Here is a 121,896-nt window from a genome sequence, read left to right on the forward strand (position 1 = left end):
ACTAACTTTCTCCAAATTGAAATAGTATTATACTGCACGTCTAACTCTGAGTATAAGTATTACACCACTGATTACTTTAGAGTTTAAAACAACACCATGATACTAGATCTCATCAGTCTCAGACTCTGCCATGTGTATTCCAGACTTTGGGAAAAACATGCAAATACAGTTAAAAATGATCTATTGATCATAGTGAGCAATTGAAATAATTAATTTATGGTTTAAGTCATTTTTTAAGTAAAATGGCCGATCATTTTCTTGTTCCAGTTTCTTCAATGAAAGGGCTTTCTCCTTGCACATGTATGGAGATGATGATATATGTGTTGTATCTCAGGCAAAGTATTTACAACAAATGAATTAGCGGTGGCAGTGGCCTGTGGCAGGCCCGGTGCTGAGCCAGAGACCCAGCACCGGGCCCGCCACAGGCCACAGCACGCCAGGAAGACTTGGCAAGAGACAGGCGGGGCAGGGCAGTGCCCCCCCACCCCCTGTGTTAGTTAATTTTGATGTTAGTGTTTCAACTTTGGGATGTCTTGCTTTGAGTCGAAGATCAAACCCTGCGGTAGTCGCCCCATTCTGTATCTGGACCTCTCCCAGACCCAACTGGGAGCGAGTTTGTCTGCCGAGGAGTGGCATTTAATTTAGTTTTCTGATTGTTTGTTTCTTTGTTTTGGGATTTTTATTGTTTATTTTACATTTATTTGTATAAGGGGAGAGGGGGGGAGTTGGTTCTATTAAACTTGTGTAAAATATGAGTCGGAGCCACTTGATATTCCAGCTGGGTTTTTTCTCTCCACTACCTTTTAGTTTTACTCATCATCTTCATTTTCTTTTTCTGTGCCCTTTTATGATATCATTGTCAAAATCTGAGGGATCGTCCAGGATTTGAAACCCAGACCTCTCGCACCCTAAGTGAGAATCATACCCCTTAACCAACGAGCCTACACGTTAAAAATACGTAATTGTACAAATGTCGGACCAGAAATCAGGCGCTTCAAACTGCTGATGTGGCAGCGTGGGGCTCCACGTTATCTAGTCCAACAGCTCCCTCTGCTGGTCACCATTATATGTTCATCTCACTGTAGATGACATGCCAAACTGAACCCTAGAAGCATGGTACACCTGATACTACACCTAACTTCATTTAAGCAGGTAATCTGACCTTTGACCTATTTAGAGGCCTATACTAAAGCAGTGGTTGGTTAGTGATTCTCGGCCTGCTTTTCCAGCTCATACGTCTCTTTTACACTGTGCTGACACTTCTTTTTAATTCTCAGTACATACTTTTGCAAAGCTTTGTCTTGTAAAACGCGTTCTCTTCTCTTTGTTGAAGCAGCCTTCTCTTCATTATGGTTGGTGATTTCTGTCTGTCCGCCTCTTTGCTCCACACTGAAATATCTCGACAACTGTCAGCAGGTAAACTGCAGTCTGGAGGTTAAGGCCACTACAGGCAAAACCATCTTTCACACTGATGGAAAGAAAACAACCCAAATACACATTTAGCTTTCATTTTACTACACTTTGTGTCAGTAGATTTCTTTTAAATTCACCAAAAGTTAGCTTTAGATAATGCCTCACACACGTATTTAAACATGAAATTACAGAAAACTTGTCATACAAAAAATTATTGTTTTAATGTTAGCAATCAGCTGGGGAAGTTTGATGGTTTTTACCCTAACCGGCAATTTCCACTGGATGCGGAAAGTCTTAGGAACGTCTCCGGAACGTCGACGGAGTCATTAGGTTTCCATTAAAGTCATTCTGTGTATTTCCACAGACTGCGGAACGTCTGCGTCCCGACTCCGTCCCAGTTCCGTCAGTCCGCAGCCCTCCGCAGCAGATACGCAGAGCTTCTATTTTTGACGGACGACGGAGAGCTCCGCAGCAATTCAGCACACGGCAGATAGTGCGGGACAGGAAGTCGAGCACAGAAACAAAATAAATATCCGGTTAATTTTCAAAATAAAATACACCGTGCTCACGGCGGATCATATTTCCCTGAACTACACCTTGAAAACACCGCTCAGGGTCGTTTCCCCTCTACTCCTCTGGATGGAAACAAACTGTTGTTGGTTTTGTGGTTCTATTCTACCTGAATTCGCGAGAACTTGTGGGTCCTCGTGACTACAGCTGTCAGTTACGGCCGCAGCCGTTCCGCGACAAATCCGGACCCGGTGGGTGTTGACGGACGGCGGAGCACGCAGCAGACACGCAGCGGAGCCGGTCCGCAGCTGTTACGCATCCAGTGGAAATCCCCGGTAACATGCAGTGTGTGTCCCTAAATGTAGCGTGTTCTGAGAGGAACCTGCAGCAGGACTTTTCTGCTGAAGCTTTGGCTCCCTCTGCTGATCAAAGTCTTCAACTCAACAGGATTCAACTGTTTAAGAAACGGTGCATGTTCTATTCTTCTTCTTTCTCATTACAGTTTATTTTACAACTGCTTACACACAACATCTTCACATGTCACACGCATTTTGAAACCTCTCGCCCAAAGAGCTAAACTACACACCAAATCTCCAAAACCATAAGCTATTTCTCAGCCTTTCACTCAGTTTTCAATAGCATAAAACCCTTTTTTTTTCAAAACACTACACATAATTTTCTACCTAAGACACACAAATCTAACAGGAAGTCACTTGCTTTTCCTTTTCCAAACACAACCAATCAAAATGCTACACTTGTTCACCAGGTCTCACACACACACACACACACACACACACACACACACACACACACACACACACACACACACACACACACACACACACACACACACACACACATTTCTTACATGTGTGAACACTAATTGATTAACTGGGGCAGGCTCAATCTCAAAACGTTGTGTGCACCGTTTGGCTACGGTTTCTGTGTTGAACGACATGGTTTAACAGCTGTCGTTTGGTGGTTGTGTCTCTAGTTATATTTATATATATATATATATATATATATATACACATATACAACATGGTTTAACGGCTTTTTGTGTTCTCTTGTTTGGTGGGTGTGTCTTTTGTTTGGTGGGTGTGTCACAGGTGATACCCAATGAGCAGAGACGTGTCTGGTAACCCGTGGTACTACAGTAAAATGGTGTTTCACTTTAAAAAAATGCGTTGCTGCTCACCTCGCCTCGACTCTACTTGTCTTTTTTGGTTTTCCATTATGAATGAAAGTCCCTGGTACTAGCCAACAAGTACCTATTATCAGTATCATCTCCGTCGAGGTTCCAAGCGAGCTGAGGCGATACCAAAAGGTGACGTGAAAACCTGCAGGCTACTGATTGGTCGGAGAGAATCGTCACTAATAACTGCGGCATCATTGCTAGCGACAGACGGGGGTGTCCTGAACAACCCGCCATTTTTAAATAGTTTAGACAGTGGTGTTATTTTTGCTGCCTATAGCTTCTTTTGAAACTGAAAAATGTGTCTTCTGGCAAACAGACGTTCTGTGTGTGTGTCGCGTTAGGTCACGGCAGTTTCCTATGGCATCGCTATGACGACCAGCCACGCTCGCCTCACGCATGAGGTTGTACCTATGGGTGGTACTAAATCTGCAATGGAAAAAGGAGAACGGGGCGGGCCTCTAAAAAGGGGTCAAATGTCACATTAACTGCTTTGAACAATAGATACCAACAATAGACAGAGAGCAAGGTGAGTAGGAGGTAGAGGCAGGGGACAATGAGGACAAGTTTAAAGAGGAAGAGTTGGAAGGAGAAAAGGACACTCAGGACACTTTACAGATAGAGTTGGTCTAGACCGCACTCTGTGATTTACAGACCCAAAAATGACCCCCCAACAGAAAGCATTTGTAGCGACGGGGGCGAGGAAAAAGTCCATTAAACGGGCAGAAACCTGAGACAGACCGAGGCTCTTGGTGAGCGGCCCTCTGACCCAACCATGAACAATACAACTGTAATTCTTCAAACGTAAATGAAAACAACTACTACTACAGATCTTAACTGTTGTATTGTCAAACTAGCCTACAGCTGGTTCTGCCATTTTGAGTCAAATAAAGCTAATTATTATATATATCTATTATATGTCTATCTCTACATGCTAAAACACAGAGGTAGTCTTAGTGTATTGTTTTTTTAATCTAGTTTGAATGACTGGAGTGCAAACTAATCTGTGTAGTAGAAAGATTATTATGATGGTAAAAACATATTAAAGTATCATAATAACATTAATCATGTGTATCTTTTAGCATGAAGACAACTCTATAAAGATGTTTGACCATCTGGTGGAATCTAATAATAAAAAGCTGGAGCTGGAGATGAAGAATAAGTATGGTCTGACTGATGATGACTTGAATTTCATCAAAAAGTTGATTGAAGGACAGAAGGACCCTAAAGCAGTCCAGGTCAGCCCTGCCTGTGTGAATTTAGTGAAATCAGTCAGTATCATCATCATCATTGATTATAATGCCATTAATATGCTGTCATCTCCACAGTGGCCATATAATGGTCGGCCAAAGGAAAAATCCTGAAATTGTGGCCAACAAAACCAACGGCATTGATGTGGACAAGTTTGACTACTTTGCCAGGTGGGGCTTGTTGAACAGCTACTGTAGAGCAATTCATTGTTTGATGCAGAGTGATAAACTACTATGGATTATTTTCTCCTGAACAATTATAATGGTCCTGATTATTATCCTGATTATATAAACAATATGCAGCTTCCTCCAGGTAGCTTTGATTAGTTTAAAGTAAGAAGTCCATTACCCATTTCTTCACTCTGTCTCTTCTCAGGGACTGCTACCACCTGGGCATGAAGAGCAACTTTGATCATCTCCGCTTCATACAGTTTGCCAGAGCGATTAAAGTGAAAAAAGACGAGCTGAATCACATCTGCAGTAGAGAGAAGGTACTGACATCGTTACTCCTGATTTTGGTATATCCAATTTTAAAACAACATCTATTTTATATTCTCTTTAATAAAGGTTTTTAATTGTTTTAACTGCTCATTAATGTTTATGGTGGCCGACAGGGGCAAATGCACTAAAACTTAATGAAACACACGCAAATACACACAACACAACCAAATTAAGAAAACATCTTTATTAATTTGACAACACCTGCGCAGCATTTAGTAAACGCACTGCAAATACACACAACACAACCAAATACACAAACACGCTGCAAATACAGAAACAATGAAAAAATAAAAGCACACGATCTCCAAAAACAAATGCAACAAAAAAAGACTGCATCTAGTTTACACAAAGGAAGTTCTCCAGGCCTCTAGGGGGAGCAGCTAAGTGGAACAGCTTGATTTTCGACCCCACAGGGAGAGAACGCTCTGCCTTTTTATTACCACGAGTTTACAGACACGTCTCTGCTGATTGGGTATCACCTGGGACCTTAGCCCATAAAATAGTTCTGTTTTTTGGATTTGAGTGCTTTTCTTTTTTCATCGTTTCTGTATTTGCAGTGCGGTTTGCTTAATGTGTATTTGGTTGTGTTGTGTGTATTTGCTGCAAGTTAGCTTAATGCTGCGCATGTGTTGTCAAATTAATGATGTTTTCTTAATTTGCTTGTATTTCATTAAGTTGCAATGTGTTTGTCCCGTTTGCCACCGTAAATATTTTATGTAAAGCATTTTGAGTTGTCTTGTTGTTGAAATGTGCTGAATAAATAAAGCTGCCTTGCCTTATTAGTTATGACTAAACTATAGACAATCCTCTAAACAGGAGGTGGGCAATCTGTATGACATGTTCTACACCAGGAACTGTCTCCACAGAAGAGCCTACCAGCACAGAGTGAACAAGATCATAGACAGGGCCGGATTGGGACTCATTTTCAGCCCTGGATTTTCATGCCTTAGACCGGCCCACTTTACTTCACGAATGACTATATTAAAAAAATGTAATCAAAACCTTATAGGTCTGCAATAGCGCCCTGTCCTCTACATCATTGTAATTTGGTGTATTTTGTAAAATATCACTATTTCCAAGTGTTGCCTCACAATGTAGATTTATTAGAAAAGTTAACATCTTAACAACAACCCAATGATGTTGAACAATATCAGCATCTGTTTCTGTGCAAATAAGTAATCACAGATTAAATAAAGAACAAGATACATTGTATTGCACTTTCTAATGACACCATAATCTATTTTTTCCTTTGAATAGGCCTAGTTAATACAACTTTCATAATGGGTCACAAGTAATATTTGGTCATAAAACCTGATTATATTGTAGCTAATCTGATCATGTTTGCTTGTTCACACACACTGATACAACAGCTTACAGTAGATGTGCCATCCACACTGACAGCAGCTATCCCTAATGCACACTACTGGCTCTGCTTCTGACACTAAATCACATTTTATAAATTGTCATAATTCTCAGGACAAATCTCTCCTTTTTACAAAGCTTTCTGATCAAGTCATGTCAGTGTCATTATGGTAGTGCCGAATCATCTGGCATCATTAATTATCCCAGGGCATTTTTCATATAGAGCAGGTCAACACCACACTCTTATTAATTCTTATAATACTCAGTCAATGATCAACCCTACCTGCCCAAATCTGGAGTTCTGGGCTCATATAGCTGCTGCTTGGTAACCTTACTGGTGGCTCTTCATTGTCACTGTTAGCAGCAAACTGGACTAGTAGGCCTACTAGCTGCTGCTGCGGAGCTATAAGAACAAGTTTGATTCATATACATAGACGCTGGTTTGCAGGCACTTCTCCTAACTACAGTGCCTTGCGAAAGTATTCGGCCCCCTTGAACTTTTCGACCTTTTGCCACATTTCAGGCCTCAAACATAAAGATATAAAACTGTAATTTTTTGTGAAGAATCAACAAGTGGGACACAATCATGAAGTGGAACGAAATTTATTGGATATTTCAAACCTTTTAAACAAATAAAAAACTGAAATATTGGGCGTGCAAAATTATTCAGCCCCCTTAAGTTAATACTTTGTAGCGCCACCTTTTGCTGCGATTACAGCTGTAAGTCGCTTGGGGTATGCCTCTATTAGTTTTGCACATCGAGAGACTGACATTTTTGCCCATTCCTCCTTGCAAAACAGCTCGAGCTCAGTGAGGTTGGATGGAGAGCGTTTGTGAACAGCAGTTTTCAGTTCTTTCCACAGATTCTCGATTGGATTCAGGTCTGGACTTTGACTTGGCCATTCTAACACCTGGATATGTTTATTTGTGAACCATTCCATTGTAGATTTTGCTTTATGTTTTGGATCATTGTCTTGTTGGAAGACAAATCTCCGTCCCAGTCTCAGGTCTTTTGCAGACTCCATCAGGTTTTCTTCCAGAATGGTCCTGTATTTGGCTCCATCCATCTTCCCATCAATTTTAACCATCTTCCCTGTCCCTGCTGAAGAAAAGCAGGCCCAAACCATGATGCTGCCACCACCATGTTTGACAGTGGGGATGGTGTGTTCAGGGTGATGAGCTGTGTTGTTTTTACGCCAAACATAACGTTTTGCATTGTTGCCAAAAAGTTCGATTTTGGTTTCATCTGACCACAGCACCTTCTTCCACATGTTTGGTGTGTCTCCCAGGTGGCTTTTGGCAAACTTTAAACAACACTTTTTATGGATATCTTTAAGAAATGGCTTTCTTCTTGCCACTCTTCCATAAAAGGCCAGATTTGTGCAGTATACGACTGATTGTTGTCCTATGGACAGAGTCTCCCACCTCAGCTGTAGATCTCTGCAGTTCATCCAGAGTGATAATGGGCCTCTTGGCTGCATCTCTGATCAGTCTTCTCATTGTATGAGCTGAAAGTTTAGAGGGACGGCCGGGTCTTCGTAGATTTGTAGTGGTCTGATACTCCTTCCATTTCAATATTATCGCTTGCACAGTGCTCCTTGGGATGTTTAAAGCTTGGGAAATCTTTTTGTATCCAAATCCGGCTTTAAACTTCTCCACAAGAGTATCTCGGACCTGCCTGGTGTGTTCCTTGTTCTTCATGATGCTCTCTGCGCTTTACACGGACCTCTGAGACTATCACAGAGCAGGTGCATTTATACGGAGACTTGATTACACACAGCTGGATTCTATTTATCATCATTAGTCATTTAGGTCAACATTGGATCATTCAGAGATCCTCACTGAACTTCTGGAGAGAGTTTGCTGCACTGAAAGTAAAGGGGCTGAATAATTTTGCACGCCCACTTTTTCAGTTTTTTATTTGTTAAAAAAGTTTGAAATAGCCAATGAATTTCGTTCCACTTCATAATTGGGACCCACTTGTTGTTGATTCTTCACAAAAAATTACAGTTTTATATCTTTATGTTTGAGGCCTGAAATGTGGCAAAAGGTCGAAACGTTCAAGGGGGCCGAATACTTTTGCAAGGCACTGTAACTTAGCTTACCCGTCTCAACGTCTTCATTTGGCGTTTTGCTAAAAATAGAAAAAGTTCATCTGGCCGCGTCACTTTCTAGAGCTCTACTTTTAAAATTGACACTTTTTCAGTGCCGTTTTGCGCTTTCTATTACCCGTTTAAAACAGCTTCTTTTTGCTCGCGGTGGCATCCTCCAACAAGCACCAGTGACTTGTGTACGATGACGGTTTGTTGTTGTTTGTTGGGACAGCATCCATAATATTCAACTACGATTTCAACCCAGTGCCATTCTCCCGGTGCTCCCGATTAGCCAATCCGGGCCTGATCATAGAGTATATGTGAGTAGCTAACCTGTTAACAACAATTAGCTTCTACTGATGCAGCTTATTTCATTTGCTTCATAATTCACTCTGTTGTGTGGTATGCATAAAAGTGATAATATGTTGGGTATGGTCATCCAGGATCGCAGAGGCCTTTGTAAAAGCAGACGGGCATATCAAGATTGAAGGCTCACAGGGGCAGATGTTCACTCTCTCTACAGCCATAGATTACATGGAGGCCTACACCAAGCTGACAGGTCTGTAGATACCACTGTGTGCTGTGAGCTTGTGTTTTAACATTAAAAACAACTGACAATTTTCTGAATTATTCTAAGGATTTTGATTGCTTACCTGAACACAAGGAGGTCAACTATTGAGGCCACAGTTGTACTACTTCGGCAGAAAGCGGACTATTTTTGGTGATGCTAGCATACAAATGGGTTAGCAAGGAGCAAAGGAACTACACATCAAAACCTACCTCAGTCGACCATAATAGTTTTTTTTGCAGTGTAGAGCTAGTTAGTCCTTAAGTTTAATAAGGAACATTTTGGAAAAGTTAATGATATATCCTAAAGGCTAAATAAAAGACACAACCCTCCAAACTCTACATGCTAGCAATGCTTTTACTGTAGAGAAATCCTAAACTTTCTGTTCCTAGTTACTGTTGCTACGCTACAATTGGGCAATTTGATTTAGGCTAACTAATAGTAACAAATCAGCAATCAGGCAAGCAAGATTATAGGCTCCCCCACAACCCCCCTAACAGAACTTCACACCTGGACAGTACTCAGGAAAGCCACTATAATCACACACCTCCTTCACCCATCCATTCAGTTACTGCCATCAGGTCGACACTATAGTCCCATTAGTCTCAGGAAAAACATATATAACAAATCCTTCATTCCCACTGCCATCAGCACACTGAACAGCCAAACATAGACATCATCCAACAGCTCCACTCAGGCTTCTTCTTGCACTGTTTTTGCATTTTGCACGTCTGCACAGGCAATGTTTTTATCCTCTTTCTATATGTATCTTTCATGTTCTTATGTATTTTATGTCAGTTGAGCCTGCCCTGTCAAAGACAAATTTATGTCACTCGTGACAGACAATAAAGTTTTTCTCATCTTATCTTATCTTATCAATTAGGAGTAGAAGCAACCTGCTGAAGTTTTGAAGGCGTCCATTATTTATAATGTACATGATACGTGTTAAATAATAGATGACAACCGGTCCTGGAAATAAGAAAGTTATAATAGGTGATATACATGCCAGATTGAGCTAAATTTTATCAAAATTGTTAAAGATAAAATTCTTTTTATGGTAGTAGTAGTTTATTAGAATAATCATACATTTTCAAGAACAGAATTAATGAAGTAATTCTATTGTATAGGCCTATTTATATTGCTTAATTCTTTGAGTTATGCCTCTGTTTACAATCACTTATTTATTTGTAAAACACTATGAATTAATTTGTGACCTTTTCTTTGGTTTTAACTCAGCTGTCTTTCACTCGGTTTGTCCTGTAGATCATGCGTTTGAACAAATACTCGAGCTGGATGAGGCAAAAGTCCCCAACTCTTCCTCCGTGGAGCTGGCTGAGGCAAAGAAGCTGGCTGAGGCAAAGGAGATTCTAGAAAGGATCATCTCTCGAGACCACCAGGTTTCTGGGTGAAACCAAGCCTAGACAAGTCCCGACCAGGGTGTGCATTAATGTCTTTGTGTACCTGTATTACATCACACTTCTGTTTGACACATTATACTGTATATTCTTACTGAGGCTATGATAACACTGAATATTACAAAAACAGGTTTTGATATAACATAGCTGCTGTGCTCCTTTTGTGGTTGATAAGTGCACATTGCTTGTTTCTGTTGTCTCTATTATTTTACATTGAGGATGTGATAGCAGTGGGAACAAAATCATAGGATCAAATGTTGCTTGGACTACATCTTCAAGAAAACAGATTTTTGTATTGTGTGAAAACTACTTGCGTCCACATTAGCTTTTCCAGGTCATTTTCATAGAGACAGTGAAACAGTCAAAGAAAAGTTTTTTTTGTTAAACAATTGTTAAATAACAAAACTGTGCATCACAGCCAACATCTGGTAAGGTGCTGTTTATGGTCACTACGTTGTCTTACTGGATCGAGATGACTAAGTTGTCTAACTTTGCTGCCATACAGAGTCCCGTCTGTGACTGGACTACAGACACTGCTAGTTACCCTGCCAGTACCCTCCTGCTCCCTTAATACAGCCAGAGTCCCAATATAGTTGTTGATACATATATCTGTTGATTTAAGATTCATACACTGATTTAGAAAAGCTCTTATTTAGTGTGGACAGAGAGCCATAACTGAAAAACAAAGTCATGTGGAAGTACTTTTACTGTGAGTTGTCAAGATGGAAGGCATTTTAAATCTTGTGTCTCTCATCTTTTCTCCTCCCTCCCTAAAGGAGAAGATTCGTGGTTTGAAAGAGGAATTAGATCAAGCCAGACAGGATGGTAACAAAAGCTGTTGTTGGTGTTTGGTAGAGGTGTTTAGTAAATGGTACATTGAGAGTAAAAGCCACTTGCTGAAGTTTCAAAGGCATCCCTTTTTGATTATGTACATATAAATGATGAATGGCACCCAATTCTGTAAGTAACAAAGTTGTAATGATGAATATACATGCCAGATTGAGATAGCTTTCATGAATGAAGGAACAAAAGTTTTAAGACTTAGACTAAGACTAAAAGAAATAATGAAGAAAAGTAATTTCATCCCATATGTATATTGTTTAGTTTTGTGAGTATCTCAGTTTACAGTGTCAATTATTTATTTGTGAAACCCCATGAATGATTGTGTGACCTTTTCTTTGGTTTGTGTTTGACTCAGTTTGTCCTGAAGATCATAATTGTGATCCAATACTCAACCCTTGCTCTAAAGACACGGCTAAAGCATGTCAGAATCTATATGATGCCATCTCTCAAACCCTCGACAACTTCCAAGAGTCAGGGAAACCCACAGAGTTATGAACTATGTCTTTGTGTGCCTGTATTACATTTAACTTCTCTTTGACACCTTGGGCCCTATCTTGCACCCAGCGCAATTGACTTTGTACACCGACTAGTGCTGTCAGTTTAACGCGTTATTAACGACGTTAACGCAAACCCATTTTAACGGCGTCAATTTTTTTATCGCGAGATTAACATTCTTTTTGGCCCAGCAAACTTTGTAGTTTTTTCACATGCTGTTGCAACAACTAGTAACGTTAGAAAAACTACAACACCACACCGGATCTAGCTATACCGGAAACAAAACAACATGCACGCTGCCACTTGTTTGCACTTGCTTGCGAGCCGGCCAAAGAGTAGTACATACTGTCGGTACACGATCCGTTCTGCCTGCACGATCCGTTCTGCACATGCGCAAGATAATACTGTTTTACTGAGGATACGACCTGCACGATCTTTTCCACGCTAGCCTATGGCTAGCCTCCACCGGGAAGCTAACGTTAGTTTAGCTAACAGCTAATTCGGCTAACCGCTAGCTGACAGCTAGAAATTAAGACTTTACAGTAACAATAAAGACAAATATTGAGTGATTGTATTTTAAATGAGCACAAGTAAAGTAGAACTGACATAACAGCTGTTATATATGCTAACTTTTCTTTTCAAGTTTTATTTTGAGGGTCTTTTAAAGTTATTACATGCTGTCTCAGCTAGCGGTTAGCCGAATTAGCTGTTAGGTAAACTAACGTTAGCTTGGCTGTTGAACCGGAAGCGTGGAACAGATCGTGCAGGGTCGTAAATCCTCGTACAACAGCGCATGCGCGAACATTTTGCGCATGTGCAGAATGGATCACGCATGTGTCGCGCATGTGCAGAATGGATCGTGCAGGCAGAACGGATCGTGTACCGACACATACCTGCAAACCAGTCGCTTTTCGACGAAAATCACCATTTTGAATAGGGTCCTGAGACCCGGTGCTAATACGGCACCGGTGCCTTAACGACGTTACGTTATCTACCTGACTGAATAGCAACGCGGATTTCGGTGCCTTATTTAGGTGCCACTTAAATGCCTGCACTTCTCTCTGATGCTCCGAAAACGGACGTTAGAGGGAACTGAAACATCGGCGCACAGGAGTTCAGTCAACACTACACTTAGCAGCAGGTAACGTTAGCCTATCGTTAGCTAGCAGCTGGATTAAACACGGTTAAAACGTTTACAGCTAAACGGTGTAAAAGTGTGTCTTTATTTCACCGAAGATGTTTCCAACACCGGACTGTAGCTGCCGTTGTCTGAAAAACACAGTCATGATGTCATGTTGCTCGCCTCGCCAGCCTCGTGGTGCATTCACTGTAATTGTAAAATACCCTTTTCCCACCCAGTGGTTGTTTTCACCGTTTTGTGCTCCTTTTTTTTAGATCAACTTTTTATTGTTTTATATTTTTGAACATACAGAACAGACAAATACAATTGAACAAGGTGCTCCTTTTTTAAATATATATATCTTTCGTTTCAGGCACCGTTTTAAAAGTATCGTATCATGTTGATAACAGAATTAAAATGAGAAAAAATAATGGGACAAAAAGAAATCAAGGGACATTTAAAATAGATTAAAATGTGCGATTAATTGCGATTAATTGTGAGTTAACTATGACATTAATGTGATTAAATATTTTAATCGTTTGACAGCACTAACACCGACGCATGTATCATTCCTATTTTGCACCCGACACAGACGCACGTCGGTAAATTAGGGAATGTATTTGCACTCCCGGGGGCGGTTCAGCGAAAAGAGGAGGCGTGTTCAGGCACAAACGTTCCCTAGTGCTATTTTGTAGTTTCAGAAAACAATTCTGCCACAGACCAGGAAAAACCTGGTCTAAAGTCAGTGGCACTAGTCTAAAGTCAGTAGCGCATTATTCAGATGCTATTTTAGGGGCGCATGCTTGGCCATAATGTAGCGTGTGCACAACGCGGATACACTTTGCTTCTCTCATCTACACGGACGCAGCAGTTCTCATTTTTGCAAACCATACATAATTACAAAGAAAAATATTACTGAAAATGCGCTTCAGGTGTTTGGATAGATCAGGAGGCACTTTACAGTACAGTCCTCAAAAAGTCGCAGCATTCTTTGTGGCTTGTTGTGTTTTACACAACATTTCCATGAATCATGGATGTGTTGATGACATAAATGAGGAAATATTCGAGGACCTAAGGAGACGTGATGTTGAACTATGGCGGGATTGGACACTCCACCGTAGTGGCAATGCGCGATGCGCTCCTGGTGGAGCGGGTGGACGGAGATGGAGTGGGGGGAGGAGGAAGGGTTTGGAGGCCCACGCTCCATGGCTGCAGCAATCCTCTCCAGACTTGAGGAGATGCGCCCAAGAGGAGCAGCAACATCACCACCCGGCCAAAACGGGCATTTATTACTTTGCCGCATCCCGGACAGCTCCCGCTGGCGTGCGCCAGGCAAATCCGCCGTTATAATAGCAATCCGCCATGGAACAAGCGCGCCTGCTCTTAAAGGGAATGTGAGATGATGCTCTGATTGGTTTATTGCACATTACGCCCAAACCACACCTAGCTACTTCAGACCAACCCATTTTAGAGAGAGAGAGAGTAATTTATCCCGCCGATATAATAGCAACAGCGGCTGAGATCCGCCCACAAAGCTACTTGCGTTTCAGATCGTTAAAATAGGGCCCCTTATCTATTTCACCGTCATCATATAGGCCTATTGAAAATTGATTGTTAAGATTAGATTTTGTTATAACAGAGCTTGATGTTATGCTCATCTTGTGGTTGATAAGTGCACGTTGTTTTGTTTTTCTTCTGTTTGGAACAGCTCTATTTTGGGGTGAGAAAAACGCTGTTTTAGATGATGTTTTTACATTGAACTGCTTAATGTGGACATACCCTTACTGTGTGTTGTCAAGTTTGAATACATTGTAAATCTCATGTCCCTCACACTTCTCTCACTTTCTCCTCCCTCCCCAAGGAGGATATTCATCTTTGGAAAGAGGAATTGGCTGCAGCCATCCCTGAGGGAACGCTGACATCAGAGGACTTTGTAGTTTTAGTGAGTTTTTAGTCTAATTCCTTTTACTTCATTTTTTTCAAATCTTAGGTTTGTTGATTATAATTTGATTTGTAAGATGTTGCTTTCCTCCATTGGTATAATTTACTAGTGATGGCAAACTGAAGCTTTCTGAACCAGTGAAGCTTTCAATCCAATTGCATCGAAAAAAGGTTAAATACTCAAAGCTTCAGTACTCTATGAGGACATCTAGGGGTGAAAGGAAGAATAGCATTGTGTCACAAACTGTTTCACAGATGCTCCTGGGACGCGTTGTTATGTCCCAGTGTACGTTACGTATCGTTTGTTAATTGTATAAATAAAAATATTAGATCGCGAAAAAAATAAAACCGTTTCACAGATATTAGGCATGAATGTTTTTGAGTCGAAGGTGAATACATTTTGTGTATGAATTCATGGATAAATAAATAATGACATAAATAACTATGTAAATAAAATTTAGATCATTTATTATTTTTAGTCAGAAACTTAACTGTCTGTAATGTAAATCCGAAAATACAAATACAAAATCATTAAAATCATGAACTCAGGTGATGACGGGAGCTGGCTGCAGGACGACTCAATTAAAAACCACCATGAACAGTTTTTAATGTTCAATCAGACTATAACTACTCTAGAGTCTGCTCTTGAGACTTTGCTCTAATTTTCGGGATAATTAGGGCAGGATTCGGGATTCGGGACACGGGCTTGGAATCCGGGACGGTCCCGAATTTTTCGGGATGTCTGGTCACCCTATTTGGGACAGTAATGGTGCTTCTGGACAATAACTGTGCTCGTGGACAGGTCATGGGGATATTATTGTGCTTGGTGACAAATGTTTGTAGACATCAAATGTCATTTTTATTTAGAAACAGCATTTTTTCCACTGTTCCAGGGCTGAGCCTATTTCTTTTCTTACCTGCAATAAACTCTCTACTCGCTATAAACTTTCTATGAACTCTCTATGCTACTTGCTATAATAATCGCTATAATAATCGCTATAATAATCTCTTTTTATTCACTAACTCTCCTGACTCTGCTACTGCAACAACCCACAAATACGTGCCCTGTGTCGCACTATTTGTAAAGCTTTGAATTCAACTCCGAAGCAGTCACATGGGTGTGTGTGAAACGAAGCTTCAGACGTCACTGGTCACGTGATTATCTCAAAATGAATCAAGCTCCGATACAAAGCTTCATTCCAAACTAGTTCATTTCTTCGATACATGCCTCGAAGCAGGTAACATCACTATAAATTACTTGGGGATATTAAAAACAGACTTCTCTCTCCCCCTTCTCATTCAGGTCACTACTTTTGACTATGGAATGAATCACAAGGACCCCATCAATAATGTGTATTTCTACAGCAAGATAAACCCTGACACAGCATTCAACATCCCCAAAGACCAGGTCAGAACTAAATCAATCACTCCGTATGGCAGCCTCTGTTATGTCATTATTCTCAACTCTATGCTGCTGTCATTCTTGTCAGAAGTCCAAGCTTCTCCCAGAATGCTTTTCTGAGCAGCTGATCGGGGTTTACAGTAAGAAGACTGATGGGCCGACTGTGGAGGCTGCCAGGAAGCACTTCATCAAGTGGTGTAAAGATAAGGACTTGCCAAAACCTCAGGTAATATTTAGATCTAGGCTGTTATAAACTTAAAACAAAAAATAAGGAAATTTGTGTTTGCTGGATTATTTCTCTGTGGTAACAATGCTTTTTGGCAATAAATCTTATACCGTTGGAAAGCCTGTTTAGTTACCTTTCAAAGGGTGCCCCATTTGTAAGGAACATTCATTTGTGGGATGAGCAGCAGAGCTGAGAATGTGGGTTGCGCCCATGAAAAATTTGCCAAATCGTCTCTGACAATGGCAAACAGCTTTTCTTTGCTGTTGCTATTGACTCTTGTTTTGAGCTTCTGGTACTCCCAGGTGCTGACAATCAGGTGCCTACTTCTGCAACCAGTGGCCATCCCATATCTCCACAGTCTGGGACCAAACTCTATCCTCCAAGACGACGACGCTTGTGCCCACAGAGCGGGGTTTATCAGAGACTACCTCTAGAATGTGGGAGTGGAGAGGATGGAATGGGCTGCCAGCAGTCCTGACCTCAACCCCACTGAACACTTGTGGGATCAGCTTGTGCGTGCTGTTCGTGCCAGAGTGACCAACACAACCACGTTGGCTGACTTGCGACAAATGCTGGTTGAAGAATGGGATGACATCCCTCAGCAGTGTGTGACCAGGCTGGTGACCAGCATGAGGAGGAGGTGCCAGGCTGTTGTGGCTGTGTATGGTTCTTCCACACGCTACTGAGGCTCCTGTTTGTTAAGTGAATACATTGTTAAATTGCCAATATGTCTTGTTTCTTCAAACTTCAATCATCCAATCCACCAAACACCAAACGAGTTAATGGCAGAATATGCTGTTTGGCATTAGCAGAGAAGATTTGGCAAATTTTTCATGGGCGCAACCCACATACTCAGCTCTGTTTCTCATCCCACAAATGCATGTTCCTTACAAATGGGGCACCATTTGAAAGGGAACTAAACAGGCTTTCCAATGGTATAAGATTTATTGCCAAAAACCATTGTTACCAAAGAGAAATAATCTACTAAACACAAATGTCCTTACTTTTTGTTTGGGAGGTTAAGTACTCGGGCCTGGTGCCCGATTTCTGGCGTATGACTATTTTAGAAAAATAAATAAATTAAAAAGTCCACATGGGATTTGTTTTGATGCGCTGGAATCAACTATACTGTCTATGGATTTAACCAATCATCGAACTTCCACCAACCAAAGAAACGAGTTCCACCAACTAATGAAACGAGTTCTAGCCAATCAGATGCAAAGTAGGCCAGGTCTTTGCCGAAATGTCAGACTGCGGTGCCGGTGTGGTCTCTGTGGTAACTCAGCTAAAAAAAATGGAGGCAAAGTTTATCAAACTTGGAGCATGTAGATACAGGCAGCTTTAGTTGAGAAAGGAGTTAAAACAAATGGCGCTGGGCATGAATAGAGGACAAGAGGAAAAGGGTGGAGACGGAAAGCTGTTTAGCACTTGGTGCATCAAACTGAGGGAGCCGGGTGCTTGCTTCTGCATCACATGTTCAAGGAAGACACTGGACGGCAGCAGCGGTAAGAAAGTGCTTGCTAGTCATTAGATGCTAGTCACCAAGCTTCGGTCCGTGTACTCTGTCATATACTCTGAGTGCGTTACCGGCAACGACTACTACCGCTGCGACTGCGTGTGCACGTTCATAGCGAAACATGATTTGTAAAAGCTATCTGAAGCCCAAACTGCCTTGACAAAGCTGTTTGTTTGGAAAAAATGCATCTTAAAATGCATCAGATTGATGCTTTAAAATATGGAATATTTAAAATTTTCTTCCGGGGAAGCATTACCCCTAGAGGGGTAATATCCTTCTCACCTTTTTGAAGGCATTTTGGCTCGAATGAATGATCATAAATATAGTCATCAAAACAGTGATTTATTTTCTGTCCATCGACTGAAAACTTTCTGTCTAGGGCCCTGCCTCAGTAATGACAAATCTCTCACTCTGAACCACTCTTGTTAATACTCTAAACACTTCTCTGTCTTTATTTACATGCAGTATGGAGAAATTGAAACACCGTAAATCATCCCTGGGGGAAATATCCAGAACAATCCACCAGATGTTATGGAAATAGAGCTTAAAAGTGAAGAAAGAAATCAGACACACCCTGCTACTTATAGGTTCATTATGATTGATTCTATAAGGTGGATTCTGAATGTGACAGTTCGTCGTTGCAAATGAGAAATTGTTCTCAATCAACTTACCTGGATAAATAAAGGTAAAAAAATTAAAAAATAAGTATGAGCACAGTGTAGTACTAGACACCACTTTTCTCCAAAAACAAATAATTTCAGAGTAACAGGATATATTACTGCATGTTTGGGTCATATACTCAGTTCCTTTAGAGCCCTGTTCAACATTGAACACATATCTTTGTTTTAGTTTGATCATGAAACACACTTTAAATGTCTTGGTCTAAACTGAAGCATATTTTAGATCATTATTTTTTATCATTCACATTTAGGCTTCTCTGTGTATTCTGTGTGTATTCCTTATAATCAGGGCACGCTATAAAGCACTACACACATGGATGGAGTTAAAGTGAATATTTAAATTGTGGTTTAGGGATTTTAAATATTATGAAGGTGTTTGGTTTTTATGTTAATCTGTGTGAATGAATGTGATAATCTGATTATATAACTTTGTATTGCATCTATCAAATGAAATAAGAATTATGATTACTATAACCATTATGATAACAGTATACTCCAGCCAGGGGTGTCAAACTCATTTCATGGGCCACATCCCCCTAATCTGATGTCAAGTGGGCCGGACCAGTAAACCACTCCAGAAAGATCAGAGACTGTATCTGCCACAGAGTTACTTGTCAGCTTGATGTTGGCAAATGCAAGTTGCTTCTGCTACTACGGTGTTTTAAGGCCATTGTAGGAAAAAAATAATGTTACAGAGGGGTAATATTCAGAGAAAAAAGACTAAAGTCGTACATTTACGGAAAAAGAACTGTTTTGCTCATAGAGTATTAGATTATTAATATATATTTGGGGCTGTTAAGGGAAACCTACCAAAGTGATTAGAACCTTTCAACTGTATCCCTAATGAGACAGGTTGATGATAGATTGTGCCTGCTCTTTTTGAAATAAAACTCTTGTTTGTCCTTGTGTGGTTTAACTTGTCCAACAGATGAAATCATAACACTTGTGTTTTTCAGCTGAGATGATCTATTATACCTTTTGTTGTCTTCCTGTTGTTTAAAGGGGCTCTAAGCGATGTGACGCGTTTTTTAGGCAAAACATCTCCTCACTATCTGCTAGCTGCCTGTCCCCTGAACACACTGTAAAAAACATCTCCTCACTATCTGCTAGCTGCCTGTCCCCTGAACACACTGTAAAAAACATCTCCTCACTATCTGCTAGCTGTCTGTCCCCTGAACACACTGTAAAAAAACGCGGTCTCTGTAGACAGCCCAGGCTCCACAAACATTAACAAAAACAAAGTGCGCCAACCTGCACCACCAAACATAACAAACAGTGTTCCAGCCAATAACCGACAAGAAGGATTTGTGGGTGGGGGTTGGGGGGTTACTGCCATGGATGTATTAGTGCGTGGAAGGGAGGGGACGGGATGAGGAGGAGGGAGGGGCGAACTAGCCTTGTTTTGTTTGACAATACTTCAAACGTCAACAAGAAGTGACGTCACCCAACATCGCTTAGAGCACCTTTAAATTAAAACCTTTTTTTACAACGTTTCTTTTTCAGTTTTCAGTTTTTTGAAACGTGTTGTTCCATTACTAAATTTGGAATTTTTTTTTTAAATGTGTATTAGCAAAGAAAGGCCTTAAAATGATAAAAGGAAAAACAATCCTGAATGGAAAGAGAAATAAAGGGAAATGTCTCAGTGCTATTAAGTCGTATCAATTCCAACACTTAGTCAAGTAGTCTGCAATGATTCAAACTCAAGTAAGTATATAGTTGCTTATTAAATTCTTCAGTAAGTCTTTTTTTTGGCCCAACGGTGACAAAATCCTAAAATGATCCATGTCTTTGTTAAATGAAACAGCCCCAAAATCGCTATCGCCAAACCTGAGATAATCCAAGACATTTTTTGATCAAATTATTGTTTATTTAAATGTTTTTCATCTTCCCACTGTTCTAACAATCACCACTCTGGTTTGTTTTAAATAAAACCTTATTTCACTCATGTACATGTGAAAATATGCTGGTTCTATACACGCTAAGAGTACTGTTTATTTAAACAAAATATCATTTTGACAGAAAGAAACCCCATCACTAACCCTAACCCTTCCCTAACCCTGACCTACCTAAGCCTAAAGGCTGTTTTATGCTTCTGCGTCGAATCAACAACGTAGGCTACCCCCGCAGACCCCTCTGCATCACAGCAAGCCCCCCTCCGATCCCTTCGCCGTAGCTCGATGTGTACCTCCAAAAATGTTTAACTTTGCGTTGAGGCGACACAGACCGCAAGGACTGTGATAGGTCAACTGGTCCTGTGTGTTGATAGTCGGTGTTTCAAGCAGCCTACTGTGGGGAGTAGCAACATGCTAGTTCACTGACATCAGCTTTGCAAATAAACTCAGACATATTTTGGTCACAATGACGGGGTTATCCATTTGTAAAGTGTCTATATGTCAGTAATGTTTGAAATTAGCACTTTGCCAGCAAGCAGTACTTTGTGGGCAGTTGTGCTAAAGTTAAAGCTTTTATTAAAATACTAAAACACACACAAACTACACACAGCTGCACGCAACAGGCTGCCGCCCACCGGCACCATCTTATCTGTAAACATAACATAAACTGGCTGGCAGACACCTCGCAAATAACCTCAGACTTATCACCTCCTAGTGTTGTGGCGGTGAAATGCACCGCGATGCAGAGCAACCCCGACGCAGAACTCCGAAAGGGTCACGACGCCATAGCTACGGCGTGGAGTTGATGCAGAAGCATAAAACAGCCTTTACCCAAGCGTTAAGCAACAACCATGGAGCCAGTGATGGCTCTGTGTCTTCCTGTGTGTGTAATGTATACACTGTTATACCAAATTAGTTGACTTTACTAGAAATTTGCGTGGAAACCCGTTACCTTAAACGGTTTAAGTTTTTACACAAGGTGAAATTTAACAGGTCAAGTTGTATTAACACAGAGCGGTAAGTTGTAAACCTGTTTGAGTCGTGACCCACTCAGATCTTTAACCCGACTCTTTATATTAACTCATGAGTCGCGAGTCTCTAGTATCATTAACTCGGATCACTTGAGTCCTACTACAATTCAATCTAAAATGATAACAGCGCCACACACATACCTCTGACAACATTAGCTACTACTAGTCCTAGCCATCTTAGCTGCCAAATGCTTTATAAATTACAATTTTGTAGGCTAGCACAACTCTACAAGTCAACTCAAGCGACTGAGTGAGCAGAGAGACAGTCGGAGACAGGTTATAGGAACTTCCCGACCCGCAGACTCAGAGCCAGAAACACTGCAAGCTCGCAGACCACTCGAGAACTCACGAGTCCTCGATGACTCGGGAGAATCAGCCGGCTACTTTGTCATGAGTTGCTCTGTAGCAGACGAGCGAGTGAAGTCTCTCCTCCAGTCAGGGTAAAGCAAATCCACAACAAAAGCCATTCTTTCACTTCTGAAATAACATTCATGTTCTGCATGTAGCCTAGCTAGGCCTACTGTAGGTTTAGTGTATAAATGTAGTATGTTAAAATGCAATTAGGTCAAGCAGACGAATCCGAATCATTGCAAGCTCGCCTCGGCTCGCCTATAGATCAATACTGACTCAAGTGACTCGCACAACCCAGATCAGTTTAGTGACTGACTCAGAATAACCCAAATCCTTAAAAGGAGTTGAGTCATTAGTAAATTCAAGTTTCCCAAATCAGTATAGACTAAGTTGTACTTATGATAAGTACAGAAAGAATTGTTCTAAAATTTTTTTTCCTTATGACAGCCTGATTTTAAAAACAATGTACTCAATACATTAGTTCCAGTATAACAGAAAGGATAACAATTATCAGATTGTATTTCCCATTGGGCACTGCATGTATGTTTGTCCTTGGTCCTCCCTGCCCAGACCCCATCAGTCCCCCCCCCAGGTCTCGGTCATGGTGCAACAATAAATGCAGACAAACATGAACACTAAATCAACCATACAAAACTAAAACCACAACATAAATCCACACCCAAAACATTAACAGAACATTATTAAATCACACTTTAACTAGGATAGAAACTGTTCAGAACATGTTTTTTTCCCATGAGCCTTTGCAACACTTCAGCCAAGAACAGTTCCAATGACTCCACCCCTCCCATACAGAAACTTACCATCCTTAGTTATCTCTGCTTAACATGATCTGTGCACTGCATACTTAAGATAATTATTACAAACAACTAATGTGATTCAGTAATGAATATGGTTTTACACAATACATGAAAGAATAAGTAGTGACGACTATGAAGTTTAATTACAACTAAATCTGGGTTTACAGTGTATCCAGTATATATATATATATATATACACCTTTAAGCCCAGCTGGTTTGGGTCACAATGAGATGAAGGATGTGATGCTTCTTTGTGGCCGTCTAGTGGTTGGATTAGATTCTCTGGAGACCAGCTGACTCGTTTACCGTCAACATTTCTAGAGAAAGTGCTCTGACTTCAATCTCCACACAGAGAGGGTGGAGGCCTGAAACCAGGGGCGGATCTACAGGGGGGCAAGGGGAGGCAGCAAAATCCCCACTGTAGGGCCTTGCAGTGTAGCATGGAGACTGGACCATTATCGTTCTTCTCAGTGTTTCTCTTGATTCAATGAAAAAGCTGACTAAATTGACCAAAATATTCTTCTTTAAAACCATTAATTTATTTTTTAGTTTACAATCAAGCCAGAAAAATACCTTAAAACATAATGACTTATTTTGAAAAAGTGTCCCCATATAAAAGAAATACAATACTTTTGTACACTTGTTAAATGAGCTGATCATAATGTAAATTAGTGAGCTACTGGTAAAGCTCATCTGCTAACTCTGACAGCACACACCTCCAAAAATATGAACTAAGCTCAACACACTTACCTGAGACTCTCCACCTGACTGTCCCTGGTCTCCCTGAGACTTTAAACCTGGCTGTCTTTGGTCTCCCTGTTCCTCAGTTCTTTCTGTCTCCTTTGCCTGTGACATGGTGACCTTAGTATTTCAATAAGCACCCATTCTTATAAAGATGTTACCAAATTGTCTTGATATGAGGACTTACTTTGCATTTTGGTGTACTGAAAAAGGATCTTATTGTCAGGATTTGTGACTTGGACCCAGAAGCAGACTGACAGACAGTACAAAGTTTTACACAGTTTATTGCTGAATCAGACAAAGTAGCATAATGGACAGGTGGGAAAATCCTCTCAGACGACAGAGTAGGGTGTGGACACAGGCAGGGAGACGAAGCATGCAGGACTAGTGACGGCAAGCAGGGCCGGATTAATAATTTCATTCCAAGCCACAAAACAACAATCGCGAAGTCGCTATCATCAAAAGCATATAGCCCATACTTCTATACTAACAAATTAGTCTTCTGCACGGCTCAGTGGAGATGTATGTACAACAGCCTCAGCATAAAGTGCATTCAAGAGACAGAACAGATGCACAAATGTTTAACACAACTTTATACAATGAATCTATCACAGAACTTGGCGGCTACAGAGTAATTATTAAATGTTGTAATATGTAGCCAATCAATAATCTTTTGACTGTAACAGTGAAATAAAGCAGACAGCTAGGGAAGCTTTAACTTAAACCAGAGATTATTTCTAAAATGTAAAATTATCACATCATCATCATGAAGCAGGCAATTAGTGTGTATGGAGTAAAAGTAAACAATTGGCTACACTGTTGCATGTAGTTCAAAGTCAAGATCAGGTGTATGGTTTCACAATCAATTATATCAACATTATATGTTGATGCACTACCATATATTCTTATTATTTTATTTTAACAAATGGGCCTTACAACTGGCCTCTTCCTCCCTGTTATCTTCATCCTCCTGATCACTCTCTGCCTCTGTCCCTCTCTCTGAATCTACAGCCTCCTCTTCCTCCCTATCATCTTCATCCTCCCGATCACTCTCTGCCTCTGTCCCTCTCTCTGAATCTACAGCATCCTCCTCCTCCCTTTCATCTTCATCCTCCTGATCACTCTCTGCCTCTGTCCCTATCTCTGAATCTGCAGCCTCCTCTTCATCCCTCACAGTTAATTCTTCCTTTCCCTCTTTTCTTTCACTTATTTCTGCATATCCCTCTGTGGTCTTCTCCTGCTCTGACCTGCCTGGTCTCTCCAGTGTACTGCCTTCTCCTTCATTTCCCTCCTTCTCTTCCTCCTGGGGCCCGTTCCAGAAAGCAGGTTTAGTGAAAACTCTGAGTTTGTTAACCCTGAGATGAGGGAAACTCTGGGTTTTCCGTTCCAGAAAGAGAGGTAACTTAACCCCGGAGTCAGTTACTATGGTAACTGAGTCTGTGAACCTAACCTGGTCGGGAGCAGGTTTTCTTCAAGAAACGGGGAAAAAAAACTTGAGTTTCTCTCATTCTCCTCCCTCTCAGAGGGAGGGGAAACTCATTTCCTCATTCATTCATTCAGTCTGTATCAGGCGCATTTTAATACAGTTTGTTATCTGCATGAATAAAAAAACGTATTGGTTTATGTTAGGCAGACTATAAAATGTTTTTTTTTCAAACATGTCATGTCCTTTTGTCGATGATCCCATTGATGAAAAAGCTGTATTAATTCAGAGAGTTTACGTCGGGAGATGATATTGAGTCCCGACTATAGATGTTTTTTCATTTCCACATAACCAATTTGAGAGGTATTTTTTATCACAGTCCATTAGATATGTAGATACCTTATCCTTCCACTAGTTCAACATCGTGGACAGGCTTTAAAATCCCAGCAGATTCTTTGTGTCGCATTACGTTTTTTGCAAACGGCAGTTTTCTTTACAACAGCAGCGGATCATACTGTAATAGTAAAGCCACTGTATGTAGAGCTGTCAGAAAAGTGTGATCGCTCTGAAACGTTTTTTAAACGTGTTCCCTGGACACAAACCAGTGAGAGCCATTAAAAAGAAATAAATGATTATACTTATAATTCTGTTAATGATCATGGTGCTGCAGCCTCAGAATGGAAATAGTATAGTTTACTTTTTCGCCCGCAGGATTGCACCTGAATAAAATTATAGGTGTAGCCTACAATTCCAGTTTTCACCAGTAGCCTAATATTATGATTAAATATGAAATTAATACACTGTTAATGCGTACGCAATGACTCGAGCAGCAATTTTCTCCCACACCAATTCTCTCTCTTTTGCAGCAGCAGCCGCTGTCTTGCTTTTTTAACGAAATGCATGTTATATATATATATATATATATATATATATATATATATATATATATATATATATATATATATATCAATGGTTCAAACTCGCTGTTTGTGCGCATGAGTATTTCCGCCGACCCGTTTGTTTGTGGTTGTTACCATGGTGAATCGTAGAAGCATGGCTCCATTCATACTGCCTTATGTGCACGCGCGTAACCCTGAGTGAACATACTCCGAGTTGACAAACTCAAATCAGCTGTTCTGGAACCGAAAACTCAGAGTTTCCCATCTCAGGGTAAATCAACTCAGACATCAGGGTTAGACTCAGAGTTTGTTAAACCTCCTACCTGGAACGGGCCTCTGTGCACTACTCAGAATTTGAATACAAATGATCGGTCTGAGCGAGCACTGTGTTGTAACGTAACGCCACCGAAACGGCACCCCTCTGTAAACGTTATGAATTCAAACATGCCAGTTTGTAATATTTTGTATTATGCTGTTCTTGTTTTTACTAATATCAAAACTAATCAAAGGGCAGAAAGCTCTTAGAAATCACAAGGAAGCGATTTGACTTTTGGCTAACGTAGCTAATAGACGCGCTGTTGTTGATGCTGATTCGCCTTTACCATACATTACAATTTTAAATTAAATGCGTGTTTAAACTTCACCTGGGGAAACTGACTTCACTTTCAGAGGCTCAGGGTGCAGCTCAATCGCTCCAGATTTTGCCAGGATGCAGCGCCACCACACCGTAGCAGACCCGCTGTGACAGACCGTGGTAAATTTGGTTTTATATTGGACGTTGGATATTCGACACATTCGAAAAACACATTATTCAGCTTGACCTTCCAATATAAAACCAACTTTACCACGGTCTGTGACAGCTCGTTCTCTCCTCGCTCGCTACGCAGGAAGCTACAGACACTGTTTTTGACGTGATTTAACATAATATTTTGATGGAACGGGTTGCAAAAATCCACATATAATTAGGAAAGTGAGGACTGCGTTTATAATGTGATCTAACATAATATTTGACGGAGCCCAGGGCCCCTTAGATGTCCTGTACCCCTGGGCAAGTGACCAGTTGCCCTAATGGTAGGGATGGCTGAAGTGAAACTAACGTTCCGAAGCTTTGTCGAGATCCCGAAGCGCAGATGTTTCGAAACACTGATCCAAAGTGTGATTCAAAACACCCATGTCACGTGACTACGGCTAAATGAAGCATCGGAGTGTTTCACAAGTGTTTCAACAGGTGGCATGAATCAGCATTTGATTGACGGGTTCGGGAACACACAATCGCACATCAGTATAAAGGTGAAGTCAACGCATCTTGACCTCGTGGGTTTTTGTGACAGGAGTTTGATTTTGAGATAGCGGATTTTTGGTGATATAGTGACATTCATAGTGTGATTTGTTTAGTTATATTTAGGCTTACATTTAAATTTACACATTGACTGATAGGCTAGAGACAGACAGAGTATACATAATGACACATTAACATATTGATAGGTGGATACATATATATAGATAGATAGATAGATAGATAGATAGATAGATAAAAATGGAGGCTCCACAGCAGAGAAATTAATATTTTTGAATAAAAATCTATAAAGAAGTGAGACATTGTGGCTTGATTTCTTTTATTGATCTTTTGTCATGACCAAAATAACATTATGCACAGTGAGGAGCCTACAGGTTACAAGCTTCACATATTAGAAAAATACAGTAATAAAAAAATAGCTCATTGTCAAGGTTGTTTCAGATCAACACCTGCAAGTGACCACTAGGTGTCATCGCTGAGACGGGTGACGGATTGTTTCAAAGCCTCGACACAATATGGCACATTTGCTTCAACTGTTTCATTGTTTCACGAAGCCTCGATCTGCCCACCAATACCTATTGGTGGGCATTTGGTCATGACAAAAGATCAATAAAAGAAATCAAGCCACAATGTCTCACTTTTTTATAGATTTTTATTCAAAATATTAATTTCTCTGCTGTGGAGCCTCCATTTTTATTATTATTATTATTATTATTATTATTATATCTATATTATATATCAATATGTTAATGTGTATTATTATACTCTGTCTGTCTCTACCTATAGTAATGTTAAATTTAAATGTATTTTAAATATTTAATACAAAAATTATCTAATAATTTCAAAACCACTCAATCTTACTTCACTTTATACTATTCTTGTGTTTAATAATCTGCTTTCATCCATTTAAATTCATATATTTTGTTTTGATCACACTTTATTTAAAATTCGCCGATTCAAAACACGTTTTCTTTTATCTATTTCTGTGCGCAAGTGGAGAGTGGCATCAGCAGGCATGTTGAGAGTCCGTAGGGCAGAGTGTTTTTTCTTCAAACACAAAGAACAGCATTCAGGTCTGCAGGCACAAACAGCAGGTTACAAAAGTACCACAAAAGAATCGAACAGGACATCCACCTACGTGACTAAACTTAACTATCCAGCACCAACCAGAGAGCAGCCACAGTTTATGAAGCTGTGCTGACGAGCCACAGAAAACAGGTGGTTGATTGGAGATTGCCTGCAGCTGCGAGTTATCCTGGGAGTGGCTAGTCACACACTGCACTGTGAGAGAGGAGAAACAGAGCGAGCAGAGGAGAGGGAGAGGAAAAGAGAGAGAAGGCTCCAGGGAAGCCCAGCTTGTCACTTCCCCACTAGTGGAGTCGTGACACTATGTCTGTTTTTCTTTTCTCTGTCATTTTATCTGGGCAACAACAACACAAATCTTTAACGTCAGATGATAATGATCATTAAATGATCTTGCGTCCTCCACATAAATATTAGGTTTCGTCTGGGACAGAGGATATATATTTAACTGGTCAGCCACTTAACTTCATATTGAGCAAAACGCAACTGTAGATCTTCAATATTAACCCTAATATCCGTTCACACACATAACGCTGGGCTTATCGCCGTGGTAACGTTAGTTGTAGTGGGTGCATTTCTATCCAACAAGCTATTAAACAAGCTAGGTAATGTTAAATTATATTACACTAACATAGCAAACTTTTTTACTGACTAATTTAATAATTACTCAGCATAATTTCTATTTGAGAAAAGAACAACTTCATCCGATGTCAATGTGAATAAAATAGCCTTGAACAGTAGCAAATCTAACTACCAGTAGCCTATGTTCTCTCATTCTCTCCTGCGGTCCGCCGGACTTGTGTGTGTGTGGGTAAAGCCAAGCATTTCTAAAAGCCACCATGGGCTGCGGATAACGGTGGTTCTGCACCCCATGGCCCAGAAAGACTTTTCACATAGACATTGCATGGCGAAAGAAACATCTATATTTCAGCATATAATTTGTTTTGGGGTATATCAACCTACCAGCCCGAACAATGAAAGGGTCCTTGTTTAAAACGTCATGTTTTTAACATTTTTAACATTCACTAGAAGCAAATCCAGAATTATTAAATTTGGAATGATGAACGTGCATAATGGATGCGACAGCCGGACTGCGCATGTCCGCTCACATGACTGTAATAATAGCTAATGGTTGTAATTCACCATGTGTTCTATTAATACGTCCATGGTATTATCTTATGAAGTTATGATACATCCGAGGGATGTATGTATGCTGTAAAGCCTGTTACGTGGATGTAACATCATTAGCGTTTCCCAAACTGGCGGCGCTATTGGCTAGCAAGCTAGTTGCTAACATCAGGGTTAGCTAGCCTACATAACGTTACTACAGACATAGTGATTACATGGCCTTGGTTCTCTCTTATGATACATCTGAGGGCTGTATGCTGTAAAGCTTGTAACGTGGATGAGAGATGAAGCCATGGATGAGCTCTGCTCACGAAACTGCAGGCTAACTGCTAGCGCTAGTTAGTAGCTAGCTAGCTAGTAGCACGACATAATGATTAAATCTTCTTGGTTGTCTAGCTAAATACATCTATCGTTTATTTAGCTAAGCATGTAAGCAATTAAAACACAATGTTTAGTTGTCGTTAGTGAATATTTTAGACAATGAAAACGGCGAGTTCATGAGTTCGCCACTTGTAAGAGACACCAGAGATAAGCTCATGAACGAGCATGTTGCTACCGGTTGCTAAGACAACACAAACAAATTGTTGCTAGTGCGCGTGTCCATCGTGACGTCATGGGCCAAGAATGCAAAAGAGCCAAGCTCCATTTTTGCTTTATGCGCTTTTGAGTCATCTCATTAGAACGTACGGGGCTTCCCGCTGAACACTGTATCCAGTTCTCTTAATACATCCATGGGGTAAAGCAGGCAGTGGACTAAACCAATATGAGGCAAAGGAGGGGGGACTAAAAATGTGGCTAAACTTAAAAAGCATTTTTGGGGGTTTGTATTGTTTTACTACTTACACAGACCATACATCATTATGTTATTTACAATACACAGAATGGTCTTTAATGATATTTCTAGGGGAATATATTATATTGTAATGTATTCCCCCCATTCGCGCCCATGTTGCCCTTCCATATAAATTGCAGTAAGTAGATATGTATGTATTTGTTATATTTATAGGTTAATTAAATTTAATATATAATATATTATAATATGTTTAATTTTTAATTATATATATATTTTTTTTTGTTTTTGTTGTATAATATATGTATTTAATTAATATATTTTTATTTATTTATATTTTAAAATTAAATAAGTAGTTAGTAGTTTTGTTGTGTAGATGTTATTTTGTAATAATATAAAAAATAATATATTAATTTTTAATTAGTATGTAGTATGTGTAGAATTTATATTATTTAATTTTTATTATTTTTACATACCTATTTTATTTATTCAACTTATAATTTTTCTTAATCTAAAAAACGGTTGTTTTTGCATATTTTGTAATTTTAATTTTATCATTTACCATGTATAAATGTTTTATGTTGTTTGTATTAATTGTTATATTTTTTAATTATGTTTTTATATAACTTTTCATATGTGGTCAAAAAGATTATATTTCAGGTAAATTTTATATTTAGTTTTTTATCAGTTTTAATTTATTTTTTTTATATTTGCGCGGACAACAGTATTGATTAGGATGAATCTGCCGATTTTGCCAAGATCGAGGCGCGCCGTGCACCTCTGACGCTCATTCATGAGTGGTGAAGATAGTTGTGGAAACTTTCCGGGCTGGTCAACAGTACAGAAGTTAGCTAGCCATGGCACAAAAGCGCATTTTGGATTTCTTTATAGATTAACCACAAGCCAAAAAACTTAAAAGACCGGAGGCAGAAAACTCATCAACTGTAACTGAATGAAGTAGCGACCCTGCTAGCAACAGACGACGAGGGAGCTAATCTTGTAAACCAAGCTAGCAGCACCAGGGTAGCCCAATATCTTTATGCCTTTACTTTGCTATTGCTGTGCTACAAAAACTTAAGGCTGCATTTCTCTATTCCAGTGTTTATGTCAGGACTGACTGGCTTCACTTTGATTTGATTTAATATGATTCAGTGATATGTTACCCTTGTGTTTTGTGGCTCCGTTTTTTGAGCTTGTAGTAGGCATATTCTGTACCATTGTCGTAGCCGTGTGTCTATATCCTGCGTTACCCGTGCCTAGTTTGTTCTGTCTTGGATTTTGGACTTTATTCTTGTTGTTTTTTCGCTTGTGGAGCGTCCGTGTGTGTACCTGTGTTCCAGTTTTATTAGCCTTAGTACTGTTTTGACACCACGAAGTGCCTTTGTTTTAATAAATAGAGATATTTTGTCTTCATCTTGACAGTATGGGTATGAAATAAATGTAACTTGGTTGAATAGCGATAACGGTCTATTATTTCCTGGTGTTTCGGGATCAGTAGCCCACAGCAGGCTAATTACGGTCTTGGATAGGCTATTTATATGAATTGAATGTCTATAAAGTTCAGTAAATTGTGATGGATGCAGTTTGGTGTGTGGTGGTTGACTTTGGCTCAAAACTTCACTCTGGAAAATTTGTCAGCACCCCCAATTCAAAATATATTCCCGCGGCTCTGCAAACAACGAAGTCAATCTCTCGCTCGTCTCTTTTCTTTCTCTCTTTCTCCGTGAAATGAAGCTGCCTTCAGGTGAAGTAGAAAACGTTGTGTTCTATAAACGATCTGACGAAAAACTGTTACTGTGAAATATAAAGTCTACTTGTGCTACATTGGGGGGTTAACAAACACAACAGGACGTCGCACGACTCGCACCACACGCGGCGATTTTTTTTTTTTTTTTTATCTGAACGCAGCTTCACGCTTAAGTACAGAGCTCATTTAAGATGATGCTCTGACATCCCGTTTCCGTGAAGGCAGCACAGAGCTGCGCCGAACAAAGCCGACAGAAGCACAGAAGTTATGATCCACTGTCTCGTCCAGTTGCAGTGCTGTAAACTGGCAGCTTTTAATGTTGCAGACCACTGTTTTTTGCAAGTAGTTTAAAGTGTAAACATGTATTGTTATTGTCTGAACGCCCTTTGGGGGGGCAGCGGTACCGCCCTAGATTCAGGCCCACCTTGACTTAATCCAGGCCCACCCATCTGTCACGTCCTGCATCCGCCACTGCCTTCATGTTTACTTTACTTTACCTTAATTCCCTTACATGAGTTAAGATGTACAAATACTTTGAAGTTTAAGTTGGAAGTATTGTTAAGTAGTAAGTAGTTTTTTCAAGAGGCAGTGATGTGGTTAGTTATATCATTTCTAACTGGTAACCACCAACATGTCAGAAAGGTCTGTTGGCACTTTGACATTTCCAGTTGAAAAAAAAAAAAAAAAAAAAAAAATTTTAGAGGAAAAAAAAAAAAAAAAAAAAATTTTTTTTAAAAAAAATATTATGGAAAAAAAAAAAAATAAAAAGTAAAAAAAAAGATGTTAAAATTGATTTTTAATCGTGCCGTTTCAGTAGAGCAAATATGATTTCAAAATGATGTATTATTTTTAGTAGTGGCTCTAAACCTGCTAGCATTTACAGCACTTCTCAGTAGTTCGTGAAATGGTCACGTTATTTAATCTATGGATTCATCTACAAGGACAAGTTTTTCTAATTTTTTTTGTGTTGGTGAGGACGATATTTAAAATGAATTTCAATGGGAAGCATATTTCGTGATCACAGCACGATTACAGTAGCGAGTAGTATTAAATGGCAAAAATCCAAGTAAGGAGGTTGGTTGGGGTGGTGGATGGGTCAAACAACACAGGACTTTCACCCCGGAGACCGGAGTTTGCGTCCCGGCGTTAACCCCAACCGTCCCGTTGTTGTGGCGTGATCCCAAAACCGGATCGCCCCGGCGTATGTTTTCACGCGTTTTTCTAACCCCAACCTTGTTGTGCATGTTGTGGGTTTTTAAACACACCCATGTGCTTCCCATTATGTGCTGACCACACGAATAAATGACATTCTCAGCAACACGAAATAAAGAAGATAATCATGTCCGTGTACACAAATCAATAGATTAAAAATAACGTGACCATTTCACGAACTGCTGTGAGACCGTGCTGCCCTTAGACATGCACACTATGTAAATATACTCTTGAGCACAATCGTGAGGTGTGTGTGTGTGTGTGTGTGTGTGTGTGTATATGATATTGTATTGTTAAGAAGTACGTAGTTTTTTGACTTAAGAAAGAAATTTCTTAAGTTTACTGCATAAAACGCATTCATTCTAATTGGGGTCATTTTTGACCCCACTCATGGAAGAGTGTAGGTATTGGTAGGTCATGCATCTAAGGATTAATCTAGTTAATGACTGGAGTGCAAACTAATCTGTGCAGTAGAAATCAACCACAGTAGTTTTAGAAAAATAAAAAATATTTTTGACAGTACCTATGGTTCTTGCCGGGCCAGACAATGCCCCTTAGCTGTGATATTATCACAACATACCACATCCTGTTCCAAGCTTTTGCTTAAATAAACAACAGTGTAATAAATGTAAGGTGTGGGAGCATGATGGCATGTGAACATCTATCTGTATAAGTGTGTTTAATTTTTGTTCTACCATGTTGCTTTATGATTCCATGAACGTTGGACTTAAAAAAAGGTCTTCCTAAAAGCAGTCTGTGTTGTATTTCAAATTGTAGTTTGTGTCCAGGGATCTTCAACAGTCACTGCAGGGGGGCATCCAAATTATTGTCAATTTTTGAAAGTCTTTTTCAAAAATGTATATGTCTCAACGTAATTCCAACATATTTTTAGCAAATATAAATCCCCACTAAGGATAGGCTATAGGTAAGGTAGTCACTAAGATCATCCACAGATCCAGTTCATCCTAAACATTCCCTTTGCCACATGTATGGTTAACATTAAAACATGATTTATAAAATCATGCCAGGAATTATTTTAATTGCACAGTATTCTATGCAAAAAAAGGTACAGTATGTATAAAGGCATTAGGCCGCCCTACACCTTATTGTAGGCCCAGTTGATTTTGTAACTTAATTTTATACAATATAAGTAGTAGGGGGTCCCTGATCCGTCTCACTTTTAGTTAAGGGGTCCTTGGCTTAAAAAACATTTAAGACCCCTGGTTTAAACTGTAGCCTATGTATTTCTTATGTGTTTTATATGCTCTCCTTCCCTTTCCATATGTGGCATAGATATTTTCAATTTATCTATGGGGGCAGGAACCAATCTGGTAGGTGTGGTGAAGATATAAAAGCCAGGCAGGCTGGTTTATCTTTGTACAGGTCTGCCCTGATCAGCTGTATAAACAAGGTGATAGAACATTATTCGTGGGACTGTCCTAACATCGGTTAGACGCAGATACAATGTCTGACAGCTCTGAAACGCCACAGAAGACATTGAAGATGGACCATAAGGTAAGATATCGAGCCTAACCGTACATCACACTACATTTTCAGGACTGGAGAGATGAGGAAGAGTAAACACAGGGAAGCTGAAGAGCTTATAGAATAGACAGCAAACCTACACAATCACTAAGTCAAGATTGTATATGTTTACCATCTTTTGATGAATCTATTGTCAGTCTACATCAAATGATGATGGGACGTCGGAGGCACGGACAATGAAGATGAGGAAGGTTGCAGTATGAAAAAATTAAGAAAAACTAGTTCACTGATCACTCAGGAGTCTTTTTACTGGTAAACTTTTGGGTAAATGGACTAGGTATGTCCAATTTTTGTTCTATTTTGTTTTACCGGCCTGTACTACGAAGCAAGATCAACATGTCCTGGATTTGTTTCCATTACCCAGCTTCACTAGGCTACACCTAACAACCGCGGTCCCACGAGAGTGTGACACGACGGTGCTCAGCAACTAGTTCAATCAACAAAGGGTTTCCCCAGCGATGAGCGCGATCACATAAAAGAGGCGAGGTTTGCACCATATGACCAATCGCAAACAGATCCACATATTTAAGAAGAGCAAACAATAATCCTACAGAAATATGAAGAACACAGACACGGTTTTACAGGCAAAAAGCTACAGTCGCTGCTGCTAAACCAGGCAGGAAAGCTGGCAAAGATGTCAGACGCTGTAAATGCGTAAATTATAAGACTTATCAATATCATCATCAGTCAGGCACAAGTAGATCTGACCATAATTACAGTTACAGTGCATTCCATAAACGTTCGTTGCTGTAGTCTATATTCTTTAAGTTGCAATCCTGGCAGTTAAGTGATCGTTGGAGCAAATAAAAACTAATATAAAAACGTAATTCAAACCGATTGCATTGGCAAATTAGGAAAAAAAAAAAAGCTGACAAAGATACGTAATTCCCTCCGCTAAATCTATATCTTTCATGAAGCTAACCATCAGGGAATGTTATCGGGGTTGTCAGTCTCTAAATGTTCTGACTTTTCTGAGTGCACCTCGCTATCTGCGCACCAAGTTCTACTGGATCTTCTAAGAACGGTGATGCCATTATCAATCGAGTATTGATTGGTCAGTGGGTGGTGCTTTAACACCGGTTGATCTCTAATCTCCAATTTATCCTGCTCCCGACCAGGTTAGGTGTTCACCATAGGTTACCATGGCAATGTAACACGGTAACAAGTGACACACCGTCGTGATACACAAAACCCTTGGTTGAACCAGTGCTAATTGGTCCCATCAGCATGTGATTCCTTTGGGATTTGAATTAATGATTGGCCTCATTGAGCCTCATGCAAGAACATTTTCCTATTCTTATTCTCTAGATCACAGCTACCCTCATAAGAACTGGAGCTGGGTTTACTGGGACTCTTTTGGTTCATCACTGGACTGAGTTTATGTTCTATGTGTTCTGTCAGGTGTTTAATGATCCCATCCATGGGACGGTGGAGTTACACCCACTTCTCATCAAAATCATCGACACACCTCAGTTCCAGAGACTGAGAAACATCAAGCAGCTTGGAGGGGCCTACTTTGTTTACCCTGGAGCATCCCACAACCGCTTTGAACACTCCATTGGGTATGTTGGTATGGTATCAGATAAATAGTTTAAGAGTTTTAAGGGAATCACAATTGAAATTAATTTAAGACTAGTTTGCAGTAAAGCACCAATAACATCAATAAAACCATAGTAAACATATTGCATACATAAGTACAGGCATAATACAAGTTCATATTTCCATTTTCTTCAGCAGAATACTTGTGTGGTAATTGTTTCATGAGTTTTTTATTGTTGTGTATTGTGTCTGGTGATAAAGGGTGGCGCACTTGGCAGGTCAACTTGTTGAGGCTCTGCGTACAAGGCAGCCGAACTCTACATCGATGACAGAGACGTCCTTTGTGTGAAGATTGCTGGTCTCTGCCATGACCTGGGTGAGTGATATAAACCTTTTCACTAAAACATCATGTCATATGTTTTAAATGGTTATTACTGGGTGGGATTAAAATTCAATTTTCAGCATTTATCCTGTGTGCATTATACCAAGTCTATGTTTTTATGAGTTTTTATTTTTCCTCTTGTTAACATTTTTTTCATTATATTTGTGAACCGGATACAACATAACTTTGTTCTGTTGTCACTTACCGTGTGAAATAGTATGAATGACAATAAAATTAATCTAAAACAAAAATCTATGTAAAATGAAAGTGAAGCTCTGCGCGAATTGTCAGAAAAAACAGTGCTGATCTACAGTTATGGTAAGGGTTATGGCAGGCAATGAAAGGTGCAGTAAGCCATACTAATGCAATACACTTTTTATCAAATTTAGTTAATATCTTCTCATGGCCACCTAGCTTTCTATTTTCTGTGCGTGCTGAAAAACACATAGGCCTGGCTGTGTAAATGGAAAACAAACTGAAAGGAGTGCATGAGCCACAAAACACTATTCGAGCCAAGAAATTGGCAACAGGCAGCATCACTTAATGGTGGTGGTGGTGGTGGTGGTGGGGGGGGAGGGTGCAGCATATGTATTAAGGTAAGTATGTTGCAAAATGTGAGAGCTTGAGAATACGATGTGAGAACCAAAATCTGAACTTGTATGTTAAAATTTGAAAAAAATATTCACACACATATATGATCTGAATTTGAAGTCACACAAAGAAAATAAAAAACACATGGGAGCTTGTAAAAAAATCTGAACTTGTAATTTAAAATGTTCACACACCTGTATTCTGAATGTGAAGTCATATTCACAAATGTGTAGATTGATATTCACATGAACACAATGACAGCGGCAAACTCGCAATGCAACATTTACTCGTATACTCAGTGATTACAACCTCTCAAACCTGTCACTGCAACCTCACATATGTGCTCTCCGGATCACCAAGGGGGGAATCTGCGCGCCTCGACTTTTGCAACACTTTTGGCGATACATTTGGTGTAAAACTAATCTGTACCTGTGGACTTAGACTGTGGAGCTCTGAGCCAACAGAACGGGGGAAGCAGGGTTTCTATCACCAGGTGAGAGACAACTCTGTCCGGCTTATTTATGTAGCATGGAAGCTTGGAGGAATAGCAAGCTAGCGTTAACTAACTAGCAGCCAGCTCCCTTCTAAATAAATACATTTTAATTATCTAAACACTTTTTAACAGTCAAACTGAAACTCTGGCGGTGAGCTCCAGGTCCTGCAGCCGCAGACAGACCAAAATTCTGTTGAAATTTGCGTCGCAAAATTGGCGAGTTTTTTTTAACGACTACCATGACTTTTGGCATGACTTCCATTATGTTGTTGCCTTGATGGAAAATAATGCTGAGAAAATGACAACAAATAAACATGGAAGAAATGTTGAATTTGCATCAACAGAAAACACAAAACAGGCCTGTAAGATTTACTAGATCTACATACGGTTCACTTCACCGTTTACCTCAGTTCACTTTGCATACAATCATCATTATGTTAATTTATATTTATTTCTCCATATCTAGGACATGGACCCTTTTCCCATCTGTATGATCAAATGTTCATACCCAAAGTACAACCAGAAAATGTGTGGAAGGTAAGAAATTATTATTTGTGTTGTCTGATGTGTGATATAATAACCCACCAGCCAGGGCCTGCATTAAGGTAGAAAATCATTTGAAAACAAACAGGAAATAATTAGCAAAGACATGAACAACAGGTTTGTGTTAAGCAGTCAAGGTTGCAGCAAACCAAAAGAGCCACTATAATGTAGTGCTCGCTTGTTTGTTTGTGAGCCAAAATGAAAAATTATTTAATCATTAAGCATTAATCATTGATCTGTGCCAGCACATACCTCAGTCCTTGTTTTTTTCCATGTTCAGTGAACCTTAGTAGGTGGGATGGAATAATTGTGGTAGACCTCGCAATAATAATGAAGATAAATAGATAAATATAATAAAACAATAATAGAGCTGAATAATAGATAGTAAATAAATAATAATAGTACAACTTGTAAAACTGAACTTGAACATGACCTGGGAACAAGTGGGCACCTTTTGCAATAAAGTCAAGTGAGTTGCCACTCACGTTTGTGTTTTATATTTTGTTAAATTTTGTATTACATGTACATTGTCAATGTCTCTTCTTTTTTACAAAGTAGTTTAATTGACTTTAGTTAACTAGATTTCTCCCTAGCTTTGCTGGAGTTCAACTTCTTCCAGTGTGAAGTAATTGGGAGCTTGCAAAGCTTTGAAAGTAGCTTTCCCAACACTGCCTGGAAGCCAATAGAAACCGCTAGCCTGGCTCCGTCCAATAGTAACAAAACCTGCCTACCAGCTCAGTAATTAAAATTCTGTATCTTGTTGTTGTATTTCATAAAATATCAAACTATTCCTTAAAGTACAATTAGCCGTGGCATTCCTGGTATTTTGCGATATTATTCATGTGCAGTGATTAATAAAATGTAGGTTAACATTAAATGAGTATTGTTGTGTTTATTGTTATATGTATGTGTATCATTAGTCTTTTGTAGAAACCAAATCTATGGAGGGCTGGTGGTATGTACACTTTAATAATAATAATTAATATATTTGGTACCACTATGATTGCATGTAATCATATTACCTAGAGCTGTGAACAGCAGAATGTTCAGTGTTTAGGCAGAAGTTGGGCTCACACAGGAGAGAAGAGAGAGGTTCTGGGTCTCTGCTGGTTCAGTGTCAGACGGTCTGGTTCTTTCAGCCAGAAGAACCTTGGGCCAACACGGCTCAGGCTTGAGAAGATCATGAGAAGTCTTTTCTGTTTCACTACTCCATCTATCTAGCTATACAGGCTGACGTGGAGAAAAGGGCAAAACAGGCAGAATAGCAGAGGATCATAAGAGCTTTTTTTTTACTTTCTTTACTTCTTTATGTCTTTTTATTAAAGTCTCATAATAACATTAATCATGTGTATCTTTTAGCATGAAGACAACTCTGTAAAGATGTTTGACCACCTGGTGGAATCTAATAATCTGGAGCTGGAGATGAAGCATAAGGAGAATGGTCTGACTGATGATGACTTGAATTTCATCAAAAAGTTGATTGAAGGACTGAAGGACCCTACAAAAGTCCAGGTCAGTCCTGCCTGTGTGAATTTAGTGAAATCAGTCAGTATCATCATCATCATTGATTATAATGCCATTAATATGCTCTCATCTACACAGTGGCCATATTATGGTCGGCCAAAGGAAAAATTCTTCCTCTTTGAAATCGTGGCCAACAAAAAAATAGCATTGATGTGGACAAGTTTGACTACTTTGCCAGGTGTGGCTTGTTGAACAGCTACTGTAGAGCAATTCATTGTTTGATGCAGAGTGATAAACTACTATGGATTATTTTCTCCTGAACATGTATAATACTCTCCTGATTATATAAACAATATTCAGCTTCCTCCAGGTAGCTTTGATTAGTTTAAAGTAAGAAGTCCATTACCCATTTCTTCCCTCTGTCTCTTCTCAGGGACTGCTACCACCTGGGCATGAAGAGCAACTTTGACCATCTCCGCTTCATACAGTTTGCCAGAGTGATTAAAGAAAAGACGGGGAAAAAGACGGGGAAAAAGATGGGGAAAAAGACGGGGAAAAAGACGGGGAAAAAGATGGGGAAAAAGACGGGGAAAAAGATGGGGAAAAAGAAGAGCTGAATCACATCTGCAGTAGAGACAAGGTGCTGACATCGTTACTCCTGCTTTTGTTAAATCCAATGTCAAAACAGCATCAATTCATCTTATCTTCATGGTTTTATTCTATACCTGTCTTATTCTATTCTATTTTATATTCTCTTTAATAAAGGTTTTTAATTGTTTTAACTGCTCATTAATGTTTACGGTGGCCAACAGGGGAAAGTACACTGCAACTTAATGAAACACACGCAAATTAAGAAAACATCTTCATTCATTTGACAACACATGCGCAGCATTTAACAAACTCGCTGCAACTACACAAACACGCTGCAAATACACACTACAACCAACTACACAAACACACTGCAAATACAAAATGCAAAAAGAAAAGCACACAAACCCAAAAAACAGAAACGATGCAAAAATAAAAGCACACAATCCCCGAAAACAAATGCAAAAAACCCCGCTGCATCCAGATTACACAACGGAAGTTCTCCAGGCCTCTAGGGGGAGCGCTAAGTGGAACAGCTTGACTTATGACCCCACGTGGAGAGAGCGCTCTGCCTTTTTATTACAGACACATCTCTGCTGATTGGGTATCACCTGTGACCTGAGCCAATAAAATTGTTCTGTTTTTTGGGTTTGAGTGTTTTTTTTTTTTCGTCATTTCTGTATTTGCAGCGCGTTACTGTATTTGGTTGTGTTGTGTGTATTTGTAGAGTGTTTGTGTATTTGGTTGTGTTGTGTGTATTTGCAGCACATTTGCTAAATGCTGCACATGTGTTGTCAAATTAATGATGTTTTCTTAATTTGCTTGTGTTTCATTAAGTTGCAGTGTGTTTGTCCCCTGTTGGCCACCGTAAATGTTTTATGTAAAGCATTTTGAATTGTCTTGTTGTTGAAATGTGCTGAATAAATAAAGCTGCCTTGCCTTATTAGTTGTGACTAAACTATAGACAATCCTGTAAACAGGAGGTGGGCAATCTGTATGACATGTTCTACACCAGGAACTGTCTCCACAGAAGAGCCTGCCAGCACAAAGTGAACAAGATCATAGAGTATATGTGAGTAGCTAACCTTCCCACGTTGGGAATTTAACAACAATTAGCTTCTTCTGATGCAGATTATTTCATTTGCTTCATAATTCACTATATTTTCTAATATGCATAAAAGTGAGAATATGTTGGGTATGATCATCCAGGATTGCAGAGGCCTTTGTAAAAGCAGACGAGCATATCAAGATTGAAGGCTCACAAAGGCAGATGTTCACTCTCTCTACAGCCAAAGATGACATGGAGGCCTACACCAAGCTGACAGGTCTGTAGATACCACTGTGTGCTGTGAGCTTGTGTTTTAACATTAAAAACATTTTTTCAGAACCATTCTAAGGATTTTGATTGCTTACCTGCACACAAGGAGATCAACTATTGAGGCCATAGGTGTACTACTTCGGCAGAAAGCGCACTAGTTTATTAGAAATGGGTTAGTAAAGAGCAAAAGAACTATACATCAAAACCTAGCCCATCATTCGACCATAATAGGATATTTTTGTCAAGTTTTAATCATCTATCTATGAAGACGTAGAAACAGTGTTGCAGTGTAGAGCTAGTTAGTCCTGAAATATAATAAGGAACATTTTGGAAAAGTTAATGATATATCCAAAATTGTTAAGATAAAATTAATTTTAAGGTAGTAGTAATTTTATAGAATAGGGGAGAGCCGGGACAGTTGAAACACTTTTTAATTAAACGTAATTAACAACAAAGCGATCGTATTGCACTGAAAGCTAATATTTTGTCACTAGCAACCTACACCTGTCCTCTGTCAAATACAGTTGCATTTTCAGCACTGAACAAAACTGTTCAGGAATTATTACAGCAACAGTGTGGCGTGCTTAAATATTTTACTACATATCATGAATGGTACTCCCAAAAGGTGTTATTTTAGATAGATTGTTGTTGGGCTATACGTCTTGGTGAGTGTCTGTTAACAACTCATTGCCGTCACCTTGAAGCGTGTATGAAGCGGTTTTTGAAAGATCATGCACTGTGGATGATTCTGCCATTTTTATAGCTAGAACAGTACGTTTTCTCATTTATATCATGTTTCTATTGTGGAAAATGTTGTTTCACTAGGTTTTTACGTGGGTTAGGTCACTGCATAGTGCCCTTAACGACCCACAACCCGTCAGTCTCCATAGGATAACATGGGAAAACTCGACCCAAATATATTTTCATCTTTCTAAAACTGCTTTTCCATGTCTCCCCTCCATACATTATTGTATAAACACAGATATTTGTGCATTTACTTAAAATACATGGAGTTACAGCCAGGTCGGGGACAGTTGAAACAGCTGTTTCAACTGTCCCGACATAGACATATACCATTATAACTTGTTTTGCTTTCCCTGTAAACAAGCATACAATATGATAGTCTGGGATTGTGGAGAACACTAAATGGTCTACTGAATAAGCATGTAGTCAAACCTTTAAATGAAAAACACTCATTAATAATCGAAAAAATTTAACCGCTAATGAAGTTTACTTTCGACCATCAAAACTAGTTTATCGCCTGTAACTCCGTGATAAAAGGAAATAACAGGACGATATTTGGCTGATAGTAGGAGGTTAACATGCTCTATGTTTTGACTTAAGGAAGTCTGTCTCTCATCATTGCACTCGGAGAAAACTGGAATGTTTCATCCGTCCCACGTTTCTATCGTCCCGGCTCTCCCCTAATCATAAATATAAAGAAAAAAACATTTTCAAGACGAGAATTAATGATTAATCGCATAGCCCTATTTATATTGCTTAATTCTTTGAGTTATGCCTCTGTTATCAATCAATTATTTATTTGTAAAACATTATGAATGAATTTGTGACCTTTTCTTTGGTTTGGTCTATACAGTGTATGGTTTTAACTCAGCTGTCTTTCACTCGGTTTATCCTGTAGATCATGTGTTTGAACAAATACTCCACTCTTCCTCCACGGATCTGGCTGAGGCAAAGAAGATTCTAGAAAGGATCATCTCTCGAGACCACTACAGTTTTCTGGGTGAAACCAAGCCTAGACAAGTCCCGACCAGGGTGTGTATTAATGTCTTTTTATACCTGTATTACATCACACCTCTGTTTGACACATTATACTGTATATTCTTACTGAGGCTATGATAACACTGAATATTACAAAAACAGGTTTTGATATAACATAGCTGCTGTGCTCCTTTTGTGGTTGATAATTTCACATTGCTTGTTACTGTTGTCTCTATTATTGTACATTGAGAATATAAATATTGCTTGGACTACATCTACAGTTTTGTGTGAAAACTACTTGCGTCCACATTAGCTTTTCCAGGTCATTTTCATAGAGACCCCTACCCACAGTGAAACAGTCAATGAAAAGTAGTCTTTTTTTTTGTTAAACAATTGTTAAATAACTTTAGCTTTTTATGGTCACTATGTTGTCTGACTAGATCGAGATGACTAAGTTGTCCTCTAACTTTGCTGCCATACAGAGTCCCGTCTGTGACTGGACTACAGACACTGCTGGTTACCCTGCCAGTCCCCTCCTGCTCCCTTAATACAGCCAGAGTCCCAATATAGTTGTTGATATTTACATATATCTGGTGATTTAAGATTCATACGCTCTGGAGACAGTTTTAGAAAAGCTCTCTTTTAGTGTGGACAGAGAGCCATAACTGAAAAACAAAGTCATTTGGAAGTACTTTTACTGTGAGTTGTCAAGATGGAAGGCATTTTAAATCTTGTGTCTCTCACCTTTTCTCCTCCCTCCCTAAAGGAGAAGATTCGTGGTTTGAAAGAGGATTTGGATCAAGCCAGACAGGATGGTAACAAAAGCTGTTGTTGGTGTTTGGTGGAGGTGTTTAGTAAATGGTACATTGAGAGTAAAAGCCATTTGCTGAAGTTTCGAAGGCATCCCTTTTTGATTATGTACATATAAATGATGAATGGCACCCAATTCTGTAAGTAACAAAGTTGTAATGTTAAATATGCATGCCAGATTGAGATAGCTTTCATGAATGAAGGAACAAAAGTTTTAAGACTTAGACTTAAAATAAAGTAATTTCATCCCATATGTATATTGTTTAGTTTTGTGAGTATCTCAGTTTACAGTGTCAATTATTTATTTGTGAAACCCCATGAATGATTGTGTGACCTTTTCTTTGGTTTGTGTTTGACTCAGTTTGTCCTGAAGATCATAATTGTGATCCAATACTCAACCCTTGCTCTAAAGACACGGCTAAAGCATGTAAGGAGCTATATGATGCCATCTCTCAAACCCTCGACAGCTTCCGAGAGTCAGGGAAACCCACAGAGGTGTGAACTATGTCTCTGTGTGCCTTTATTACATTTCACTTCTCTTTGACACCTTATCTATTTCACCGTGGCTATGATAACACTGAATATTCTCATCAGATAGGCCTATTGAAAATGTATTGTTAAGATTAGATTTTGTTATAACAGAGCTTGATGTTATGGTCATCTTGTAGTTGATAAGTGCACATCATCTTACATTGTCTCTGGGGTATTGTACCTCGATTTCATGTGGGCTACGACAAAAGATCAAGATTTCGAGAAATTGAATTTAGAGGATGTGATAGCAGTGTGAACAAAATCATAGGATCAAATGTCAGTTAGACTGCAGGCTGGCGTATACTTTTTTTATTGTAAAAACAACCACAATAGTCCACATTTTCTGGTGTTTTAAGATTTATACACGCTGAAGAAAGTTTTGGAACAGCTCCATTTTGGGGTGAGGAGAAAAACACTGTTTTAGATGATGTTTTTATATTGAACTATTAATGTGGACATACCCTTACTGGGTGTTGTCAAGTTTGAATACATTTTAAATCTCATGTCCCTCACACTTCTCTCCCTTTCTCCTCCCTCCCCAAGGAGACGTATCGTCGTTGGGAAGGGCAATTGGCTGAAGCCGTCCCTAAGGGAGGTGATGGGGGTGTCACGCTGACAGCACAGGACTTTGTAGTTTTAGTGAGTTTTTAGTCTAATTCCTTTTACTTCACTTTTTTATAATCTTGGGTTTTCTTGATTATCATTTAATTTGGAAATATGCTTTCCTTCCATCGGTATAATTTACCTGGTAATATAAAAACAGACTTCTCTCTCCCCCTTCTCATTCAGGTCACTACTTTTGACTATGGAATGAAAGACAAGGACCCCATCAAGAATGTGTATTTCTACAACAAGATAAACGATGACACAGCATTCAACATCCCCAGAGACCAGGTCAGAACTAAATCAATCACTCCATAAGGCAGCCTCTGTTATGTCATTATTCGCAACTCTATGCTGCTGTCATTCTTGTCAGGTGTCCAAGCTTCTCCCAGAATGCTTTTCTGAGCAGCTGATCAGGGTTTACAGTAAGAAGACTGATGGGCCGACTGTGGAGGCTGCCAGGAAGCACTTCATCAAGTGGTGTAAAGATAAGGACTTGCCAAAACCTCAGGTAATATTTAGATCTAGGCTGTTATATATATATATATATATATATATATATATATATATATATATATATATATATATATATATATATATATACAGTACAGGCCAAAAGTTTGGACACACCTTCTCATTCAATGTGTTTCTTTATTTTCATGACTATTTACATTGTAGATTCTCACTGAAGGCATCAAAACTATGAATGAACACATATGGAATTATGTACTTAACAAAAAAGTGTGACTTATTGATATAAGTGTCTTATATTTTAGATTCCTCAAAGTAGCCACCCTTTGCTTTTTTTGATAACTCTGCAAACCCTTGGTGTTCTCTCAATGAGCTTCATGAGGTAGTCACCTGAAATGGTTTTACCTTCACAGGTGTGCTTTGTCAGGGTTAATTAGTGGATTTTTTTCCCTTATTAATAAAAAAGCAAAAGGTGGCTACTTTGAAGAATCTAAAATATAAGTCATGTTTTCAGTTATTTCACACTTTCTTGTTAAGTACATAATTCCATATGTGTTCATTCATAGTTTTGATGCCTTCAGTGAGAATCTACAACGTAAATAGTCATGAAAATAAAAAGGAAACGCATTGAATGAGAAGGTGTGTCCAAACTTTTGGCCTGTACTGTATATATATATATATTATATGACTGTGACTATATGAATAAGTACTGTGTGGGGCCCTCAGGCTGGAGGTTCTATTAAACAATAACTAAGAGAGTTTGGTCTATAGATCTAAGAAAATAGGGGAAAATGTCTGTAACAATTTACTAAACCCCGAGGTGGTGCATAGCTTGTTTTATCTCTTAGCACCGTCACATAAGACAAAAGAGCTAGCTAGCTAGCTAGCGTATGACAGCTAAGAGAGAAACTGTCGAATGACACGAGGGAAACTGCTGCAGGCCGGAACCAAACACGCCACGTCTACATCGAGGACAGAGCCTCTATATATGGGCTCTCACTCTTCCACCAGGCCACCCAGGCCCCCTGGATTAAGGCATTTTGGCTCAAATGAATGATCATAAATATAGTCATCAAAACAGTGATTTATTTTCTGTCCATTGACTAAAAACTTTCAGTCTAGTGGCCTGCCTCAGTAATGACTAATCTCTCAATCTGAGCGACTCTTGTTAATACTCTAAACACTTCTCTGTCTTTATTTACATGCAGTAGGGAGACACTGCAACACTGGAAGTCACCCCTGGGGGAAATATCCAGAACAACCCACCAGATGTTTTGGAAAATAGAGATTAAAAGTGAGAAAAGAAATCAAATACTCCCTGCTACTTATAGGTTCATTATGATTGATTCTGTAAGGTGGATTCTGAATGTGACAGGTCGTCGTTGCAAATGAGAAATTGTTCTCAATCGACCTAGATAAATAAAGATAAAAAAATAAAAATATGCATGTTTGGGTCATATACTCTCTCTTTAGAGCCCTGTTCAACATTGAACACATATCTATGTTTTAGTTTGATCATTAAAACACACTTTAAATGTCTTGGTCTAAACTGAAGCATATTTTAGATAATTGTTTTTATCCATCATTTAGGCTTCTCTGTGTGTGTATTCCTTGCAATCAGACATGTAAAGCACTACCCACATGGGTGGACTTAGATATTTAGAATTGTGGTTTAGGGATTTTAAATATTATTAAGGTGTTTGTTTTATGTTAATCTGTGAATTGATGCATTATATATTATATGGGAAGCTTTTGACTTAGGAATCCTTTGTATTGCATCAAAATGAAATAAAATTATGATTACTATAACCATTATGATAACAGTATGCCTCTAGCCCAGTGGTTTCAAACTAATTTTAGTTCTGGGCCCACATCCCATCGGTATTAGCTTCAGTTTCCGTTTGCATGTTGCTGGAGTGTTTTTTTTTTTTCATCGTTTCTGTATTTTGCGTTACTGTATTAGTTGTGTTGTGTGTGTATTTGTAGAGTGTTTTTGTATTTGGTTGTGTTGTGTGTATTTGCTTTTATTTGCTAAATGCTAGCATGTGTTGTCAAATTAATGATGTTTTCTTAATTTGCTTGTGTTCATTAAGTTTGCAGTGTGTTTGCATCCCCTGTTGGCCACCGTGAAATGTTTTATGTAAAGCATTTGAATTATCGCTATTGTTAGGAAATGTGCTGAATAAATAAAGCTGCCTTGCCTTATTAGTTGTGACTAAACTATAGACAATCCTGCCTCTAAACAGGAGGTGGGCGTGTATGACATGTTCTACACCAGGAACTGTCTCCTGAAAGAGCCTGCCAGCACAAAGTGGGTTTCAAGATCATAAATTATATGTGAGTAGCTAGCTAACCTTCCCGTTGAGATTTAACAACAATTAGCTTCTTCTGATGCAGATTATTTCATTTGCTTCATAATTCACTATATTTTCTAATATGCATAAAAGTGAGAATATGTTGGGTATGATCATCCAGGATCGCAGAGGCCTTTGTAAAAGCAGACGAGCATATCAAGATTGAAGGCTCAAAATTGCCAGAATGCTCACAAAGGCAGATGTTCACTCTCTCTACAGCCATAGGTGACATGGAGGCCTACACCAAGCTGACAGGTCTGTAGATACCACTGTGTGCTGTGAGCTTGTGTTTTAACATTAAAAACATTTTTTCAGAACCATTCTAAGGATTTTGATTGCTTACCTGCACACAAGGAGATCAACTATTGAGGCCACGGTTGTAACACTTCGGCAGAAAGCAAATGGGTTAGCAAGGAGCAAAAGAACTATACATCAAAACCTAGGCCATCAGTCGACCATAATAGGATATTTTTGTCAAGTTTTAATCATCTATCTATGAAGACGTAGAAACAGTGTTGCAGTGTAGAGCTAGTTAGTCCTGAAATATAATAAGGAACATTTTGGAAAAGTTAATGATATATCCAAAATTGTTTAGATAAAATTAATTTTAAGGTAGTAGTAATTTTATAGAATAGGGGAGAGCCGGGACAGTTGAAACACTTTTTAATTAAACGTAATTTACAAAGCGATCGTATTGCACTGAAAGCTAATATTTTGTCACTAGCAACCTACACCTGTCCTCTGTCAAATACAGTTGCATTTTCAGCACTGAACAAAACTGTTCAGGAATTATTACAGAAACAGTGTGGCGTGCTTAAATATTTTACTACATATCATGAATGGTACTCCCAAAAGGTGTTATTTTAGATAGATTGTTGTTGGGCTATACGTCTTGGTGAGTGTCTGTTAACAACTCATTGCCGTCACCTTGAAGCGTGTATGAAGCGGTTTTTGAAAGATCATGCACTGTGGATGATTCTGCCATTTTATAGCTAGAACAGTACGTTTTCTCATTTATATCATGTTTCTATTGTGGAAAATGTTGTTTCACTAGGTTTTTACGTGGGTTAGGTCACTGCATAGTGCCCTTAACGACCCACAACCCGTCAGTCTCCATAGGATAACATGGGAAAACTCGACCCCCCTACCTGGTGGGGCCCAAATATATTTTCATCTTTCTAAAACTGCTTTTCCATGTCTCCCCTCCATACATTATTGTATAAACACAGATATTTGTGCATTTACTTAAAATACATGGAGTTACAGCCAGGTCGGGGACAGTTGAAACAGCTGTTTCAACTGTCCCGACATAGACATATACCATTATAACTTGTTTTGCTTTCCCTGTAAACAAGCATACAATATGATAGTCTGGGATTGTGGAGAACACTAAATGGTCTACTGAATAAGCATGTAGTCAAACCTTTAAATGAAAAACACTCATTAATAATCGAAAAAATTTAACCGCTAATGAAGTTTACTTTCGACCATCAAAACTAGTTTATCGCCTGTAACTCCGTGATAAAAGGAAATAACAGGACGATATTTGGCTGATAGTAGGAGGTTAACATGCTCTATGTTTTGACTTAAGGAAGTCTGTCTCTCATCATTGCACTCGGAGAAAACTGGAATGTTTCATCCGTCCCACGTTTCTATCGTCCCGGCTCTCCCCTAATCATAAATATAAAGAAAAAAACATTTTCAAGACGAGAATTAATGATTAATCGCATAGCCCTATTTATATTGCTTAATTCTTTGAGTTATGCCTTTGTTATCAATCAATTATTTATTTGTAAAACATTATGAATGAATTTGTGACCTTTTCTTTGGTTTGGTCTATACAGTGTATGGTTTTAACTCAGCTGTCTTTTCTTCGTTCTTTATCCTGTAGATCATGTGTTTGAACAAATACTCCACTCTTCCTCCACGGATCTGGCTGAGGCAAAGAAGATTCTAGAAAGGATCATCTCGAGACCACTACAGTTTTCTGGGTGAAACCAAGCCTAGACAAGTCCCGACCAGGGTGTGTATTAATGTCTTTTTATACCTGTATTACATCACACCTCTGTTTGACACATTATACTGTATATTCTTACTGAGGCTATGATAACACTGAATATTACAAAAACAGGTTTTGATATAACATAGGCTGCGTGCGCCTTTTGTGGTTGATAATTTCACATTGCTTGTTACTGTTGTCTCTATTATTGTACATTGAGAATATAAATATTGCTTGGACTACATCTACAGTTTTGTGTGAAAACTACTTGCGTCCACGTTAGCTTTTCCAGGTCATTTTCATAGAGACCCCTACCCACAGTGAAACAGTCAATGAAAAGTAGTCTTTTTTTTTGTTAAACAATTGTTAAATAACTTTAGCTTTTTAAGGTCACTATGTTGTCTGACTAGATCGAGATGACTAAGTTGTCCTCTAACTTTGCTGCCATACAGAGTCCCGTCTGTGACTGGACTACAGACACTGCTGGTTACCCTGCCAGTCCCCTCCTGCTCCCTTAATACAGCCAGAGTCACAATATAGTTGTTGATATTTACATATATCTGGTGATTTAAGATTCATACACTCTGGAGACAGTTTTAGAAAAAGCTCTCTTTTAGTGTGGACAGAGAGCCATAACTGAAAAACAAAGTCATTTGGAAGTACTTTTACTGTGAGTTGTCAAGATGGAAGGCATTTTAAATCTTGTGTCTCTCACCTTTTCTCCTCCCTCCCTAAAGGAGAAGATTCGTGGTTTGAAAGAGGATTTGGATCAAGCCAGACAGGATGGTAACAAAAGCTGTTGTTGGTGTTTGGTGGAGGTGTTTAGTAAATGGTACATTGAGAGTAAAAGCCATTTGCTGAAGTTTCGAAGGCATCCCTTTTTGATTATGTACATATAAATGATGAATGGCACCCAATTCTGTAAGTAACAAAGTTGTAATGTTAAATATGCATGCCAGATTGAGATAGCTTTCATGAATGAAGGAACAAAAGTTTTAAGACTTAGACTTAAAATAAAGTAATTTCCTCCCATATGTATATTGTTTAGTTTTGTGAGTATCTCAGTTTACAGTGTCAATTATTTATTTGTGAAACCCCATGAATGATTGTGTGACCTTTTCTTTGGTTTGTGTTTGACTCAGTTTGTCCTGAAGATCATAATTGTGATCCAATACTCAACCCTTGCTCTAAAGACATGGATGAGGCATGTCGGATTCTATCTGAAGCCATCTCTCAAACCCTCGACAGCTTCCGAGAGTCAGGGAAACCCACAGAGGTGTGAACTATGTCTCTGTGTGCCTGTATTACATTTCACTTCTCTTTGACACCTTATCTATTTCACCGTGGCTATGATAACACTGAATATTCTCATCAGATAGGCCTATTGAAAATGTATTGTTAAGATTAGATTTTGTTATAACAGAGCTTGATGTTATGGTCATCTTGTAGTTGATAAGTGCACATCATCTTACATTGTCTCTGGGGTTATTGTACCTCGATTTCATGTAGACTCGACAAAAGATCAAGATTTCGAAAATTGAATTTAGAGGATGTGATAGCAGTGTGAACAAAATCATAGGATCAAATGTCAGTTAGACTGCAGGCTGGCGTATACTTTTTTTATTGTAAAAACAACCACAATAGTCCACATTTTCTGGTGTTTTAAGATTTATACACGCTGAAGAAAGTTTTGGAACAGCTCCATTTTGGGGTGAGGAGAAAAACACTGTTTTAGATGATGTTTTTATATTGAACTATTAATGTGGACATACCCTTACTGGGTGTTGTCAAGTTTGAATACATTTTAAATCTCATGTCCCTCACACTTCTCTCCCTTTCTCCTCCCTCCCCAAGGAGACGTATCGTCGTTGGGAAGGGCAATTGGCTGAAGCCGTCCCTAAGGGAGGTGATGGGGGTGTCACGCTGACAGCACAGGACTTTGTAGTTTTAGTGAGTTTTTAGTCTAATTCCTTTTACTTCACTTTTTTATAATCTTGGGTTTTCTTGATTATCATTTAATTTGTAAGATGTTGCTTTCCTCCATTGGTATAATTTACCTGGGAATATAAAAACAGACTTCTCTCTCCCCCTTCTCATTCAGGTCACTACTTTTGACTATGGAATGAAAGACAAGGACCCCATCAAGAATGTGTATTTCTACAACAAGATAAACGATGACACAGCATTCAACATCACCAAAGACCAGGTCAGAACTAAATCAATCACTCCATAAGGCAGCCTCTGTTATGTCATTATTCGCAACTCTATGCTGCTGTCATTCTTGTCAGGTGTCCAAGCTTCTCCCAGAATGCTTTTCTGAGCAGCTGATCAGGGTTTACAGTAAGAAGACTGATGGGCCGACTGTGGAGGCTGCCAGGAAGCACTTCATCAAGTGGTGTAAAGATAAGGACTTGCCAAAACCTCAGGTAATATTTAGATCTAGGCTGTTATATATATATATATATATATATATATATATATATATATATATATATATATATATATATACAGTACAGGCCAAAAGTTTGGACACACCTTCTCATTCAATGTGTTTCTTTATTTTCATGACTATTTACATTGTAGATTCACACTGAAGGCATCAAAACTATGAATGAACAATATGGAATTATGTACTTAACAAAAAGTGTGACTTATTGATATAGGTGTCTTATATTTTAGATTCCTCAAAGTAGCCACCCTTTGCTTTTTGATAACTCTGCAAACCCTTGGTGTTCTCTCAATGAGCTTCATGAGGTAGTCACCTGAAATGGTTTTACCTTCACAGGTGTGCTTTGTCAGGGTTAATTAGTGGATTTTTTCCCTTATTAATAAAAAGCAAAAGGTGGCTACTTTGAAGAATCTAAAATATAAGTCATGTTTTCAGTTATTTCACACTTTCTTGTTAAGTACATAATTCCATATGTATTCATTCACTGATGCCTTCAGTGAGAATCTACAACGCAAATAGTCATGAAAAAAAAAGGAAACACCATTGAATGAGAAGGTGTGTCTATATATATATATAAATATTATATGACTGTGACTATATGAATAAGTACTGTGTGTGGGGCCCTCAGGCTGGAGGTTCTATTAAACAATAACTAAGAGAGTTTGGTCTATAGATCTAAGAAAATAGGGGAAAATGTCTGTAACAATTTACTAAACCCCGAGGTGGTGCATAGCTTGTTTTATCTTAGCACCGTCACATAAGACAAAAGAGCTAGCTAGCTAGCTAGCGTATATGACAGCTAAGAGAGAAACTGCCGAATGACACGAGGGAAACTGCTGCAGGCCGGAACCAAACACGCCACGTCTACATCGAGGACAGAGCCTCTATAGCGGCTCTCAGGCTCTTACCCTCCACCAGGCCCCCAGGACTTACGGATTAAGCATTTTGGCTCAAATGAATGATCATAAATATAGTCATCAAAACAGTGATTTATTTTCTGTCCATTGACTAAAAACTTTCAGTCTAGTGGCCTGCCTCAGTAATGACTAATCTCTCAATCTGAGCGACTCTTGTTAATACTCTAAACACTTCTCTGTCTTTATTTACATGCAGTAGGGAGACACTGCAACACTGGAAGCCACCCCTGGGGGAAATATCCAGAACAATCCACCAGATGTTTTGGAAAATAGAGATTAAAAGTGAGAAAAGAAATCAAATACTCCCTGCTACTTATAGGTTCATTATGATTGATTCTGTAAGGTGGATTCTGAATGTGACAGGTCGTCGTTGCAAATGAGAAATTGTTCTCAATCGACCTAGATAAATAAAGATAAAAAAATAAAAATATGCATGTTTGGGTCATATACTCTCTCTTTAGAGCCCTGTTCAACATTGAACACATATCTATGTTTTAGTTTGATCATTAAACACACTTTAAATGTCTTGGTCTAAACTGAAGCATATTTTAGATAATTGTTTTTTATCCATCACATTTAGGCTTCTCTGTGTATTCTGTGTGTATTCCTTATAATCAGGGCACGCTATAAAGCATTACCCACATGGAGTGGACTTAAAGTGAATATTTAAATTGTGGTTTAGGGATTTTAAATATTATTAAGGTGTTTGTTTTTTATGTTAATCTGTGTGAATTGATGTGATAATCTGATTATATATTATATATGGGAAGCTTTGACTTGGGAATCACTTTGTATTGCATCAAATGAAATAAGAATTATGATTACTATAACCATTATGATAACAGTATACTCTAGCCCAGTGGTTTCAAACTAATTTTAGTTCATGGGCCACATCCCCCTAATCTGATCTCAAGTGGGCCGTACCAGTAAACCACTCCAGAAAGATCAGAGACTGTATCTGCCACAGAGTTTCTTGTCAGCTTGATGTTGGCAAATGCAAGTCACTTCTGCTACGACGGTGTTTTAAGGCCGTTGTAGGAAAAAAATAATGTTACAGACCCGGGAGAGAGGGGTATTATTCAGAGAAAAAATTCAGAATTTCTAAGATTAAAGTTGCACATTTACGGAAAAAGAACTCTAATATTCTCTGAGATTAAAGTGGTAAATTTAGAATTGGAATTAATTACTTTCTCTGCACTTTTCACACTTCCTCTGCAAGTTCATCCAGTGGGCCTGATTGGACCCTTTGGCGGGCCGGTTCTGGCCCACAGGCCATATGTTTGACACCCCTGCTCTAGCCTATATCACTGTTTCTCACTGTACTCATACTATATAGCTCAACTTGCTTTCTTCAATGTAACCATCACAGTGTGATTAAGATAAACTTTTAATATCGTTGTGTTTTGCTCATAGAGTGAAACTGTATTAGATTATTAATATATATTTGGGGCTGTAAAGGGAAACCTATCTAATCTAATCTATTAGAACCTTTCAACTGTATCCCTGATGAGACAGGTTGATGACAGATTGTACCTGCTCTATTTGAAATAAAACTCTTGTTTGTCCTTGTGTGGTTTAACTTGTCCAACAGATGAAATCATAACACTTGTGTTTTTCAGATGAGATGATCATGCATCATTTGTTCATGGAACGTGTTGTCAAAGAAAAAATTGGGAATTTTTTTTTTTAAATGTGTATTAGCAAAGAAAGGCCTTAAAATGATAAAAGGAAAATCAATCAATCCTGAATGGAAAGAGAAATAAAGGGAAGTGTCTCAGTGCTATTAAGTCGTATCAATTCCAACACTTAGTCAAGTAGTTTGCAATTATTAAAACTCAATTAAGTATATAGTTGCTTATTATATTCTTCAGTAAGTCTTTTTTTTTGCCCAACGGTGACAAAATCCTAAAATGATCCATGTCTTTGTTAAATGAAACGGCCCCAGAATCGCTATCGCCAAACCAGAGATAATCCAAGATAGCTTTTGATCAAATTATTGTTTATTTAAATGGTTTCTTTTTAATCTTTCCACTGTTCCAACAATCAACAATCTGGTTTGGTTGAAATAAAACCTTAATACACTCATGTACATGTGAAAATATGCTGGCTCTATACACGCTAAGAGTACTGTTTATTTAAACAAAATATCATTTTGACAGAAAGAAACAGTGTCACTAACCCTAACCCTTCCCTAACCCTGACCTACCTAATCCTTACCCTAGTCTTAAGCAACAACCATGGAGCCAGTGATGGCTCTGTGTCTTCCTGTGTGTGTAATGTATACACTATTATACCAAATTAGTTGACTCTACTAGAAATTTGCGCGGACACCCGTTACCTTAATCGGTTTAAGTTTTTACACAAGGTGACACTTAACAGGTCAAGTTGTATTAACACAGAGCGGTAAGTTGATGCAGTAGACAAATCAAGTTTACATTAGTAGACATTACTGGAAATCTTTAGTAAATTCAAGTTTCTCAAGTCAGGTTACATAGCAAATATAGACTAGATTATATTTATGAAAACTATAGAAATAACAGTTCTAAATATTTTTTTTCTTTATGACAGCCTGATTTTAAAGACAATGTACTCAAAACATTAGTTCCAGTAAAACAGAAAGGATAACAATTCTCAGATAGTATTTTCCATCAAAATCTGCAGGTGTTTTCGGCCTTGGACTACCCTCACTGCCCAGACCCCATCATTCCCCCCCAAGTCTTGGTCATGGTGCAACAATAAATGTAGACAAACATGAAGACTAAATCAACCATACAAAACTAAAACCCAGATAACATAAATGCACACCCAAAACATTAACAGAACATTATTAAAAAACACTAGGACAAAAACACTAGGACAGAAACACTAGGACAGAAACACTAGGACAAAAACACTAGGACAAAAACACTAGGACAAAAGCACTAGGACAAAGCACTAGGACAAAAACTGTTCAGAACTTGTTTTTGTCCCATGAGCCTTTGCACCGCTGGAACAGTTTAAATTACCCCGCCCCTCCTGCATACTTGACTATATGTCACTTTTTAATGTTTCTGTAGCTCTGTCATTTTCATACAATGGTCTTGAATGACATGTAGCAGCAAACGAGACTAACAGTGAAAAAAATGCTAGTTTTATATAGTTTTTAATAAGGCATATGCCTGGGTCTGATTTTTCCAGCACAGTCGGTGCTACAGTAACACATTCTGACGGGTCACAGATTTCTTTGTAACATCGGAAAAGCCTCTGTGGTTAGTATCCAGCCAGCTGAGCCAGGTAAAGGATAGCAGGAGATTTCTTTATATAAGCCTAATTGTATTTTAATGTTATTTTAGAAGTTATCTGCTGTAGTTATGGCTGATACTGGGGCAGGACCGTCACAGAAAAGAAGGAAATTAAACGAAGAACTACTAAAAGCTAAAAGGGAAAGGGAAAGACAACGGCACGGGGGTCATCATCCGGACCGCAAACCCCAAAGCTTTGACGCTTTATGAGACGATAACCAACAGCGACTGGTACTCACTGCAGCGTGATAAGGTGCTCAGAACCATGTTCAAAGGACTAAATGTTCATCTAATCGTTGCTTGGGAGATGGTCCTTGCCCACCACCTGCCGCACAGCCTCCACCCACAACCTCCCATTATTAAGGCTACGATTGACCTCATCATGTCCTACATGTGTCCTCAATAGGGTGGCTAGATGTGTGTTTGTTGCAGCTCCAAGCCCTATCTGGGTAGGGCGTTACATATAATCACTGCTGAATGATCACAACTAATACAACCTCATTACATCCCCCGTGTGTTGGGATTGTCAAACAGCACTTTAGGATATGCAGAAAATGGGAATGGTCTGGGGTTCAAATCCCGGACGAGCCCTTCAGATTTTTACAATAATGTCATAAAAGTGCACAGAGAGAAATACTGAAGATGATGAGTAAAACTTAAAGGGAGGGGAGAGAAAAACCACAGCTGTAGTATCAAGTGGACATGACTGATGTGTTACATTAAGTCACAATTACTATCTGGATGTCTCCTCTGGATCAGCAGCATGTCATCTCATCCTGTTGCAGTGACTTGTTAGAAGCATCCTGCCGGCAGTGTGATCACATCTTACTCTGCTGATATTCCCTAAAAGTTGTCTGAGGAGCTGTTTTAGGCTACGTACTTTGTACTAACTTTCTCCAAATTGAAATAGTATTATACTGCACGTCTAACTCTGAGTATAAGTATTACACCACTGATTACTTTAGAGTTTAAAACAACACCATGATACTAGATCTCATCAGTCTCAGACTCTGCCATGTGTTTTTTAGACTTTGGGAAAAACATGCAAATACAGTTAAAAATGATCTATTGATCATAGTGAGCAATTGAAATAATTAATTTATGGTTTAAGTCATTTTTTAAGTAAAATGGCCGATCATTTTCTTGTTCCAGTTTCTTCAATGAAAGGGCTTTCTCCTTGCACATGTATGGAGATGATGATATATGTGTTGTATCTCAGGCAAAGTATTTACAACAAATGAATTAGCGGTGGCAGTGGCCTGTGGCAGGCCCGGTGCTGAGCCAGAGACCCAGCACCGGGCCCGCCACAGGCCACAGCACGCCAGGAAGACTTGGCAAGAGACAGGCGGGGCAGGGCAGTGCCCCCCCCCACCCCCTGTGTTAGTTCATTTTGATGTTAGTGTTTCAACTTTAGGATGTCTTGCTTTGAGTCGAAGATCAAACCCTGCAGTAGTCGCCCCATTCTGTATCTGGACCTCTCCCAGACCCAACTGTGAGCGAGTTTGTCTGCCGAGGAGTGGCATTTAATTTAGTTTTCTGATTGTTTGTTTCTTTGTTTTGGGATTTTTATTGTTTATTTTACATTTATTTATATAAGGGGAGAGGGGGGGAGTTGGTTCTATTAAACTTGTGTAAAATATGAGTCAGAGCCACTTGATATTCCAGCTGGGTTTTTTCTCTCCACTACCTTTTAGTTTTACTCATCATCTTCATTTTTCTTTTCTTTTTCTGTGCCCTTTTATGATATCATTGTCAAAATCTGAGGGCTTGTCCAGGATTTGTACCCCAGACCTCTCGCACCCTAAGTGAGAATCATACCCCTTAACCAACGAGCCAACACGTTAAAAATACGTAATTGTACAAATGTCGGACCAGAAATCAGGCGCGTCAAACTGCTGATGTGGCAGCGTGGGGCTCCACGTTATCTAGTCCCACAGCTCCCTCTGCTGGTCACCATTATATGTTCATCTCACTGTAGATGACATGCAAAACTGAACCCTAGAAGCATGGTACACCTGATACTACACCTAACTTCATTTAAGCAGGTAATCTGACCTTTGACCTATTTAGAGGCCTATACTAAAGCAGTGGTTGGTTAGTGATTCTCGGCCTGCTCTTCCAGCTCATACGTCTCTTTTACACTGTGCTGACACTTCTTTTTAATTCTCAGTACATACTTTTGCAAAGCTTTGTCTTGTAAAACGCGTTCTCTTCTCTTTGTTGAAGCAGCCTTCTCTTCATTATGGTTGGTGATTTCTGTCTGTCTGTCTCTTTGCTCCACACTGAAATATCTCGACAACTGTCAGCAGGTAAACTGCAGTCTGGAGGTTAAGGCCACTACAGGCAAAACCATCTTTCACACTGATGGAAAGAAAACAACCCAAATACACATTTAGCTTTCATTTTACACTTTGTGTCTGTAGATTTCTTTTAAATTCACCAAAAGTTAGCTTTAGATAATGCCTCACACACGTATTTAAACATGAAATTACAGAAAACTTGTCATACAAAAAATAATTGTTTTAATGTTAGCAATCAGCTGGGGAAGTTTGATGGTTTTTACCCTAACCGGCAATTTCCACTGGATGCGGAACGTCTCCGGAACGTCGACGGAGTCATTAGGTTTCCATTAAAGTCAGTCTGTGTATTTCCACAGACTGCGGAACGTCTGCGTCCCGACTCCGTCCCAGTTCCGTCAGTCCGCAGCCCTCCGCAGCAGATACGCAGAGCTTCTATTTTTGACGGACGACGGAGAGCTCCGCAGCAATTCAGCACACGGCAGATAGTGCGGGACAGGAAGTCGAGCACAGAAACAAAATAAATATCCGGTTAATTTTCAAAATAAAATACACCGTGCTCACGGCGGATCATATTTCCCTGAACTACACCTTGAAAACACCGCTCAGGGTCGTTTCCCCTCTACTCCTCTGGATGGAAACAAACTGTTGTTGGTTTTGTGGTTCTATTCTACCTGAATTCACGATAACTTGTGGGTCCTCGTGACTACAGCTGTCAGTTACGGCCGCAGCCGTTCCGCGACAAATCCGGACCCGGTGGGTGTTGACGGACGGCGGAGCACGCAGCAGACACGCAGCGGAGCCGGTCCGCAGCTGTTACGCATCCAGTGGAAATCCCCGGTAACATGCAGTGTGTGTCCCTAAATGTAGCGTGTTCTGAGAGGAACCTGCAGCAGGACTTTTCTGCTGAAGCTTTGGCTCCCTCTGCTGATCAAAGTCTTCAACTCAACAGGATTCAACTGTTTAAGAAACGGTGCATGTTCTATTCTTCTTCTTTCTCATTACAGTTTATTTTACAACTGCTTACACACAACATCTTTACATGTCACACGCATTTTGAATACTCTCGCTCAAAGAGCTAAACTACACACCAAATCTCCAAAACCATAAGCTATTTCTCAGCCTTTCACTCAGTTTTCAATAGCATAAAACCCTTTTTTTTCAAAACACTACACATAATTTTCTACTTAAGACATACAAATCTAACAGGGAGTCACTTGCTTTTCCTTTTCCAAACACAACCAATCAAAATGCTAAACTTGTTCACCAGGTCACACACACACACACACACACACACACACACACACACACACACAAACACACACATTTCTTACATGTGTGAACACTAATTGATTAACTGGGGCAGGCTCAATCTCAAAACGTTGTGTGCACCGTTTGGCTACGGTTTCTGTGTTGAACGACATGGTTTAACAGCTGTCGTTTGGTGGTTGTGTCTTTAGTTATCTAGTTTTATATATATATATATATATATATATATATATATATATATATATATATATATATATATATATATATAAACACATATACAACATGGTTTAACGGCTTTTTGTTTTCTCTTGTTTGGTGGGTGTGTCTTTTGTTTGGTGGGTGTGTCACAGGTGATACCCAATGAGCAGAGAGCGTGTGGTAACCCGTGGTACTACAGTAAAATGGTGTTTCACTTTTAAAACGCGTTGCTGCTCACCTTCGACTCTACTTGTCTTTTTGGTTTTCCTATTATGAATGAAAGTCCCTGGTACTAGCCAACAAGTACCTATTATCAGTATCATCTCCGTCGAGGTTCAAAGCGAGCTGAGGCGATACCAAAAGGTGACGTGAAAACCTGCAGGCTACTGATTGGTCGGAGAGAATCGTCACTAATAACTGCGGCATCATTGCTAACGACAGACGGGGGTGTCCTGAACAACCCGCCATTTTTAAATAGTTTAGACAGTGGTGTTATTTTTGCTGCCTCTAGCTTCTTTTGAAACTGAAAAATGTGTCTTCTGAGAATCAAAAACAACACACCTTCGACGTTCTGTGTGTGTGTCGCGTTAGGTCACGGCAGTTTCCTATGGCATCGCTATGACGACCAGCCACGCTCGCCTCACGCATGAGGTGGTACTAAATCTGCAATGGAAAAAGGAGAACGGGGCGGGCCTCTAAAAAGGGGTCAAATGTCAGATTAACTGCTTTGAACAATAGATACCAACAATAGACAGAGAGCAAGGTGAGTAGGAGGGAGAGGCAGGGGACAACGAGGACAAGTTTAAAGAGGAAGAGTTGGAAGGAGAAGAGGACACTCAGGACACTTTACAGATAGAGTTGGTCTAGACCGCACCCAAAAATGACCCCCCAACAGAAAGCATTTGGAGCGACGGGGGCGAGGAAAAAGTCCATTAAACGGGCAGAAACCTGAGACAGACCGAGGCTCTTGGTGGGCGGCCCTCTGACCCAACCATGAACAATACAACTGTAATTCTTCAAAGCTAAATGAAAACAACTACCACTGACAACAGCTTTGCTACTACAGATCTTAACTGTTGTGTTGTCAAACTAGGTTCTGCCATTTTGAGTGAAATAAAGCTAATTATTATATCTATTATATGTCTATCTCTCCATGCTAAAACACATATGTAGTCTTAGTGTATTGTATTTTTAATCTAGTTTGAATGACTGGAGTGCAAACTAATCTGTGTAGTAGAAAGATTATTATGATGGTAAAAAAATATTTTTGACAGTACCTGTGCTTCGTGCTGGACCAGACAGTGCCCCTTAGCTGTGATATTATCACAACATACCACATCCTGTTCCAAGCTTTTGCTTAAATAAACATCAGTGTTATTTAAAGTCTGGGAGCATGATGGCATGTTAACATCTATCTGTTTAAGTGTGTTTAATTTTTGTTCTACCATGTTGCTTTATGATTCCGTGAATGTTGGACTTAAAAAAAGATCTTCCTAAAAGCAGTCCAAAGACCTGCATGGGATCTGGTTGAGGGGATGGAAAAGACAAAAAGATATAGCTAAGATAATATTGACCTAAACTGCAGGTCATACAACACTGTTGGGTGCATTAGGAAGATGTCCCCCCCCTGACAGAGACCAACATAAAGACCCTGGGCAGCTGTCAAAGTGAAAGAAAATTCCTAACTACTGAACTATATGTTGTCATGCCAAAATATGCCAATATAAGAAAGAAAGAAGGAAAAAATGCTGTTGGACCTCTTTGTAAATTGGCAATCTGTGGTTATTATAATATTGTTTATACCCTTTACAAACAAGCTGTGAAAGTTCTTGACAAAACACCAACAAACTACTATACAGTATATATAGATGGTTTTTAAACATTTGTATGGGTTCATAAAAATAATGTGTACGGTTTCTCGCTCTCTTACTCGCCCAGCTGTGTGTTGCTCTCGGTATACGTGGTTACTGTTGTCTGTGTTGTATTTCAAATTGTATTTTGTGTCATTGAAACCAGAGGACCAGGGGAGGTAGTCACTAAGGTAGTCATCCACAGATCCAGTTCATCCTAAACATTCCCTGTGCCACATGTATGTTTAACATTAAAACATGATTTATAAAATCATGCCAGCAGTTATTTTAATAGCTTAGTATTCTATGCAAAAAAAGGTATGTATAAAGGCTTTAGGCTGCCCTACATCTTATTGTAGGCCCAGTTGATTTTGCAACTTAATTTTATACAATAAGTAGTAGGGGGTTGCTGATCTGTCTCACTTTCAGGTAAGTGGTCATTGGCTTAAAAAACGTTGAAGACCCCTGGTTTAAACTGTAGCCTATGTATTTCTTATGTGTTTTATATGCTCCCCTTCCCTTTCCATAAGTGGCTTTGCCACTTTTCAATTTAAATATGGGGGCAGGAACCAATCTGATAGGTGTGGTGAAGATATAAAAGCCAGGCAGGCTGGTTTATCTTTGTACAGGTCTGCCCTGATCAGCGGTATAAACAAGGTGATAGAACATTATTCGTGGGACTGTCCTAACATCGGGTAGACGCAGATACAATGTCTGACAGCTCTGAAACGCCCCAGAAGACATTGAAGATGGACCATAAGGTAAGATATCGAGCCTAACCGTACATCACACTACATTTTCAGGACTGGAGAGATGAGGAAGACTAAACACAGGGTAGCTGAAGAGCTTATAGAATAGACAGCAAACCTACACAATCACTAAGTCAAGATTGTATATGTTTACCTTCTTTTGATGAATCTATTGTCAGTCTACATCAAAAGATGATGGGACGTCGGAGGCACGGACAATGAAGATGCGGAAGATTGCAGTATGAAAAAATGAAGAAAAACTAGTTCACTGATCACTCAGGAGTCTTTTTACTGGTAAACTTTTGGGTAAATGGACTAGGTATGTCCAATTTTTTTTCTATTTTGTTTTACCCGGGCCTGTACTACGAAGCAAGATCAACATGTCCTGGATTTGTTTCCATTACCCTGCTTCACTAGGCTACACCTAACAACCGCGGTCCGCATAAGGTGTGACACGACGGTGCTCAGCAACTAGTTCAATCAACAAAGGGTTTCCCCAGCGACGAGCGCGTTCACATAAAAGAGGCGGGGTTTGCACCATATGACCAATCGCAAACATCTACCAGAGCCGCATATTTTACACAAGAAGAGCAAAGAATAATCCTACAGAAATATGAAGAACACAGACACGGTTTTACAGGCCAAAAGCTACAATCGCTGCTGCTAAATCAGGTAGGAAAGCTGGCAAAGATGTCCGACGCTGTAAATGCGTAAATTATAAGACTTATCAATATCATCATCAGTCAGGCACAAGTAGATCTGACCATAATTACAGTTACAGTGCATTCCATAAACTTTCGTTGCTGTAGCCTATTATTTCAGTTGCAACCCTGGCAGTTAAGTGATCATTGGAGCAAATAAAAAAAGAATATGAAAAGGTAATTCAAACCGATTGTATTGGCAAATTAGGACTTAAAAAGCTAACAAAGATATATAATTCCCTCCGCTAAATCTATATCTTTCATAAAGATAACCATCAGGGAATGTTAACGGGGTTGTCGGTCTCTAATTGTTCTGACTTTTCTGAGTGCACCTCGCTATCTGCGCACCGAGTTCTACTGGATCTTCTAAGAACGGTGATGCCGTTATCAATCGAGTATTGATTGGTCAGTAGGTGGTGCTTTAACACCGGTTGATCTCTAATCTCCAACTTATCCTGCTCCCGACCAGGTTAGGTGTTCACCATAGGTTACCATGGCAACGTAACCCGGTAACAAGTGACACACCGTCGTGATACACAAAACCCTTGGTTGAACCAGTGCTAATTGGTCCCATCAGCATGTTATTCCTTTGGAGCTCTGAATTAATGATTGGGCTCATTCTCTAGCTAGATCACAGCTACCCTCAGGAGAACTGGAGCTGGGTTTACTGGGACTCTTTTGGGTCATCATTGGACTGAGTTTATGTTCTATGTGTTCTGTCAGGTGTTTAATGATCCCATCCACGGGACGGTGGAGTTACACCCACTTCTCATCAAAATCATCGACACACCTCAGTTCCAGAGACTGAGAAACATCAAGCAGCTTGGAGGGGTCTACTTTGTTTACCCTGGAGCATCCCACAACCGCTTTGAACACTCCATTGAGTATGTTGGTATGGTATCAGATAAATAGTTTTGAGTCTTAAGGGAATCACAATCTAAATGAATGTAAGACTAGTTTGTAGTAAAGCACCAATAACATCAATAAAACCAAAGTAAACACATTGCATACATCAGTTCAGGTATAATACAAATTCATATTTTCATTTTTTCAGCAGTATACTTGTGTGGTAATTGTTTCATGAGTTTTTTATTGTTGTGTATTGTGTCTGATGATAAAGGGAGGGGCACTTGGCAGGTCAACTTGTTGAAGCTCTGCGTACAACGCAGCCGGAACTCGACATTGATGACAGAGACGTCCTTTGTGTGAAGATTGCTGGTCTCTGCCATGACCTGGGTGAGTGATACAAACCTTTTCACTATAACATCATGTCATATGTTTTAAATGGTTATTACTGGGTGGGATGAAGAGTGAAAATGTTTAGTTTCCAGCATTTATCCTGTGTGCATTATACCATGTCTATGTTTACATTAGTTTTTATTTTTACTCTTAACATTTTTTTCATTACATTTGTGAGCAACATAACTTCGTTCTGCTGTGCACGTGCCCTGTGAAATAGTATGAATGACAATAAACTTAAAGGTCCAGTGTGTAATGTGTTTAGTTGTTCATTATCAAAATCTGTGTTGCCCGTTCACAAACTTGTCCTTTTTCATGAATATTTACCACCACCATCAATTCCAAGTATTCCTTTTGACTTGATGGAGGGGGTGGGCGGGGCAGCATGTGTATGAAGGTAACTATGGGGCAAAATGTGAGAGCTTGTAGAATATGATGTGAGAACTTGCAGAACAAAAAATCTGAATGTGTAGGTTAAAATTTGCACTCGTAGGAAATGTTCACATTAGTACCAGGCTCTTGGTAGGTGGTGTCTGACAGGCCGGTTGGGGATGTGATGAACAGTGGCAGTAATAGTCACATTAATAATGGAACAGAAGGTACATAATTTTGCCTGCCGTCTTAACCAGATTGACGGTGGAGACGACGTGCCGACGTGTAAGGTGAGCGTATTGTGTCACTTCCGGTGTTCCCGTGTTACAAACGCTAGTTTGCTGCTCCGGCAAAAACTTACTGAACTCTGCTTCACTGTTTAAATTAGCAGCTATTTGCCTGGATTGCATTTGAATTACAATTGTTTTACTCAAGCACTTATACTTAGCTTCACTTACAGCGACTGACTCGCTGAATTTACAATTGTTAAAACACTGTTAGCTACTTTAGCTTAGCCATTAGCAATGGCTAATTCCTCTCCCTCTCCTGCTCTCTCTTGCTCTGTGTGTCAAATGTTTAGCTATTCCTCTGCCTCCTTTAGTGATAACGATACATGTAATAAATGTAGTATATTGCGCTGTTTTTGGGCACAGGCTTAGTGAATTTGAGTCACGGCTCCGCACCATGGAATCAGAATCGTTATGCTTCCGTAGCTAGCCAGCACCATGTAGTTAATGCGGGCCCAACATACTGTAGCTTCTGTAGCTTCTGCTAGCTGTCCCCGGCAGACCCCGAGCAGCCGGGCGAGTGGGTGACTGTCCGAGGGAAGCGTAGCGTTAGATCTAGACCAGGGAGTGCACATGATGAAGGTCGCTCTAAACCGGAGCGTTTCGCCTCTAAAACAGGTTCTCCTACTCAGCGATACACCCGCTGAGAAGCCAGTTCTGGTTATTGGGAGCTCTATACTGCGATATGTGAAGCCAGCGGCCCCGGGCGGTACAGTAGGCCTACCTACGGTCATATGTGCCCCGGGGCTGGAGCGCGGCGATATAGAAACCCATCTAAAACTGCTGGCAAAAAGAACCGGTAAATACAGTAAGATCATACTTCACGTAGGTGGTAATGGTCGTAAATCGGAGATCACTAAAATGAATGTTGAGTCACTTTGTGCATACGCAAAGACAATGTCGGACTCAGTAGTTTTCTCTGGACCCCCGCCAAACCTGACCAATGATGAAATGTACAGCCGTACGTCATCCTTCCACCGCTAGTTGTCGGGGTGGTGCCCAGCTAATGATGTGGGCTATGTGAATAACTGGAGGGCGTTCTTGGGGAAAGCCGGCGTCTGATTGAGAGAGACGGCATTCATCCCACCTGGGACGGTGCGCTCTCATATCAAAAATCTGAACGAGTTTATCAGACATAAACCATGACAACCCAAGTTTGATATTAGTAATCAGAGGTGCAGTGCTACGCGCCCCTCTGTGCTTCCGTTGGAGCAGTCGCCCACTCATGGTCTAATAAGCACGGTGTCTGTCCCCCGGCTCAGATCGGTTAAATCAAAGGTAAACAAAAGATGCGCTATACTTAACAACCTAATTGGAATTAAAACTACTGCAATAGAACAAAATAGGAAAATTAGATGTGGACTATTAAATATTAGATCTCTGTCTTCTAAAGCAGTACTGGTAAACGAGTTGATATCAGACAATAAAATTGATTTATTTTGTCTTACTGAAACCTGGCTGGGCCATGAAGACTATGTTAGTCTAAATGAAGCCACTCCTCCCAGCCATATTAATACTCAAATTCCTAGAGGCTCAGGCCGAGGAGGGGGAGTTGCAGCCATCTTTGATGAAAGCCTGCTAATTACTCCTAAACCTAAATTACATTATAACTCATTTGAAAGTCTTGTTCTTAATCTTCAACATCCAAAATGGAAAACATTACAGCCAATTATATTCGTTGTTATTTACAGGGCTCCAGGTCCGTATTCTGAATTTTTATCTGAATTCTCAGAGTTTTTATCATGTTTAGTCCTTAAATCAGACCAAGTACTTCTTGTAGGTGATTTTAATATCCATGTGGACGTTGACAATGACAGCCTTAGTACTGCTTTCAACTCATTACTGGATTCAATCGGTTTCAGTCAGAGTGTGCACAAGGCGACGCACTGTTTTAACCACACCCTGCACCTTGTGCTGGCATATGGTATTGAAATTGAGGATTTAATAATATTTTCGCAGAATTCGGTATTATCAGATCATTCTTTAATCACTTTCGAATTCTTACTACCTGATTATATTAAATTAGATAAAAGCTCCTATACCAGATGCTTATCTGACAGTGCTATAGCTAAATTTAAAGAAGATATTCCAACAGCATTCGACTCTATGTCATGCCTTAACATAACAGAGGACCTGTATGTTAACCTCAGTCCCTCTCAAATTGATGCATTTGTAGACGGTGTTACGACATGCCCACGGAACGACCTTAGACTCCGCCGCTCCCCTGAAAAAGAAGATGATGAAGCAAAGGAAACTAGCACCTTGGTATAACTCCCAAACTCGCAAATTAAAACAAATCTCGAAACCTCGAAATGTAAAGTGGCGTTCCACCAAGGTGGAAGAATCTCGTTTGGATTGGCAAGAAAGTCTCAAAACCTATAGGAAGGCCCTAAGAAAGGCCAGATCAGACTATTACTCATCACTAATAGAAGAAAACAAGAACAACCCAAGGTTTCTTTTCAGCACTGTCGCCGGGCTGACAGATAGCCACAGCTCTACTGAGCCATCTATTCCTCTAGCTCTGAGTAGTGATGACTTCATGAGCTTCTTCAATGATAAAATTACAACAATTAGAGATAAAATTCATCACCTTTTACACTCAACTTCTAACGGTTCACCTTTAAACGCAGAGTCGTTAGAAATAAAGACTAGTCTCGACATATACTTAGACTGCTTTTATCCTATAGATCTTCAACAATTAATGTTAAAGATATCCTCAGCTAAGCCATCTACCGTCTCTTGGACCCCATCCCAACGAGACTACTCAAAGAAGCATTACCTGTGGTTAACACCTCATTACTAGATATGATCAATATGTCTCTATTAACAGGTTATGTACCACAGTCATTTAAAGTAGCTGTGATAAAACCTCTTCTGAAAAAAACACCCCCCTGGATCCTGAGGTCTTAGCAAACTATAGACCTATATCTAACCTTCCTTTTCTATCCAAGATCCTTGAGAAGGTGGTTGCTAATCAGTTATGCGATTTTCTACATAGCAACAGTTTATTTGATGACTTTCAATCAGGATTTAGAAAGAATCATAGCACAGAGACGGCACTGGTGAAAATTACTAACGACCTTTTAACTGCTGCAGACAAAGGTCTTGTCTCCATTCTTGTTTTACTAGATCTTAGTGCTGCATTTGACACAATTGACCATTCAATCCTGTTACAGAGATTAGAACACTTGGTTGGCATTAAAGGAATTGCTCTGAGTTGGTTTAGGTCCTATTTCTCTGATCGATCTCAATTTGTGAATGTTAATGATAAATCCTCCAAGTACGCTAAAGTTAGCCATGGGGTTCCTCAAGGCTCAGTGCTTGGACCAATTCTATTCTCCTTATATATGCTTCCTCTAGGCAATATTATTAGAAAACACTCAATTAACTTTCACTGTTATGCGGATGACACCCAATTATACTTGTCAATCAAACCAGACGAAACCAGTCAGCTAGCAAAATTTCAAGAGTGCATTAAGGATATAAAATCCTGGATGACCTATAATTTTCTGATGTTAAACCCTAACAAAACTGAAGTTATTGTGCTGGGCCCTAAACACCTCCGAACTTCATTATCTAGAGATATAGCTACTCTGGATGGTGTTGCCCTGGCCTCCAGCACCACTGTTAGAAATTTAGGAGTTATCTTTGATCAGGATATATCCTTTAATGCCAATCTAAAACAAACCTCAAGAACAGCCTTTTTTCATCTTCGTAACATTGCCAAAATTAGGAATATCCTGTCTCAAAACGACGCTGAAAAACTAGTCCATGCATTTGTTACTTCCAGGCTGGACTATTGTAATTCCCTACTGTCAGGTTGCTCAAATAAGTCTCTTAAGACATATTTCTCCTGTATTAGCTTATCTGCATTGGCTTCCTGTTAAATCCAGGATTGAGTTTAAAGTCCTTCTCTTGACCTACAAAGCTCTAAATGGTCTAGCACCATCATATCTAGAAGAGCTCCTAATACCCTATTGTCCCACTAGAGCACTGCGCTCCCAGAATGCAGAGTTACTGGTGGTACCTAGAGTCTCTAAAAGTAGAATGGGAGCTAGAGCCTTCAGTTATCAGGCTCCTCTCCTATGGAACCAGCTCCCGATCTGGGTTCGGGGGGCAGAAACTGTCACCTCATTCAAGAATGAACTTAAAACTCTCCTATTTGATAAAGCTTATAGTTAGGGAGTGAGGAGTTGCAGTGTTCACCTAACTGGCCCAACTGCTTCTCTTCATAATTGTTAGATTAATAATACATAACAAAGTAGAGGGAGGCAGGCCAGCCAAGCCAGATCCGGCAGGGGGAGAGTTCTAAGCCCGAAAAAGCTACCTCTCCTTATGACCTGTCTCTCTTAGTTACCTGTTATAGTTACGCTGTTATAGTCCTAGACTGCCGGGGGACTTCCTTCCTTTGACACACTGAGCTGGCTCTCCTCTCCCTTTCTATTACTGTTTCTATTACTGTTACTATTACTATTTGTGTGCAGCCCGTCTCAGAAATGCTTGTTACTAATCCTAGCTTCTGGGGAGTTTACTCCCCGGAGTCCTTATGCTTTTTTCCCCAAGCGTATTTCCTTGGAGAACGTTGGCAACAAGACCCTGGTTGTATGCAATGCGTAGCTTCCCGCCTACATCCAGTCACTGTTCCATTATTAATGTGACTACTATCGCCACTGTTCATCACACCCCCAACCGGCTTCGTCAGACACCGCCTACCAAGAGCCTGGGTCTGTCCGAGGTTTCTTCCCAAGAGGGAGTTTTTCCTCGCCACTGTCGCACTGCTTGCTCTTGAGGGAATTACTGGAATTGTTGGAATTGTTGGGGCTTTGTAAATTATAGAGTGTGGTCTAGACCTACTCTATCTGTAAAGTGTCTCGAGATAACTTATGTTATGATTTGATACTATAAATAAAATTGAATTGAATTGAATTGAATTGAACAGTGACTTCAAATGGTAGTCTTGGTAGTTCATGTCATATCAGTGTGCTGCAGGGCGTTACAGGATGTAGCGTGGCCCAGCAGAGCATGGATGGACGTAGCAGGAAGCAGCAGGACGCAGCATGACATTGCAGGGCACCGCAGAGCTTAGCAGGGAGTGCAGCAGGACCACGGCGATAGCTGCAACCAAGATCTTGGTGCCAACGTTCTCTAAGGAAATACGCTGGGTGAAAAAACATAAGGACTCCTGGGAGTAAACTCCCCAGAAGCTAGGATTAATAACAAGCATTTCTGGGACGGGATGCACACAAATGGTAATAGAAAGGGAGAGAAGAGAGCAGCTGTAAACTTGCAATGCAACATTTACTCATATACTCAGTGATTACAACCTCTCGAATCTGTTACTGCAACCTCACATATGTGCTCTCTCGCATCACCAAGTGGGGAATCTGCGCGCCTCGACTTTTGCAACACTTTTGGTGATACATTTGGTGCAAAATAATCTGTACCTGTGGACAACAGCCAACAGAACGGGGGAAGCAGGGTTTCTATCACCAGGTGAGGGACAACTCTGTCTGGCTTATTTATGAAGCATGGAAGCTTGGTGGAATAGAAAGCTAGCATTAGCTGACCAGCCAACCAGCCCGCTTCTAAATAAATACCTTTTAATTATCTAAACACTTTTTAACAGTCAAACTGAAAAACTGGCGGTTAGCTCCAGGTTCTGCAGCGGCAGACAGACCGAAATTCAGTTGAAATTTGCGTCGCAAAATTGGCGAGTATTTTTTTAACGACTACCATGACTTTTGGCATGACTTCCATTATGTTGTTGCCTTGATGGAAAATAATGCTGAGAAAATGACAACAAACAAACATGGAAGAAATGTTGAATTTGCATCAACAGAAAACACAAAACAGGCCTGTAAGATTTACTAGATCTACTAACGGTTCACTTCACTGTTTACCTCAGTTCACTTTGCATACAATCATCATTAGGTTCATTTATATTTATTTCTCCATATCTAGGACATGGACCCTTTTCCATCTGTATGATCAAATGTTAATACCCAAAGTACAACCAGAAAATGAGTGGAAGGTAAGAAATCATTATTTTTGTTGTCTGATGTGTGATATAATAACACCAGCCAGGGGCTGCATTAAGGTAGAAAATAATTTGAAAACAAACAGGAACTAATTAGCAAAGACATGAACAACAGGTTTGTGTTTAGCAGTCAAGGTTGCAGCAAAACAAAGAGTTACTGTAATGTAGTGCTGGCTTGTTTGTTTGTGAGCCAAAATGAAAAATGATTTAATCATTAATCAAATTAATCGTTGATCTGTGCCAGCACATACCTCAGTCCTTGTTTTTTTCCATGTTCAGTGAACCTTAGTAGGGTGGGATGGAATTATTGTGGTAGACCCAGCAATAATAATGAAGATAAATAGATAAATATAATAAAACAATAATAGACCTGAATAATAATAGTACAACTTGTAAAACTGAACTTGAACATGACCTGGGAATAAGTGGGCACTTTTTGCAATAAAGTCAAGTGAGTTGCCACTCACTTTTGTGTTTTATATTTTGTAAAATTTTGTATTACATGTACATTGTCAATGTCTCTTCTGTTTTTTCAAAGTAGTTTAATTGACTTTAGTTAACTAGATTTCTCCCTAGCTTTGCTGGAGTTCAACTTCTTCCAGTGTGAAATAATTGGTAGCTTCCAAAGCTTTGAAAGGAGCTTTCCCAACACTGCCATCAGCCAGTATCTTAGCTTAGCATAAAGACTGAAAGCCAATAGAAACAGCTAGCCTGGCTCTGTCCAATAGTAACAAAACCTGCCTACCAGCTCATTAATTAAAATTATGTATCTTGTTGTTGTATTTTATAAAATATCAAACTATTCCTTTAAGTACAATTAGCCGTGGCATTCCTCGTATTTTGTGAAATTATTCATGTGCAGTGATAAATAAAATGTAGGTTAACATTAAATGAGTATTGTTGTGTTTATTGTTATATGTATGTGTATCATTAGTCTTTTGTAGAAACCAAATCTATGGAGGGCTGGTGGTATGTACACTTTAATAATAATAATTAATATATTTGGTACCACTATGATTGCATGTAATCATATTACCTAGAGGCTGTGAACAGCAGAATGTTCAGTGTTTAGGCAGAAGTTGGGCTCACACAGGGGAGAAGAGAGAGGTTCTGGGTCTCTGCTGGTTCAGTGTCAGACGGTCTGGTTCTTTCAGCCAGAAGAACCTTGGGCCAACACGGCTCAGGCTTGAGAAGATCATGAGAAGTCTTTTCTGTTTCACTACTCCATCTATCTAGCTATACAGGCTGACGTGGAGAAAAGGGCAAAACAGGCAGAATAGCAGAGGATCATAAGAGCTTTTTTTTACTTTCTTTACTTCTTTATGTCTTTTTATTAAAGTCTCATAATAACATTAATCATGTGTATCTTTTAGCATGAAGACAACTCTGTAAAGATGTTTGACCATCTGGTGGAATCTAATAATCTGGAGCTGGAGATGAAGAATAAGTATGGTCTGACTGATGATGACTTGAATTTCATCAAAAAGTTGATTGAAGGACTGAAGGACCCTAATGCAGTCCAGGTCAGTCCTGCCTGTGTGAATTTAGTGAAATCAGTCAGTATCATCATCATCATTGATTATAATGCCATTAATATGCTCTCATCTCCACAGTGGCCATATAAGCGTCGGCCAAAGGAAAAATTCTTCCTCTATGAAATCGTGGCCAACAAAACAAACGGCATTGATGTGGACAAGTTTGACTACTTTGCCAGGTGGGGCTTGTTGAAAAGCTACTGTAGAGCAATTCATTGTTTGATGCTGAGTGATAAACTACTATGGATTATTTTCTCCTGAACAATTATAATGGTCCTGATTATTATCCTGATTATATAAACAATATGCAGCTTCCTCCAGGTAGGTTTGATTAGTTTAAAGTAAGAAGTCCATTACCCATTTCTTCACTCTGTCTCTTCTCAAGGACTGCTACCACCTGGGCATGCAGAACAACTTTGACCATCTCCACTTCATGCAGTTAACCAGAGTGTGTGGGGTGGACGGGCTGAATCACATCTGCAGTAGAGACAAGGTGCTGACATTGTTACTCCTGATTTTGTTAAATCCAATTTTAAAACATCTATTTATCTTATCTTCATGCTTTTATTCTATTCCAGTCTTATTCTCTTCTATTTTCTATTCTCTTTAATAAAGGTTTTTAATTGTTTTAACTGCTCATTAATGTTTACGGTGGCCGACAGGGGCAAATGCACTACAACTTAATGAAACACACGCAAATTAAGAAAACATCTTCATTAATTTGACAACACATGCGCAAATACACACTACAACCAAATACACAAACACACTGCAAATACACACAACACAACCAAATACACAAACACGCTGCAAATACAGAAACAATGCAAAAATAAAAGCACACAATCCCCGAAAACAAATGCAAAAAAAAAACAGCTGCATCCAGATTACACAACGGAAGTTCTCCAGGCCTCAAGGGGGAGTGCTAAGTGGAACAGCTTGACTTATGACCCCACGTGGAGAGAGCGCTCTGCCTTTTTATTACAGACACGTCTCTGCTGATTGGGTATCACCTGTGACCTGAGCCAATAAAATTGTTCTGTTTTTTGGGTTTCAATTCAATTTCAATTCAATTTTATTTATAGTATCAAATCATAACATAAGTTATCTCGAGACACTTTACAGATAGAGTAGGTCTAGACCACACTCTATATTTTACAAAGCCCCAACAATTCCAACAATTCCAGTAATTCCCTCAAGAGCAAGCAGTGCGACAGTGGCGAGGAAAAACTCCCTCTTGGGAAGAAACCTCGGACAGACCCAGGCTCTTGGTAGGCGGTGTCTGACGAGCCGGTTGGGGGTGTGATGAACAGTGGCGATAGTAGTCACATTAATAATGGAACAGTGACTGGATGTAGCGGGAAGCTGCAGGGTTCAGCAGGACGCAGCATTACATTGCAGGGCATCGCTGAGCTCAGCAGGGAGTGCAGCAGGACCACGGCGACAGCTGCAACCAGGGTCTTGGTGCAAACGTTCTCCAAGGAAATACGCTGGGGGAAAAAAAGCATAAGGACTCCGGGGAGTAAACTCCCCAGAAGCTAGGATTAGTAACAAGCATTTCTGGGACGGGCTGCACACAAATAGTAATAGTAATAGTAACAGTAATAGAAACAGTAATAGAAAGGGAGAAGAGAGAGCAGCTCAGTGTGTCAAAGGAAGGAAGTCCCCCGGCAGTCTAGGACTATAACAGCGTAACTATAACAAGTAACTAAGAGAACAGGTCATAAGGAGAGGTAGCTTTTTCGGGCTTAGAACTCTCCCCCGCCGATCTGGCTTGGCTGGCCTGCCTCCCTCTACTTTGTTATGTATTATTAATCTAAATTATGAAGAGAAGCAGTTGGGCCAGTTAGGTGAACACTGCAACTCCTCACCCCTAACTATAAGCTTTATCAAATAGGAGAGTTTTAAGTTCATTCTTGAATGAGGTGACAGTTTCTGCCCCCCGAACCCAGATCGGGAGCTGGTTCCATAGGAGAGGAGCCTGATAACTGAAGGCTCTAGCTCCCATTCTACTTTTAGAGACTCTAGGCCACCAGTAACTCTGCATTCTGGGGAGCGCAGTGCTCTAGTAGGACAATAGGGTATTAGGAGCTCTTCTAAATATGATGGTGCTAGACCATTTAGAGCTTAGTAGGTCAAGAGAAGGACTTTAAACTCAATCCTGGATTCAACAGGAAGCCAATGCAGAGAAGCTAATACAGGAGAAATATGATCTCTTTTCTTAGTTCTTGTGAGAACACGCGGCAGCATTCTGGATCAGCTGGAGAGTCTTAAGAGACTTATTTGAGCAACCTGACAGTAGGGAATTACAATAGTCCAGCCTGGAAGTAACAAATGCATGGACTAGTTTTTCAGCGTCGTTTAGAGATAGGATATTCCTAATTTTGGTAATGTTAACGAAGATGAATAAAGGCTGTTCTTGAGGTTTGTTTTAGATTGGCATTAAAGGATATATCCTGATCAAAGATAACTCCTAAATTTCTAACAGTGGTGCTGGAGGCCAGGGCAACACCATCCAGAGTAGCTATATCTCTAGATAATGAAGTTCGGAGGTGTTTAGGGCCCAGCACAATAACTTCAGTTTTGTTAGGGTTTAACATCAGAAAATTATAGGTCATCCAGGATTTTATATCCTTAATGCACTCTTGAAATTTTGCTAGCTGACTGGTTTCGGGTCTTTTGATTGACAAGTATAATTGGGTGTCATCCGCACAACAGTGAAAGTTAATTGAGTGTTTTCTAATAATATTGCCTAGAGGAAGCATATATAAGGAGAATAGAATTGGTCCAAGCACTGAGCCTTGAGGAACCCCATGGCTAACTTTAGCGTACTTGGAGGATTTATCATTAACATTCACAAATTGAGATCGATCAGAGAAATAGGACCTAAACCAACTCAGAGCAATTCCTTTAATGCCAACCAAGTGTTCCAATCTCTGTAACAGGATTGAATGGTCAATTGTGTCAAATGCAGCACTAAGATCTAGTAAAACAAGAATGGAGACAAGACCTTTGTCTGCAGCAGTTAAAAGGTCGTTAGTAATTTTCACCAGTGCCGTCTCTGTGCTATGATTCTTTCTAAATCCTGATTGAAAGTCATCAAATAAACTGTTGCTATGTAGAAAATCACATAACTGATTAGCAACCACCTTCTCAAGGATCTTGGATAGAAAAGGAAGGTTAGATATAGGTCTATAGTTTGCTAAGACCTCAGGATCCAGGGTGGGTTTTTTCAGAAGAGGTTTTATCACAGCTACTTTAAATGACTGTGGTACATAACCTGTTAATAGAGACATATTGATCATATCTAGTAATGAGGTGTTAACCACAGGTAATGCTTCTTTGAGTAGTCTCGTTGGGATGGGGTCCAAGAGACAGGTAGATGGCTTAGCTGAGGATATCTTTAACAATAATTGTTGAAGATCTATAGGATAAAAGCAGTCTAAGTATATGTCGAGACTAGTCTTTATTTCTAACGACTCTGCGTTTAAAGGTGAACCGTTAGAAGTTGAGTGTAAAAGGTGATGAATTTTATCTCTAATTGTTGTAATTTTATCATTGAAGAAGCTCATGAAGTCATCACTACTCAGAGCTAGAGGAATAGATGGCTCAGTAGAGCTGTGGCTATCTGTCAGCCTGGCGACAGTGCTGAAAAGAAACCTTGGGTTGTTCTTGTTTTCTTCTATTAGTGATGAGTAATAGTCTGATCTGGCCTTTCTTAGGGCCTTCCTATAGTGTGTGTGTGCTTTTCTTTTTTCATCGTTTCTGTATTTGCAGCGCGTTTATGTATTTGGTTGTGTTGTGTGTATTTGCAGCACATTTGCTAAATGCTGCACGTGTTGTCAAATTAATGATGTTTTCTTAATTTGCTTGTATTTCATTAAGTCGCAGTGTGTTTGCCCCATGTTGGCCATCGTAAATATTTTATCTAAAGCATTTTGAATTGTCTTGTTGTTGAAATGTGCTGAATAAATAAAGCTGCCTTGCCTTATTAGTTGTGACTAAACTATAGACAATCCTCTAAACAGGAGGTGGGCAATCTGTATGACATGTTCTACACCAGGAACTGTCTCCACAGAAGAGCCTACCAGCACAGAGTGAACAAGATCATAGAGTATATGTGAGTAGCTAACCTTCCCACGTTGGGCCTCTAACAACAATTAGCTTCTACTGATGCAGATTATTTCATTTGCTTCATAATTCACTCTATTGTGTGGTATGCATAAAAGTGATAATATGTTGGGTATGATCATCCAGGATTGCAGAGGCCTTTGTAAAAGCAGACGGGCATATCAAGATTGAAGGCTCAGGAGGGAAAGAGTCTCTCTCTACAGCCATAGGTGACATGGAGGCCTACACCAAGCTGACAGGTCTGTAGATACCAATGTGTGCTGTGAGCTTGTGTTTTAACATTAAAAACATTTTTTCAGAACCATTCTAAGGATTTTGATTGCTTACCTGCACACAAGGAGATCAACTATTGAGGCCACGGTTGTACCACTTCGGCAGAAAGCACACTAGTTTTGGTGATGCTAGCATACAAATGGGTTAGCAAGGAGCAAAAGAACTATACATCAAAACCTAGGCCATCAGTCGACCATAATAGGATATTTATGTCAAGTTTTAATCATCTATCTATGAAGACGTAGAAACAGTGTTGCAGTGTAGAGCTATTTAGTCCTGAAATATAATAAGGAACATTTTGGAAAAGTTAATGATATATCCTAAAGGCTAAATAAAAGACACAACCCTCCAAACTCTACATGCTAGCAATGATTTTACTGTAGCTCCATGTACGTCGCTTTAGCACGTGGAGAAATCCTGAACTTTCTGTTCCTAGTTACTGTTAATAAGCTATAATTGGGCTATTTGATTTAACAAATAGTCACAAATCACAAATCAGGCCAGCAAGATTATAGGCTCCCCCACAACCCCCCTAACAGAACTTCACACCTGGACAGTACTCAGGAAAGCCACTATAATCACACACCTCCTTCACCCATCCATTCAGTTACTGCCATCAGGTCGACACTATAGAGTCCCATTAGTCTCAGGAAAAACATATATAAAAACTCCTTCATTCCCACTGCCATCAGCACACTGAACAGCCAAACATAGACATCATCCAACAGCTCCACTCAGGCTTCTTCTTGCACTGTTTTTGCATTTTGCACGTCTGCACAGGCAATGTTTTTATCCTCTTTCTATATGTATCTTTCATGTTCTTATGTATTTTATGTCATTTGAGCCTGCCCTGTCAAAGACAAATTTCTGTCACTTGTGACAGACAATGACATTTTTTTTTTATCTTATCTTATCTTATCTTATCAGAAGCAACTTGCTTGAAGGCATCCATTATTAATAATGTACATGTTAAATGATAGATGACAACCGGTCCCGTGAATAAGAAAGTTATAATAGGTGATATGCATGCCAGATTGAGCTAACGTTGATCAAAATTGTTTAGATAAAATAAATTTTATGGTAGTAGTACTTTTATAGAATAATCATAAATATAAAGAAAAAAACATTTTCAAGAACAGAATTAATGAAGTAATTCTATTGCATAGGCCTATTTATTTTGCTTAATTCTTTGAGTTATGCCTCTGTTATCAATCAATTATTTATTTGTAAAACACTATGAATTAATTTGTGACCTTTTCTTTGGTTTGGTCTATACAGTGTATGGTTTTAACTCAGCTGTCTTTCACTCGGTTTGTTCTATAGATCATGTGTTTGAACAGATACTCCACTCTTCCTCTGCGGAGCTGGCTGAGGCAAAGAAGATTCTAGAAAGGATCATCTCTCAAGACCACTACAGGTTTCTGGGTGAAATCAAGCCTAGACAAGTCCCGACCTGGGTGTGCATTAATGTCTTTGTGTACCTGTATTACATCACACTTCTGTTTGACACATTATACTGTATATTCTTACTGAGGTTATGATAACACTGAATATTACAAAAACAGGTTTTGATATAACATAGCTGCTGTGCTCCTTTAGTGGTTGATAATTTCACATTGCTTGTTACTGTCGTCTCTATTATTTTACATTGAGGATGTGATAGCAGTGTGAACAAAATCATAGGATCAAATGTTGCTTGGACTACATCTACAAGGAAACAGATTTTTTTGTGTGAAAACTACTTGCATCCACATTAGCTTTTCCAGGTCATTTTCATAGAGACCTCTGCCCACGTCAATGAAAAATAATTATTTTTTTTGTTAAATAAATGTTAAATAACAAAACTTTGCATCACAGCCAACATCTGGTAAGGTGCTTTTTATGGTCGCTATGTTGTCTGACTAGATCGAGATGACTAAGTTGTCCTCTAACTTTGCTGCCATACAGAGTCCCGTCTGTGACTGGATTACAGACACTGCTGGTTACCCTGCCAGTCCCCTCTTGCTCCCTTAATACAGCCAGAGTCACAATATAGTTGTATATATTATATATATATTTACATATATCTGGTGATTTAAGATTCATACACTATGAAGATAGTTTTGGAAAAGCTCTCATTTAGTGTGGACAGAGAGCCATAACTAAAAAACTAAGTCATGTGGAAGTATTTTTACTGTGAGTTGTCAAGATGGAAGGCATTTTAAATCTTGTGTCTCTCACCTTTTCTCCTCCCTCCCTAAGGAGAAGATTTGCGATTGGAAAAAGGAATTGGATCAAGCGAGACAGAATGGTAACAAAAGCTGTTGTTGGTGTTTGGTGGAGGTGTTCAGTAAATGGTACATTGGGAGTAAAAGCCACTTCCTAAAGTTTCGAAGCCATCCCTTTTTGATTATGTATACATAAATGATGAATGGCACCCAATTCTGTAAGTAACAAAGTTGTGATAAATATACATGCCAGATTGAGATAGCTTTCATGAATGAAGGAAGAAATAAAAAAGAAATAATGAAGAAAAGTAATTTCATCCCATGTGTATATTGTTTAGTTTTGTGAGCATCTCAGTTTACAGTGTCAATTATTTATTTGTGAAACCCCATGAATGATTGTGTGACCTTTTCTTTGGTTTGTGTTTGACTCAGTTTGTCCTGTAGATTATGAGTTTGATCCAATACTCAACCCTTGCTCTAAAGACACGGCTAAAGCATGTCAGAATCTATATGATGCAATCTCTCAAACCCCCAAACTCCTCCAAAAATTTCCAGACGAGCCCCAGTCAGGGAAACCCACAGAGGTGTGAACTATGTCTCTGTGTGCCTGTATTACATTTCACTTCTCTTTGACACCTTATCTATTTCACCGTGGCTATGATAACACTGAATATTCTCATCAGATAGGCCTATTGAAAAATGATTGTTAAGATTAGATTTTGTTATAACAGAGCTTGATGTTATGGTCATCTTGTGGTTGATAAGTGCACGTTGTTTTGTTTTTCTTCTGTTTTCTCTATCATTTTACATTGTCTCTATGGGTATTGTACATGGATTTCATGTGGGCTACTACAAAAGATCAAGATTTCTAGAAATTGAATTTAGAGGATGTGATAGCAGTGTGAACAAAATCACAGGATCAAATGTCAGTTAGACTGCAGGCTGGTACAAACTTTTTTATTGTAAAAACAACCACACTAGTCCACATTTTCTGGTGATTTATAGACGCTGAAGAAAGTTTTGGAACAGCTCCATTTTGGGGTGAGAAAAACACTGTTTTAGATGATGTTTTTATATTGAACTGCTTAATGTGGACATACTCTTACTGTGTGTTGTCAAGTTTGAATACATTTTAAATCTCATGTCCCTCACACTTCTCTCCCTTTCTCCTCCCTCCCCAAGGAGGTGTATCGTCGTTGGGAAAGGGAATTGGCTGCAGCCGTCCCTGAGGGAGGTGATGGGGGTGTCATGCTGACATCAGAGGACTTTGTAGTTTTAGTGAGTTTTTAGTCTAATTCCTTTTACTCCATTTTTTTGTAAATCTTGGGTTTTCTTGATTATCATTTAATTTGTAAGATGTTGCTTTCCTCCATTGGTATAATTTACCTGGGAATATAAAAACAGGCTTCTCTCTCCCCCTTCTCATTCAGGTCGCTACTTTTGATTATGGAATGAAAGACAAGGACCCCATCAAGAATGTGTATTTCTACAGCAAGAGAAAACCTAACACAGCATTCAACATCCCCAAAGACCAGGTCAGAACTAAATCAATCACTCCATAAGGCAGCCTCTGTTACAGTATGTCATTATTCTCAACTGTATGCTGCTGTCATTCTTGTCAGGTGTCCAAGCTTCTCCCAACATCCTTTTCTGAGCAGCTGATCAGGGTTTACAGTAAGAAGAAGAAGACTGATGAGGCGAGTCTGAAGGCTGCCAGGAAGCACTTGCACCAGTGTTGTGAAGATAAGGGCTTGCCAGACCCTCAGGTAATATTTAGATCTAGGCTGTTATATATAGGACAAGTACTGTGTGGGGCTCTCATGCTGGAGGTTCTATTATCAATAACTAAGATAGTTTGTCTGTAGATCTAAGAAAGGTGGCTAATAGCTTGTTTTAGCCCTTATCACTGTCACATAAAACAATAGACATTTAAAGAAATGGACCAATAGATCCTGTGTCTCTGGACGGAGACCAGTGAAGGATATTAGAAGCACTTTTCCTGTGCTGGCTGAGCGTTACTGAGCAGCCTCCAACTGAGCTTGAAGACATAGATGTGATGTGAGCAACCTGTCTGAAAGTGTGAAGTCTTCTGGTAGTTGTGCCGAGAGAAATCTCAATCATTCCCAATCTTACAGAGACGGAGAGCGTAGGTATATGTAAGGAGATAACATGGGCACAGGCTAATTATTGTTAACTAAAATTATAGTTAACATTAGTAATTAAACTTAAACAGCAAATGTAAGTCCAAACTGCCTGCGAGCTTCTCCTGTACTATACGGTAATTCCTCTACTATGTGACAGAAAGTCGCGTAGTTATGACACAATCGTTAGCCTATTTTTATAAAAACATCTACTACAGAGCCATTACGTGATGTACAAGGTAATGGAGCCTTTTATACATTGTCGTGTTTCTTTAGAAATAAACAACGGACAAATAGAGTCCTTAAACGCTTCAGATGTAAAGTTATTCGCTGTCAAAGTGACGCCAAAATGAATGGGAGTCAATGGGATGCTAACGGCAGGTGATGGCTTGTTAGCAACAAAATGGCTCCATTGGAGGTACGCTTTGTGGAGGCTGGCTTATGCCCTTGCATGAAACAAAAGAGCTAGCTAGCTAGCTTATGACCGCTAAGACATAAAAGGGGAGAGAGAAACTGTCGAATGACAAGATGGAAACTGCTGCAAAAAAAACTGCTCTTGTTAATACTCTAAACACTTCTCTGTCTTTATTTACATGCAGTAGGGAGACACTGCAACACCGTAAATCATCCCTGGGGGAAATATCCAGAACAATCCACCAGATGTTTTGAAAATAGAGATTAAAAGTGAAAAAAGAAATCAAACACTCCCTGCTACTAACCTATAGGTTCATTATGATTGATTCTATAACGCGAGTATGATCACAGTGTAGTACTACACACCACTTTTCTCCAAAAACAAATGATTTCAGAGTACCAGGATACATTACTGCATGTTTGGTTCATATACTCAGTTTCTTTAGAGCCCTGTTCAACAAATTAAACACACTTTAAATGTCTTGGTCTAAACTGAAGCATGTTTTAGATAATTGTTTTTTATCAGTCACATTTAGGCTTCTCTGTGTATTCTATGTGTATTCCTTATAATCAGGGCACGCTATAAAGCACTACCCACATGGAGTGGACTTAAAGTGAATATTTAAATTGTGGGATTTTAAATATTATTAAGGTGTTTGGTTTTTATGTTAATCTGTGTGAATTGATGTGATAATCTGATTTTATATTATATATGGGAAGCTCTGACTTGGGAATCACTTTGTATTGCATCTATCGAAAGAAATAAGAATTATGATTACTATAACCATTATGATAACAGTATACTCTAGCCCAGTGGTGTCAAACTCATTTTAGTTCATGGGCCACATCCCCCTAATCTGATCTCAAGTGGGCCGGACCAGTAAACCACTCCAGAAAGATCAGAAACTGTATCTGCCACAGAGTTACTTGTCAGCTTGATGTTGGCAAATGCAAGTCGCTTCTGCTACAACAGTGTTTTAAGGCCGATGTAGGAAAAAAATAATGTTACAGACCCGGGAGAGAGGGGTAATATTCTCAGAAAAAACTCAGAATTTCTATGATTAAAGTTGCAAATTTACTGAAAAAGAACTTGGATATTCTCTGATATTAAAGTGGTAAATTTGGAATTAATTACTTCTCTGCAATTTTCACTCTTTGCAAAGTCATCCAGCGGGCCTGATTGGACCCTTTGGCGGGCCGGTTCTGGCCCACGGGCCGTATGTTTGACACCCCTGCCCTAGCCTATATCACTGTTTCTCACTGTACTCGTACTATATAGCTCAACTTGCTTTGTTTAATGTAACCATCAGAGTGTGATTAAGATAAACTTTCAATATCGTTGTGTATTGCTCATAGAGTGAAAGTGTATTAGATTATTAATATATATTTGGGGCTGTAAAGGGAAACCTACCAAAGTCATTAGAACCTTTCAACTGTATCCCTAATGAGACAGGTTGATGACAGATTGTGCCTGCTCTATTTGAAATAAAACTCTTGTTTGTCCTTGTGTGGTTTAACTTGTCCAAAAGATGAAATCATAACACTTGTGTTTTTCAGCTGAGATGATCTATTATACCTTGTGTTGTCTTCCTGTTGTTTAAAGGGGCTCTAAGCGATGTGACGCGTTTTTTAGGCAAAACATCTCCTCACTATCTGCTAGCTGTCTGTCCCCTGAACACACTGTAAAAAACATCTCCTCACTATCTGCTAGCTGCCTGTCCCCTGAACACACTGTAAAAAACATCTCCTCACTATCTGCTAGCTGCCTGTCCCCTGAACACACTGTAAAAAACATCTCCTCACTATCTGCTACCTGCCTGTCCCCTGAACACACTGTAAAAAAAACGCGGTCTCTGTAGACAGCCCAGGCTCCACAAACATCAACAAAAACTAACTGGCCAACCTGCACCACCAAACATAACAAACAGTGTTCCAGCCAATAACCGACAAGAAGGATTTGGGGGTGGGGGTTGGGGGGTTAGTGCCATGGATGTATTAGTGTGTGGAAGGGAGGGGACGGGATGAGGAGGAGGGAGGGGCGAGCTAGCCTCCGTTTTGTTTGACAATATTTCGAACGTCAACAAGAAGTGACGTCACCCAACATCGCTTAGAGCACCTTTAAATTAAAACTTTTTTTTTCAACGTTTCTTTTTTAGTTTTCGACACGTCACATTTCCTCAAATTTTTGACATTTTTGTCCCTTTTTTCAACGTTCTTTTGTCTTCTGCATTCGTTTGCATTCTTCAAATGCTATAAAATAGAATAAAACACCCACATTTAATGAAGAGTATACTTACTTGTGAAGAGTGTTGTATGGAACCATCCACGTTATTTTCTTTGACAATGTGGTTGAAAGAAACCCAAATTTGTGATGTAGAAACCTTTTTTAAATTTGACCCAAAGACAACAGAAGGATAATTCATGGAACGTGTTGTCAAAGAAGCAAATTGGGAATTTTTTTTTTAAATGTGTATTAGCAAAGAAAGGCCTTAAAATGATAAAAGGAAAAACAATCAATCCTGAATGGAAAGAGAAATAAAGGGAAATGTCTCAGTGCTATTAAGTCGTATCAATTCCAACACTTAGTCAAGTAGTCTGCAATGATTCAAACTCAAGTAAGTATATAGTTTCTTATTATATTCTTCAGTAAGTCTTTTTTTTTGGCCCAACGGTGACAAAATCCTAAAATGATCCATATCTTTGTTAAAGGAAACAGACCCAAAATCGCTATCGCCAAACCCCAGATAATCCAAGACAGTTTTTGATCAAATTATTGTTTGTTTTTCATCTTCCCACTGTTCCAACAATCAACACTCTGGTTAGGTTGAAATAAAACCTTTATTCACTCATGTACATGTGAAAATATGCTGGCTCTATACACGCTAAGAGTACTGTTTATTTAAACAAAATATCAATTTGACAGAAAGAAACACTGTCACTAACCCCAACCCTTCCCTAACCCTGACCTACCGAAGCCTAAAGGCTGATTTATGCTTCTGTGTCGAATCGACGGCGTACCCCCGCAGACCCCTCTGCGTCACCGCAAACCCCCCCTCCGAGCCTTCCGCCGGTGACGCAGACCCAAGGACTGTGATTGGTCAACTCGTCCTGCGTGTTGATAGTCGGTGTTTCAAACAGCCTACTGTGGGGAGTAGCAACATGCTAGTTCACTGACAGACAGAGATGGCAAAAGTAATCACTTCTCGTACTCAAGTAGAAGTACAGATACTTGTGTTAAAAAATACTCTGGTAAAAGTAGAAGTACTGATTTAACTTCTTTATTCCAGTAAAAGTAACAAAGTACAGGCTTGGGAATTTACTTAAAGTATAAAAGTAAAAGTAGCCTTGCGAATGACCATTTTTTATGCAAAGCTACGTGGACTACACAAATGTTACTAGGGTGCAAGCTGAGAAACTTCAGTGGACTCTTTATATGCCATTGCCTACATTTTAAATGGATGTCTGCCAATAGGCCTAAAACATCAGCCTGAGGCTATTAGTAACCTAATAGCCTCATTCTCTCCAGTGGTCTGCCGGACTTGTGTGTGGGTAAAGCAGGCGGTGGACCAAACCACTGTGAGGCAAGGGAGGGGGGACTAAAAATGTGTCTAAACTTAAAAAGCATTTTTTGGGGAGTTGTATTGTTTTACTACTTACACAGACCATACATCATTATGTTATTTACAATACACAGAATGGTCTTTAATGATATTTCTAGGAGGGGGGACAACGCTTTGAAAAAAAGACAAACACCCCCGCCCCCCCCGACCCTGGGATTTACTCCTATGAGTGTAGATGTAATCTTATCCCCTGCCCCTCAAATACTTAGCTACGTCCCTGCATCAAACGTGCACGTGAGAGTCTGGCTCACACACAGCGAGTTTGCTGCGGGGCGGTGGCCCTGTGTCCTGGCAAAGATTGGAGCGACTGAGCTGCCCCCCCTCCACCCTCCCCGGCCTCTGAAGGTGAAGTTATTTTCTCCAGGTGAAGTTTAAACACACTTTTCATTTAAAGTTACATTAGTAATAAATGTAATGCATGCTAAAGGTGAGTCAGCATCGACAACAGGCGTTTATTCAATTAGCCAAAAGTCAAATCACGTGATTTGTAAGAGCATTCTGCCCTTTGATTAGTTTTGATTTTAGTAAAGACAAGATCAGCATAATTCAAAATATTACAAACTGGCATGTTTGAATTCATAACGTTTACAGAGGGTGGCCGTTTCGGTGGCGTTAGATTACAACACACTACACAGTGCTTGCTGAGACCGATTATTTGTATGTGGTTAGTTAAGGAGTACTATAAAATCCACTTCCTCTCACATATCACGGCAATAAGGCCGTACAAATTAAACCAGGCGACATCCTTTACTGTCAAACTTTACTGACAAAAATACAATGGGATTAAGAAGGCTAGTCTAAACGTAACTGATAACTGTGCATGTAATAAATCTCTTCTGGTTTTATGTTTGTTAGGCTTCTTATTAGCTACAGGGCCCTACAGTGTAATGTAATACAAGGATAACCAGAGCTTTTCACATCTTGACTTTTGCAGGTCAGAGTAGCTGGAGATATTAGCTTAAGCGTAAAAGTGGGGATGTTGCCAGCCAAGAAAATTCTGAGTAGTGCACAGGAGGAAGAGGAGGAGGGAAATGTAGAAGGAGAAGGCAGTAAACTGGAGAGACCAGGCGGGTCATAGCAGGAAAAGACCACAGAAGGAAATGCAGAAATAAGTGAAAGAGAAGAGGGAAAGGAAGAATTGACTGTAAGGGATGAAGAGGAGGCTGCAGATTCAGAGAGAGGGACAGAGGCAGAGAGTGATCAGGATGAGGCAGATGAATATGGCAGGGAGGAAGAGGCCTGCAGTTACCCCTGGACCATATGGTTTGTTTATATTCTCCTTCCATATAAATTGCAGTACAGTAGGATAACATGTCATGTCACTCAGTGACATGCTATTTCCATTTGGTTGTATATGTTATAGGATAAAGATTTATATATATACATAGATTATCTAATGATGTTTTACAGTTTCTCTATCATAGCATTTGTTTGACCTTTTGGTTGATCATAAGTACTGATCAAATAAGAGACATTCTGTTCTATTTTCCGTTCTATTTGTCTGTATCAGTAAATATGATCAAGCCATTTAATTCAATTTCAACTAAATTCAGTTTTATTTATAGTATCAAATCGTAACGAGAGTTCACTCTTCTCAAGACACTTTACAGATAGAGTAGAGTAGAGTAAAACAGCCTGTGTTGTGTCCAGAGATCTTCAACAGGGGGTCCGGGACCTCTAGGGGGTCCTCAGAGTCACTGCAGAGGGGCATCCAAATTATTGTCAATTTTTTAAAGTCTTTTTCAAAAATGCATATGTCTTAACGTAATTCCAACATATTGTTAGCAAAAATAAATCCCCACTTATACAATATAAGTAGTAGGGGGTTGCTGATCTGTCTCACTTTCAGTTAAGGGGTCCTTGGCTTAAAAAACGTTGAAGACCCCTGGTTTAAACTGTAGCCTATGTATTTCTGTGTATGCCCTCCTTCCCTTTCCATAAGTGGCTTTGCCACTTTTCAATTTATCTATGGGGGCAGTAACCAATCTGGTAGGTGTGGTGAAGATATTTACAGCCAGGCAGGCTGGTTTATCTTTGTACAGGTCTGCCCTGATCAGCTGTATAAACAACGTGATAGAACATTATTCGTGGGACTGTCCTAACATCGGGTAGACGCAGATCAAATGTCTCACAGCTCTGAAATGCCCCAGAAGACATTGAAGATGGACCATAAGGTAAGATATCGAGTCTAACCGTACATCACACTACATTTTCAGGACTTGAGAGATGACGAAGACTAAACACAGGGAAGCTGAAGAGCTTATAGAATAGACAGCAAACCTACACAATCACAAAGTTAAGATTGTATATGTTTACCATCTTTTGTTGAATCTATTGCCAGTCTACATCAAAAGATGATGGGACGTCGGAGGCACGGACAATGAAGATGAGGAAGATTGCAGTATGAAAAAATGAAGAAAAACTAGTTCACTGATCACTCAGGAGTGTTTTTACTGGTAAACTTTTGGGTAAATGGACTAGGTATGTCCAATTTTTGTTCTATTTTGTTTTACCCTGGCCTGTACTACAAAGCAAGATCAACATGCCCTGGATTTGTTTCCGTTACCCAGCTTCACCTAACCTAACCGCGGTCCGCATAACGTGTGTCACGACGGTGCTCAGCAACTAGTTCAATCAACAAAGGGTTTCCCAAATTAGCAACAAGTGCGTTCACATAAAAGAGGTAAAGCTGACAAAGATTTCCAACGCTGTAAATGCGTAAATTATAAGACTTATCAATATCATCATCAGTCAGGCACTAGTAGATCTGACCAGAATTACACTTACATTGCATTCCATAAACTTTCGTTGTTGTAGCCTATATTCTTTGAGTTGCAACCCTGGCAGTTAAGTGATCATTGGAGCAAATAAAAAATAATATAAAAACATAATTCAAACCAATCGCATTGGCAACATACGACTCAAAAAGCTAACAAAGATACATAATTCCCTCCGTTAAATCTATATCTTTCATTAAGATATTCAGGGAACGTTAACGGGGTTGTCGGTCTCTAAATGTTCTAACTTTTCTGAGTGCACCTCGCTATCTGCGCACCGAGTTCTACTGGATCTTCTAAGAACAGTGACGCCGTTATCAATCGAGTATTGATTGGTCAGTAAGCGGTGCTTTTACACTGGTTGATCTCTAATCTCCAACTTATCCTGCTCCCGAGCAGGTTACATGTTGAGCATAGGTTAACATGGCAATGTAACCCGGTAACAAGTGATCCACCGTCGTGATACACAAAACCCTTGGTTGAACCAGTGCTAATTGGTCCGATCAGCATGTTATTAACCCATTCCTTTGGGATTTGAATTAATGTTTGGGCTCATTGGGCCTCATGCAAGAGCATTTTCCTATTCTCATTCTCTAGCTAGATCACAGCTACCATCAGGAGAACTGGAGCTGGGTTTACTGGGACTCTTTTGGGTCATCACTGGACTGAGTTTATGTTCTATGTGTTCTGTCAGGTGTTTAATGATCCCATCCATGGGACGGTGGAGTTACACCCACTTCTCATCAAAATCATCGACACACCTCAGTTCCAGAGACTGAGAAACATCAAGCAGCTTGGAGGGGGCTACTTTGTTTACCCTGGAGCATCCCACAACCGCTTTGAACACTCCATTGGGTATGTTCGTATGTTATCATATAAATAGTTTTAGAGTCTTAAGGGAATCACAATCTAAATTAATTTAAGACTAGCATTGCATACATCAGTACAGGTATAATACGAGTTCATATTTCCAGTTTTTCAGCAGAATACTTACTGTTACTACTTACTGTTTCATGAGTTTTTTATTGTTGTGTATTGTGTCTGGTGATAAAGGGTGGGGCACTTGGCAGGTCAACTTGTTGAAGCTCTGCGTACAAGGCAGCCGGAACTCGACATCGATGAGAGAGACATCCTTTGTGTGAAGATTGCTGGTCTCTGCCATGACCTGGGTGAGTGATACACACCTTTTCACTATAACATCATGTCATATGTTTTAAGTGGTTATTACTGGGTGGGATTAAAATTCAGTTTTCTGCATTTATCCTGTGTGCATCATACTATGTTTCATGGTATGATGCACACAGGACACAGGACATAATCATGTCTATGTTTACATGAGTTTAAATTTGTGAGCCGGATGCAATATATCTTGGTTCTGTTGTCCACTTGATTATACCATGTCTATGTTTACATGAGTTTTTATTTTTACTCTTGCTTGCAATTTTTGCATAAAATTTGTCAGCCGGATGCAATATAACTTTGTTCTGTTGTCCTCTTATAAGGACAACACACATTAATCAACATTTCTGTAAATGTGCCAGTGTTAGCCAGCGGCTAATTTTCAACTGTAGTCCTTTTGGCCAGATGATTTTAGACCAGAGCAGTAGGAAAGCTGCAAGACATTAGTACAGGTTAAACTATACAGACAGAAGTCAACAAGACATTAGTACTTGCCCTGTGAAATAGTATGAATGACACAATAAACTTATTTAAAATAAATCAAAATAAAATCAAAGTGAAGCTATCCACACATTTTCAAATTACATGTCATTTAGCTGACGCTTTTATCCAAAGTGACTTACAATTGTTACATATCAGAGGTCACACACCTCTGGAGCAACTAGGGGTTAAGTGTCTTGCTCAGGGACACATTGGTTGATGTATCGCAGTGGGAATCAAACCCAGGTCTTAAACACCAAAGGTTTGTGACATATCCACTGCGCCATCACCACCAAATAAAAGCCAGTGCTGATTTAATGGTAAAGGGTATGGCAGGCATTAACAGTTAACGGCTGGTTCCTAATGAAAGCAGACACTAAAAACAATGCTTGCAATGTTCACAAGAAAATGTACAATTTACATTTCTTTTCATAACAAAGCTACTGTTTTCATTTCAGTGTTGAGCTGGAAATTAAAATGTTAGAAATCCTGCACATGGTTCAGATTAAATGCCTTTTAGAAAGGTGAAAGGTTATGCCCTTTGACCTACTGGGAGGGACTTTAATATGAAATATTTGCAGCAAGTGCAATAATTGTTTAAATATATAATGACCTTTTTGACAGTCTCTCATGGAAGGCATTCATTCTTCAATCATTCATTACTAATACAATAGAAACTCAATAGTTTATTTTAGTGAGCAGTCAAGATTCATAACTAACCACTTCACTTTTATAGAAATTCTGTTGAAGTTTGCATTGCAAAAGTAGCGAGTATTTTTATTTATTTTTTCAAAACTCACAGTAAAGCTTCGAGTTTGCCATGACTGCAATTATGTTGTTGTGTTGATGGAAAATAATGCTGGATAAAATGTTCCTCATCCTGAGTTCATCAGATCAACAAATAAACATGGAAGAAATGTTGAATTTGCATCAACACAAAACACAAAACAGGCTTGTAAGATGTACTAGATCTAAAAACAGTTCACTTCAAAGTTGACCTCAGTTCCCTTTGCATACAATCCTCATTAGGTTCATTTATATTTATTTCTCCATATCTAGGACATGGACCCTTTTCCCATCTGTTTGATAAAATGTTCATACCCAAAGTACCACATCCACCAGGTCCACTAGGTGATAAAATGGCAAAGTGGAAGGTAAGAAATTATTATTTTTGATGTCTGATGTGTGATATAATAACCCACCAGCCAGGGGCTATAATGTAGTGCTGGCTTTTTTGTTTATGAGCCAAAATGAAAAATGCTTTAATCAATAATCTGATTAATCGTTGACATGTAGCAGCACATACCTCAGACCTTGTGAGACACTGATTAAGTCATCTATACTGTACTTCATCTCAGTATCATAATGCAGTCTTTTGATTTCCATAGTGATTCAAGTGGTTAAATTAAGGTTTTGGCATTATTATATATATTATATAAATGGTAATTTATTTTTAAATTTTTTAACCTGGACCCTATTTCACCATGCATTTGTTTCTAATACACTGATGTGAACAAAAATCTTTGAAATAGGTCCGGTATTGACTGAGAACACAATGACCAGCCGTCGCGAACGGGGCTGCAATTTAATCTTACAATTGTTGACACTGACAGGCTCAGATTGATATTAAAAGTGTCTGACAACATTATTGATCTCACGAGGTGACTTCTTGTCCAAAGACAGCGGCGTGGAGTGCAGAACGTGAGTCGGGTGAAAGGTGTTCTAGGAGTTTTAGAGTACAGAAATTATAGGATCATGTCCTCTAAAAGATTTTCAGTGCCGTGGCTCAATATTTAAAGGGGTGATAGAATGATTATACAGGGTAATTCACACTGTTCCTTCAGGTCTCCTAATGGGGTATGTAACATTGGTTGGGCTGAAAATGGTCATGTTGATATTTTATTGGCCCTTATGCATCTCTGTGTTTTGGCCCGATTTCTAACAAGAGCTTTTCTTCCAAATATGTTATGCTCATGAATATTTAGATGAGCCGTGCGCTGATTGGTTGAGCGAATCCCCATACATACACATTATAGATGAGACAGCAGGTCTCATATTCCAGACCTTGCAATGTTTCATTACCAAATTCACTTCTGAGACTTTTTTATGCGATAAATCAACTAATAAATAAAGCTCAAATATGGGCCGTTTTATGAAAATTGATGGCTAATTGCAAATTTGGTAAGACGTGTCGGACTTTAGGAGCTCCACACAGTCTGATGAGAAAGTGGCAGCCTGCTGGGCTCCATACCCAGGGCAAAGTCACCCTTTGTGGATTACTGCACTACGGGGCTCCGCGGCCGGCTGCCGGCATAACTATAATATATTTAGGGCCCGAGCGCCGACAGCGGCGAAGGCCCTATTGAATTATTGTTTCTTTCTATTATTTTCCCGTCAAATGAATTGCCTTTTTGAGGAGCTTAACATATTCAAAAACTCACCAAATTTGGCGGTCGCATCAAGTCTGGTGAAAATTTACGTATTTTAAGGGTTTCGGGAATAGGCGCACAAAAATGGCTCGCTAGATGTACAGACTCTGCTATCTTGTCATTGGATGCCAAAAAAGCCTTTGACCAGGTGGAATGGCACTACCTATTTGAGGTTCTTCAACAATTTGGTTTTAAAGGGAAATTTCTCTGCTGGATTAGACTTCTCTATGCTGACCCCCAAGCTATGGTCTTAACGAATGGACTGTCCTCAGCACCCTTTAAATTGCACAGGGGAACGAGACAGGGCTGCCCCCTGTCTCCACTGCTGTTTACACTGGCAATTGAGCCACTTGCCATGGCAATTCGTAATAATACCAACTTTACAGGCATAAGGATAGGAGATAGGGAACACCGTATAGCCCTGTATGCTGACGATGTAATTTTGTTCTGCTCGAATTTACAACAGACTTTACCTACCCTACTTGACCTAATAGACTACTTTGGCACCTTTGCAGGATACAAAATAAACTACTCCAAATCTGAAATATTATTTATGGATGAAAAGGAGAGACTAAATCTTCCAATTCATACTCCTTTTATGGTCTCACTCAAGGGTTTCGCCTACTTAGGGGTCAAGATACCCCCTACTATTAACAAAGTAATAACAAATAACTATGATTCATTGTTAGATAAGGTTACGCAACTTATAAATAGGTGGACAAACTTACCAATTACTATGATTGGGCGAATAAATATCTTAAAAATGTCACTTTTGCCTAAATTTGTTTATCTTTTCCAATCCATCCCACTTGCCCCCCCACCTCCACTCTTTCATACACTTAAAAAGCTTTTTTCCAATTTTTTATAGAACAACAAGCGCCCCAGGCTCAGACTCTCCCTGTTGTATCTACCGTATGATAGAGGTGGATTACAACTACCGAATCTTGAGTGGTACTACTGGGCAGCTCAAATCAGAGCAGGGATGTTTTATTTTGAGAGGAACCACCCACCAGCTTGGGTTTCAGTAGAATCACACTTAATTAACATCCCTATAAATCTTTATATATACTCTGCTAACAGGCAGAAACTAATTAAAAAGACTGCAAATCCCTTTCTCAAAAATACTTTATTGGTTTGGCATAATTGTCTGGCATACCTGGAAGAAACTCCTAAATTATCTCAATTCTCCCCGATTTATGGTAATGACGACTTCTGACCTGGTAGAGCAGATGCAGGCTTTAAAATCTGGGCATCTCAAGGCTTGGCTAAGGTAGCTGACCTCTATAACGAGAGTGTAACCCTCATGTCATTTGAAGAACTTAAAGGGAAATTTCACCGCTGGAAAGCTGAATATATCTTTAAATTGGGTCACTTATGTAGTAGAAATGTGAAAAAAAATTGAAATTGGTGCCTTCTAGGCCAAGATAAGACAGAAAATGTGTTTTTGGCTCATATGGATGAAAGACACCAAATCCCAGAATGCACTTGCTTTGCTGCTGTATGAGGCCACTCCCAAGCCACGCCTGCCTTTTACAGACAGACAGTGAGACGATCAACTCAACAAGTGTGTTTTATTGTCATTTCAACCATATACACGAAAAAACGTTTCACCGTGGCTCAAGTGGTATTACACATTTAAAATATGCTTTTTATTGCCACAGCTGATACATTATCCGCACTTCTTTCAGCGGATTGATTGATAGCTCCAGAGTAAACAGAACTGTGTCCATGGCAACGCTCTGCTATGCATGGCAACGGTGTGTTATCCTTAGCAGCGGTCTGTTATCAAGAAATAACATACCGAATTCTACATTAGAATTCAACAAAGCCATGTAATAAAAGAAGGCTAACTCATAGCTACTAGCATTAGCTCTTGGTGGGCTGTGGTATAAACATCGAGTATAAACACAGCCATACATTTGCGTGGGATGTAGCTAGAATTGTCGTCATTTTACAGTCACAAACTCCACCAGCAGTTAGCAGTTAGTTGGATACAAATCACCCCATTTCTGCAACAGGCAGTCCAGGGTAACACAGCCCACCTCCACTAGTAGTCTTATCCGGTGGGATTGTCCACAGCAATATTTCCACAACAACAAAAACACAGCAGTCTCTGAACTTGCGTTGGGAGTTTCGTTGAAGTTGGATGTAGTCCAGTTTGTTTAATGAGCGGACACTTGCAAGCAGGACTGGTGAACAGATGGCCGGCTAGCGTTAGCTTTCCACCGGCATACTCGTTCAACGCTCCCCACTGATGAGGTCACTTTACCGGCCACAGGAATCGAGCACCACCGCTGGTCTCCGTGCAGGCAAAGCTCGCGTAGTGTGTGGAGTATTGCGTCCGTAATAAAGTGTCCTGCATATTCTCCGATGTGTTCCAATGTATCCCGATGGTACACGTGTGTGGTAGTTTGAATGCACATAATTGTTCTAAAATTTCCAAGACTGTATGGCTGCAGCCTGGAGCGTCCCATATCATGCCGTCCCGTCTACTTTTCAAAATAAAAGCTAGCGTCCCAAAATTTTCGTCGGGATGAACAGTTTCTGCTCCTGCTGAAAAGCTAAGCGAGGATTCAAGATGGCTGACACTCGTTTTTTCCTCGGCAATCTCCGGAAAAAGCAGACAGTCCAACCCCCTTTGGGATATGCGGAAGTGGCTCCTAATACACAATGAATACAGGCTGTAGTCTTTTGCCTCTGGGCAAAAAAGCCTCAGATGACGCAAAAATCGTCATTTTGCGTCATCTGAGGTTTTTTTCCAGACCCTCAATACAGAGATCTCCCCTCTCAGGGCGACATGAGGGAGGGAAGCATGGTCATTCAAAAATACTACCGGGGTTCTACTGATACAAAGCTTAATGCTAATCGGTGAAGTTTCCCTTTAAATTGAGATATGGGATTCCTTCCAAGCATTTTTTTAAATATCTACAACTTAGAAGTTTCATCCTGTCCAAACAGTGCAATAGTTTGTAACTCCCTCCCCGATCCACTCTGGAACATTACACTCTAAAGTTCTTACACTCTAGGGGACAGGTCTCATTACTGTACAATTTGTTTGTAAGTAAGTCTAAAGAGTCATCACAAAACTTACTACATGCGTGGAGAACAGACCTGCAGGACAATATTACAGATGAGGAATGGTCAAAAGCATGTTCTCTAGTTCAAACCCAATCCATAAATACTAACTCCAAACTATTGCAATATAAGTGGATAAGTAGACTATACATAACCCCAGCTAAGTTGCATCGCTTTAATTCTAACATACCAGATACCTGCGTCAAATGTAATGACCAAAAAGGAACTTTATTCCATTGTATGTGGGAGTGTCCACAGATACTCTCGTTTTGGAGGAAGGTGTTGGACCTGGCAAGCCAGATCACTGGTGAGGAGGTGCCCCTTAGCCCTAAATTATGCTTACTAAATCTCTACCCAGACAGCTTTACAACCTCTAACAAAGTTAGGTCTCTACTGAATATTTGTTTTTTAGAAGCCAAACGATGCATTGCTTGCTCTTGGAAATCTGACACGCCTTGTGGCACATCACAATGGTTGAGGGGAATGACTTTTTACCTAGCTCTAGAAAAGATAAGTTATACAACAAAAAATAAGCTTGACAAGTTTTGGAAAATCTGGAGCGTCTTCTTCAATTTTCTTGAGAATAACAGTATGGATGTGGATAGTTGGAGTGATAACTAGCTGGACCAAGCGTGTTTTTTTGGGTTTTTTCTTTTATATTTTATATATATATATATATATATATATATATATATATATATATATATTATAACTTTCTCTTAATGCCTGTAGTGTGCCATCTGTACTGTACAGTGTTGAGATAGTGTAGAGATAGTGTTAGTCCAGTGTTTTTCATGTAAGCATACTCCTATGGATGTACAGACTTATGACTGTGGATACTACAGCTACTACATTTGATCCTTGTCTTTTTTCAGTTTTATGTTATGTGCCTTGTACTGTTTTTGTCCGTAAAATGTAAAAATTTCAATAAATACATGGTTTAAAAAAAAAAAGAAAAACTTTTTGTCAGACGGTGTGGGCGTGGCGTGGCGGCCATTTTGAGTGTTTAGCGATGAACAAAGAAATTGTTGTAACTTGAGTGTACGTTGTCATATCTGCCCGAAATTTCTCACGATTGACAAGGGTCCAGGCCTGAGGACACCTACAGGCCAAAATTGACTTTTGGTCATAGCGCCCTGGCAACAGGAAAATGCACCTTATATGACAAACATCATCCGATTTACATGAAACTTATAATGTGTGGTCTACATGTGATACTGAGCCGCCCCCTATACTTTAACCACGCCCACTTACTCAGGCCACGCCCCCTTTCATAACATTTGAACCGTTTAACGTAGAGTTTTGTTTGAGGTGTCATTGAACTCAGCAGAGAGTTCCTTCTTCATTGATGATGGTTTGGCCCGCCCCCTAAGATTTAGCCACGCCCCCTTGTATAACTAATTACCTGTTTGATGTAGACCCTTGTGTGAGGTATCATTGAACTCAGCAGAGACTTCCTTCTTCATTGGTGATGGTTTGGCCCACCCCCTATGCTTAAGCTACGCCCCCATTTCATAACATTTCAATCGTTTAAGGTATACCCTTGTGTGAGGTATCATTGAACTCAGCAAAGATTTCCTTCTTCATTGGTGATGGTTTGGCCCACCCCCTATGTTCAAGCCACGCTCCCTTTCATACATTTTAATGTTATGGCAAGACTAAGGTAGAGTGTTGCGTGAGGTATCATTGAACTCAGCAGAGACTTCCGTTTTAATTGGTGATGGTTTGACCCGCCACCTATGCTTTAGCCACGCCCCTTATCACAGCTAATGAACCGTTTGACGTAGAGTCTTGTGTGAGGTATCATTGAACTCGGCGGGGAGTTCCCTTTTCATTGTTTACGATTTGCGGCGTCTGAGTGCCGCGCAAATGCACGTTCGCAAGGAGCGGCGTCCGCCAGTAACCCCGACATGTGCAGAGTCGCGAGGGCCCATCCATCACTGCTTGCAGCTTTAATTACCCTGTGTATTTAGTCTTTGTGTTCCCCTCGTCTTGTGTCAGATCACGTTTTTTCTGTTTAGAGTATCAGTTTGTTAGTTAACCCGTTTAGTCTCTGTGTTTTTTGGTCCCTGTAATTCCTGTTTTACTGTTACGTATTTTGAATTTATTCTTTGCCTGCTGTTTTGCTGGACACCTTTTGTTTGTATTTATTTTCATTATTAAATATTCAAGCTCTACTCTGCCTTCGGTCTACATTTTATTTCCATTCCAACTTCTCCACCTGCTAATGAGAGTTGTTCTTGTAAGCCTGTTAGCTCCACCAAGGCTGATCTGATCTGCGGACGCCCCTTACAACAAGCAATCCTTTGAGGGGACCCGCCTGGCTATATTTCCTGGGAACCGTGGATGCCGCAAGAGATGATGTGGTCGATGTGGGCCTATGGCTATCAACCGACCTCACAGAGTCTACGTCGACTGACCTCCAGCCCAGTTAACCCGTTGCCTGGCTCCTGCCCAGTTGGACCATTGCCTGCCCGGCCCTCAGAGGGGATTCGCCTTTTCCGCCAGCCTCCTGAGGGTCTTCGCCGTCCTACTCGGCCTCCTGAGGGGCTTCCCCGTCCTGCTCAGCCTCCAGAGGAATTCCGCCTTCGCTGCTGTCCGCAGCCCTAGACCCCCTGCCTAGCTGGCCATGGCACCTTGGTCACCAAGCCCTTCTGTCCCCAGTTCCCACTGTCCTCAGTTCCCTAGCCCCGTTGACTCTTGTTCCTATTTTCGCCCTCCGGGGTTGCTTTTTCTGTTTATTTTTTTGTTTATCCCTCCTTCGGACCCACTCCGCCCTCCCTGGATTGACTTTTCTGTGTTGTCTTTTTTACTTCCTGCCTTGTGTTTTCCCGCCTTTTTTGATTGTTTTGCCCAGCCCTAATGTGTTTCCCAGCCCTTGTGTCCCAGCTCTACTCTGCCTTCGGTCTCTGCTTTTGGGTCCGCCCATCTCCGAACACGCAACAATTGTAATTTGATGGCTGCCTGTATTCATTTGAGCCTATGGCAGCCTTGGATGAAGGATGGTGGCAGGATCACTGTGTGGTTGTAGGCGGTCTCCCAAAGCTCAGGCAAGGCTACATCATGCAGGTCAACTGGCAGCATGAAGCTTGGCTGTCCATCTGAGAGCTCATAATACCTGGAGGCTGTGAACAGCAGAATCATCAGTGTTTAGGCAGAAGTTGGGCTCACACAGGAGAGAAGAGAGAGATTCTGGGTCTCTGCTGGTTCAGCGTCGGACGGTCTGGTTCTTTCAGCCAGAAGAACGGTGGGCCAACACGGCGCAGGCTTGAAACAGGCAGAATAGCAGAGGACCATAAGAGCGTGGACAAATGATGTCCAAACCAGATGCAATGCTTTTGAAGCCAAACTCTTAATGGAAAAGGGTTTATCAGAATAGAGGTTTTTGTGTGGTATCAGATGGTGTCTCCCTCTTTCACACAAACCAACATCCTGTGAGTCACTCTCAATGGATGTGGAGAGTGGGAGAGGTGAAGAGGTTAGAGATATGGTGTCGTCTGGCAAACATGACAGATAAGACAAGACCTCACAGTCTGTGTATCCTGTAAAATTCTTTTTACTTCTTTATTTCCTACTTTATGTCTTTCTTTTTAAAGTCTCATGATGATATTAATGTGAATCTTGTAGCATGAAGAAGCCTCTGTAGAGATGCTTGACCATCCGGATGAAATTTAATAATCTGGAGCTGGAGATGAAGAATAAGGAGAATGGTCTGACTGATGATGACTTGAATTTCATCAAAAAGTTGATTGAAGGACTGAAGGACCCTAATGCAGTCCAGGTCAGTCCTGCCTGTGTGAATTGAGTGAAAACAGTCAGTAACATCATCATCATTGATTATAATGCCATTAATATGCTGTCATCTCCACAGTGGCCATATAATGGTCGACCAAAGGAAAAATCCTTCCTCTATGAAATCGTGGCCAACAAAACAAATGGCATTGATGTGGACAAGTTTGACTACTTTGCCAGGTGGGGCTTGTTGAACAGCTACTGTAGAGCAATTCATTGTTTGATGCAGAGTGATGAACTACTATGGATTATTTTCTCCTGAACAATTATAATGGTCCTGAGCCTGATTATTATCCTGATCCTGATTATATAAACAATATTCAGCATCCTCCTGGTTGCTTTGATTAGTTTAAAGTAAGAAGTCCATTACCCATTTCTTCACTCTGTCTCTTATCAGGGACTTCTACCACCTGGGCATGAAGAGCACCTTTGACCATCTCCGCTTCATACAGTTTGCCAGAGTGATTAAAGTGAAAAAAGACGGGCTGAATCACATCTGCAGTAGAGACAAGGTGCTGACATTGTTACTCCTGCTTTTGTTAAATCCAATTTTAAAACAGCATCTATTTATCTTATCTTCATGCTTTTATTCTATACCTGTCTTATTCCATTCTATTTTATATTATCTTTAATAAAGGTTTTTAATTGTTTTAACTGCTCATTAATGTTTACGGTGGCCGACAGGGGCAAATGCACTTCAACTTAATGAAACACACGCAAATTAAGAAAACATCTTCATTAATTTGACAACACATGTGCAGCATTTAGCAAACACAATACAACCAAATACAAAAACACGCTGCAAATACAGAAACAATGCAAAAAGAAAAGCACACAAATCCAAAAAACATTCTTATCATATTACGAGTTTACAGACCCATCTCTGCTGATTGGGTATCACCTGTGACCTTAGGCAATAAAATAGTTCTGTTTTTTGGGTTTGTGTGCTTTTCTTTTTTCATTGTTTCTATATTTGAAGCGCGTATGTGTCTAAATGCTGCTCATGTGTTGTCAAATTAATGAAGATATTTTCTTTATCTGCTTGTATTTCATAAAGTTGCAGTGTGTTTGTCCCCTGTCAGCCACCGTAAATGTTTTATGTAAAGCATTTTGAATTGTCTTGTTGTTGAAATGTGCTGAATAAATAAAGCTGCTTTGCCTTATTAGTTATTACTAAACTATAGACAATCCTCTAAACAGGAGGTGGGCAATCTGTATGACATGTTCTACACCAGGAACTGTATCTACAGAAGAGCCTGTCAGCACAAAGTGAACAAGATCATAGAGTATATGTGAGTAGCTAACCTGTTAACAACAATTAGCTTCTACTGATGCAGCTTATTTCATTTGCTTCATAATTCACTCTATTTTCTAATATGCATAAAAGTGATAATATGTTGGGTATGGTCATCCAGGATCGCAGAGGCCTTTGTAAAAGCAGACGGGCATATCAAGATTGAAGGCTCAGGAGGGAAAGAGTTCACTCTCTCTACAGCCATAGGTGACATGGAGGCCTACACCAAGCTGACAGGTCTGTAGATACCACTGTGTGCTGTGAGCTTGTGTTTTAACATTAAAAACACTTTTTTCTGAACCATTCTAAGGATTTTGATTGCTTACCTGCACACAAGGAGATCAACTATTGAGGCCACATTTGTACCACTTCGGCAGAAAGCACACTAGTTTTGGTGATGCTAGCATACAAATGGGTTAGCAAGGAGCAAAAGAACTATACATCAAAACCTACGCCATCACTCAACCATAATAGGATATTTTTGTCAAGTTTTAATCATCTATCTATGAAGACGTAGAAAGAGTGTTGCAGCGTAGAGCTAGTTAGTCCTGAAATATAATAAGGAACATTTTGGAAAAGGTAAGGATATATCCTAAAGGCTAAATAAAAGAAACAACCCTCCAAACTCTACATGCTAGCAATGCTTTTACTGTAGCTCCATCTACGTCGCTTTAGCACGTGGAGAAATCCTGAACTTTCTGTTCCTAGTTACTGTTAATAAGCTATAATTGGGCTATTTGATTTAACAAATAGTCCCAAATCACAAATCAGGCCAGCAAGATAATAGGCTCCCCCACAACCCCCCTAACAGAACTTCACACCTGGACAGTACTCAGGAAAGCCACTATAATCACACACCTCCTTCACCCATCCTTTCAGTTACTGCCATCAGGTCGACACTATAGAGTTCCATTAGTCTCAGGAAAAACATATATAAATTAAAGCTGCGAGCAGCGATGGATGGGCCCTCGCGCCTCCGCTCCTTGCGACCGTGCATTCGCTCGGCACTCAGATTGTCACCAATGAAAAGGGAACTCCCTGCAGAGTTCAACGATACCTCACACAAGACTCAGCTTTCAGCTTTGAAAGGGGGCGTGGCTAAAACATAGGGGGCGGGCCAAACCCTTACCAATGAATAAGGAAGTCTCTGCTGAGTTCAATGATATCTCACACAAGGGTCTACATCAAATGGGTCATTAGTTATAAAAGGGGCCGTGGCTAAAGCATAGGGGGCGGGCCAAACCAACACCAATTTAAAAGGAACTCTCTGCTGAGTTCATTGATACCTCACTCAAAGCTCAACCTTAAATGGTTCAAATGTTATGAAAGGGGGCGTGGCTTAAGCTTAGGGGGGCATGTGAAACCATCACCGATGAAGAAGGAAGTCTGCGCTGAGTTCAATGACACCTCACACAAGGGTATACCTTAAACGGTTCAAATGTTATGAAAGGGGGCGTGCCTAAAGCTTAGGGGGCGGGTCAAACCATCACCAATTAAAAAGGAAGTCAGTGCTGAGTTCAATGACACCTCACACAAGGGTATACCTTAAACGGTTCAAATGTTATGAAAGGGGGCGTGGCTTGAGTAAGTGGGCGTGGTCATATTATAGGGGGCAGCTCACTATCACACGTAGACCACACATTCTGAGTTTCATGCAAATCGGATGATGTTTGTCGTATAAGGCGCATTTCATGTTGCCAGCAGGGGGCACTATGACCAAAATTCAATTTTGGCCTTTAGGTGTCCTCAGGCCTGGTCCATCGTGAGAAATTTCGGTGAGATACGACAACGTACACTCAAGTTACAACAACTTCTTTGTTCATCGCTAAACACTCAAAATGGCCGCCACGCCCACACCGTCTGACGAAAAGTTTTTCTTTCAATAACTTTTCATCGTTAAGGTATTGAGATGTTACAGACCAAGTTTGAAGTCCATCAGATGAAATCTCTAGGAGGAGTTCGTTAAAGTATTGCACCTTGACTTTTAGGCCTACTTCCTGTTGCCACTAGGGGGCGCTATGACTTTAAGTAAATATCGGCCTTTATTTGTCCTCAGGGTTGGACTCGAGCCAGTTGGACAATGTACACTCGAGTTACACCCACTTCCTGTTTCGGCGGCGAAACGCACAAAATGGCCGCCCCGCCACGGCCACGCCCTATGACAAAAAGTTTTTCTTTTAACATCTTTTCATCTTTAACATCTTAAGATGGCACAGACCGAGTTTGAAGTTGATCGGATGAAATCTCTAGGAGGAGTTCGTTAAAGTACGACATGTGGAAATGCACTAATTTCGAACTTTCAATTCAAAATGGCGGACTTCCTGTTGGGTTTAGGGTATGGCTCTAATAAAGTTTTTTGTACATCTTGACATGCTACATATGTGTACCAAGTTTCGTGAGTCTACGTTAAACGCACTGCAGGGGCTACATTTTTTTAACTTTCTAGGGGGTGCTATATGTGCAGCTATTCGCGAAAACCTTAAAATACGTAAATTTTCACCAGACTTGATGCAACTGCCAAACTTGGTGAGTTTTTGAATATGTTAAGCACCTCAAAAAGCCAATTCATTTGACGGGAAAAAGAAAGAAGGAAACAATAATTTCTTCAGTTTCAATAGGGCCTTCGCCGCTGTCGGCGTTCAGGCCCTAAAAATCCTTCATTCCCACTGCCATCAGCACACTGAACAGCCAAACATAGACATCATCCAACAGCTCCACTCAGGCTTCTTCTTGCACTGTTTTTGCATTTTGCACGTCTGCACAGGCAATGTTTTTATCCTGTTTCTATATGTATCTTTCATGTTCTTATGTATTTTATGTCATTTGAGCCTGCCCTGTCAAAGACAAATTTCTGTCACTCGTGACAGACAATGATGTTTTTTTTTATCTTATTTTATCTTATCAGAAGCAACTTGCTGAAGTTTTGAAGGCGTCCATTATTAATATTGTACATGTTAAATGATAGATGACAACCGGTCCCGTAAATAAGAAAGTTATAATAGGTGATATACATGTCACAAAATTATATAAAATTAATTTTATGGTAGTAGTAATTTTATAGAATAATCATAAATATAAAGAAAAAAACATTTTCAAGACGAGAATTAATGATTAATCGCATAGGCCGATTTATATTGCTTAATTCTTTGAGTTATGCCTCTGTTATCAATCAGTTATTTATTTGTAAAACATTATGAATGAATTTGTGACCTTTTCTTTGGTTTGGTCTATACAGTGTATGGTTTTAACTCAGCTGTCTTTCACTCGGTTTGTTCTATAGATCATGTGTTTGAACAAATACTCCACTCTTCCTCTGCGGAGCTGGCTGAGGCAAAGAAGATTCTAAAAAGGATCATCTCTCGAGACCACTACAGGTTTCTGGGTGAAACCAAGCCTAGACAAGTCCCGACCAGGGTGTGCATTAATGTCTTTGTATACCTGTATTACATCACACCTCTGTTTGACACATTATACTGTATATTCTTACTGAGGCTATGATAACACTGAATATTACAAATTTATATTAACTGCTGTGCTCCTTTTGTGGTTGATAAGTGCACATTGCTTGTTACTGTCGTCTCTATTATTGTACATTGAGGATGTGATAGCAGTGGGAACAACATCATAGGATCAAATGTTGCTTGGACTACATCTACAAGGAAACATAAAAATAGTCCTTTTTTTTGTTAAATAATTGTTAAATAACAAAACTGTCTGGTAAGGGGCTTTATATGGTTGGACAAAATCAAGATGACTAAGTTATCTTCTAACTTTGCTGCCATACAGAGTCCCATCTGTGACTGGACTACAGACACTGCTGGTTACCCTGCCAGTCCCCTCCTGCTCCCTTAATACAGTCCCAATATAATTGTAGATATTTACATATATCTGGTGTTTTAAGATTCATACACTCTGAATACAGTTTTGGAAAAGCTCTCTTTTAGTGTGGACAGAGAGCCATAACTGAAAAATAAAGTCATGTGGAAGTACTTTTACTGTGAGTTTTCAAGATGGAAGGCATTTTAAATCTTGTGTCCCTCACACTTCTCTCCCTTTCTCCTCCCTCCCCTAGGATGTGTATCGTCTTTGGAAAGAGGAATTGGCTGAAGCCGTCTCTGAGGAAGGCGATGGGGATGTCAAGCTGAAACCAGAGGACTTTGTAGTTTTAGTGAGTTTTTGTCTAATTCCTTTTACTCCATTTTTTTGTAAATCTTGTTTTTTCTTGATTATCATTTAATTTGTAAGATGTTGCTTTCCTCCATTGGTATAATTTACCTGGGAATATAAAAACAGGCTTCTCGCTCCCCCTTCTCATTCAGGTCGCTACTTTTGACTATGGAATGAAAGACAAAGACCCCATCAAGAATGTGTATTTCTACAACAAGAGATACCCTGACACAGCACTCAACATCCCCAAAGACCAGGTCAGAACTAAATCAATCACTCCATAAGGCAGCCTCTGTTATGTCATTATTCTCAACTCTATGCTGCTGTCATTCTTGTCAGGTGTCCAAGCTTCTCCCAGAATGCTTTTCTGAGCAGCTGATCAGGGTTTACAGTAAGAAGACTGATGGGCAGAGTGTGGATGCTGCCAGGAGGCACTTGCACCAGTGGTGTAAAAATAAGTGATTGCCAGACCCTCAGGTAATATTTAGATCTACGCTGTTATATATAGGACATGTACTGTGTGGGGCTCTCAGGCTGGAGGTTCTATTAAACAATAACTATACTAAGAGAGTTTGGTCTGTAGATCTAAGAAAGGTGGCTAATAGCTTGTTTTAGCCCTCATCACTGTCACATAAAATAATAGACCGTTAAATAAATGGACAATGTGACACCGTAGATTTCCACGGAGACCAGTGAAGTCCATTAGAAGCACTTTTCCAGTGCTGGCTGAGCGTTACTGAGCAGCCTCCAACTGAGCTTGAAGACGTAGATGTGACGTGAGCAACCTGTCTGAAAGTGTGAAGTCTTCTGGTAGCTGTGCCGAGAGAAATCTCAATCATTCCCAATCTTCCAGAGACGGAGAGCGTAGGTATATGTAAGGAGATAACATAGGCACAGGCTAATTATTGATCACTAAAATGCTAGTTAACATTAGTAATTAAACTTAAACAGCTAATGTAAGTCCAAACTGCCTGCGAGCTTCTCCTGTACTATACGGTAATTCCTCTACTATGCGACAGTAAGTCGCGTGGTTATGACACAATCGTTAGCCTATTGTTATAAAAGCGTCTGCTACGGAGCCATAACGTGAGGTACAAGGTAATGGAGCCTTTTATACATTGTCGTGTTTCTTTAGAAATAAACAACGGACAAATAGAGTCTTTAAACACTTCAGATGTAAAGTTATTCGCTGTCAAAGTGACGCCAAAATGAATGGCAGTCAATGGGATGCTAACGGCAGGTGATGGCTTGTTAGCAACAAAAGGGCTCCATAGGAGGTACGCTTTGTGGAGGCTGGCTTATGCCCTTGCATAAAACAAAAGAGCTAGCTAGCTAGCTAGCTTATGACCGTTAAGACATAAAAGGGCAACGTCTTGCCCCCCCTGGCTCCAATGTCGAACTCCGCCTATGAGTGCGTTTCTTTTTTCTCAGAATGTACCAAACTGTTGATTTGGCCACTCGTAATGTTTCTGTCATCTCTCTGATAGATTTTTTCTTTTTCCACAGCCTACGGATGGCCTGCTTTTCTTGCATTGAGAGCTCCTTTGACCACTGTTGAAGTTAAAAAAGTTAAAACCATGTTTACATTTTGAAAACAATGTACTTTTGGTTATGCAGCTTGCAGGTAGATCTAATCAAATAACTACACTAATCAGCATTTGACTGCCTCACCCAAAACCTAGCTTCTAAAGAACTGATTAGGTCATAGCTGTTATTTAGCATACTGTAGGAGACTCATTGTCCCCACAGGAAAGGTAACTTTTTTCTCTTTTTGGGGAGCCATCCCCTGCTGAGCTAGACGTGATTAGAACAAAGGAAATGTATATTACTGTAGAATCAACACTTCCATGATAATCAACCTTAGTCTGTGACCTGGAGTAAACCTAAATTCAGAGGTGTGTCCTTATCCTGAGGGACAGGATAAATGTGGGATCCTGAGACGATCTCAGGACTGTTTTTATGTGACTCCGCAAGGAGAGCATGAGATCAGTCCGCTGTCAGCTGCAGTGTAACATTTGTGTTTTGACTGTCGTTTTCATGTTGTTTTATTAAACCTTTTTGCTTAACTTTCAATCCGAACCCAGCCTCTCCTTTGTCCTCAGAAATCTAAGAACACGTCATTTAGTGAATTCTAACAGATGGTGACCCTCGACGTGGATTTTTTGGAGGACGAAAGGAAAAAGGCAAACTGATAGAAGGAGCTGGTTTCTGCTGATCTCTCACACAGGGCCCGGAATTGAAAGGTGAGCCAGAACCTGTTTTTATCGAAAATCTGCAATAGTTAATTTAGAAAGATTTAGGTGGGAGAGATCAGCAGCATAAACTCGTCTATAAAAAGTCTATTAAAATCTGTAAACGTAATTGATAAAAGTAATGCCCAGTTGAGAACTACGTTGAAAGCGATAAGTCAAAAGTAATTGTATTTGTGTGTGATTTATGTGGTGATGGGAAGCCTAAATGGCCTGTGAAATCCATGGTATTATTAGGCTAATGCACACACAATAAGTCCGTAGAAGTCGGCCGAAGTGAAGCCTTTGAAAGTGTTGGTACCGTGTGCATAGTCTATAGAGGTCCGTACAGTCGGCCGGGGTGGAGCCCCTGAAAAAAATATTAAAATGTCCGTGAAGTCGGCCGGAGTATTAGACTTTGAAAAGAATAAGTACAAGTCCGTAAACAGCCGGCCAAGTTAGACTCTGAAAATTTTTAAATAAAAGACCGCGAGGGCGGCGACAGAGTAAGTCTCTGTAAGGCACTGAGGAAAGATTAAGACTTTTTTAAAGCCAGCTTAAACAGCTGTGTGGACGTAGGCCCTGGAGAAGCTACTTTCGCGGCGGCGGAAGAAAGGCGTCAGTGGAAGACCCCCCAGTTTTTTCTCGTGACCATAGTATGGAAATAGGAAAATCAATTAAATAGGTATAGTCGAATTGTGTAAAAACACTTAGGATATTGTACAGAGGCCTACTGTAAATATTTTTGAAATAGAATTGTGGTGTTGGGATTTGAGTCCGCGGTGTGTGTTTTGATAAACTGTAAATAAGAGGTGTTGAAATTGTGTTGTGATAAACTAGTGTAAATATGAGTTTGCGGAAAGTGACTCCTGTGTTAGTTGTGACAGTAACTAACTAATTTTTGTAAATAAGATTGGTTCGTTTAAATTGAGAGCGTGCAGCTCAGCGGTGGGGTTTGTGGACGTGTTGAGGTTACAGACGCAGTTTGGTTGTGGATGTTCGTTTGTGTTGAGTTTTGCAAAAAATTTCATTTCCTGAGTGGTATAACGAACAGCGACTCCATCTGGTTGGTAAATCATTACAACAGAGCGTCTACCAAAACCAGCTAGGGGTCAGACTATGGAAAAATACGGTAAACTAGAGAAATTAAATTTCTGAAGAGATTGCATTGTGAATGCTGTATGATTGAAAGGCTAACTGGATGGCTGGTTTTGATTTTTGTGGAAAAGGGTGGAGCAGTGAAAAGTGGATTAATCGGTATGAATCTCTTTGGAAGAGTTGGGGCGCCGACCCTTGAACGTATGAAAGATGTGGAAGTGTTTGAATGAAGTTTCTCAGTGAATGCATGAATGAGCAGCTAGCAGTTGAAAATGGGAGCAAAATATCTGCTCAGAGTTTTTGTGAATTAATGTTTGTTGCTCCAATGTTTCAGGTAGTTGAAGATAAGTGCATTTTATTTTTCATCAGTTATTTTTTTTTATTTTATTTCTGTTTTTTGCAGTAAGTAGGATTACGTCTGCGTGATTGATGAAGCCCATTTCAAGTCAGAGCATTCCAGGGGGTTCTCTGAAAAGGAGAAATAAATTGAGCTATTTTAAGCAATTTAACATTAGCTACAATTGTAACAAACATATTTTAAGATTCTTAGGAGGTTTTCAATGGATAAATTGGTAGATGCATATTTGGCATTTTTGTACATCTTGTCTCAAAATTGGTTTTTCACTAAAAATGATAAATAACAGGCACATGAAGATAAATTCATTACATTTTTAAGCATTCTGATCTTACTGTAGCTAATCTTCCACTATTTTTTGTTTTGTTGGGTTTTTATTTGGTTTCATGTTTCTGATGATGTCTCTGAGAAATCACAGGGTTTATAGAGTCAAGGCAGTAGCCTTTTCCACTGATGTGTCTTTTCAAATGTGTTTGTTATTTTTATTTATTTTATCCTAGTTTGTAAAGAAATAAAAAATGGGGGGAGATCTGAGGATTTGTAAAGCTTCGCCGTGGTGGCCACGCAGAGTGCTATGCAAATCTTCTGCTCAGAGTATTAAATGTGGCACAAAAGAATGACACGTGACTTATATAGAAATTGATTTGCTCAAAAAAAAAACTAGTTTGTCAAAAATGTTTGAAGTAATAGTAAAAGATGAATCACGCAGCCCATTTCCCCCATTGAGAAAGAAAATTGTGGTGTTTTTATTTGAATATGTTTTTGTTTTTGATGATCTGTATATGCTGTATGTTTACAATGGACTCATGACTTTTTGGGATCATTTATTGTGTTATGGACTGAAGCTTTTTGCCCATTGTCTTAAGGACTTTGGAAAACACAGATGACAAAAGAAATTTCTCCTCTATGAGAAATTAATGGACAAATCAAGGACAAACTATCAAATTTTTTCTTCTTCATTGTTTTCACCCCTAGACATTGCCGGAAATGAAAACACCAATATGACTTTTTGCAAGGCAGTGTATCGGCTTGTCACAGCCATTTTATTCACAGGTGAAAGCAGCCTCCAGATTCCTGCTGATGAAGTCATTCAGCCTGATGATGTCATCTGTTCGAGGGGTACAGGTCCAGGTGGAGAGAATCATACAAGATGCGGCTGGACACCAGCGCTGCAGTGGAACGGCATCACAAGGATCCAGGTTCACATTCCAACAACAGCCCAGCAGAGTGCCTACAGGAACCCAGTTCGTCTGACCAGACGCTGACGGAGAGCATGGAGCATCACTGCTGCTGAATTCCTGCGGTGGTTTCCCGACAGAGCAGGGAGACTGGATCCCACTCCCTGACCCTGGGCCTGCTGACACACCAAAAAAGCTATGGATGGCTTTTTCCTACAGGTGCTGGAGCGAGCAGCACACCTAACCAGTCCATCCTGATGTTTCAGAAAACAGGAGCTGTCCTGTTTCTGAAAAGAAGGGAGAGAGAGAAACTGTGGCTGCTCTGGGGGTCGCTGAGAAGGCTTGTGACTCCTGTCTTTTCTGCTGGTGATTCTGCTTCATTACGTCTTCGTGGGATCTAACCCTTGAATGCCAGCACAGCTATGAGAATACCAACGCCAAAAAGGGGAGTGAGGAGAATTGGGCCAGCGGTCAATCCAGTTGGAGACGTTGGGCTCTCCTCTGATCAGCCTCTCCTTCGTCCTCAGAAATCTAAGAACACGTCATTTAGTGAATTCTAACACCACATGTTGTGGATTCACAGCAACAGCTTCTAAATGAAAATGTGAGACTTGAAATCAACTCCAGACCTTTTATCTGACTAATTGATGATGAAATAATGAGGGAATAGCTCACACCTGCTCATGAAACAGCTTTTGACTCAATTGTCCAATTACTTTAAGTCCCTTGAAATGAAGGGACTATGTATGAAAATGTTTGCAATTCCTAAACCCTTCCTCCAATTTTGATGTAAATACCCTAAAATTAAAGCCAAAAGACTGCACTACAATTTAATTTTGATGATTTCTTTTCAAATCCATTGTGTTAGAGCACAGGGCCAGAATTATGAAAACATTTATACCTAACTGTATATGGGCTCTCACTCTTCCACCAGGCCACCCAGGCCCCCTGGATTAAGGCATTTTGGCTTTAATGAATGATCATAAATATAGTCATCAAAACAGTGATTTATTTTCGGTCCATCAACTAAAAACTTTCAGTCTAGTGGCCTGCCTCAGTAATGACAAATCTCTCACTCTGAACCACTCTTGTTAATACTCTAAACACTTCTCTGTCTTTATTTACATGCAGTATGGAGACACTGCAACACCGTAAATCATCCCTGGGGGAAATATCCAGAACAATCCACCAGATGTTTTGAAAATAGAGATTAAAAGTGAAAAAAGAAATCAAACACTCCTTGCTACTTATAGGTTCATTATGATTGATTATATAAGGTGTATGAGCACAGTGTAGTACTAGACACCACTTTTTTCCAAAAACAAATGATTTCAGAGTACCAGGATACATTACTGCATGTTTGGGTCAGATACTCAGTTCCTATAGAGTCCTGTTCAACATTGAACACATATCTATGTTTTAGTTTGATCATTAAACACACTTTAAATGTCTTGGTCTAAACTGAAGCATATTTTAGATAATTGTTTTTTATCCATCACATTTAGGCTTCTCTGTGTATTCTGTGTGTATTCCTTATAATCAGGGCACGCTATAAAGCACTACCCACATGGAGTGGAGTTAAACTGAATATTTAAATTGTGGTTTAGGGATTTTAAATATTATGAAGGTGTTTGGTTTTTATGTTAATCTGTGTGAATTGATGTGATAATCTGATTATATATTATATATGGGAAACTCTGACTTGGGAATCACTTTGTATTGCATCTATCAAATGAAATAAGAATTGATTACTATAACCATTATGATAACAGTATACTCTAGCCCAGTGGTGTCAAACTCATTTTAGTTCATGGACCACATCCCCCTAATCTGATCTCAAGTGGGCCGGACCATTAAACCACTCCAGAAAGATCAGAAACTGTATCTGCCACAGAGTTACTTGTCAGCTTGATGTTGGCAAACGCAAGTCTCTTCTGCTACGACGGTGTTTTAAGGCCGTTGTAGGAAATAAATAATGTTACAGACCCGGGAAAGAGGGGTAATATTCAGAGAAATAACTCAGAATTTCTAATATTAAAATTGCACATTTATGGAAAAAAAACTCTGATATTCTCTGAGATTAAAGTGGTAAATTTGGAATTGGAATTAATTACTTCTCTGCAATTTTCACACTTTGCAAAGTCATCCAGGGGGCCTGATTGGACCCTTTGGCGGGCCGGTTCTGGCCCTCGGCCGTATGTTTGACACCCCTGCTCTAGCCTATATCACTGTTTCTCACTGTACTCATACTATATAGCTCAACTTGCTTTCTTCAATGTAACCATCACAGTGTGATTAAGATAAACTTTTAATATTGTTGTGTTTTGCTCATAGAGTATTAGATTATTAATATATATTTGGGACTGTAAAGGTAAATCTATCTAATCTAATCTATTAGAACCTTTCAACTGTATCCCTGATGAGACAGGTTGATGACAGATTGTGCCTGCTCTATTTGAAATAAAACTCTTGTTTGTCCTTGTGTGGATTATGATGTATCTTTCATCACTTGTGTTGTCTTCCCGTTTAAAGGTGCTCTAAGGAATGTGACATGTTTTATAGGCTACACCACTTTTTTGTCACATACAGCAAACATCTCCTCACTATCTCCTAGCTGCCTGTCCCCTGAACACACTGTAAAAAATGTGGTTTCTGTAGACATCCCAGGCTCCACAAGCGGCAACAAAAACAAACTGGCCAACATGCACCATCAAACATAACAAACAGTGTTCCAGCCAATAACCGTCAAGAAGGAGTTGTGGGTGGGGGTTGGGGGGTTAGTGCCATGGATGTATTAGTGCGTGGAAGGGAGGGGACGGGATAAGGAGGAGGGAGGGGCGAGCTAGCCTTGTTTTGTTTGACAATATTTTGTCAACAAGAAGTGATGTCACCCAACATTGCTTAGAGCTCCTTTAAATTAAAACTTTATTTCAATGTTTCTTTTTTCGTTTTCAACACTTTTTTTCCAAGTTTTTTGTCACTTTTTAATGTTTTTTTTCCATTTTTTCCTCAAATTTTTGAAACTTTTTGTGACATTTTTGTCACTTTTTTGAACGTTCTTTTGTCTTCTGCATTCGTTTGCATTCTTCAAATGCTATAAAATAGAGTAAAACACTCAAATTCAGTGAAGAGTATACTAACTTGTGAAGAGTGTTGTATGGAACCATCCACGTTATTTTCTTTGACAATGTGGTTGAAAGAAACCCAAATTTGTGATGTAGAAACTTTTTTTAAATTTGACCCGAAGACAACAGGAGGGTTATTCATGGGACATGAAAAAACTTATAATTTTTTTTTTTTAAATGTGTATTAGCAAAGAAAGGCCTTAAAATGATAAAAGGAAAAACAGTCAATCCTGAATGGAAAGAGAAATAAAGGGAAATCTCTCAGTGCTGTTAAGTTGTATCAATGCCAGCACTTAGTCAAGTAGTCTGCAATGATTCAAACTCAAGTAAGAATATAGTTGCTTATTATATTCTTCAGGAAGTATTTTTAATCAATAATTAACCTTAACCTTAAGAGTACTGTCTATTATTAATTCAAAGCATCCTGCAGTATGGAGGCGCAGTGTGGTTTGGGGGCCTCTCAGTTCATCTAAAGGCCAGGATTCTGCGGCTCCTGAGGATTTGTTCCAAATTGGTGGGACGTTCAGTGGAGAACAAGTTCACTGAAAGCCACGTATTGCATACTGTCAGACTGGCTGACAAAATCTCCCAGGACTCTTCCCATGTGTTGCATGGGGAGTACCAACTCCTGCCCTCTGGGAGGCGCTATAGGGTCCCAGACTGCAGAAAGAACAAATATAAATATAAATATTATTTCTTTTATTTTTTTTTATTGAACAACAGTAACAACCATATTTGGCCTGGTACAATAAATGAAATGTCTTCACAGACAACAGACAAGCACCTTACATAAGAGAGAAGAAAGAACACATGAACAAACAAGCAAACAAAGTAAAAAAAAAAAAAAGAAAAAAGGGGGATAACACTAGGATTTTCAGAAAGTTTCACATCCTCTATCAAAGTAGATAAGATTAAGGCATTCTTTTTTTTCATTAACTTTAGAGATAAAAAGTAATGACACAATTCTTTATGAAAAACATTGAAGTTTGGAAGTGTTTTCAGAAATCTATTCTTGTGTATAAAGAATTTCCCAAGAATAATGAATGTGTTAACTGTCGTGCGCTTCATTTTTCATAAACATTCCAAAAATTATATTTTCCTTTGTAAATACAGGCAAATCTTCAAATTTAGGAAATAACCAGTAATGCAAATCCTCCCAGAAGGTATAGGCAAATTTACATTCATAAAACAGATGTTCTGTTGTTTCAATCTGATCAGCACAAAACGAGCAGCAGTTCACATCAAATCCGAATCGACATCTTAAAAAAAAAAAAAAAAGGGTACACTCCATTAAAAATTTGAAAATGCACTTCCTTTGCTTTTGGTGCAACTGGAAGTTTAAGAAATTTGGTTCTTAACATTTTAACTTCAGTGCTGGAAAAATATTGAAAAATTGAAATTTTATTTGAAGAATAAGGATATAATTCTTTCACAAAGGCTTTCCGAATTGTAATATTGGGTACATTTATGTGAGTAAGAGAAACTCCATTCATCAAAAGCATAGGAAGACATGGGGTAACAATACTTTGAGAAGCGTTGAAAGACATCTGGATTATAGCTTGTGGTATTGCTTTGATACTGTTATCGTACTGTTTTTTGTCAAATAAATCGAATTTGGAACAGAGAGTCTCAAAAGACATAATGACTCCGGTATTGTCTAAAATATGCATTACAGACCATATACCTTTCTCCCACCAATTATTGTAAAATAAAGACTTATTCCTAAATAGCACATATCTACAGTTCCACAAAGGAATGTTATGAGGACTGAAATTATGTTTGTAGATCATTTTCCAGTAAAGTAAAACCTGTTGATGAAATGCTGATAACTTAACAGGGAGTTTTTTAAGGTCATAATCACATCTAAGGAGGAGATTGACGCCTCCTAATTTTTTAAAAATTTGTCTGGGAATATGAAACCAAAAACTATTTTCATTTTTTAAAAAGGATCTTAGCCAATTAATTTTAATAGTACCATTAATACATTCAATGTCGATTGCTTTTAGCCCTCCTTCATCATCCTCTTTAACCAATATTCCTTTTCTAATGTAATGTGTTTTTCTTTTCCAAATAAAATTGAAATTGGCTTGATTTATAGCTTTTATTGCATTCTTAGGAAATGAGATTGAGTAAGCAGGGTAAATGAGTCTAGAAATGCATTCCATTTTTGTAAGAAAAATTCGGCCAATGATAGAAATGTCTCTTTGAGACCACAAATTCAGATAAGTTTTACACTTATCTATATTATTACAGATGTTGAGATTATTAAGTGAGGCACTATCCTTTGTAATGTGCATACCTAGGTATTTAACGGTATCTTTAACAGGAATATTATAAAAGGTTGACAGAGTGGAGTTATGAATTGCTAATAATTCACATTTTTTCAGATTTAACTTTAAACCAGAAGCCCTAGAGAAGAGCTCTACAGTTTGGAGAATTTTTGGAACTTGGTTAATGTTTTTCATGAAAATGGTCGTGTCATCAGCCAATTGGCTAATGACTAACTGTTTCCCAAACACCATCAATTTTTCAAAATCAGACTGTTTTATTAGAATGGAAAGCATTTCTGCTGCAGCAATAAAGAGCAGAGGTGAAATGGGACAACCTTGTTTTATTCCTCTATCAATTGGAAATCTTGAAGATGTACCCTGAGGTAAAATAACTGAGCTATTAGTGTCCTTATAAATTAATTTGACAAAATTAATAACATTTTCTCGCAATCCATATAATTCTAAAGTGCGAAACATAAAATTGTGTTCAACCGTGTCAAAAGCTTTAAAAAAATCTAAAAACAAAATAAAACCTTCATCTTCAATTAAATAATTATAATCCAGTAAATCGAGCACAAGCCTTATATTATTGTGAACTGAGCGTCCTTTTAGAAAACTCTAAAATAGTGTCTCTAAAAAAAGTGTCTCTGAAATAATCTGTGAAATTCCAATTTTTAACCTGTTTGCATAAATATGAGTTAAAATTTTATAGTCATTATTAAGTAGGGTTATAGGCCTAAGGTTGTCTATTAATTTAGAATTTTTCCCAGGTTTGGGTATGAGAGTAATAATCCCTTGTTTCATAGTGGATGGAAGAATGTGGGATTCAGAGATTTCTTTTAACATATGAAAAACAAGGTCTTTAATATTCTCCCAGAAATGCCTATAGAAGTTACTCGTTAAGCCATCTGAACCAGGCGACTTGTCTAAAGATAAACAATTCATGGCTTTTTCAACTTCAAGCATACTAATATCTGCATCACAACTATTTTTAAAACTCTCATCTACTTTGGGGATCCAATCTTTAATAAGATCAAAGAAGGCATCAGCATCTGAGTATGAATAAGAGGAGGAATAAAGTTTACTGTAGAAACTATAAATTTCCTTAGAAATCTGATCAGGATTTGTGCATTCTTGGTTATTGATTAGCAAAGATTTAACACCATTACGCTCTTGTCTCTTTTTCTCTAATCTACAAAAGTATGCAGAGCTCCTTTCACCCTCCTCTATCCACTTCGCCCTCGATCTTATATATGCTCCTTTGGCTTTATCAACATATATTTGGTCTAGTGAAGATTGTAAAAGAATAAGTTTTTGTTTGTTAATTTCACTTAAAGAAGGTCTATTACAAATACTGTTTATTTCTTTAATAATTTCAAATTCTTTTTTTCTGGAATTCCTGCTTAATAATTTACCTGAAGATATAGAGATCTGACGCACCTTATATTTTAAATACTCCCATTTTTCCCTATACGTTGTAAACTGTGAATCTCCAGTAATATTATTAATTGTAGCTATAATTTTTTGACAAAATATTTCACTGTTTAGAAGATTTGAATTGCATTTCCAGTATCCTTTTGGCCTTTGATATGTATTAGCAGATTTAAGAATAAGTTTAACCATACAGTGGTCAGTTAAAGGGGCAGCAGAAACTGTAGAGCTTGGTTCCAGACCAGATCTAAAATCAGAGACCAGCCAGAAATCTAATCTAGACTTCACAGAGCCATCAGGTTTAAACCAAGTGAAGACTTGGGTACAAGGGTTTTTAGTCCGCCACGCATCTATCAAATTAAACGCACTACAAAAATTAAGCAATATGGAATTGTAATGATGTCTTGCATATTTTGAGGGAGATCTATCAAGCCAGTCATCTTTTACCATATTAAAATCACCTCCGAAGATAAAGTTTTCAGTTGGATACCTTTTACCTAAATCTTTTACAACTCTAATAACATCATCAATCATTATTTTGTTTTGGTTTGGATTATTATATCCATATATATTTCCCAGAATCAAGAAACTATCCTCTATTTCAAAAATGCATATTATCCAATGACCACAACTGTCCTTGGCAATGGTTAATATTTTCCCAGGAAAGTTGTTTAAAAGTATAGCAACGCCTGCTGACCTATTAGAACCATGAGAGAAAAGTATTTTATCTCCCCATTGGTTTGACCAAAACTTTTCATCAATATCAAGAGAGTGAGTTTCTTGGAGAAAAAAGCATTGTGCCCTTTCATTTTTACAAAAAAAGAATACTGATTTCCTTTTAACAAAATCTCTTAGACCCCTAGTGTTAAGTGAAACATAAGAAAACATCTGGTTATGAGAAAAACATAAAAAAGAGATTAAGAAAAAGAAGTAAAGAAAGGGTTTAGATTTCTTGAGGTAAACAGATTTGCAAGGCCCCTATCTATCGATCATTATTATGTGATCAGGATAATTATAAAACAACCCTTTTTTTTAAGTTAAGGATCTAAAGTGAACAGACTTTAAAGGCTTATTTGAAGTTTCCTTTGTTTAAAAACGTGACTTTTTTATCCTTTTTCTAAAGCTTTAAAGAAAACCCTGATGTTGAATTAACAAGCTAACATTAAGGATTTTTTTTTTTCATTTTTACCTCCCTTCTTTAGTGATTATTAACTGAGAACTCACTAATGTAATAATGCCCTTTTAACTGAACAGATATTTCTACAGAAAAAGAAATTTCGGTTAGGACAGAACCTATCAATATGAAGGCTGAGCTGAGGTATAAATCTCAATCTGTTAGATTGAGAGATTTATGACATGCCTTTGACCAAAGCACTGTCTAAACAACCCGGTTACCGTTGATGTAGCCCACATGTCCTCGGTAATACACATTGTGGCCTGCCGCCCTGGCCTGCTCCATCTTCGGCCATGCAGCTGCACGAGCCTCCCTGTCGGCTTTGCAAAAGTCTTGCTTGAAATGAATCCCCAGATCCTTGCAAACCTTAGAGTTTTTGGACAGCTTCCAGATGGTGTCACGGTGGAATCTCATGGTGAATTGGATAATAACCTGACGGTCTCTCCCTCTTCTCTTTTTCTCCGATCCGGTGCACAGTATCGGACTACCGAATCCATCGATGTGTCCCACTGCGCGGACTTAGACAGGATACTCTTCACAACATCTCGGGTGTTTTCGTCAACTTTTTCTTTCAAACCATGTATTTTAAGGTTCCAGCGTCTCTTGTAACGCTCCGCCTCCGTGACCTTATCTTTCAGCTCCTCGTTATCCTTTACGAGATGGGGCATTTCTTTTTCTATCGCTTGAATCTTGACCTTGCACTCTTTAATCTCAGTGGCATTCAGCTCCACAAGTCTGGTAACATTAGCCACCATGACAGTTTTCTCTTAGCTGGTCACCGAAGCGGTCAATTCTGGAGGTGAGCTTTTCTATAGCATCAACAAGGGACGCGTTTGGCACTTCAGACGAATCCTGTGGGGTTTTACCTTCGAAGGAGGCACTGCACCTTTCGTTGGAGTTGGAGGGGAATTTGTTCTCTTTGTCCCACCACCACTGGTTGAAACATCCATCTGCGCATAACCGTGCTCCGTGTTTGCTTGGCCTGTGGTAACGTTAGCGGCTGATCTAACATCTGACTTTCCGTATGGCATTTTCTGTTAAAACTTCGATAGGACTTGAAATATCTGGAATAAAGAGTTTCAAACTCTTATTAAAAAGTTCAGTTAACTGTTTTGAACCTTTAAACTAATCACATTGAATTTTTAAGTGAAAAATTCCGGGGCAGGTGAACGAGAGCTTAGAAAGTGCTGCTTGCCCGTTCCGCCATCTTGCCGAATCCACAAATATAAACACTCATTTGTTCCTCTGTCGATATCTCTGCTGAATCAACACAGGAAAGCAAAGAAGTGATAGTTCCCCCTCCAATTTTTTATTTTATCTATTTTTACCTTTGTCTATATATGTATGGTTATTTATGACCACTCTTGTAGGGCAGCCCCCCCCCTCATATTAATTAAGTATCTATGTTTTATTGATGTATCTATGTTTTTAGCTTTTGTTTTTAGGTCGTTGTGTGGTGATTGTTGGAGCTTTTATTGCAAGACAAATTTCCGTGTACACGGACAATAAAGTGCTATCTATCTATCTATTTAAACAAAATATCATTTTGACAGAGAGAAACACTGTCACTAACTTTGCGTCGAGGCGATGCAGACCGCAAGGACTGTGATAGGTCAACTGGTCCTGTGTGTTGATAGTCGGTGTTTCAAGCAGCCTACTGTGGGGAGTAGCAACATGCTAGTTCACTGACATCAGCTTTGCAAATAAACTCAGACATATTTTGGTCACAATGACGGGGTTATCCGTTTGTAAAGTGTCTATATGTCAGTAACGTTTTGAAATTAGCCCTTCGCCAGCAAGCAGTACTTTGTGGGCAGTTGTGCTAAAGTTTGCTTGCTAACATCTAGATAGATCCTTTTATTAAAATACTAAAACACACACAAACTACACACAGCTGCACGCAGCAGGCTGCCGCCTCACCGGCACCATCTTATCTGTAAACATAACATAAACTGGCTGGCAGACACCTCAAATATAATAACCTCAGACTTATCACCCCCTAGGGTTGTGGTGGTGAAATGCACTGCGATGCAGAGCAACCCAGACGCAGAACTCCGAAAGGGTCACGACGCCATAGCTACGGCGTGGAGTTGATGCAGAAGCATAAAACAGCCTTTACCCAAGCGTTAAGCAACAACCATGGAGCCAGTGATGGCTCTGTGTCTTCCTGAGTGTGTAATGTATACAGTGTTATACCAAATTAGTTGACTTTACTAGAAATCTGCGTGGAAACCCGTTACCTTAAACTAGGGTGACCAGACGTCCCGGTTTGACCGGGACAGTCCCGATTTTCAATTGTTTGTCCCGAGTCCCGACAAAAGCCTGTCGGGACGCTAAAATGTCCCGGTTTACACCAGGAGCGTAGTCAGCCGATTTTGCCGGGTCTTCAGCCCCGAATTTTTTGAGTTTAGCCCTGAATGTAACTTTGTCCAGTTTATTTTTCCGAGGCGATTAGAACGGGCAGCTACGTGCGGGGTCCGACCATGCTGTATTTGTTGCTATCACCCTTATATACTGTCTATGCTATCACCTAGCAACTGTCTCTCCGTGAGGAAAGACGGGTGAAGTTTTGGGAGGAATCAAATCCAAATCAGTGTAATACATTGATGCCATCAACACAAAGTTTAGGAGCGCAATAGTAATGATTTAGTTTGAGGTTCCTGTGACGTGACTTTTCCAGTCTACGGTTCAGACTCAGACACACAGAGCTCTGAAGCAGACCTGCTTGTGTCCACGCGCTCGGCTCAGCTGTGGGCATGCTGCGGTAGATGTGTTGCGTTTAGTGCTCCGTGTATTTCTGTACTTTCCGTTTTCCACCTCCGATGTAGAGCAGCGTTCAGTTACTTCTCTAGCTGAACTATTTGTCTCATTCAGAGACCAGAGACCCAAACGGGACTCTCTGTCTGTCAGAAGGTATCGTATCTACCGTATCAGCAGAGCAATCACGTAATGCACAGCAGCAGACTATTGTGCAGGTATAGATTAGTTTCTGAAATATAGTGACTTTATTCTTGTAATAGCCTACTAACCTAACTTTATTTTTCTCAAAATGTCACGACTCATCGTCTCCTCCAAATCACAGAGAACACAGATAAACTGTACTTTGAAGGTGCACAAAGTTTTGGAAATGAGCAGAAATCTTGCTCAAACACATCTGAAATATTACAGTCCAGTGGTCTATTATAAATTAAAATGAATTAATGTATCATTGAGGTGAATAATTGTCATATGCACATTTAAGTATGGAGGAAATATTTATTCCTAATTCAAACTGAAAGTCCAAAGAGAAATTGAAAGTCCAAAGAGAAAACAAAGCAAGATCAAATTAAAAATATTATTTTTTAATAAAAATTATTTTTAATTGTCCATTTGGCTTTGGCTTTTGAATTTAATATTTGGCTTTTGAATTTGAATTTAACATTGGCTTTTAATTTTCATTTAATATTTGGCATTTCAATTTAACATTGGCTTTTAATTTTCATTTAATATTTGGCTTTTGAATTTAACATTGGCTTTTAATTTTCATTTAATATTTGGCATTTCAATTTAACATTGGCTTTTAATTTTCATTTAATATTTGGCTTTTGAATTTGAATTTAACATTGGCTTTTAATTTTCATTTAATATTTGGCATTTCAATTTAACATTGGCTTTTAATTTTCATTTAATATTTGGCTTTTGAATTTGAATTTAACATTGGCTTTTAATTTTCATTTAATATTTGGCTTTTGAATTAGAATTTAACATTGGCTTTTAATAAAAATATTATTTTTTAATAAAAATTATTTTTAATTGTCCATTTGGCTTTGGCTTTTGAATTTAATATTTGGCTTTTGAATTTGAATTTAACATTGGCTTTTAATTTTCATTTAATATTTGGCATTTCAATTTAACATTGGCTTTTAATTTTCATTTAATATTTGGCTTTTGAATTTAACATTGGCTTTTAATTTTCATTTAATATTTGGCATTTCAATTTAAC

At 39.4% G+C, this 121,896-nt stretch overlaps 1 protein-coding gene and 2 pseudogenes across 1 annotated transcript; all 3 read left to right on the plus strand.

The window, feature by feature from the left end:
* The first annotated feature begins 34,139 nt into the window (after positions 1 to 34,139).
* LOC120553388 lies at positions 34,140 to 111,101 on the plus strand (annotated as a pseudogene).
* Positions 62,803 to 82,828, plus strand: LOC120553367 (annotated as a pseudogene).
* LOC120553387 (deoxynucleoside triphosphate triphosphohydrolase SAMHD1-like) lies at positions 87,885 to 105,517 on the plus strand. The gene is given in 14 exon segments (XM_039791731.1): positions 87,885 to 88,036; positions 89,334 to 89,494; positions 89,693 to 89,808; positions 91,358 to 91,452; positions 99,430 to 99,468; positions 99,470 to 99,583; positions 99,674 to 99,774; positions 99,992 to 100,106; positions 100,795 to 100,886; positions 101,010 to 101,125; positions 104,169 to 104,302; positions 104,961 to 105,056; positions 105,208 to 105,312; positions 105,395 to 105,517. Coding segments are annotated over 14 exon segments (1,458 nt in total). The 5' UTR covers positions 87,885 to 87,985.
* Positions 111,102 to 121,896: the final 10,795 nt, after the last annotated feature.

The sequence above is a fragment of the Perca fluviatilis genome, chromosome 23 (genome assembly GCF_010015445.1).
Source record: "Perca fluviatilis chromosome 23, GENO_Pfluv_1.0, whole genome shotgun sequence".
NCBI classification, from domain to species: Eukaryota; Metazoa; Chordata; class Actinopteri; order Perciformes; family Percidae; genus Perca; species Perca fluviatilis.